Source organism: Meles meles, chromosome 4 (assembly GCF_922984935.1).
Source record: "Meles meles chromosome 4, mMelMel3.1 paternal haplotype, whole genome shotgun sequence".
NCBI classification, from domain to species: Eukaryota; Metazoa; Chordata; class Mammalia; order Carnivora; family Mustelidae; genus Meles; species Meles meles.
In genome coordinates this window covers 113139235-113270412 of record NC_060069.1, presented here as the reverse complement: position 1 = coordinate 113270412, position 131178 = coordinate 113139235, and the positions used below count along the sequence as shown (strand labels likewise).

At 39.4% G+C, this 131178-nt stretch overlaps 1 protein-coding gene across 3 annotated transcripts; it reads left to right on the top strand.

The window, feature by feature from the left end:
- Positions 1–23212: 23212 nt before the first annotated feature.
- On the top strand, positions 23213–69995 carry NFKBIZ (NFKB inhibitor zeta). 3 transcript variants are annotated; one of them, XR_006818055.1, is made up of 13 exons: positions 23213–23638; positions 25824–25963; positions 26476–26506; positions 26625–26728; positions 26832–27607; positions 28273–28378; positions 28767–28913; positions 29106–29169; positions 29457–29626; positions 30509–30619; positions 30747–30914; positions 38463–38559; positions 69857–69995. XR_006818055.1 is itself a non-coding variant. In XM_046002801.1 (12 exons), the coding sequence occupies exons 1-12, from the start codon at positions 23350–23352 to the stop codon at positions 38505–38507; spliced, it is 2151 nt and encodes a 716-aa protein (XP_045858757.1). In that variant the 5' UTR covers positions 23213–23349; the 3' UTR covers positions 38508–38628. The 3 variants fall into 3 exon arrangements, 2 of the variants coding, with proteins under 2 accessions (XP_045858757.1, XP_045858756.1); XM_046002801.1 differs by lacking the exon at positions 69857–69995 and having other exon boundaries at positions 38463–38628; XM_046002800.1 differs by lacking the exons at positions 38463–38559; positions 69857–69995 and adding an exon at positions 32928–34120.
- The last annotated feature ends 61183 nt before the right edge of the window (positions 69996–131178 follow it).

Sequence of the window (131178 nt, the reverse complement as noted above, 5' to 3'; positions counted from 1 at the left end):
GACACATGAAGAGAGTGGGGAAGCTTTACAGATGAAGACAGTTGCTTAAAGCATGAAAAAAAAAATACACTCTTAGGAGAGTGGGCCAAAGAATTTGGAGTTTTAACTTAGAACAGAGAGTGTAAGATCTTCCTTCTTAGCCTTGAGGACCACCTTCAGTTTATAAAATATATATATGGGGAAAGGAGACTTTAAATTATTTTCTGAGTCTAAAGAGGACCAACAAGTAGTTCAAAATATTAAGAAAGCTTAATTTTAATGGTCTTTAAGCTTTAGAGTGTCTGAGAATCACCTGGAATACTTGATAAAAATACAGACTTAGGGGGTCATGCTTCTGGCAGTTATGGAATCAACCTTTGTTTCAATTGTCCAGTGACTGATGCAATAGTAGTATTCTACACTTTGAGAAATACCAACTAAGGGAAGAAGGAAGATAGAACTAAGGAAATAATATAGCTTGTCTATTATTTCAAGAGCTTATTCCCTAACATTTAATTCTGATCATGATCTAGTAGCGTAGGTGATATTAGGTACCTTTTATAGATGAGGAATTCAAGTTTGGATTTGAACCAAGGTATGTGAAAAGTACATAGTCCTTTTCAACTACAACTTGTTGGACTTTATAAAGAGATTCTCTTTTTCACAAAAGAACTTTTTGAGCATTTTCTCCAAGATTGCTGGAGGAGGCTGAGGCTTCATCTTCTTAGGAGAATTATAGTTTCCACTGCCTCTCCAGGGCTTTCGTGTGATGCTTTTTTTTTTTAAATTTAAGATTTTATTTATTTATTATTAGACAAAACAAGTGGGAAGAGGGGCAGTGGTAGAAGCAGACTCCCCACTGAGCAGGGAGCCTGATGTGGGACTTGATTCCGGGACCCTGGGATCATCATCCGAACTGAAGGCAGAAGCTCAACCAACTGAGCCACCCAGGTGCCCTGGAGTGATTCTTCTTTTTTGTGCAGATGATTTCTTGTGAGATCTCATCCAGTTTCTGTTACTTTTTGATATAGTTGTATAAGACCCTAAAGATTTGATGACACAATTTCTTGAAGTATTCTAATTGACTTTGTCCCTTTTCTAATTTACCTGCCTTCCTCTTCCTTTTCCTTTCCAGAGAGAGGAGTGTGACCTGGGGGAGGAGCAGAGAGAGGGAGAGAAAATCTTAAGCAGGCTCCACACCTAGCATAGAATCTGATGTAGGGCTAGATCTTACAACCCTGAGATCATGACCTGAGCCAAAATTAAGAAGTCAGATGCTTATAGGTGCTTAGGTGGCTCAGTTGGTTAAGTGTCTGACTCTTCCTGGGATAGAGTCCTGCCTTGAGGCCACACTCAGTGGGGAGATTGCTTGAGATTCTCTCTCCTCTCCTTTTATGCACCACTCCCCAACTCAGGTTCAGTCTCTCTCTTTCTCAAAAACGAATAAATCTTAAAAAAAAAAAAAAAAAAAGAAGAGATGCTTTAACTGCCTGAGCCACCTGGCCACCCCTCTAACTTGTCTTTATATTCTCTGATGTGGGAGTTTTTAAAAAAAAAATGCCTTAAAAAAAAAGATTTTATTATTAAGAGAAGGCGCAAGTGAGGGGTGCAAGAGAGAGAGTGCAAGAGAGAGAATCTCAAGCAGATTCCATGCTGAGCATGGACCCCAACTCAGGGCTTGATCTCACAACCATGAGATCATAACCTGAGCCAAAATCAAGAGTCCCATGCTTAACCAACTGAGCCACCCATACATCCCTCCAAAAATATGTTTAAGTGTGGAGTTTGGAACAATATTTTAATTTCTTCTGAAGAGTTTATTTTAGGCCAGTACCACATAGTTGTGAATATTAGCATGCCAGCCAAATAATATAATTTGTTATATATATTTTCTATTATAAATATAAAGGGCATCATTATTTGAGAACTGTAAAACCTAGACAAAAATCTTCAGATAGAATCCATAATTCTATCATCCGAATGTGATAGGCATAGCATTTTGGTATAAATTCTTCCAGGTTTTTTTAAAACCACATAGCTAAAATCACAGGTCATATGTAATTTTATCTTTTTAAAAATTTAACATACAAATATTTTCTAGTTAGTCTTCATAACTGAATTATAAAAGTCTGCCCAATAGTTCAGTTAATGCTGTTACTATTTAATGAAGTTGGCCATTATGGTTGGACATTTAGGTTTATAATAAAATATTAAGCAGTGGTTTATATACAGTTTCATTAGGTTAAACCATGGACTTTTATTTTGGAATGACAGCATTAATTTCATTTAGTGGATCTCCTCATATTCTAGAGCTCAGATGATTGATTTGATGTTCCTTGTGAAAGGGATAATCCATAATAAGGCCCTTCTATGCACATTATATTTTCTAGAAGTTTTCTTACTAAGAGTAACCTTTCTTTAGCAGTATAAAACAGACCTCTGGTGTTCCACTATGATCCATTTTACCATTATGAACAACCATCATTTTTTTAAACTTTTAAAAAATTTTATTTATTTATGAAGGAGAGAGAGAGTGTGCATAAGCCGGAGGGAATGGCAGTCAGTGAGAGAAACAGGCTCCCCACTGAGCAAGGAGCCTAAAATAGGACTCTATCCCAGGACCCTGGGATCATGATCTGAGCCAAAGGCAGACGCTTGACATTGATTGACATTTCCTAGCTTCAGATATTATGTTTCAGATTGATACATTGGGGTGTAACAAGAATATTTGGTAAGCCTTTACATATTCATATTACATGCCAGAGATGAGTCTGTTTCTGGGCCCTATTAAAGGAAAAAGCAATTACTGGGAGAAGCACCGTGAAATTACCAACCCCCCAAGGATGCTCAGCATTATCTGGGTATATTCAGTTTATTAGCATTAGCTAGTTACTTATGTTAGAAATTCTGCTTTAAGTGCATTCATTCTCTTGTGTTAATTATTTTCTTCAGGGTTTATGTCTGCAGTGGGGTCTCAGTGCCCTTACAAATGCCTGACTTCTCATTTGCAATAACTAGATAGGATTTCGAAGGTGTTCTTTTTCTCTTTGAAAGTAAGACCACAGTTCCTGAGTACTGGGAGCACCTAGGAATGGGGGGACGACTGGAAAGTGGTGGGAGAATAAGAGGGTTGCTGAAGGCAGAACTTTATAGGATACAGAAGGCAGAAGGGCACAAAATGCACTTCACCAAGTACAGTCTAACATATCTCTTGAAAGTGCATTTACATTTTTCTGTATTTTATTTTTTAAGATTTTATTTTGAGAGAGAGAGAATGAGCAGGGGAGGGGCAGAGGGAGAGGGAGAAGCAGACTCCCCACTCAGCAGGGAGCTAGATATCTCTGGGCTCCATCCATCCCAGGACCCTAGCTAGAGTCATGACCTTAGCTGAAGGCAGAGGCTTAACTGACCAAGCCATACAGTTGCTCCACATTTTAACTTTTTTAAAAAGTGTGAATTTAAGTATCATATTTTGATATATTTTTTAAAATATTTTATTCATTTGAGAGAGAGCATGAGTGGAGAGAGGAGCAGTGGGGGAGGGAGAGGGAGAAAGAGAATCTCTCAAGCCCACTCCACACTGAGCAGGGAACCCCAGATCCAGGGTTGGATCTCTCACAACTCTAAGGTCAGAACCTGAGCTACCCAGACGGCCCTGGCTTCAGTAATATTCTCCATTGAATGAGAGGAAGTCAGGAAGAAGGATCTCCTGTTAAAGTTTAAAGGATCTTTTGGTCTTTAGCTCTAGATGTCCATTCCTACTGGAGAATCACACTCGTCTGGTCTAATTATAAAGGTGCATTTTAACACTGCGGGGGGTGCGGGGGGGTGAGTCGGGAAGCAGTACAGGGATTACAGTTGTAAGTGTCCCAGAAGGAAAAGGAGTCATAGTGAAACCAAATGTCATAGGCAAAATCCTTTAAATGTTATGCAATAGTTCATTCTCTGTTTAAATTCACCCCACTCTACCCCCTGCCCCAGTGAAAATAACGCGATCCTGTTAAAGAACCACTGCTTTATGTCTCAGATTATCCTTTGTCATTGAAGGCAAATGACAGCGATACTCTTTTTGATTGCCATGGTTTGAAAATCTATGTTGTAGAAACTATCAACATACCCCCCCCCCCCCCCCCCCCCCCCGCCCACGAAAAAAAGCTGAATAAGAAGACGGGGTGAATCGAATGAGGGAGCAACGCCAACGCCCGGCGTGGATTCATTGAGATTTTAGAAAGGCATCCCTAAGAAAAATGTTTTGTTTTTGTATTTTCTTGTGATTCCTCTGCGGGATTCCAGTCCAGGTCTTGGAACCGGCCCTCGAGGGGAATGTCCGGGACTCGGGTTGGTACCTTTTTGGCTTGGGAATTTCCAGTATGCAGAAAAAAAGTCCACAAACCTAGTCTTCCTTGCCCCCTCCCCGCCTCCTCCGCCCCTCCTCCGTGCCCACGCAATCCCTTTCGAGCGGCAGTTTGATTGTATTCTGTATTTTAGAAAATAGGTCCTTAGCTTCCCCCGCCCCCATGCGCTCTAGAGTGCTGAACAGAAAGCGGACGCTATAAAGGGGGACAGGGAGAGGGGCTGGCCCCTTATTGCCACGAGGTCAGACGCCGAGTTTTAGAGAAAGAGGCTGCTTAACTGCTGCTGCTTATCATGTAACCTCAAAAGGAAACTGATCATCTTTCTCATGCTGTCACGTACTTGGGTTTATTATCGCTGATTACAGCTGGAAACAATTGATTTGCCTTTACGTATTTCTATGACTTGGCTCTTCAAACACTAAGGTATATTTTTATTATTTGATATTTAGTATGAAAAGGTATTTTAAATGCTAAGCTTTCCCCCCCATATTCAGATTCTTTCCTTTGAAATCACTTTCTGATCATACTTGTTTGTGGGCAAAATATTGGGGGGCAATTTTTTTTGGGAAATAATCTGGGATATTTCTCTAGCTTGGTAATAGTTGTGAGTCGCATCTGTTTGCCTTGAAGGGTCAGGAAGAACTAAGATGTTGATGGAGAAGTTGGAGAGGATGCCTGATGGAAATACCATAAATCTGATGCAATAATTTATCTTTAGTCTGTGATGTAGAAGTGTGATATCCCAAGGCAGAAATCTGCTGGGTTTGAGTGTGGATTTAGAGATATAGTTTCTCACTCACTTAATGCCCTCATTAATTTTTATGTTACCCCTGTAAAATTAAAGACAAGTATTACAAGACAATTTTATGAGTGAGGGAAACCCTGAAATTTGATGACTTGGATGGACCCCCAGATTTATGACAATTTCTATAAAGTATTTGAAGGAATTCTTTGTGAATCAAAATACATTGCTAGGTAGGTTGCATTAGAGATTCTCTTCGCAAGGATTAGTAGATTTGTAAACTGGCTGTCGAGGGGTGGGTGTGTCCTAAAGAGAGTGACATTTACTATATACATTTTAAGCACTTGGTGCTTATGTATTCCACCACTTTAAATCTGCCATCTAAAGAAATACATTATCTGGGCAGGTGAAATATTTTTTTGCCTTAGATAGTAGGTTGTTTAGACAGTAAAAGGAGAGAAACATTTGCAAGGCTTATTCATTACCCTCAGTAATCTCTGATAGAGGAGCGGATCAATGAAACAGATCATCTAAACTTGAAGAGAATCCTGAAGTCTTTTTATCTGGCTTCAGGATACAGTGTATGATCTCCATTTTGCTTACATTAAAGATACAGTTGGGCAGGGTACAGGGTGAAGAGCCCTGGGGCCACAGAAGTGTCAGTCTGGGACGAGTAGCACAAGAAATCGGTGCATAACACCTGTAATGTTAAATGTTTGGCGGCATCCTTTCTAGCAAGGAGGTGGTGACCATGGTCAGCATAATTTAGTTGCCCAGATGCAGACTTTTCCTTACTGAGGAAAGGATGCAAACCTTTCTCCTTCTACTTTAGCCTGGAAGAAGTCCTGCTCTCAGAAAATCAAAGAAACCCTCTCAGAAGTTAAAGAGCCGCTAATGAGGGAATGAACTCTTCCCGAGAAAACCATTTCCCTTTGGCTTATAGCTGACTGATCTGGTGGCTTCTTGATTTCTTCCCCCCAGGTTAACAGGAAGATCAGGAGGCTGAACTTGGCCTGATGCTGAACGCCTGAGGGTGAGAAAGGCAGATAATTCTAACCCAGTGTAGATGTTACCTTGACCTTGGCTGATGTAGTCAAAATGGGCAGTGGGATGTTTTCTAAAATTTCTAAGATTCTTGGATCTCTTAAATCAATTTTTGAGGTTGCCTCAAAGTTACTGTGAATTTTACTTATAGGCATTTACTGTGATTTCTTGTGAACTAAGATATTTTGGTGGTTTAGTATGCTTTTAACCAATTTGAATTTCACTGTTTTCTGAGAGGAGAACGCATGAATACGTCTGAGAGGGGAATTCAGCTCTCTGCTGACTGGCAGTTTCAGAGTTATGTAATCTTTAACAGGTTCCCAGAGAGCATCACGCCCCCTATGGTTTTGGTGAAGCCTCTCATTAAAGCTAGCATTATGTGGTTTCTGATTAAAGCACTTCCTGTTCCTTTAATTTGGGACTGTGAGGTAAAACACTTTCCTTCCAAACTTAGTAGATGAACATATTTTACTGTTCCTTTGGGGGAGTTAGCAGTAGTGAATTAACATTTATTAAACACTTCTTTTGGGAGTTGACCAGCAAGATCTCATTTAACCTTCATAGTAGCATCCAAGGTAGACATAATAAGGCTACTTTTATAGGTGAGGAAATGGAGGCTCAGAGAGATTGAAAAATTGTTCAAGATCCCCTAGGTGGTAAGGGGCAGAGGTTGGAGTTGAATCTGAAGGGGTCGTCTCTGTAGCTAGATCCCTTGCCACCAGACCACTGGGGTATTAGCAGAGTACTATGAGGAGAGGTTGGCCTCTTTCAAGGGCTCTGATTTCCCCAGGGTCCTTCCCTTTCTCTTGCTCACACCTGGCTACCCCCACTTCCTGTTCAGATTCAACTGATAAAGTTTTAATTGATTACCACATAAGCCTTCATATTTTAAGAAGACCATAGGAACATCTTTCCTACCTACAAGAGTAAAGCTGTCTGGTGGAACTGATGAGAGTGGCTGGGCTAGTGGGTTCAAGGAGGCATTTTTGGACTCTCCAGTGTGATAATGAAAACAAGGTTGGACACACAACTGTAAATGCTTATTCAGTTGAGGTCAGAGAGATTTTTTTTCCTGGCTTATTCTCTCTTTGTGTCTTGCTTTGTGTCTGCATCATTGCCCCAGTTTTTTAAAGTATCTGCTTCCAGAAGAGGGATGATTTCTGATGTTTTTTCCCCCATATTTCTTTATTTCAGGAGTATTTTCTTCTATTATATCCTTAAGTGTTTTTAATATTCTAATTGAGATATTTAATAATTAATTGTGATAAAATATATGGGACATAAAATTTAATATCTTAACTATTTTTCAGGGTAGAGTACGGGGTCATTAAGTACATTAGCATTGTTGTACAACCATTACAACTGTTCATCTTCAGAAATTTTTCATCTTCTCAAACTGAAAATCCACATCTACTGAATGATAACTCCTGGTTCCCCCCACTCCCCACCTCAGACCTTGGCAGCCACCATTCTACTTTCTGTCTCTATGAAGTTGATGATTCTAAGTGCTTCATGTAGGTGGAATCATACAGTATTTGTCCTTTTGTGACTGGCTTATTTTACTTAGCATAACGTCTTCAAAATTTATCCATGTTATAGCATGTGTCAAAAATTCCTTCTTTCATAAGGCTGAATAATATTGCATTGTATGTATATACTCCATTTTCTTTGTCCATTCATCCCTCAGTGGCCAGTTGGCTTGCTTCTACCTTCTGGCTCTTGTGAACAATGTTTCTGTGAACATGGGTAAATAAGAATCTGTTTGAGTTCCTGCTTCCAGTTATTTTGGGTGACACCTACAAGTGGAATTGCTAGATCATACGGTAATTCTGTGTTTCATATTTGGAGGACCTGCTATACCGTTTTCTATAGTCCCATGATGATTGCTTTACCTCATTTTGTGCAGCTTGCTGAAGTGCAGTAAAAACTGTTTGTACCATGAACATATGTCAGAAAATGATTGGAAAGTCAGAAAAAAAAAATCTGCAGAATGATTCAGTACTACAACTATTAAAACAAATCAGCCTCACCCTTGCCTGTCCACATATTACAGTGTACACACATACAAACAAATGCATGGCTGGGAATAACTCCCATGAGAATCACTGAGGTAATGCACTTAGATTCCATATGGGTCAGATCCTTTTTTTTTTTTTTTTAAAGACTTTATTTATTTATTTGACAGAGAGAGAGATCACAAGTAGGCAGAGAGGCAGGCAGAGAGAGAGGAGGAAGCAGGCTCCCCGTGGAGCAGAGAGCCTGATGCGGGGCTCGATCCCAGGACCCTGAGATCATGACCTGAGCCGAAGGCAGCGGCTTAATCCACTGAGCCACCCAGGCACCCCTCAGATCCTTTTGAAAATGTGTGCCCCTTGCTATTCCCACATTTAAATGGATTCCCACATTTAAAAGAAACCTAAAGAGGCTTGTGGGACGTTCAAGGATAGAACTGCCAAGGTGATCCACAGATGCAAAAGAAGATGAACTGAACCGAAAACACCTTAAGGATGGGAATTCAGATTTTTACTCTCCTCTTCTTGTCCACCTCCTCCCTCCCTTTTGTGGTGTAAGCACATGGTCACTCCATGAGTTTTGGTTGAACACAGAATGGGGAAAAAAATGGAAATCACCCAGAATGGAAAAAAAGTGAATTTTAAATTATTTTCTAATCTGTGAAAAGCTATTTTGAAGACCATAAGAAGCTTCTATTTCATACCTTTGCAAAGGGTAAAGGAGGTAGGTTTCGTTAGGGAAGACAAGGGTTGGAGGAAACCATAAATGATCACTGGGCAAGACTGCTGAATTTATCCTTGGCCTCTCTAGTAACATGACAGATGGACTAGAACTATCTGATGGTGGCAGACACTGATATGCCATGGACCTTCCCACTCCCGCTACCCTTTGGTGATGCTTCAGATCTTTTAAACAGGCAATGAAAACAGTTTAGTTTATCTGTGGCATTGAACACCATCCAGCATTAAGATAAGAAAGGGGTCCTTCAACACAACACTAGTGTCAAATCCAGGGATGGTGCCAGATTTCAGCCGGACAAAGTGCAGCAAATAGGAAGAGAAATGTATAGTGATAATAATGTTGAAGGACATGCTTCCTCCATCTTATACCTCCCTTATGTTTGTCAATTATCCAGACTTCATGGTTGTTCATTTTGGGAGGCCTCTTCTAAAATGCAAATAGCCTTTGGGAAAGATTTCAGTTTATTTCTCAGTGTGAATTAATTCTGAAATGACTTCTTGAAATTTTACTGGAAGAGAAGGGCACGGAGACTGCTTTGATCAGACTGAAGATACGGGGCGAGAGGCAGTGGTAGGAGCAGCACAGCAAGTAGAATGTGGAGGTTAAAAACGAACTCGATTCCTCCGTACTCTCCTTCACTTGGCTTCCATATTTCTGTTCATGGGACTACCACTCTGTCAGTCTTTCAGATATTGGAGTTACTTCAGACTCTCTCCTATCTTTCCGTGTTCAGTCTGTTGCCAGTCCCATAGAGCATATATCTGAAATACTTCTCCCAACAATTCCCCACTTTCTATTCCCATAGATACCACTCTCCTTCCATCTTTAGGACCAGTCACTACTGTGGACTGTCTGTCCTGATCACCTACATTCAGCTGCTGCTTGGTCCTTCCTAAAGTATGGCTTTGGGCATGCTTTTTCCAGTTCAAAAGTCGTGAATGGGTCCCCATGATTTATGACATGAACTCCAACATTTTCAGTGGCATCAAGACTGTAGTCAAATCCAAATCTGACTCCATGATTCTTTTCTATATTCTCTTCAAGTTTGGCTGGTGGTCCAAAGAGGCCAGAATGTTTAACAAGCAAGTATTTTTTTTTTAAGATTTTATTTATTTATTTGACAGGCAGAGATCACAAGTAGACAGAGAGGCAGGCAGGCAGAGAGAGAGAGAGGGAAGCAGGCTCCCTGCTGAGCAGAGAGCCCAATGGGGGGCTCAATCCCAGGACCCTGGGATCATGACCTGAGCCGAAGGCAGAGGCTTTAACCCACTGAGCCACCCAGGCACCCCTTAAAAAGCAAGTATTAATGGAGCCTTGAAAAATGGATAATTATAGGGGTGCCTGGGTGGCTCAGTGGGTTAAGCCGCTGCCTTCGGCTCAGGTCATGATCTCAGGGTCCTGGGATCGAGCCCCGCATCGGGCTCTCTGCTCAGCAGGAGGCCTGCTTCCTCCTCTCTCTCTCTGCCTGCCTCTCTGCCTACTTGTGATCTCTCTCTGTCAAATAAATAAATAAAATCTTAAAAAAAAAAAGAAAAATGGATAATTATAACTATCATTGTTGAATGTATACTGTGTGCTGGGAGTGGTGCTACGCATATCATGTACACTACCTCACTTAACCTACACACTGACTGAATGCAGTGAATGTTTCCATTTTTTTTTTTTTTAAGATTTTTAAAATTTATTTGACAGACAGATCACAGGTAGGCAGAGAGGCAGCCAGAGAGAGGAAGGGAAGCAGGCTCCCCGCTGAGCAGAGAGCCAGATGCAGGGCTCAATCCCAGGACCCTGGGATCATGGCCTGAGCCAAAAGCAGAGGCTTTAACCCACTGAGCCACCCAGGTGCCCCTGAATGTTTCCATTTTATGGATGAGAAAATGGAGTCTTAGAGAAGTTAATTAAAACTACATGATTGTTAAGTGAATGGAGCTGGGATTTGAACCCAGGTTTGCTTGACTTTAAAATCCCGTGCTTTTAAGCAAGAAATGAAGAAAATTAGGCAGTAATTCTAGCTTGGATGAAAGTTAGGGACAAGAGGGGCATCCCTGGGTGGCTCAGTTGGTTAATTGTCCAACTCTTGATTTTGGCTCAGGTCATGATCTCAGGGTTGTGAGATTGAGCCCGCTGTGCCCCTGCCCCCCTACCCTACCCTACCCCCACCCAAAAAGTTAGGGACAAGAATTAGTGTGCTGTTTTCCAGGATCACTCATAAGGACTGCATGTTGAGTAGTAAATGGGAGTAAGATGGGATAGTACATTATTTTGTGAGGGCTGCCATAGCACAATCCCACAGACACATATAAACTGGGACATTAGTATCTAAATAAAATTGCTAAGCTCACACAAGATAATGTACAATATATGTAAACTGTTTGACACATCCTAGACAATATGTCTTGGTTCCTTTTCTGCTCCCATAATCATTATGACCATTGAGAAAATCTCCACCTATTTGTGTGTGTATGGTTGGGAGGACCAGGGGGGATAGATTACCTATTGGACAAAAACCTGTCTAGTTATAACTTGTGTCTCTATAGCATTTTCCCTCCAGCGCCCTTTCACATTTATGCAGACTGGTTAGGAAGGAGCCCAGTGTATTTAAAAAAAAAAAAAAGTCATAACTGTACGGGGCGCCTGGCTGGCTCAGCTGGGAGGTCATGAGACTCGATTTTGGGATTGTGAGTTTGAGCCCCACACTGGGTATAGAGATTATTTAAAAATAAGTAAACTTAAAGAATCATAATAGTAGAATTTGTAAGTCAGAAAACTATTACTGTAATAAACAATTACTAAAGATGCACTAAATTGGCCATGAGGTTCTCCTGTTAACATCTTTTATTTTTCTCTATTTCTAACAAGCATGCTCAAATTTTATCTCTTAATCTCATTCTGGATTTTACAGACTTTTCCTTTTGCCCTGCAGAGTGCCCTCTTCCCATCAGCCTGTACTTTCCTTTACAGTTTAAAAGTTCCATAAAATTCTAGCAAACAGGGGCACCTGGGTGGCTCAGTCATTAAGCATCTGCCTTCGGCTCAGGTTCTGATCCCAGGGACCTGGATCAAATCCTGCATCCGGCTCCCTGCTCAGCAGGAAGCCTGCTTCTCCTCCTCTCCCACTCCCCCTGCTTGTGTTCCCTCTCTCACTGTGTTTCTCTCTGTCAAATAAATAAATAAAATCTTAAAAAAAAATTCTAGTAGGGGCGCCTGGGTGGCTCAGTGGATTAAGCCGCTGCCTTCGGCTCAGGTCATGATCTCGGGGTCCTGGGATCGAGCCCCGCATCGGGCTCTCTGCTCCGTGGGGAGCCTGCTTCCTCCTCTCTCTCTGCCTGCCTCTCTGCCTACTTGTGATCTCTCTCTGTCAAATAAATAAATAAAATCTTTAAAAAAAAAAAATTCTAGTAAAAGGGTCTGGAAGACCAAAACAAAACAAAACAAAACAAACAATCCGGCAATAAAGGGTAGAGGATAGGTAGAAACCAATCATCTTTTAGTTGCATGTGTTCTGTTCACTTTAACTCTCAGAATGCCTGACCAGTGATACTCAACCGTTTACTTTCCCAGCACACCCAAGAGATACGGTATGCTCCCATCAGTAAGGTGGTCTCTGGCCACTACTATCTTCAAACTGGGGTCATGTGGTTCTTGAAAACGCTTCTTCAATGTTTCTGAATAGTCCTGTAAGGAGTTCCCCATCTGTTTGAGAGTTATTGCTTTAAATTACTTTACCCCATAGGGGCGCCTGGGTGGCTCAGTGGATTAAGCCGCTGCCTTCGGCTCAGGTCATGATCTCAGGGTCCTGGGCTCGAGCCCCGCATCGCATCGGGCTCTCTGCTCAGCGGGGAGCCTGCTTCCTCCTCTCTCTCTGCCTGCCTCTCTGCCTACCTGTGATCTCTGTCTGTCAAATAAATAAATTAAAAAATCTTAAAAAAAAAAATTTACTTTACCCCATAATTCTAGAGCCATTTGTACCACTCAGACTACCAGAAAAAGAGAAGCTAGATTTAACAATCTTCACCTGTATGAAATACAAATGATTCAGATTTTTCTTTCCTTATGATTCCTTAGAGAAAAGAAGGAGGGTTGACTTGGTTTAAATGCCTATACTACCTAGAGCTGTATTTCATGAGACACCATAGCACAAGTAGTCATCCTGGTGAAAATAATAAAGAAAAGTGATAAACATATGTTTGTGTGGACTGTTGGTGCCCACATAGGTATAAGGACACAGGAATCTTTAAGTACAGGTGTGATGAGTAAAAGGAAAACAGACGGATAGAAACCAATGACACCACAAATAACCTGCCATGAAAATTAAAGAAGAAAAAAAAGTAGGTGTAACAGATTATCTGATAAGAACAACCAGATTGCTGAAATGCCTGGATTTTTAAAGAAAGTCACATTTACTTTCTCATAAATAAATACTGTTGCAGAGAAGGGATTAGGTGCTCTTGACTTGGGGAAAGTACAATTTAAGGGAAAACACAAATGGAAACAAAACTAACTTTTTAGGTTGTGTATTTCAAGATTCTCAAATATATGTGTCTATGTATTCATTTATCCAAAGGTATTTGTTAAAGAACAAAATTTTATTTTAAGAAGAGGTAAAAAGACAATATTCAGCAATCTATTATCAGATTAAATTCTGTTGATCATAAAATTAATCTAATTATAGGTTAACTAGAAGTAAATATTTATTGAGCACCTACAATAATTTGGGCCTTCTTCCAGAGTACGAACAAAAAGAGTTTATGCCCTCCTGGAGCTTGCGTTCTCCTGGGAAAAGACAGACAAAACAAAATAGCTATAGAAATACGATGCCAGGTAGTAATAATGTGCTATGAAGACAAACCAAGCAAGGCAAAGGGAGAGAGCCAGAGGTGCTACTTTAGCTAGAGAGGTCTTAGAAAACCCAAAGCAGTTTGAGAATGGAGACTGGAGAGTTTTTGTCTTCTGTGTTTTTTGAACTCTAAGCAAGCTCCCCCACTCCCGTAGATTCAACTCTGACCTGTATAGAGTCCAGTTTCCTATCTCCTGCTCTGACCTTTCCTCTGACTTCTAATGCCGTGTTGCCAAGTGTATAATCAAGAGGTCTAAAACCAAACTTGCCATATTCTCCCTTTGCTCCTCCACTGCAACTAAAAGATTTTCTTTTTTTTTTCTAGAAATCTCTAGAAGACCTTAAGATTTGACTCTTTCAGCACCTTTATTCCACTGTAGAAAAGACCAGATAGTTTCTTGTCCAAAATGCTTCCATTTACCCCATGGGTCTTCATTCTCATTACCGTCACATTTAAGAGTAGCTGGAGGGGTGCCTGGGTGGCACGGTCAGTTTGGCGTCTGACTCTTGGTTTCAGCTCATTAGCTCAGGTCCTGATCTCAGGGTTGTGAGATTAAGCCCCTCATTCGGCTCCATGCTCAGCATGGAGTCTGCTTGTGATTCCCTCTCTGTCTCCCTTTCCCTCTGTTTCCTCCCCCTCTCTCCTGCTCTCTTTCTCTCTCTCTCAAATAAATAAATAAATCTTAAAAAAAAAAAAAAGCAGCTGGAAGTTTGTTTAGGAAAGCTGTGATATGGATGTTTTTTCCTGTTCAGCCACAATTGGACCCCATGACCTCTCATATCATAACTAAAGTTCTATGCCTTGTTTTCAGAACCCATAAAATCCAGCTACATCAAACCTATTTGTTATGGACTGAATTGTGGCTCCCCTCCCATTAATATGTTGAAACCCTATGTGACTGTGTTTGGATATGGGGCTTTTATAGAGGTAATTAAATTAAAATGAGACCATGAGGATGTACTCTAATCCAATCTGACTGGTGTCCCTATTAGAAGAGGAAGAGACACCAGGGATGAGTATCTACAGAAAAGGCCACCTGTGGGGGCATCTGGGTCACTCAGTTGGTTAAGCATCTGCCTTTGGCTCAGGTCATGATCTCAGGGTCTGGGGATCGAGGACTGCATCAGTCTTCTTGCTGAGCAGACAGTTTGTTTCTCCTTCTGCCTGCTGCTCCCCCTGCTTGTGCTCTCTCTCTTTGTCAGATAAATAAAATCTTAAAAAAAAAAAAAGGAAGAAAAGAAAAAAGAAAAGGCCATACGCGGTTCTGGTGAGAAAAGTTTCAGGAGACACCAACCCTGCTGCCACTTTAATCTTGGACTTGCAGCCTCCAGAACCTTGAGAAAATAAAACTTCGTTGTTTAAGCCTCCCAGTCAGTTAACTGAAGGTCAGAGATTAATTGGCAATATCGCACAGCTGGTAAATGCCAGAGCTGGGTCTGCAGGTTTCAAAGTCATGACATTACGGTGCCTCTAAGAACTGTTGCTTAAAGGGGGTTTGGCAGACTTTTTCTGTAATTTGCCCAATAGTAAATATTTTAGATTTTATGGACTAAGAGATAAAAGGCAAGATATTATGTGGGCACCTATGTAACTTTTAAAATGTATCTATTTAAAAATGCCCCATTCAATAAAATGGGTACTAAGTAACAGGTATTTGGTTGGCTGCTTATAAGGGATACATGGACTGGGAGCTTGTGGTGGCATAGAGGAGACTGACTCGTAAATGGGTAATTTCAATTTGAGAGTTCTGATGGAAGTCTTTTTGGGAACACAGAATAGGTGCCGTTAAGCCAGACTGAGAGTGAGAGTGAGGGTGGGTGGAGGAGTGTCAGGGAAGGCTCCAGGGGTGAGGTATGGGAGGTGAGGAAGGGGAAAACACATCACATAGAATGAAAAGCAGAAGTGAAGTCTCAGAGTTGTGGGAAACTCTGTTGAGTTTGGTATTATTGCAGCTAATGAGGAAGGTGAATCTTGTGAGGAAGGCAGGGCTTGGACACTTGCCATTTTAAGAAAACTGAACTTGAAGCTCAAGATGAATGGCTTCAGTGGATCCACTGAAGGATTCATAAATAGGGTAGGGAAATTCTTTGATTTAGTCACAGCTAGGGCTTGATCATGGCAGTCTGGGGGTAGATTTTAAGTGGGCAAGGTTGATGGGTAATCATTTGGCTCAGGTGAGAGATGAAAGGCTATCTTGGGCAGTTTAAATAAGAAATGGAGAGGAGAGGAAGGTTCCAGAACCAGCTGTTCAACAATTATTAATACAAACTGGAACTTTACTTTGAATCATAATGATACTGCCTCATTCTATCAATAAAATAAAAAAAATGTTTACTTATCTACTTTAAAAATTGAATTTCCTAAACCAGAAAAAAATTGATGGCTCAAATACCTAAAGCAATCTTGAGAAAGAAGAACAAAACTGGAGGTTATCATAATCCTAGATTTCAAGATAGACTACAAAGCTATAGTAATCAAAACAGTATGGTACTGGCACAAAAACAGACATGAAGATCAATGAAATAGAATAGAGAGCCCAGGAATACACTCAGGCGTATATGGTCAGTTGATCTATGACAAAGGAAGCCAGAGTATGTAATGGGGAAAGACAGTCTTTCAGTAAATTGTGTGTGTTGAGAAATCTGGACAATTACATGAAAAAGAGTGAAATTGGACTACTTTCTCACACTATACAAAAATCTCAAAATGGATTAAAGACCTAAATGTGAGACCTAAAACCATAAAACTCCCCAAAGAAAACATAGGTAGTAATCTCTTGGACATAGGCCATAGAAAGATTTTTATGGATATATCTCCTCAGGCAAGGGAAACAGAAACAAAAATAAATGGTTGGGACTACATTAAAATAAAAAGCTTTTACACACCAAAGAAAACTGTCAACAAAATAAAAACGCACCCTGGACAATAGGAGAAGATATCTGCAAATTGTATATCCCATAAGGAGTTAATATCCAAAATATATAAAGAAATAAAAAAAATCCAATTAAAACTGAAAATACAAAAAATCCAATAAAAAACTGGGCAGAGGACCTGAATAGACATTTTTCCAAAGAAGACATACAGATGGCTAGGAGGCATATAAAAAGATGCTCACCTAATGATCACTGGTCATCAGGGATAAGCACATGAAAACCAAAATGGGGTATCACCTCACCCCAGGCAGAATGACCAGTATCAAAAAGACAAGAAATAACAAATGTTGGTGAGGATGCGGAGAAAAGGAAACCCTCGTGCACTGTTGGTAGGAATGTAAATTAGTGCAGTCGCTGTGGAAAACAGTATGGGGTTTTCCTTAAAATATTAAAAATAGGAATACCATATGATCCAGTAATTCCACTATTGGGTATTTACCTAAAGAAGGTGAAAACACTAATTCAAAAAGATATACGTACCCCTTTGTTTATTGCAGCATTATTCACAATAGCCAACAAATGGAAGCAGACCAAGTGTCCATCTATGGATGTATGGATAAAGAGGATATGGCATGTGAGAGTGTGTGTGTGTGTGTGTGTGTGTGTGTGTGTGTGTGTGTGTGTGTTTGTGTATTGGAATACTACTCAGCCACAAAAAAGAATGAAATCTTTGCCATTTGCAACGACATGGATAGAATTAGAGGAATTATTCTAAGTGGAATAAGTTAGAAAAAGACAAATATCATATGATTTCACTTATATGTGGAATCTAAAAAACAAAACAAATGAACAAACAAAAAACCAGACTCATAAGTACAGAGAACAAACTGGTGGTTGCCAGAGGGGAGGTGAGTTGGGCAAAATAGATAAAGGGAATTAAGAGGTACAAGCTTCCAGCTATAAAATAAGACACAGATGAAAAGTACCGCAATGAGAATACAGTCAATAATATTAAATCACTAATGTATGGTGACAGTGACTATACTTATCGTGGAGAGCATTGTGTAATGTAAAGAATTGTTGGATCAGTATTGTACATCTGAAACTAATGTAACAGTGTATGTCAATTACACTTCAGTAGTAAATGTAAAAGAGTAAAAAAAATCGATCAGTATTGTTTTACATTTTTGCAAGTCTCTTAATATCTGGTTTTAGAGAATTTAATTTGTTGTAATATATTGTTTTGGTTGAAATCTATGAAGAAAATCTAGTTTCATACAGATATGTAATTGGAAAAGGAAGAAATGTTTTAATAGTCTTCAGATAATTGTGGCTGTTTTTAATATTATACCAAATGGTAGTTCATCAAAGGTTAAATGCAATATGGAATCTGAAACCATAACAGTGAACTTTTTTATACTTTTAATACATTAATATCCACTGGTCTCTCTCCCACCTGGAATGGGGTCTTTACCCATGTGTGATTTTTGTAACATCCTGCATTCTTCATTTGGAAAATACTTGGAAAATATTGAGTTATGTAAATTTTCCAAATATTACATTTCACTATATAATATTAAAAAAATCACATTTGTTAATAAATATCACCACTGACCTCATGAAAAACATTCTCAAATACTGGGAAGGTATGGGGGATCCCGGCTGGCTCAGTCGGTGGAGCATACAACCGATCTCCGGGCTGTAAATACAAGCTCCACATTGGGTGTAGAGATTCCTTAAAAAAATAAAATCTGAGGGGCGCCTGGGTGGCTCAGTGGGTTAAAGCCTCTGCCTTCGGCTCAGGTCATGATCTCAGGGTCCTGGGATCGAGCCTCACATCGGGCTTTCTGCTCAGTAGGGAGCCTGCTTCTCTCTCTCTCTCTCTCTCTCTCTGCCTCTCTGCCTACTTGTGATCTCTGTCTGTCAAATAAATAAATAAAATCTAAAAAAAAAAATCTTAAAGGGGCACCCGGGTGGGTCAGTCCATTAAGTGTCTGCCTTCAGCTCAGGTCATGATCTCTTGCCCTGGGATGGAGCGCCAGGTCAGGCTCCCTGCTCATTGGAGAGTCTGTTTCTTCCTCTCCCTCTGCCCCAACTCTTGTTCATGCTCTCTTTCTCAAATTAATGAAATCTTAAAAATAAATAAATAAAAAATACTGGAAAGGTATCAAGCTCAAGGTGTCAGGCAGGAAGTTTGCAAATTAGAATTTTCATTTTATCATTGATAACAAATACTGTCAATTGTTTCTTGACATGACAGGCTTACTTAGTTCATTAAAAAAATAAATAACTGACAAACATCCAAGTCAGAATAACCACAATTTGTCGAGTAAACTGGTGTTCCATGAAAAATCGTGACTAGTTCAACTCATTACTCAAATAGGATTGGAGTACAACAAGTGGCAGTGTGTTATCATTTAATCCATTCAATCTAATGGACCAAGTGCTTTTCCAGACAATGATCATAGAATACTAAAAATATGTAGATTTCAAGGGTCAGTGTTTAATAAAATTAATAACTGTTGCTGTTTCCTCTAGAATTTTCTTAAGTGACACTGTTTTTTTTTTTTTTTTTTTCCTTTTCTTTTCTGCTAGTGGATGGTGGGGATGAATCCAATGACTGCGATTTCATTCTGTTGGCACGGACATGATTTGTTGTAAGGCTCCACGGTTTACCCAGCACTGCTTTTGTACCATCAGTGCAAATGTCAATACAATTGTTCCAGGGTAGTAGATGAGATTCAAGAAGATTATTGTACATTTTGAATGTCTCAATACCTCTTATGGTTGTTTTCAAGCATTCATTTAAGAGATCTTTGGTGATTAGCCAGTGCGAATACCTGATGAATACAACTAAAATCCCAAGCTCCGATAGTCTGTAGATCTATCCGTTCCTAAGACAACAGTGCAGTACTGCCAACAAGATCAGCTTTCATGTTTGCAGTCACATCTTAATTTGTGAGTTGCTATATTTTTGGAAAGGGCAGGGCCAGTATTTCTTTTTCTATTTTTTTCATCTAGAAGATATTCAGCAAAATAAATTCTCCCAGGCTTTATTAATCTCTAGCCTATGATGTTTACTTCTTTAGCCAATGCAGTATAGTAATTTAACCCAGAAGATATTTTACTGGCTTTTTCATCTCCAGTTTGAAAGACTGCACCAAATAATTTCTGGCTTTTGAAAATTTTATTACATCTATATTAAAACAATGAGTACCTTTATTTGAAACTTTGAATGATTGACCTCAAAATGGTGTTACAACTTAACTGGCACCATACTATTCAGAAATGTTCTAACGTAGAAGATAGAATAAAGTAAATTGTTAACATCTATAAAGCCAAGTGAAAGGTAGCCATCATCATATTTTTACTTCTTATTTATATTTTTTTTCAGTTTTTTCAGTTGTTTTGGAGCAGATTTCTCTTTCCATGAATCCAGGATCTCACCAATATGTCATTTTCATCTTTTTTCATATTTTTATATGTAGATGGAGTAGCTGAGCCTTGAGGAAATGAGTCTTCTGGTCTCCATTTAAAGCAAAATGTCAGGCTCTAGAGTCAGACAGATGAGGATTTTAATCTCTTCACCCAGTGATGAGCAGTGTGACCTTGGGGAAATTTGTAAGGCTTCATTTTTTTTTTTTTTTAGGATTTTATTTATTTATTTGACAGACAGAGATCACAAGTAGGCAGAGAGGCAGGCAAAGAGAGAGAGAGGGGGAAGAGAATGGGGCTCAATCCCAGGACCCTGGTACCATAACCTGAGCCTAGGGGAGATGCCCCAACTCACTAAGCCACCAAGGTGCCCCAAGCCTTCATTTTTTAAATATAGTTTCCATATTCAGGAATCTGGAAGTGGCTTTGGGGGAATTCTGGCTCGAGGTTGTTCCTAAGACTACAGTCAAAATGTTGGTCAGTGCAGACATCTGAAAGCCTGACATGATAAAGGGTCTGCTTTCAGAATGGCTCTCTCACATAGCTGTCCAGTTCGTGCTGGCTGTTGGCCTTAGTGGACTTTTCCAGAGAGTCCTTATATCATGGAAGCTCTCTCTCTGAGAGTGCAATGTTCTATCATATTTGATTAGAACAATGGTAGTGTCTTATCATTCAACCTCATAGACCAAATTGAGTTTATATTTCAATGTGTAAATGAAGCAAAGTCTATTTAGTTTTGCTTTTTGTAGTGATGTTAAGAAACAAGGATTCTTGACTGTATGTGCATGGGCTTCTGGGCATTGAGGCTTGTGGTCTTCTCAAATAGTATGATTGCTTTGACATTTCATAGAAAATATTGAATGTTTATTCTGAAACATTAGTCTTTCACTGACCATATTTATTTATGAGTTCTCTAGAGGCTATGCTTTTGAGCTTGGATTTTTATATACCGGGTAAAACCAGGAATAATTTTGGGGGGAGAATTAATTTTGTAAAAAATATTTGTGCATGAATTTGAAGAGACATGTAAGGCCTTTACTATACATAAAATGTTAATGGGGGGAAAATACCCAAATAGACTTTATTGAGAAAACCCAACATCTCATTTGCAGCATCCTTTAAGTGATTTTGGTTCCTGAAGAACTGCAATTACTGGAGTCTTGTATTTCCTGCAGAGATAAAGGACTTGTTTCCTTTTTATTTTTTAAAAGTTACTGAAATCCAAAAACTGAGAGAAGGGAAAGACAGCAAGAAGTTTGGGGGCAACACAATACTATTATGAAAGAAGTAAATATTTACTTTGGAACTCCCAGCAGGGTCTTCTATAACCTTTTAATACTGAGTAATAATTCAAACTCATTGTCTTCCTGTCTCCCTCCTGGAACCCTAACATTTTGCTTCTGCTGATTTACTTGTGATCTGAAGCTGGCATCCCAATCATCTGGCCCCCAATCACATCCTGACGGGGGAACCTCTCATTGCTGCCCACATTGAACATGTCCAGACCTGTGGATTGTCTTAGCAATGCTGTCCAGCCCCTTCTTTCCATTTACTTTCCTCTTCCTCGTTGCCTCTGTGCCAGGGTCAGGTCAGTTCTCTCCTGGACTACTGCAGTGATTCCTAATGGCCTCTGGGCTTCTCCGTCTTACCCCATCTCAGCTGCTTGCAGGTTAATTTTGCCTGCCTCAAATTCTTTCATGTTCACTCAGTGTTTATTAAGGACCCACTGTCGCAGCCTACCACTGGAGGTGCTCCACCCAAAGGCACAAAGTTACTTATTACATTTATGTTATCGTCTTTCCTTTGACTATCCTAGAAGTAAGCTTTTATCTGACTCTTCCTAATATTTTTGCCTATGCTGTTCCTTCTTCCTGTTAATGTTTTTGGTTGAAGTCCCACACCATTCTTTAGGGAATGCCACCTCCTTGGCAAAGATTTTCCTCCTGACCTCTTTCCTCCACCACCTTATTTGTCTTTCTTTTTAGGACATTGGTTGGACTTTGTATCCCTCATCATGTTTAATCATAATTGGTTTCTTTTAATATAGCATGTGTGTGCTTATCATTTCTACAAGATTATAGTGTACTTGAAAGGAGGAATATAATCTTTCATCTTTTTCTCCTGCAAACTCCTAGCCATGGTTTTAACAAGATTTAGGACTTCAGTAAAGAATTGTGTAAATCCATTAAAAAGTACTTACGAGGGGCCACTTAAGAGGCGCCTCAGTCCTTTGGGTGTCTGCCTTTGGCTGGGATCCCTGAATGGAGCCCCGCTGCGGGGGGTCTGCCTCTCCCTCTCTTCCTTCCCCCCACTTGTGCTCGCTCTCCTTTGCTCACTCTTACTTAAGAAAGATAAAAATTCCTGTTTATCAGATAAAATGTAAAATTATGTAGAAAGAAAACAAATTTATGTATATGAATACAGGCATTCACATGTATGTAGCGTCATCATTTTGCTACATGACTTTGTTCAACTACTTAACTATACAGGGGTGTAGGGCACTGTTTTTTTATTCCCGGGCTGTGCCATAAAATATTTAGTTGTCAGATTGTAATTTGAGGACAGAAAAATGGCTTCAACATCTTTCTCAGTTTGGGGCCCTGCCGAAATGTACGTTGGCAAACGCTAGGTTAAGAGGACTAAGCCGCTCTAAAGCTCTGGAGAAGACAGGCCTTTTGGAACTTTCCAGAGACGCCTTAAATGGAGCTGGCGGGAAGCTCGCCCCGCCCGTGCGGGCGGAGGAGTGCGGAACGCGCAGCTTCCAGGACTTCCCACAGCCCGGGAACCGGGCCGACCTGTTCCCACCGCCGCCTTGCCGCCTCCCCGCCTCCCTCCGCAGGCTCGGAGCCCCAAGCCGTTGCGGCCCGGCTTCTGCCCCCGTGCCTGGTCCGGCTTCTCCCGGTGGGGGGCCGGGCCGGGGGTCGCGGTGCGGGAAGCGGGAGGCCGCACTCGGTCGGGGTTTCCAGGTGAAGGGGGGAGACAACCCGCCCGTCGGGGCGGAGCCGGGCGGGCGGGGCGAGGGCGGAGGGCACATTGCCTCATCCTGTACATTTTACTGGAAACGGGACGCATCCGGAGGAGGGGCGGGGAGGCGGCCCCGACGCTGCCAATGGCCCAGCCGGGCTCGGGGGAGGCAGGCGAGGCGGCGGTCCCTTCTCTCCGCCCCCGGAGGCCGGTTAAAAAGCCGAGCAGCCCTGGGCCGCGCCCGTGTCCGCGCCATCCTCCCGCCGCTCGGTTCTCGAGTCCGCCTGAGCCATAGCAGGGAGGCGGTCGCGCGCAGCGAGCCGGTGGCGCAGGAGTGAGGGTCCCCGAGCGCCCAGCCCGGGAGCATGATCGTGGACAAGCTGCTGGACGACAGCCGCGGCGGAGAGGGGTTGCTGGACACGGCCGGCGACGGTGGCCTCATGACCAGCCCGCTGAACCTGGCCTATTTCTACGGCGCGTCGCCGCCGGCCGCGGCCCCGGGCGCCTGCGACGCCATCTGCTCGTCGTCGGGGCCCTCGGCTCCTGGCTCGCCCGGCTCCGACTCCTCCGACTTCTCCTCCGCCTCGTCCGTGTCCTCCTGCGGGGCTGTGGAATCCCGGCCGAGAGGCGGCGCGCGTGCGGAGCGACTGCAAGGTACCCCCCCGGCCCGGGCGGGGGCAGTCCCAGCACCCCGGCACCCGTGTCTCCCCAGTCTCCTGGCGGCCCACGCGCTGGGAGGGGAAGGTCCGCGCCGCTCAGGTGCGAAGTATCTCGACCAGACCTTAGGTCTCCTCTGCGACTTCCTTAGCGGCAGTATATCATCACACTAGCCGTCATTTATTAGGCAGTTACTAGATGACTTGTTCTGTGCCAGGCGTTTGATAGAATTCGTGCCTTTTGACCATCTGTAAAATCTGGGCGCCATCCAGTTGGCCTGCTAGCTCAAAGGGCCTCTGAGAGCAGAGCTCTGATTTCTGGCGGTGGGGAGGAATCACAAGAGATTTTATTCCCACTCTTTTTTTTTTTTTTTCTTTAAAAAAATGCTTTATTAAGCCATAATTCATGTACGTGTGGCGAGTTTTTGGTTCTGATGTAGGTATAACTTTTTCTTGTGGTCACCAATGAGGTTGGAGTACTGTGTTTAAGGTCAACTTATTTTTTCCTAAATATTTGTGGAAATTTTAAGTAAAAGGACTTTATGTTAAAGGAAAGAAACTGATATTAAGATGTAAGATGAAACTGGGCTGAAAACCAGCTCAGTTTATGCCTTTAGTTTGTGATGTTTTTGAGATTCAGGAAGTCTACCTCGAATTTCTGGTCTTGTTTTTAATCTATGAGCTTTAGAATGGTTAAACCAAATCTTAAAAAAGGCATGATGTTTTCTTCTGTTATGAATTGGTTAGTTTCTTTTCTTAATAAGCCCAGTTGCATAACTCGAGAGAAAACAGGATGGCACTGTGGGTAGACTAAAGAATCTCTATATAATCTCACATATTGGAAAGTCTAATCAGCATGGTTTTAAAGAACATTCTCGTTTAGGTGTTCCCGCTTGTCAGCCACTTCTGTTTCAGTTGTCTTTTATTTTAAACAATGATTTTTCATTTTCACTGAAAAAGTGAATTTTATAAGGTGTTCCCTGTAGGTTAAATGTGTAGCAGATGCAAAAACGTGTGTGTGGTGTGTGTTTTAGAACCTTTTCTCTCACATTTGGTCTTCATCTGGCTGAAACTATTTTGCTAGTTCTTTGGTTTACCACATAGACATAGGGGATTTCTGAAACTGAATTTTTCTCCCTGTGACGTTGAATTAACTCCTGTCAATCCAGAGAATTGCTATATTAGATTCTGGCAAGATTTTCCTCAATTTAAACATTAAATCAACTGGTTGTTTAATTTGCTCTGTCATAGAATTGTTTCCTTTCGTATGCTTATGGTATAATCTCTATCTTTATATACTCAAATTAGGCATTGTTTCTTGTCCCATCTTCTCACTTTTTTTCCACTCCCAGCTGAGTGGCTCAGTTATTCATTTCCTGACTTTCTGCGTGTTTACTTTGTATTCGGCTCATCCCAAGAGGTTGTGACATAGTAGTGGTCAGAAGTGGAATGCTGTAATCATAGATGACATTTTAAAGTGTATTTTAGAATTTAAATTGAAATGACATTATTTCCTTTCTACTTAGAAGGCCTTGGTGAGAAGTTCCAAAAACCATTGTTGAGGGGAAATCCTGTGTGTGTACGTTAAAATGTGTTTCAGCTTAGTGAATTTAAGCCGCTTTCTTGGCATAGCTGAATGCAGGAAATAGTAGGAAACAAATCTAAGACATTGTTGATTGTTAGGCTCGGGCACTTTGAGACCTTTGGAGGAAGTTTGTTTTTATGCTTTCTTGGGTGAATGGGATTAATAGACTTTAAATTTCTGTGTGGACATAAAGCCTTTGTTTTGAAAAACCTAAAAATCCATCATTTATTGCTTGCTCCCTCAAGGTTTTTAAGAAGTCAAGAAAAATTACAGATTTATGAGAGGGTGGCAGAATCTGTGACCGTGTCTTTTGGATGGATAGGACCGAAAGACAGGCTTATCTTTTGGCTCTGGGGGCCCCTGAAACCACAGTTTTATGAACTTTATAGGGTGCCTGATGAGGAAAGATATTAGGAAATGAAGAACCCTTAAGTAGGGCTGGGGGGTGACATGCAAGGCCATTGACCAGAGGGAGTTAGAAAGGCTTTGCAGTCTTGGTTGGGGACTTCATACATTAGACAGCTGTGCTTTTGAGATTATCAAGATTTGTGCCTGTAAAGAGATTTAACTGGGATATGTTTTGTTTTCTTTTGAACAGCTGAACCCCATATGGGGGTTGGAAGGCAGCAGAGAGGACCCTTTCAAGGCGTTCGTGTGAAGAACTCAGTGAAGGAGCTCCTGCTGCATATCCGAAGTCATAAACAGAAGGCTTCTGGCCAACCCGTGGATGATTTGAAGGTAGCACCTAGTTTTTGCTTTGGGTCAGGGCAGGGAAGTTTTCCTGTCAGGTTATTTATTATTCTCTGCTGACCTAGGTCCAATAGGTCTTAGTAGACCACACCACAAAGTCATAGGATAGAGGACATATTGGTCTCTGTCTGCTGTTATTCCTATCACTTAGCCTGGTACTAGGCACACAAAGGAAATTTAAGGAGTGAATGAATAAATGAAGGCAAGTTGGAGGCAAGGAATTCAGGGGTTCAGTTGAAATGGAAGAGCTGGACTACAAAGGGAAAACTCAAATGGCCGTATTGATTTTGTCTTGACCTAGTTGAACTAAGATGAAAGTGAACCTGGGGAAAGTTGCAAGATAGAATAAAAATTAAGATAGAAAATAAATACTGTTAGGGTGACTATCAAAGATTTATGGCAAGCTATAAAGACTGGTAGAGATAAGTCTGTTTTACTGATGTTCATTAAGTAGGAAACCATTTGATATGCACTAAATTGGAAACATTTTTTCCTTATAGACACAAAGTGTGAACAGAGAGCAATTCACAGGTAAGAAATCCTTTTATTCATATCCTGGGGGCTTTAGAGTAAAATGATGTAGTGTGATTATGGGTAAAACTTAGAGAACAGAGTCATCACAGATTCCATATTGCTTTCTTGGGTATAGAATTGAAGAACGTAGTACCATATAGTGGAAAAAGGAAAGGACCTGATTCGTTGTCTGATGGACCAGCTTGCAAAAGGCCAGCTTTATTACATACCCAGTTTTTGGTAAGTATCTCACTATTTTCCTCCAAATACTCTTTAGAAATTATTCCTTTGCTGGAATAGTTTTGAAAGAGAGAGTGCCACTTACTCTTTTCTTCTTCTCCAGACACCACCTCAGACACCAACACCAGCAGAGAGCATGGAAGATGTTCATCACAGTGAATCCAAGCAGGACAGCAGTGCCGATCTGCTTCAGAACATAATGAACATTAAGAACGAGTGCAGCCCGGTTTCCCTAAATACTGTCCAAGTTAGCTGGATGAGCCCTGGGGTGGTCCCGCAGAGCTCCCCCCGGGAACAGTGTCAGGACTTCCACAGAGGGCACATCTTCTCTCCGCCTCAGAAGTACCAGTCCTTCCAAGTCGGCAGCTCCCCACACCTGATGGATCAGGCGGCCCTGTACCAGTATTCGCCCCAGAGCCAGAACTTGCAGCCGCCACCACCACAGCACTACACGCACCCCCCAGCTCTGGAATACAGTCCTTATCCTGGAACTTCCCAATCCCCCAGCTATGAACCAAACCTCTTTGATGGTCAAGAACCACAGTTCTGCCCAGATCAAAGTTTTGCATCCCTTCTAAATAGTCGGGAATCTGAGAATATTGCTGTTCCCATTCAGAATTCCCCCAGCGTTCAGCAACAAAATGATGGTCACCTGCAAAACTTCAGCATGATGCCACCCAGTGCCTGTGAGGCCATGCCGGGCCATGATGCAGGCTCTGCCCCTTTAAGCACCTCACTGCCATTCCCCAACATCGGAAATCCAGTGAACACCACACAGTTAGGGAAGTCATTTTTTCAGTGGCAAGTAGAGCAGGAAGAAAGCAAATTGGCAAATATCTCCCAAGACCAGTTTCTTTCCAAGGATGCAGATGGTGACACGTGAGTATCCTTTTCTATAAATAATTTGGCTAACCACACTTGTTAGATGTGGTGGGCACAGGATTTCTCTGTGTGGCTAACCAGTAGAAATTACTGTTCGATGACAGCCAGTATTTCCAGAGTTTTTCATATTTTTAGTCTGATCAGGTTGCCTGTTCTAAATTAATAAAAATGTATCTTCTTTGAATAGTTGGTTTTTCAAGACCAGCATAGATTGTGTCTATAGAGCAAAAACATCATGATTAGTTGGTCAGTGATCCAACTGTGAGTTGACTTGTAGATTGAATCTTCATCTGTCTTGACATCTTCGTGGTCATGGGCAAGTTATTTAACCTCTCTATGCCTGAGTTTCTTGACATGTAAAATGAAAAGACCTCCCTCGTAGGGTTTTTAGGAATATTAAAAATAATAGATTTAAAGCGATCAGCATGCCAAATAAGAATTTGGCATTCTTCTTATTATTTCTGGCAGCTTAACGCATCCTGTTGCAACGCAAATGTATTATCGGCCTAGCAGAAAAGACAAATTATTGTCTGTAATGTTTCATTTGAGTGCACCAGCATATCAGGAAGGGGGCTAAAGGAGAATTTTTTTTTTTTTTTTTTTTTAAAGATGAACTTAGTGAAGTCATAGGTAATTTACCTCTTTTTCTCCTTGTTTCCCAGGTTCCTCCATATTGCTGTTGCCCAGGGGAGAAGGGCACTTTCTTATGTCCTTGCAAGAAAAATGAATGCACTTCACATGTTGGATATTAAAGAGCACAACGGACAGGTGAGGATCTTGCCAGAGTGAACTGGCAGGGATGTGGCCGTGGGCAAGAGGACGATGACCAGTTTCATATTTATGTGTAGATCACTTTAGAGCCCCAGATCAAGAGAGTTCAGTTAATATTAACTTTGAGAGGTTGACTCTTTGCCACCATCAACCTTGAAGTTATTAACGTTAACTTTGTCCTTATTTGACCAAAGACTAACTGGTTATAATAAAGCCACACCCTAGGCTTATTTTCATTTCCTTGTGTTACAGTATCTATTGCCATTAATAGGATTTCTTTTCTTTATGTGGGGTTTTCCCCTCAGTCTTAGTTTATGTTCATATTCCTTGTCAGGGTAGTGTTACATATTTAAACAAAATCTTTCTTCCCTCTGAATGTCCACAGAGTGCCTTTCAGGTGGCAGTGGCTGCCAATCAGCATCTCATCGTGCAGGATCTGGTGAACCTCGGGGCCCAGGTGAACACCACCGACTGCTGGGGAAGAACCCCTCTGCATGTCTGTGCTGAGAAAGGTCACTCCCAGGTGCTCCAGGTATGAGGCGGTGAGCTAGCTTCTGCTATCACAGGGCCAAAAAGATAGGGCTTGGATAGTAGAAGTCAGGTGTAGGTTGCCTGTTGCAGTAATCTATTTTGAGTTGACTTACTCATTTCTTGGGAATACTAGTTAATACATATTTATGTAACTTGTCTTTTGCTAACACATCCCTCTTTTTAAATTTTGCAGGCAATTCAGAAGGGAGCAGCGAAGAGCAATCAGTTTTTGGATCTTGAGGCGACTAACTATGATGGTAAGCAATGGAAATCTTATTGGGCGAAAAACCATTTAGAGAGCAGGACCCATCAGTTCTAAGGGTATTAAGTTTTAGACCAAGAAGGAAGGGAAGTAATTAAAGCTAAAATAGTCTGTAGATAAAGTTACTACTCAGACCCAATGGGAGGAATATTCAGGTTGCCTTACTAGCTCTTGGGGAGCCCATCTGTAGGTCGTGTTAGAGACCATCCTCAAGGTCTGTCCTTGTGGCACAACTGAAATGCATGATGGAAGCTTGACCCCTGCTTTATGATACTCTGTTAGGCCTGACTCCTCTCCACTGTGCGGTTGTGGCCCACAATGCTGTGGTGCATGAACTCCAGAGAAATCAACAGCCCCATTTGCCCGAAGTTCAGGAGCTTCTACTGAAGAACAAGAGTTTGGTTGACACCATTAAATGTCTGATTCAGATGGGAGCAGCAGTGGAAGCTAAGGTAACTTCTCAGAAGAGTTTGGAGATGGGGTAGGGAAGAAAAGTGTTTATAGCAAAAGACCTCGTTCCCAAGTATTACCAAAAGCTTTTTTCCTCTTTTTAAATTAATGGAGTGAGTGGCAATGCATGGGTAATTAAGAAGCTTAGATTTTAAAATCATCAGCTTTCTTAATTTGGTTTTAATCTGTGCATTATTATTCAAAAGATCATTGAGGCTGTGAAATAAACTAGTCTTTGTTTGGAGGGAAGAGAAAATACTTGAAATTGATATTGTCGTTTTGGCTTCCATTTTCATGTACTAGTAATAAGGGTAGTGCTTTTTTTGTAAGTGTTGTTCCATCACTGTGGGATCTGGACTTAAGCGATTTTTTAAACTGGAAAATATTTTATTCTCTTTATATTTGAGGTTTATTTACTGAGTATCTCTTATGTACAAGGCACTGAGTTGGGAACTCTGAGGGAGAACATGCTTAAATCTTAAGGTACTTCAGACCTTGGGAAGGAGAAGAGGTGAGAGATGGAGCTAATTATATGTCTGCGGGGTGACCACCAAGTCTGGAAACACAGGCAAATACATAATAAATGTTTTATTGTCTTGTATTACAATACATGGTAAAATAGGTTTGTCTATGTCTCTACATTTTGTGGCCACCCTGTATATATATAGAGCAGACCATGATAGGAGGTATATAGGAAACTGATAGGGAATTCAGGAGGAATAAGAGAGCTCATTTATTCTGGGATGAAGGAAGTCTTTGTGGATGGGGTGTGTTCACAGTGAGTCTCCAAGAGTGAGTCAGACGTTTGTGAGCCTGGGTGAGAAGTGTATCCAAAAGTGGTGTCTGCATGTTCATTGTTTCCCCCGCTTCTTGCCTTTGTTAAGGATCGTAAAAGTGGTCGCACAGCCTTGCATTTGGCAGCGGAAGAAGCAAATCTGGAACTCATTCGCCTTTTTTTGGAGCTGCCCAGTTGCCTGTCTTTTGTGAATGCAAAGGTACTTCTAGAAGGCTTCAGTAACTGCATGAGACTTCGAATGATCTTATTTGTACCTTCTTCAGGCTTTTGAGCTGCTCTCATGAAAACCTCCCTTTCTGAAAGGTGCCATTTTGTCTCTCCTGCAGGCTTATAATGGAAACACTGCCCTCCATGTTGCTGCCAGCCTTCAGTATCGGGTGACACAGTTGGATGCAGTCCGACTGTTGATGAGGAAGGGAGCAGACCCAAGTACTCGGAACCTGGAGAACGAACAGCCAGTGCATTTGGTTCCTGACGGCCCTGTGGGAGAGCAGGTGAGGCTACAGAAGGGAGAGGAAATAGTTTCAGGCACTCGGTCTGAAACATAAAGGGAGATGAGATGTAGGGCTGAGGCCAGTGGGGGCTATTTAGGGAGGCTTCCTTCAGTGTCTGGGTTTCACGGTGTCTTTGTAGCAACTGTGGAGTCAACTGCTTTGTTTGTAAAGGAAGAGTAAAATTGGAGGGTTATCCATGGGCCCCAATGGTCAAAGGTCAGACAGTCTTTTCTTTTTTCCATCAAACAGAGTTGGGTTTAGAGTAAAGTCAGAACGGTTTGAGGTTTAAAAGCCAATGAAAGGGGAAGCACCAAAGTTCCTGCAGACATCAAGGAAAGAGAGCCTTAAGTTTACAAGTGATGGGTCTTCAGATTGTGGGTGTTATCTGAGTCCATCTCTGTAGAGTGCACAGGATAGTCCCAGGGATGTAGTGAGTGCTCAGTAAACATTCCCTGTTACAGTTGTTTCTGTCTACTGATACTAAATAGGAAATGGAAGGTTGGTTATGTAATTTAGTACCTAGACATCCTTGAAACAAGGTTATGCTTTACTCATCATATGGCTATATATTATCTTTAGAGATTGCATAGTTTCACATGACTCAACTTTTCTTGATAACAAGAGCTGAGTCTTTTCAGAATGGAAGCTATTTTTTGATGGAAATCATTCCTTGAGGGTGATTGTGACTATGGCAGGCCATGACAGAGTTTGAGAATCAGAGAATATATGGAATGCAGTTTAGCCTTTTCTCGGATTCACTGCCCTCAATATGACCATCATGTTGCAGGAACCCCTATTTGTAGGGGTTTTTTGCACCTTTGCACCTTAATGTGAATCTTTTGATAATTTGTAAAGAGTTGTCATGTTACAGAACTTTGCAGTGTAAAGGCTCAGCTGAGAACATGGAGCCCGAGAGGCTGCACAAATAGGATTCTCATTGAATAGTAGATGGCAGAGGCCCATGCCCAGTGTTAGCGCTTCTCTTTCACTGTTTGTGGTGTGCAGTCATACAGCAGTGTTGTCAGGGATTACGGAGTATGGAGAGCCGCTTGACTCTTCCCTGTCCTCTTCTTGCTCTGCTTTCTGCTTTTGTATTTTTCTGTGTGTTGGGGGAGAGTTTTTTCGTTTGCTTCTGTGGTCAGACTCCGGTCACTGTGTCTCCCCTCCTAGTGGCTATCAGTGCCCTTGATCTAATCTTTCTTCTGATTTTTTGCTTTTACTCTGCTCTGGACCGGGAGAAAGATAATAAAATTTGTCAGACTGGGGTATAAAATAAATCACTAGATTCTGAATGAACCAAGGCACTCTCTTGTGATCCATGCACTTATGCACAGATGCTTTATTTATTTATTTTTAAAGATTTTATTTATTTACTTAGAGAGTGCGCAAGTGCACACACATGAGGGGGATGGGCAAAGGGAGAGGGAGCCAGAGAATCTGAAACTCCATTTGGGGCTTGATCTCACGACCCTGAGACCATGACCTGAGCTGAATCGAGTCAGGTGCTTAACTGACTGAGCCACCCAATTGGATATCATGACAGCTGTTCTTACTTGAAGGGTATTAAAGATTAACTTGTGTGTGTATGAAGTGGATTCTGTGTTCTTGTTAGTTGAAACTGACTTCAAGATCGGTGAGGTACTGTAATATGCCGTAATTACTGCCTTACATTAAATGTGCTCACAGAAAGAGTAGGGATTAGGAAAGGATTATATAGGTCTTTTTTAAGCTACTGGAGATTTTCAACTGTAGATAATTTTTAATGGAGATTCTTTACTTTCTTGCACTCCAGAATTATAGGAGATCTGTAATAGGCTTAATGCCTAATGAGTTATAGTAGCATTTTTAAAGTTACCTTAAAATCTTGAAATGTATTGTTGCCTTCTTCATATATTTACTTACAAGTTGACAGGAGTGTGTAGGGAATATAAAAAAGGAGTGAAACTCTGAAGGAAATATGGTACTTTGACCATTAAAAGTAAATCTCACAAACCCTAATTATTTTTCTTCCAGATCCGACGTATCCTGAAGGGAAAGTCCATTCAGCAAAGAGCTCCACCATATTAGCTCCATTGGCTTGGAGCCTGGTCGGCAACACTCACTGTCAGTTAGGCAGTCCTAATGTATCTGTACATAGACCATTTGCCCTGTATTGGCAAATGTAAGTTGTTTCTATGAAACAAACATATTTAGTTCACTATTATATAGTGGGTTATATTAAAGGAAAAGAAGAAAAATGTCTAATTTCTCTGGCAGATTTTAATATTTCATACCCAGGTATCTGGGATTTACACATCTGAATTTAATCTTGAATGGTAAAATCGACTTCAATTAACAGTAGCTTTTGGGTAAGACAAGGCTTTGATTTGTGGCATAAGGCATTGCTCATGTAGCTATTGCCAGTTTAAAAGCAGGTAAACTGTAAACGGTTTTTAAAGAAAAATGAAAGCATTTGAAAGGAAAAAAATAAATCTGGAAGTAGTCTTGAGGCTTCATTTGGCCCGATGAAGTACCTGATAGTTGTTACTGGTGTTGGAAGGTGTCTAGGTGTTGGACTAGGTGAAATGTACCATGTTTAAAAAGTTTTATTTTTGCAAATTGTATATAATTGTTTTTGTCTTTTAAAGTATTTGTACATATTTGGTCATTGACATGGCCACATTTGAAATGTAAATTGATAAAATAGAAAAGAACAAGTGAATTGTCACTATTTAAAAAAATTATACACATTCAAAAGAGCTGTGTAATCACCCACCTGCCATCTCTGTAGATGGATCCGATGGAGAGTTGTTCCCCAGTAGCTGACATTTCTTTTTGAATTATAAATATGCTTTTACTCGTGCATGGAGATGAGACCCGTTATTTGTAAGAAATTGCATGCTCTTAAAGAGAATACCTCTTTGTAGCTTTCTTTCTAGAATTTATAGCTTACTTGTTGGAATTTTGTTTTAACCTTTATAGGAACATCAAAAAGTCAGTACTGAAATATGTCTTACTGGTTTTCTGTTCTCAAAGAATGGTAAGACACCATGATGTTTTATATTACCATTCAGGAAAAAATGCCTTATTTTATTTAGTAGCCTTGATTCTATTAACATTATTTTGCTTACTTCTGGGATACCCCAAGGAATGTAGTTGGCTTTGATTGCACACTAATTCATTGTAATAAATTTGATTCATTAAAAACCTTTTTTTTTTAAAAAAAACAACTGACTGATGAATCATCTTTGTAGTTAAATCCTTTTAAAAAACTTGACCTTTGGGAGGCACCTGGGTGGCTCAGTGGGTTAAAGCCTGTGCCTTCGGCTCAGGTCATGATCTCAGGGTCCTGGGATTGAGCCCCGCATCGGGCTCTTTGCTCAGCGGGGAACCTGCTTCTCCCTCTCTCTCTGCCTGCCTCTCTGCCTACTTGTGATCTCTCTCTCTCTGTGTCAAATAAATAAATAAATAAATCTTAAAAAAAAAAACCAAAAAAAACCAACAACAACAACAAAAAACTTGACCTTTGGATTGATTGCACTGTTTGACCCAGTATGTCTTGTGGATAAAAGCTAATTATAGTTATTTGGCATCTGTAAATACAGCAGTGATGTGCACTCATGGAAAAATCATGCATGGTTTTAAATAAACATTAATTCAATAATACTCTTCATTTCTTTTCCTAGTCTGTTATTTATATTTCCCTAGGTTGAAAAAGTGCTATTCATTACTAATCTAAATACCTTTAAATTAGTTAATATATTTTAATTGGATTTAAAAAAAATTTTTTTTAAAAGATTTATTTATTTATTTGACAGAAGGAGAGAGAAAGATCACAAGTAGGCAGAGAGGCAGGCAGAGAGGGAGAGAGAGGAGGAAGCAGGCTCTCCGCTGAGCAGAGAGTCCGACACGGGCCTCGATCCCAGGACCCTGAGACCATGACCTGAGCCAAAGGCAGAGGCTTAACCCACTGAGCCACCCAGGCACCCCTGGATTTTTTTTTTGAGAACACGATTCCTAGAGGTATATAAAGTTTAACATAAAACAATTCTTTGCCAAGTTCATAGAGGTTTATTAGGTTCTGAGAATGTCATGAAGCCTTAAATGCTGTTGACCATTTAGAAGTTTATGTGCCAGAAAAGCTAATTCTTTGTGTTTGTGACTTTATTTTTCATACTTTATTTTGTGGGAACAATGAGCATAGGAAAAACAGTTTGAAAATTACTGGGATCATCCTGAGAGATGCCAGCCTGGGAAGAGCAGTAAACGATGTCCTCCTCATTCCCAACATGCCATTCTGATGTGCGAGAACAAACACACCCACATCTGTCAGCGTCAGTCAGTCACTGCCCATGCATTTTGTTCTTAAACCTTCTTTTGAGAATCTGATAGAAGGTATGAATCCTTTTCCTGGAAAAAGGTACCTATGCATATATAAGCAAATTCTCCATACAATATCTCTCATTGCATTGCAATGCCACCTGATAACCAGAACAGTAGAAATGATACACCCCTGTGAAGCATAAGTATACAGTGAGCTTTTTTCCAAATGAGTTCCAAATGAGTTCCAAATGAGTATCTCAAGTTCTGCCATAATTAATTGAATCAGTGCTTAGCAAGTATATGATCTACATGTGTGGGTGTGTATATAAAGTGTATAATGGACAAAGATGTAAAAAGATGTGTATGTGGGAAACAAGGCATGTACTTTATTAGGTAATGTAAATAGGGGGAAGAAATATAGGGATTCAGAAGAATATCTTACCTGAGAGTAGAGAACTGGGGAGACTTCAAAGTAGAGCATTTGAGCTGTATCTTCAGAAGAGTTGATTTGGACATTCCTGGGGGATGGGGTCGGTGAAAGGGACAGAAACAGAAAATGATGTGAACCAAGACAGTAGTATTTTGGGGGAACCACTGGTGGTGATTCAGTGTAGTTTCGTTAGCATGTGGATGACCAGTTAGTTTCATCTTGGGTTCTACCCCTGACTGGTAGCATTCTCATGAATGGCATGTTGAGAAACGTCCTCAAGCAGCCCTAAGGGCTTGGCAGGAGAGGATGCTGCAGAGGTATGTAGGGTGGCTCTTGGCTGGATATTGTTTTAAAGAATGAGCCTTGCCGAAACCAAGACGGCATGCTCTCTACTGCAAGCTCAGTGACTGCTACAGGGCCTGCCCCAGAAAAGGAACTCATAGAATAATTGGTTAAATGAGTGAGTGAATGTATGCCAATGCTGGCTGGGATCAACGATTCTGAGCAGAAGTAATGTTTTGAGTCAGAGTTATATTATTCAGCAATAATGAACTAATAACTGTCAAGAGTTTTGAACTTAACCATATAATCTAATAATCTCATGCTGACATCAATGATACATTAATGAAAATGGGCATAGTTATTCTGTATTTTTATTATTTACTTATTATTTTTTTAAGACTTTATTTATTGAATATATATAGAGAGAGAGATCACAAGTAGGCAGAGCAGCAGGCAGAGAGGGGGAAGCAGGCTCCCCACTGAACAGAGAGCCCGATGCGGGGCTCGATCCCAGGACCCTGTGATCATGACCTGAGCCGAAGGCAGAGGCCTAACCCACAGAGCCACCCAGGCGCCCCTATTTATTTATTTATTAAAAAGATTTATTTATTTTAGAGAGAGAGTGAGTGGGCAGGGGATGGGGCAGAGGAAGAGAGAGACTCCTGAAACAGACTCCTCATTGAGAGTGGAGCTGGACCCTGGGACCCAAGATCATGACCTGAACCAAAACCAAGTGTTGGCTGCTCAACTGACTGAGCCATCGAGGTGCCCCTATTGACTTATTTTTTAAAATTTGCTTATTTATTTGAGAGAGAGAGAGCGAGCGAGAACATGTAGTGGGTGTGTGGGGAAGGGGCAGAGGGAGAGAGAATTTCAAGCAGACGCCACCCTGGGCAGGGAGCCTGATGTGGGGCTCGATCCCACAACCCCCAGACCACAGCCTCAACCGAAATCAAGAGTTAGATGTTTAACCCACTGAGCCATCCAGGTGGCTAGTGGTACTTTTGTAAAAAACCAGGTGGTTCCTTTTGCAGAAGACTAACTCTAGTACTATAGTTTGATATTTCACTAAGGAGTCCCATCAAGTGTCAGAGACCAAATCTTCCAGTTCTATTTGTTAATCAAATAACTAACATTTATCCTTATGTTTTTACTTAATCAGGAGAGGAAAATTTCTTCAAACTCCTCCAATGTTTAATAAATGTCAACTTCTTAAACTCAGTACCCCTGACATCCATTTCCTGGTAACATCTGTTCTGTGTTGAAAGTGATCTTAGGGAAAAATCAGCTTCAGCCACTGATGAAGTTCTTACTGGTTCCTCTGAGATCAGGCCTGGATACAAGGTTTTGGATTAGTTATAACGAGATTGCTAGGTTTTTGTTTTTTTTTCTGGTAGTTCCCTGGATTTGATCTTGAGAGGAGAGGAGGGACCCTGTCTTCAGATCTAATAGAGTGACCACTATGCATCAATAAATACTTCTTGAATTGAATTTACTTTTATAGTTCTCTTTTTAATTTATATTTTCTAAGCATATTTTATACTTCCATGTATAACTACTTTATCACTCACGTGGAATTTACAATTTTTAGTGCAGAAATACATTCATACTTCCCCTTTACACCAGCTCTGGTTTTAGTCTATTTTCTGGTCCTCGCTGAGTCTGCATCAACCCAGTAACACTGCGTGGATGGCGCATTTCCAGGTGGAGTATGACTGGAAATTGCTCTCAAAGCATGTCCGGGTTTCTTAGATGTATTCTTTGTCCTCCAGTCCCATGCTCCCTGTTCCTTTGGCCTATCAGCCCAACTGGGTTTTGAATGAGACAGAGTTGGACAAATAGTGCAGCTGCTGAATGTGCTAGGTTCAAGGTTTCGGTCTTCAGGAGACATCAGCATCTTCTGTGAAGCTTATTAGATGGGCAAGTGACTTGACCCCACCTCAGACTTTCTGGGTCAGAATTTCCAGGGTTTTCCAAGCTCCTGGCAGGTATATGTGAAGATGATTTTAGTGCTGTTTTAATCTAAGTTATTTAGGAATTGCAGACCTTGAAAAGTATGTGTGGCTGGACTGTGGCTGTATGGTGGTAACAGAATGAGTCGCCGGGATACCCAGGAGACCATGGTAGCAAACTGAAGAATGCCTGCTGCATGCCAGGCACAATGGATCCCATGTTATAGAAACCAGCTTTGAAAGAGAGATCAGGAGTCAAAACACTTTCGAAGGTCATTTTGGATTTTAATCCTCAGGTGTATTAGTTTCCTAGGGCTATGTAACAAATGACCACAAACCTGGGGGCTTACAGCAGGAGAAACTTATTCTTTCATGGTCGTGGAGGCCAGAATTTTGAAATGAAGCTGTCGGCACGACCATGCTTCCTCCAAAGGCTTGAGGGCGGAATCCTTCCTTGTCTGTTTCAGTTTCTGGCAGCTCCAGGCAGGCGTTCCTTGGTGGAGGTGTGTCACTCCCATCTCGGCCTCCATCAACATGGTTTTCTCCTCTACTCCATGTCTCTTTTCTGTTTGCCTCTAAAAGCACACATATCGTTGGATTGAGGGCCCACTGGATCATCCAGGATGACCTCATCTTGAGATTCTTAACTACATGTGCAAAGATCCTTTTCCCAAATGAGGTAAGGTTCACAGGTTCTGAGGATTGGGACATGGATATGTCTTCTTGGGGGCCACCACTGAACCCACTACACCAGGGAAAGAGGCTTTATAATCTTTTCTTCCACTATTATTCTTTTTACACAATGGTTAAGAAGAACACTTCTTTTTGAGCAATCCTATAGTCTTGTCTTCAGAATCTATGAGGATTTTTTAAAAATATTTTATTTATTTATTTGACAGAGAGAGAGGTCACAAGTAGGCAGAGAGGCAGGCAGAGAGAGAGGGAGAAGCAGGCTCCCCACCGAGCAGAGAGCCCGACGCGGGGCTCGATCCCAGGACCCTGAGATCATGACCTGAGCCGAAGGCAGAGATCCAAACCACTGAGCCACCCAGGTGCCCCAGGATTTTTTTTTTTTAAGATTTTTTTTTTTTAGTTATTTGAAAGACAGAGATCACAGGTAGGCAGAGAGGCAGGCAGAGAGAGAGAAAGGGATACAGGCTCGCTGCTGAGCAGAGAGCCCAGTGCGGGGCTTGATTCCAGGACCCTGGGATCACAACCTGAGCCGAAGGCAGAGGCTTTAACCCACTGAGCCACCCAGGCGCCCCTCTGAGGATTTTTTTATACATAATTCATTTAAGATATATCATCTGCATTTCATTTATTAGCTCTAATAACTGGCATTGACCAGGAGACTCATTTAACATTGATAAGTTTTAGTAGAAACAATAAAATAATTATTGGCTATAATTTAAAAATTATAATTTTAAAAAGAACTTTAATTCTTTGAAACTTAAAACAAAGCTTCTTTGATTATCATTGGTCATTCTATTCTCTGGTATGCATGTGAACAAACTTGTTACTCTTCACCTTGATCACACTCCCTAAAAAGCAACATGATCGTAAATTATATGCCTTCGTTTTTGACCATCTGACCTTGCAATGATATAATCAGGGTAAGCACTTCTTGGAAAACCCAGGTATTTGAAAGTGAAAGATCAACTCCAGGAAATCCATGGTTTCAGACAATAAATACTAAACCACTTTGCCAAAATCGATTAAAATATAGTGTTTTTAGGTCTAGATGGTATTTTTTTAAGTGATGGGATTCTGGCTATTTATCTGAAAATAGAGATTTCCATAGCTCTGGGTACTTGGTACCTGAATTCAGTATGTGTTTACTGTTGGGACAGCTTAGTACCTTTGGGTTTGATAATAGGGACAAATTTAAGATTATGAAATAATACTGGATTTCTTAGTTTCCTTGATTTGGAGCATAAGTTTGAAATCAGTTTTATTTTCTCAACTCATGGTATCTTTTTTTTTTTTTTTTTTTTCCATTTTATTTATTTTTTCAGCGTAACAGTATTCATTCTTTTTGCACAACACCCAGTGCTCCATGCAAAACGTGCCCTCCCCATTACCCACCACCTGTTCCCCCAACCTCCCACCCCTGATCCTTCAAAACCCTCACTCATGGTATCTTAATGCCATGGTCTTTTCTCTGTATTTGCAGCCAAATGTCCCTCGGGCAGGCCTTCAGCCGTAAGTGCTTGTGTAAGAGTATGGGCTCCCTCCTGAAGCCTCAGCTGTCTTTCATGGAAACCTCAGGTGTTGGCTGCTGTGGAAGTGACCCACTCCTATCTTTCACAGGCTTAGGGTTCGAGCTGGAGCTTTTATTCGTCTTAGTGAGACAGAGCCTGCCCATGGAGGGCCTTTCTGAAATGGCTCCAAATGCTTTTTTTACTAGGATATCACTTTCATGCATTTTTAAAAAGCCTTTCTCTTTTGCCCCAAGACATATTCCTTCAAAAATTACATTAAGAGGGGCGCCTGGGTGGCTCAGTGGGTTAAAGCCTCTGCCTTCGGCTCAGGTCATGGTCCCGGGGTCCTGGGATCGAGCCCCGCATCGGGCTCTCTGCTTGGCGGGAAGCCTGCTTCCTCCTCTCTCTGTCTATGTCTGCCTCTTTCCCTACTTGTGATCTCTATCTGCCAAATAAATAAATAAAATCTTTAAAAAAATTACATTAAGAATTTCAAGAAATTCTCCTTTTCAGACTCCTACATACACGGAAATAAGAACTGTTCATCTTCAGGATAGCAATTTTGCAGAAAACTAAAAATAAATCACTTGGGAAAAGAAGAAAGCATTTGGGTCTTTTAGGTGCTAGTACCCAGAAGATACCTAGATAATTTTTTAAAAAGATAAAATTCTGGACTCCACTTGGGTAAAACTTTAAAAATAATATACTACAGTGCCACGTCTAAAAGAAAAGTAAATAAATGAGAAGCTTCTAAGGACTTACAAAATTATTTTTTGTATAGACCAATAAAAGCTATATATTAATACACAGCTTTTCCCAAACGGACCATCTGTCCAGTTTTCTCATGTGATGCAGTAGACAGATAAAAAGTTTCTATGGGCAGAAATTTAACTTACACGGGTTATTAATTTCTATATGCATCCTGATCATACAGACTAATGAGGAGCAAACTTCATTGAAAGTTCAGGTTGATAGGTTCCTTTTTAAGACATTTTATTTCCAAGGCTATATAAATGAGTCGGTTTTATTTCTTCCCTCAGCTGAAGTTGTTTTATCAAGGTCAAACTTTTTGTTGAATTAATCTTTTCTATTTTCCCTGCCACCACATCTGTCTAGGTTTTTATGACTTATTCCTTGATTACCACAATAGGCTTAAAAAAAACCCATTTCATTATGGAAACATTCAAACATGCGGAAGTAGTCAGAAAAGTATATTGAACACCTGTGTACCCATCAGGAAGCTTCATCAGTTATAATCACTTTATTATTTTTGTTTCGTCCCACTTATTTTTCTCTTGAAGATGTAAAAGCCTACCCCACTCATTGTGGAATATCAGTACGTGTTTCTAAAAAATAAGCCATTTGTGTCTCCCATAGCTTTCTAGTTATTCTTTTTCTAATCTTATTTTTCTCACCAATCCAACAATGTCTAACTATTTGGCATACTCAAAGGCTCAGTATTGCTTACTGAATCAAATGTAAATTCTTATCCTGATCTACAAAAGCCATCTTTTCAGTTTTTCCCATCTGTCTGATCGTCTATTATTCCCAAACAGGCTGTCAGGTGGGTCTCCTCACTCTGCCAAAGCCCTGTTTATTCCTGCCCCTGGTCATGCTCTTGTTTACCCAAATTCTCAGCATCCTAGAAAGCTCTGCTTGGGTGCCTCCTCTATAAAGCTTTTCCCTCATAATGACTTCTTTCTGCCCTGAACACTTGGGTTTGTTTTTTTTTTTAAGATTTTATTTATTTATTTGAGAGTGAGAGAGAGTATGACAGAGAAAGAGAGAGAGCCTGAGAGAGCAGGAGCATGAGAAGGGGGAGGGTCAGAGGGAGAAGCAGACTCCCTGCCCAGCACGGAGCCTGATGTGGGACTTGATTCTGGGACTCCAGGGTCGTGATCTGAGTTTAAGGCAGTTGCTTAACCAACTGAGCTGCCCAGGCGCCCTGAAAACTTGGGTTTTAAACACAGTTCCTTTAACTTTAAATATGGTTGTTGTTGTTGTTTTTTTAATGGTATCCCAGTCTTAACTACTGTAATCTGGGAAGTAGGCTTTGAATCACTGACTAGCAGCATTTGTTTTTAAAGACTTTGAAATGTTTGGGTGTAGGTAACTCTAGGGATATAAGGAAGGTCAGCGGTGCTGGAAAAAATCTAGCATCACTATGGTAGGCAGAATTCTAAGATGGCTTCATGGTGTCTGCCCCTGGTGTTATTCCTGTGATTACATTATGTTACATGACAAAAGTTATTTTTTGGATGTGATTAAGGTTACTAATCAGTTGACCTTAAGATAGGGGGACTATCCAGGTGCAACTGATCTAATCTCATGAGCCCTTTAAAAGAAGAGTTTTCTGTGACTGGTAGAAGCGAAGTTAGAGAGATTCGAAGCCCGAGGATTACCTCTACAATTACTGGCTTTGAAGAAGAAGCAGGAGGGGCCGTGAGCCAAGGAATGCAGGCAGTTTCCAGATAGCCAGAGAGAAAATAGGATCTCAGTCCTACATGTCCAAGGAACTGAATCCTGCCAATAGGCTAAATAAGCTTGGAAGCAAATTTTTGTCCAGAATCTTCAGATAAGAGTCCTGCTCAGCTGACTCCTGGAGTTTGGCCTTGGGATGCTCCATGCAGAGATTATCAGCAGGACCACTCAGCTTTCTGATCTGCCAAACTGTGAGATAATAAATGGATGGTGTTTTAAGCTGCTAAATTTGTGGTAATTTGCTATGCAGCCATAGAAAACAATACAATAGATAACACAGGCTTTGAGTTTGTAGTAAGTTTTAAGCATATTATGCTATTCTTCTCCATGCCCCCCAGTTTTATTGAGATATAACTGACATACAGCACTGTATGTAAATTTAAGTTACACTGCATAATGACTTGAGATGTATGCATGGTGAAATGGTTGCCACAGGAAGTTTAGTTAACGTCCATCACCTCATATAGTTAAAAAAATTTTGTGTTTTTCCTCGTGATGAGAATTCTTAGTATCTGCTCTCTCAGTAACTTTCAGATACACCAGACAGCAATGTTAACTATAGTCACCATGTACAATGCATTCCCAGGACTCATAAATACAAATTTGTACCTTTTGACCACCTTCACCCAATTTCCCCACCTCCCACTCCCTTCCTCTGGTAACCACAAGTGTGTTCTCTTTTCCTATGAATTTTTCGTTGTTGTTGTTTGTTTTTTTTGAGAATGCTTGTGTCATCCTTGTGCAAGGGTCATGCTAATGTTCTCTGTTTCATTGTACTGCTGAAGTGAGCATCCTGCTACCTTATTAAGGCTCCAAATCAGGGCGCCTAGGTGGCTCAGTCAGTTGGGTGTCTGCCTTTGGCTCAGGTCAGGATCCTGGGGTCCTGGGATCAAGCCCATGTTAAGGTCCCTGCTTGGCAGGGTGTCTACTTCTCCCTCTCCCTCTGCCTCTCCCTGCTGGCTTGGACTCTCTCTCTCTCTCACTCACTCACTCTTAAATAAATACAATTTTTAAAAAGATTTTATTTATTTATTTGACAGACAGAGATCACAAGTAAGCAGAGAGGCAGGCAGAGAAAGAGGGAAGCAGGATCCTCCCTGAGCAGAGAGCCTGATGCAGGGCTCGATCCCAGGACCCTGAGATCATGACCTAAGCCTAGGGCAGAGGCTTAACCCACTGAGCCACCCAGGTGCTCCACCCCCCCCCTTTTTTTTAAAGCTCCGAATTGGGAAGGGAGGTTTTCCAGTAGCTGGAGGCACTCATCTTAGCCGGTAAGATCATTGCACAGACTAGCAGTGCCCTTAGTTCATGATGCTTTGCTTTTGTCCATCAATTTCTGACTACAGATAGGAAAATTTCAAAGAGACAAAGCTCTAGCTTTCCTATTGCCTGTGTTTTCAAAAAAGTCTTTAAGAGGGTCCTTGAGCAAGGGAAGGTAATGAGGGCATCTTATCATACCAGCATTAGCACTGGATCATTATGCAGTCAGACTAACCATTACCTCTGGTATGAGACCTGCAGATTTTGAAGAGAATGTACCCCAAATCTCTGTGCCAGCCAAGATTTCAGATGGTAGAATTTGCTGAAAAGGTAAGGGATGCCTGGGTGGCTCAGTCAGTTAAGCGACTGACTTTGCATTGTGTCATGATCCCAGGGTCCTCAGATGGAGCCCACATCAGCCTCCCTGATCAGTGGGGAGCCTGCTTCTCCTCCCTCTCCCTCTGCCTGCTTGTGATCTCTCACTCTCTGTCTGCCAAATAAGTAAATAAAATATTTAAAAAGAATAAATGCCGACACTTCAGGAACTGGTCAACAAATCGTTAATGGGGCTACCTAGGAATAGGAGAAATGAAGTTACAATTTCTTCTGCAGCTCAGAATCAGAGAGGATGGGCAGGGCTGGGTTAATGGGCAGCTATTTCTCCAGCCATGCATGTAGAACACAAACAAATGGTTAGACATTTATTTGGGGTGCCTGGGCATGATTCATAAAGAACTTGTTCCTTATAAAATTTACTGCTGAATGACTCATTATAGGATGATGATGAAGATAAGGCTTCTAATTTAAAGAGTAAGGCAACCATCCTTTTAAAAATGGACTTTGTGAAGTATAGTTTACATACAATAACTGTACACTTTTTAAGTGTATAATTCCTAAGTGCATACACCTATATAACCACCACCACAGTCAAGATACAGCATGTTTTCATCAACCAGACGGTTCCCTTGTACACACCCCTTTGCTGTCAATCCCTCTCTCCACTCACTGCTCCAGGCAACCATTGATCTGATTTCTATCACTATAAACTTGTTTCGTCTCTCCAGCACATCATATAAAAGGAACCAGGCAGAATGTAGTCTTTTGTATTTAGCTTCTTTTGGTCAGCTTGATGTGAGAACCATGAGATTCGTCTACATAGTTGCATTTACTAGTAGTTATATTTTTATTGCTGGGTAGTATTTTATTGTGTTAGTAGCACAATTTGTTAGCCACTCCCCTACTGGTGGACATTTGGGTTGTTCCAGTTTTTGACTATTATGAATAAAGTTGCTATGAATAGTCTTAGCGTGGACATATGGTTTTGTTTCATTTTGGTAAATGGAGTAGGAGTAGCTGGCTCCAGATGATAAGTGTATGTTTAACTTTCAAAGAAAACTGTCAAACTGTTTTCCAAAGTGATTGTACCATTTTTTCACTTTCATTGGCAATGTGGAGGAGACTCAACTATTGTCTGTCTTCCCCAATACTTGATATTGTCAGTTTTTTAAAGAGTTAAACTTTTTTTTTTTTTTTTAAAGACTTACCTATTTGAGAGGAGAGAGAAAGAAAGGGAGAGAATCTTAAGCAGACTCCCTGCTGAGCACAGGGCCTGAAATTGAGGTACAAATAGGTTAAATAATTTTATTGGTTTGTCCTATCTGCTAAGGGGTAGATACAGGAAGTATATAGAAAGTCCTTATCAATTTCCATTATAAAAATATACATAGCATAAAGGGTCTTAGAGCGAAACACAAAATTTATTAATGTGTACATGAGGAGGGGAGTTTGTGAGGACATTTGTGAGCACGTGTTAGTATGCAAGAGTATGCATGGTCCGTGAGAGCTCATACCTCAGGGTCTTCCCAAATGTGGTGTTCTCCCTTGACCACTCCTCTTCACTTTTAGTCAACCTAACTTATCCTTAGGCTTTAGCTTTTTGTATGGGGTAGAGGGACAGCTGGTGAGAGAGAATTTTTTTTTTTAATATAGGGTCTTTAAAAAATGATTTTATTTATATATTTTGAGAGAGAGAGAGAGAGTGCAATTGTGCAGGGGAAGGGCAGAGGCAGAGACAGAGAGACAATCGCAAGCAGACTCCATGCTGTGGGTGGAACCCAATGCAGGGCTCCATCTCATGACCCTGAGATCATGATCTGAACTGAAATCAAGTGGGCCCTCAATTGACTGAGCCACCCAGGTGCTCCAGGGTTTAGCTTTAATGTCACTGCTTCAGAGACGCTTATTGCATGTTATGTTGCTCTTTATTTTTTTCTATCACAATTGTAACCAAATTTACAAATATTTACTTAATGAATATCTTTCCCACTGTACTTCAGGCTCCATGGGGCCCATTTTTCACCATGTATCCAACACATAACAGTTTTTGGCATAGGGTATGTGCTATTTGTTGAATATATGTATTCGTTGAATGAGTAAATGAATGAATGAATGAATATCCAAGAGTAAGTAGGTTTCCTTTCTCAGATTGCTATTCTGAGAAATTCATTCTTTTTGGTGTATGGGTCTATGAGTTCCACTTTGACCTCTGGCAATTACTGAGAACTGCTTATTTCACATAATCCTGGGCTCTTCTTTTCCTTCCTGCCTTGTGTGTATTTCAGCTGCCTTACTGCTCAGTAGCACTCATATATTTTATCAGAGAAATGAAATTAATTTAGACTGTTGTCTCACATGGAATTTATGCTCCGCATGAAATCATTTCAGTAAATAACTGGTCTACTTGTAAGAATAAAAAGAGAGACACTAGGTTAACTGGGTTTTTGTCCATAGCCTTTTTTTTTTATTCTTATAGTAATTCTTAACATCTGTACACACTTCTATTTTACTATCCCTGGTTTAATTCAGCCTTCATGATCTTGTCTAGATCATTGCATTGTCTTCCACACCAATTCTGTGCTTCTGATACCTCTTTACTTATACTTAATCTCTACATTTCACCCAGGGTGAATTTACCATGACTCTAAGATTTAAAGCTCTTCAGTGGGACCCTCTGGAGCCTTAGGACCCAGGCATGCTATTCAGAGCTCTTTACGAGGCTCCTCTTAGATTTCAGGGTCATCCCTAGGTCTTTTTCCTTGCACCCTGTGATATTCCAGATGTGCCAAATTATTTGACACTTTATAAATATGCCATACACTTTGTCTTTATAAAAGTTTTTGTTCATGCTGCGCTGAGAGACTTTCTTTACCCTATCTGTTCAGTGAATACCTACGAACTACTGAAGACTATACAGGCTATCTCTTGCCTTCCCAAGGACCGTTTGACTATTCCCTCTTTTGTCCCCATCATTGCCTGTCCACCCACCTGCCTAACACCCCTAGTTCCTTATTGCACACCTTTGTGCATATATTTGTCTCCACTTACTAGAAACACAGCTCTTTGAGATCAAGCCTGTTTCTTATTCACCTTTGAATCCTCCGTGCCTAGCACAGTGCCTGCCATATAGTAGGTGCTCAGTAAACATTTGCTGAATGCATCAGTGAAAAAGGTTTTTACTATATTATTACCTGAGCACTTTAATAATGTATACAAACTTGTTTTACATTTATCTTTTTTTTTGATGTTTTGGAAAATTTTATCGACTACTCTCATTTTCATGAGAAGCTGATGATCCTATTTTGGGTAGTCACTTGAAGTTCTTGCTAACCTTTCATCAGTAACTATTCATCTATATCTATGTGACCTGGTTAGTTGGCATTAGTTCAACTGGGCTTACCCAGGGTTGTCTGCTTGCGTATAGAAACTTGACTTGCAACTGTGGAAGTAAAAAAGGGAAAAACAGGGGATGTCGAAAGGGAACATGAATTTCCCATTAGTGGCTAACTCACTTTGAACTTCCTCTCCACTGAGGCTCAGAGTAAAGTCAAAGCTATCATTATGTGCTCAGTTACGGGTCACACTGTTAGTCAGCTATTTATCAGTTGTGTCCAGTGTGCTATTAACTTTATGGTTTTTCACCCCAGGATCTAAGTCCTAAGGTGTTTGGGTCCAATGTATTTGCCATTAAAGTGGAGATAGATTCCTTCTTTGTGAAAATGAAGACATTAAATCCTCTAAAAATATTCTGTCCAACTTGTTACATCATTTCACTATAAAAAAAAAACAAAACTAATGTAGGATGGAATTTTTATTAATAAAGCAATCATATTTGTGATCAGTCAACTCTTTGTCAGGACTGAGGGAAGGTGGGAGAAGGAGAAAATAGTTTATGTCTTCATCTCCTTATGACCAGGATTAGGGTCCAGTTGGAAATCTGCCTTCTCCCAGTTGAATGTCTGCAAGTATGATCTCCGGAAAGGAAACTGTTATTTCTTAGGACAGTTATATATTCTAGGAAGGATCTAAGTTATAAAGAACTTTTCAGATTCTCATATTACTAATTACGGCTGCAGTGATATTTCTCTCAAATTCGCATTTTCAATAGGATCAATAAGGCAGCTTGTTAAAACAGACTTCCCTGGTTTCTATTCCTAGATATTCTGGTCCAGTAGGCTTGGGATGGATCCTGGGAAGGTGTATTTTTTTTTAAAGATTTTATTTATTTATTTGAGGGAAAGAGAGGGTGAGAGAGAGCATGAGAGAGGGGTGAGGCAGAGGGAGAAGCAGACTTCCTGCTGAGCAGGGAGCCCAATGCAGGGCTCAATCACCGGACTCTGGGATCATGACCTGAGCTGAAGGCAGTCGTTTAACAGAATGAGCACCCAGGTGCTCCAAGAAGTGTATTTTTAACCATCTCTCTGTGTGATTCTAGTATGCAAAGAAGGAAAATTCTCTTTTTTTTTGGATTGTTCGAGCAGAACAGGACAATGGGATCATTCTGGAAGGAGTCCTTGGCATCCTGAGTTTGTCGACAGACCAAAGCACTTTCATAAAATCAGGTTAAAAAAATGGCACCATGTGTCCCAAATCTCATCTATTTTTGATGTCTGGGTGTCCATTTGATCTTGTGGAAAGCACCCATGAGCAGGAAGCATAGGCGGCACCCAAGAAGGAGTCCACTGAGGGAAAGCATAAGGAGCGGACTGGAAAACATACTATTAAATTCTTCTGGAATGAAGATTCCACTGAACTGAGTTTGTGGAGCACCACAGATGCAGCAGGAAGAAAATTGGGCTTGTATTATTGTGCCTTCCTGCTATGACTTACATCCAGGTTATAAGAGTAGTGCCAACCTAAAGTTTGGACATATTTGATGCATGGCTTTCCACATGGGATTGGAGGCAGAGCAGAACTAATAGATGGAGAGCTGCCTGAAGAGGTGGGCAGATACATGGAATGCTGTCTGTTAGCCTGTTTTCTGCTATGAGTTGACCTCTTGAAGGTTGGTTTTGCTCTCCAGGTTTGGTTCAGGTCTCCAAAAGGTAGGCATGGTCTCCATGTCTGTAGCATCTTTGTGCTATCTGAGCTCTGGAATTAGGGGTGTCTAGTGCAAGGGTGGAGAAGTGGTGGTAGCTGGGGATTTTCACTGAAGTTTTATTGAATAATAAATGACTTATATAATATGGCTGAAAAACATGAAGTTTTCAGAGAGACCTTTAAAGAAACCATTGCCCAGGCACTATTTTGATCTTGGAGATTTGATGGTCAAGGCAGCACACCCAAGCCCCAAGGAAGACTGCAGAAATGCCTCAGCACATTTTAGAAACCAGAGTGTTATCTGTAGCAAGGATGGGGAATAGCTGTGGTTTGTTTTTGAGGAAAAGATTTCCTGAAAGGAAAAGAACAATTTTGTATCATTTCTGGGGCTGAGGGAATTAGTGGAAATTGCACCGTTTTAAAAAAATGAGGCATAATTACTTTTAGGTTTGGAAAGTTAAGACCGTGTGCTAACAGTCAGGGATTTATGGAATACAAGAAGGAAGGCACCTTAGAGGAATTGTGTTCAAGCTCCTGGAAATCATGTTCATCCTTCTCTTTCAAGTGCTTATCTGGTTTTAGATTGCTAGACCAGGATAATCCAGTGCTGCTTTTCCCTAATACATCACTGAACTTCAAATGTAAATGGGTGGGTGAAGACCTCTGGCCTGCCCCTTGTCTCTCTAGAGTACAGTAACCCATTACCTGCTAGTGCCATGCCTAGAAAGTTTTACTCAAAGTTTTTGGCTAAGGAGTCACTTTGGTAGAACATAGTCCCACAATCTCTCTTGTATGCTCAATAGCATTGGCATTGGAGCTATTCACAGTAGAATGAGCATGTCCTGGTTGTTTGACTTGTGCCATCCAATCTGTCAAGCCTTTGTGTTGTCCCCTATAAAATGTTATCACCCATAACTTGCATGGATTGAATAATATGTGTGTAAAGCATCTGGTGTACAATAGACCCAATAAGTTGTATAGTTTTACTTGGGTGGATAACATTTTTAGAACAGCATTACGATTACTCTCCATAACTGATTGCATTCTCCCAAGGTAAGACAGACACGAGGGTAGATTTAACAGGTGACACTGAGAAGAAAAACAAATCTAATTTGGAGGAGTTGGTAAAGTTGAGCCTGTCAAAAGCAAACAACCTGAGGCATTTCTCTTCATAGATAGATTCCTGCCTGTCTGTACTTTGGCAAAAGCATGTGTGGGCAAATATCTTATTTGACATTGTCCTAAAAAGGCGGTGCTTCAAAGACAATGCTTGCATCCCTGGCAAACACCCGGTAAAGTTTAGGTTCCTTTAAAACATGCAGACACAAATTTTCATGTCTCTTGCCAATTAAGTTTTAGTATGTATGTCTTACTTGCTCTGTTTCCTTTGCACTCTGTGGGAAGCTATTATTGTCTCTTAAGCATTCATCTTGACTCTTTGTCTTCTGCCCCAATGTTTTCCACAACATGGCCAGTGTCTCCCTCACCCACTACAACCCCCCAACCTCCCACATATGTACACTTTATTGGAAGGGTATCCAGAATGGGCAGCTTCTCACTATTGTGGTAACAATGACATTTACACAAACCCTTTTATTTTATAAACTGATTTATTTTACAAACTGATTTAAAGCATGGCATGCTTTACTCCTCCTAAGAACCCTGTGTGGTAGGTTACCTCAATTCTGATCATGAAGAAATTGGGGTAGAGAGAGGTGGTAAAGCAAATAGTGTCAGTCATGGCACGGTTCATCATATCTTTTATTAATCCTCTGAGTTAACTATCATATGACATCATCATCTTTGCAGAGAAAAATCTTTTATTGACAGTGAGTCCTGTAATTTGCATTTTATAAGTTTTGGTTCTAGCCATTGTTTTAATTAGGACAGTCCTTTTATGAAGTCTCCTGTATTGTTCTGTGTATGTCAATATTAGGATAGTCAGAAAAGGGAAATTGTCTTGGTAAGAAACTTCAGAAACTGCTGAGTATCAAAAAAAAGGAGAAGGAAATAATTATTTAATAGAGAAAAGAGAACAATTTGAGTTACTAAAACAAAACATGATTTGAATAATTATGAGTCTATGATCCACATGAGTCTATGGTCTTACCAGTGAGATTCCCTGAAGGCTATTCTAAAACCTTGCTGAGCAACCAGTGGAACAAAATTGTTGAAGAAACAAAGGCTATTCTGCCAGTTCCCTATTGTGGTTGTGAGACAGATTTTATGTAATAAACTGCTATTTAAAGTATGGGCTGTAGCTGATTTTATTCTGCAGCTGATTTCATTAAATCTAAAGGAAGAACACTGAACGTGGTTGACCCTTATGGAGCTGTAGTTTTAGTCATAAATTATTTAAATGTTAGACCATTCTTGAAAGATTAGTAAATATTTTTCTTTTTTTTTTGTCATGGGAGAAGCCCACATATGAATAATAATAATAATAAGTATGGTGCCTTAGAAAGTTATTTTCTTCTCCCCATAGTATTTGTTACAACTGAAATTCATTTTTTTAGATTAATAGAATTGGCGTGGTAGCAGAGAAAAAGGCAGGCCCTGTGGTGCTTCATGATTATTCTGCAAGTGAAATCATTTCTCTGGTTTTGGTTGGTGACTAAATAGCAGACCCTTTTATCTGAAGAGTAAGAGGCTATGGTTGCCAATGGAGAGATATGAAAACTCTGGCCCTCAATGTATTATATTTCTACTCTTTGTTTTCATATCTCTGATGTATGTGTACCTTCCCACACAGACTCGCACATACTTTATACATACCCATTACTGACTCTAAAGTAATATGACTTTCTTTTTTGACAAACATGCCTGAATTTGTATATCCAAATGCAGTCCATCCCCTTCAAAATAAAAGTGTTTTTTCTACATTATTGCCATTTTTAAGCTTTTGGGATTTCACTATTTTGAAGCCTTTTGTTTTTTAATACCTTCAAGGTGTTAAGTTTTGCTTCTTAGAGTGGAGTTGATTTTGGAAAGAGCTCAGAGTCATTTGGTGAGGTAGATGACCATGCCAAGCAACACAGACTGTGGTAAAACATCAGCTGAGAATATGAGCAATCCTGCCTGAGCACTCCAATTTCTGGTTGTTCTAATTTTTTTTTAAATAAAGAGATTTTTGTGAAGAAGACTGAGTTTTCTGATCTCAAAACCTCCCTTTTGCAGAGTAAAAATATCAAGGGTCTGCCTGAATGAACTCAACCTAACCTTACAGACTTGATTACCCATGACACTGCCATTAACTGTGGCCATGTGAACTACATGACCTTCCCTCAGTACTCACCAGCTCTGCACCTTTGCCTATGTTGCTCTTTATGAAGGAGGCTTTTCTCCCTATTCTCATTGATTTCTATTTACTACTCCTTCATTTCACAAAAGTTTTAGTATGACCATCATCAGTCCTGCTTACTGCTTACTTATCTTTAAGGATCTATAGAATGACAGTTCCCATATCTTCCCAGCTCGGAATTAATCTCTCTGAGTTTCCCTAGTACTGCGTTGCCTTCTGTTTTGTCATATAGCTATTAGATACTAAACTTTTTGTTTAAGTGCCTTCAGTTTTGTAGCACTAACATCTAGCCCAGTTTTTTTCCTGTTAAATTGGAGTCATAATAACAGATCTATATTCTTCTTTCTTCTTACTGACCCTCTGCAATTCGTTTATATTCACTTATTTAAAAACAATGCATCTGTGCAAGCAATGAGCATATAAAAATTAATATGATATGTTGCTCCTGTGGTATTCACAATTTACTAGAGGAGCTAATGACCTAATGAAGTTATTACAAATTAATGGGTCAAGAGCTGTTTTAGAAATAAATACAGGGTTAAGCTGTGACTCAAAGGAGAGAGTAATCAATTCTGCAGTTGGGTGCTTGGGAACAACTCCATTGACCAGAAGACACTAGCTCTGGTTCTCTAAGGACAAATAGGTGTCACCAAGTATACAAAGATCAAGAGGGCATTCCAGAGTGGAAAGATATATAAAGGCATCAGTATATAAGAAAGTATTGTATCTTTAGTCAACTGCAACGGTTTGAAATCTGGACCGTAAGAAATGTGATGAGAGAGAAGCAAAGGGCAGATTTTAGAGATCCGTGTGTGCTATGCAAAAGATCCTGGCCTTTGTGTAGTTGAAATGGAACCACCACAGTAATTAAATCATAGGTAATGGGATTGGGTTGTAATTTAGAAAGGTCTGGAGCAGTGGGGATTGATAGAAAGATCAAATGCAATAATACATGCTCTAGAATAAAATATGATGCATCTCACAAAGATGAGGACTTATCAAATGATGGAATCTGTAATATAACATAGCTTACATATTACCTGAAAGAAAATGTATCAGCAATGTCTGCCAGATGAAGACCTATATTTTCTCCAATGGATCCAGAAAAAGTATGTGACTTTAATAGAAAGATTTAAAGAAATGAAAATTCAAACTAACTTGATTATTTTTGGTCCCAAACCTATGGGATACAGCAAAGGCAGTCCTAAGAGGGAAATACATAGCCATCCAAGCATACCTCAAAAAACTGAAAAATCCAGAATATACCAGCTCTCTTTACACCTCAAAGAACTGGAGAATCAACAACAAATTAAGCCAACCCCACACACAAGAAGGGAAGTAATCAAGATTAGAACAGAGATCAATGATATAGAAACTAGAGACACAGTAGAACACATCAACGAAACTATTTTCTGTTAAATCTTAAATCCACGCCCAGTGACCATGAAACACCACCGTGAAAACTGAACTTGGTGGACATGGTGGCAGTGAGATGGAAAGGAGTGGGAGAAAGCCCCAGAGGAAGGGGGTAATATTAGAGCAGGACTTTCACAGATCCACGCCCTATACTCTGCAACTGTCTTCAGTAGAGAATGTGCCTTTGCTCCCCAGAACCCTATGAAAAAAGGGCAGCCTTTCCTCTCCTCCTCAGGGGCATTCAAGAAAAGCACTGTCTGAAGTCTTCCTCTCTCACTTTCCTTCTAGGCCATAGAGGGTCAACAACCATGGCTTCAAAGTAGTGTTGCTTTGCTAATTTCCCACAAAAAGTAAGATGTGGAGGAGCCTAGGTGAGTTGCTTGCATACGGCAACATTATAAGCAAGAACCTGCCATTTCCTCTTGGCTGCATGCACATATTGCCGCAGGAAAATTGGCCCAGGAAAACCTTAGGACTGACCACACCTTTGGATAATATGGGTTCATCAGGTGGTCAAGAGAGAAGGATACAAACAAAAGGCAGAGATATAAAACAGAATTTTGTGTGGCTTGACTTACAAGAGTTTAAGAACTGGAATGGTGGGAAGTGAGATTGGAGTAAGAGGCAAGAGCTGGATCTTGGAGGATCTTGAATTCTGCTCAAAGGAGCTGATATGTAGGAGAGAGAGAGACCCCCAGAAATAAGTCATCTAGGGAAGAACCAGGATCCCATTTTAATTTAGAAGGACCTGAAGGCTGTGTGGAGGGTGCGTTGTCATCCACAGCAAGACTAGGGAGGGTAAGATTTGAATTTCCTGTTTGCCCAGTAAGAACATATGACACCTGGTAAGGGTGTTTGCATTATACTGCTCTCTGGGTCCAGGAAAACAACTCAGGGATTTCACTGGTAGCAAGAGGTCAGGTCTTCATTACCCTGTCATCTTTTACTACATATGAGCCTTCTTCATACCAATCTCTCAGCTCTAGCCTGAGAATCATTTGTTCTTATCCCAGATGGGAGGAGGAGCTGAGAACTGGAGGTTCCAGTGGAGCTCCATTAATCACCAAGGAGAGGCAGCCAGCTATAAAACCCACACCCCATACTGAACCAAGAGTGAGTTGGTTACGTTTAAAAGTGTGGCTGAACCCCAAAAAATACCTCACTCTAATTTTGCCCTCCCTACCCTTAGGTTAAAATGAGTCAAGCCAGAGAGTACCCACACAGTGTTGGGGCAATCTGATTCTTTATAAAGAAGGAGGCTTCATGGTCATTATTAGGGAGAAAGGAAGTTTTCCTGGGGGTTCTGGAATTTTCTAATTTTTCTATTTTTTTCCTATTTAGATGACTCCATTCTTTAGCTTTTGCTCTAATTTAGTTCTCCCCATAATAAATTTTGGCCTTCAGAAAACCTGTCACTGGGCTGAGTACTTAATAGATCCTTGAAATTTGCCAATGAACTTATTTTATTTATTTTATTTTTTAACTTATTTTAAAAAGCTAAGTCAGAATGAGGAAGCAAGATTTAGATGTAGTAGCTTTATTAGTTACTGGAAGTAGAAAAACAATCTACGTTGCTGTTGTCACTGACTCTCTGGGCCAAAAGGCACCTTAAAGTCTCTGTGGCTCTAGCTTGATTCCACCCTAGGACGCCAAGCGGCAGTTACCCAGCTTGTGAGTAGGCGGGGTGCGGGGATCTTCTTGCTTTCTCAGGCAATTCTTCTGACAGAACTGAACCGTACTTCGCATAATGGTCACCCACTACTCATAGTCCCATTTTCCTACACGGAATAAATTTTGCCCTTTTTTCATAAGAGGGAAGAGAGACATACTAGGCTACCATGACAAACACAGCAGCCTTTGCCTCCGGCGAATGCTAGGACCAGTGCCATTTGTTCGGCAATAATCACTCCATGGTTCAGTATTTTGCCCTTTGCAAATAGTGTTCTGCTTCCTTCCTGTCCTCCTTTCTCTCCCCTTTAGCCCACTTTTCCAATATGTAAAATATTTAGAATCTGATCTTTACCAGCAGTAGCATAAATTCTAGGTTTTTAAGCCATTCTCGATACAGAGCCCCATACACAAAATCCTACCTTGAGGTTTGCAATATGGCCTGAGTGTCCATGAATTGAATGTTGGTGTAATTTTTTCCCTCCCTGGTGAGACATTGTAGCTTTGCTGAGAAGGATCTGGTGGAGGGGCAATATCCAGACCTCCTGAATATCCTGACAACATGACATTTCCAAAGTCTTCTAAAGTCACTTTTCAAAACTTTAGGATTCAGTCTCCTCGCTCTAAGATGACTGTCCAAACTCTCTTAAAATATCAGGCTGGTCATAGTTCAAGATGCAGTTTTGAATGATTGCCTCTCTTTGTGACCTTTCTCCCTGTCTAAAACAAGTTAAGTGGGTGGGTGGATGTCTGTAGCAAAATATGGGAGGAAAAGGTGGGCCAGGTGGATGGAATTGTTTCTCAGCGTGGTTGGTTCTCATAGCTTTTTAGGGTTGTTTTGTTTCTACACTTCTAGTCCTCTTTTGACCAACTCCTTCCCCACCTCTTCACCCTAAACCCCCAGAAACCACAACAACAGTCAAATAATTAAACACATGAAACAAATAAAACTGCCTCTGTGTGAATATGCCTCTCTGGTCACGCCAACTCCGTGAGAGATGCTTCCCAGTAAACAGGAACAGGCAGAATTTCTTGAGAGAGCCAGACACACAACAGACTCTGCACCCTCAAGGCAGAAGGGAGAGGAAAGGCCAAAGCTTCTGGAAGTGTTTGGGCCTGTTGGTACTTGGAAACTGGGGGGAAGGTGGGGCAAAGACACTCCCAAGAATCCTGGCAGACTCCAAGGGGAGGGAAAACCTCCTGTGTTTGCAGCCATTAGGCTGTGAAGTGATAGCCTAAAAAGGAGATATAGGGTCTAGGATTTTTTTTCCTTCCAGTTTTATTGTGATATAATTGACACATAACCTCAGATTGGCTGAAGATGTGCACTATAATGATTTGATATACATATGTATTGCAAATGATTACTGCACTAGGTTTAACATCTATTATCTTGCCTTTTTGTTGTTGTTGTTGTTGTGAAGGGAACTTTTAGGATCTAGTCTCTTGGCAAATTTCAGAAATGTAATACAGTATTGTTAACCATAGTCACCCTACTGTAACATTATTTCCTCAGAACTTATTTATCTTATAACTAGAAATTTGTGCCCTTTTGACCTCTTTCACCCATTTCCCCTACCTATATGACTTACCTGGGGCAAACACCAACCTTTTCTCTATTTCTGTGAGGTTTTTTTTTTTTTTTTTTTAAAGATTTTATTTATTTGACAGAGAGAAATCACAGAGAGGCAGGCAGAGAGAGAGGAAGGGAAGCAGGCTCTCCGCTGAGCAGAGAGCCCGATGTGGGACTCGATCCCAGGACCCTGAGATCATGACCTGAGCCAAAGGCAGCGGCTTAACCCACTGAGCCACCCAGGTGCCCCGAGTTGTTTTTTTTTTTTTTTCTTTTTTTTTTGATTCCACATGTATGTGAGATCCTGCAGCATTTGTCTTTTTCAGTCTGACTTACTTAATTTAGCATAATGCCCTCAGGATTCATCCATGTTGTAGCAAATGGCTGGATTTTCTCCTCCTCCTCCCTTCTTCCTCCATCTTCTTCTTTAGGATTTTCTTCTTTTTAATGGTTGAATAATATTCCTCTCTGTGTGTGTGTTTGTGTATGTGTGTTGCATTTTGAGTTTTTTAAAAGTAAAGAATAAGTAACTTCAGAGTGTCTGCACATGCTAAGGGGAGAGGGGTGGGTGAAGATATAGGAGAGGGAGGAATAATGGATGAAACATGGTTCTTTCAGGATGCAGAAGGGATGGGGTCCAGAGTGTGGGTTGAAACAATTAGAGAAGAGATTCTTCTGTCATTGTAAGGGTGGGGAGGATAATGGAATTGCTGGAGTGGATGCAGATAAAAGTTTAGGCAAGGACACAAGTGGGAATGTGGGATGTTTCCCTGATGGTCTCTAATTCACTGTGACATGGAAGAGAGGTTGGTGGTAGGATTCCTTAGTAAGCTATTCCCCTCTGAGGCCTCTGGAACCATTGAGCTAGAGTGAGAGCTGGATTTGAGCACAACCTCATTTCTCAGTCCCCTCACTCTCCAAAAACATGTAATAGTGTGTGTGTGTGTGTGTGTGTGTGTGTGTGTGCATGTATGTGTGTGTTTGCACATACTTGGGCACCATGTGCACTGTGTCTGGAGGGAACTGAGTGGGAGGCAGCGTGAGGGACACTTTATCTTTCTGTGTGGCTCTCTCCATGCCTTATCATCCCTAACCTCCACCTCACCTTCTTCCCCTGCTTTGTTTAGGACCATTCTGTCTTCCATCTCTTCATTGTTTTTTCTTTCCTTCCATTGCAGAGTATCTGCCTTCAACTGGCCACAACAGATGCTTTCATTAAGTATCTATTCGTATTTTTTGTTATGAGTGCTGAAAGTCTGATAGTTCATCAATATCATGAGTTCTTTTCCTTCCACAAGGCTCACTGGTTGATACAGTGTGTGGGAGGCCATGATGCACTGTTAGACATGGTTCTTGCCTTCTCAAAAACGGAGACCCAAATTATACGGCAAGTGGAAACAACCAATTTTTAGAGATGGTGATCTTTCATATTCATCTCACTGTTTTTGTCTTCACTTTTCAAATATTAAGTCTGGGAAAGATGTGCTGAAAACCCTGAAAGAAGGGCTCAAAATATAATATGCAACAGTTGCCAAAGGGAAGCTCAAAATTAGCTTTCTTAATGAAACCACAGGTTTCGTTCAGTAAATTTAACATCCTTCTTGAATCAGGAAGCCTTTGGACTCAAGTCTGCAGCTGACAACATGACTCACCTACTAGAGAAATTGATCAAGAACATTAAAGGAATTTTTAAATTGTGGTAAGGTATACATAATGTAAACCTTGTCATCTTAACCACTTTTAGGAGTAATGTTCAGTACTATTAAGTATATTCACATCATTGTGCAAGCAATCTCTAGAACTTTTTCATCTTGCAAAAGTGAAACTCTATATCCATTAACCAAAAATTCCCCATTTTCCCTCCCCCTAGCCCCTGACAACCACCATTCTCCTTTTCATCTCTATGAATTTGACTATTCTAGGTATCCCATATAAGTGGAATCATACAATATTTGTCTTTTTGTGGCTGGCTTATCTCACTTTGTGTAATGTTCTCAAGGTTCATTTGTGTTGTAACATATGTCAGAATTCCCTTCCTTTGTAAGGTTGACTAATATTTCATTGTATGTGTATACCACATTTTGTTCATCCATTAATCCACTGATGGACACTTGGGTTGCTTCTATCTTTGGCTATTGTGAATAATGTTGCTGTGAACATGCATGTTTGAGTCTCTACTTTCAATTCAATTTGAATTTGGGTATATACCTAGAAATGGAATTGCTGGATCATATGATAACTCTATTTTTAATTCTTTGAGAACCTGCTATTATTGTTTTCCATAGAGACTGCAGCATTTTTACATGCCTACCAAGAGTGCTCAAGGATTTCAATTTCTCCACATCCACACAAACATTTGTTATTTTTAAAAAGATTTTATTTATTTATTTGAGAGAAAGAGAGAAAGCACAAGTGAGGAAGAGGCAGAGGGAGAGGAAGAACCAGACTCCCTGATGAGCAGAAAACTGGACACAGGGCTTAATTGCGGGACCCTGAGATTATGACCTGAGCCAAAGGCAGATGTTTAACTGACTAAGCCACCCAGGTACCCCTTCTGTTTTTTGTTAGTAGCTTACATAATGTATGTGAAGTTGTTTTGATTTGCGTTTCCCTAATGCTTAGTAATGTTGAATAATTTTTCATGTGTTTATGGGCCATTTCCTGCTTTTTCAAAGATGAGTTGACCGTAGAGTTGACCCTAGAGTAGACCCTAGGGGCCATTTCTAGGTTCTCTATTGTGTTCCATTGATCTATGTGTCTGTTTTTGTGCCAGTACCATAGTGTCTTGATGATTACAGCTTTGTAATAGAATTTGAAGTCTGGAATTGTGATGCCGCCAACTTTGGTTTTCTTTTCAATATTCCTTTGGCTATTTGAGGTCTTTTCTGGTTCCATATAAATTTGAGGATTATTTGTTCTATTTCTTTGAAAAAAATTGATGGTATTTTGGTAGGGATTACATTAAATGTGTAGATTGTTCTAGGTATCATAGACATTTTCACAATATTTGTTCTTCCAATCCTTGAGCATTAAATGTTTTTCCATTTCTTTATGTCCTCCTCAATTTCTTTCCTGAGTACTTTATAGCTTTCTGAGTACAGATTCTTTGCCTCTTTGGTTAGGTTTATTCCTAGGTATCTTATGGTTTTGTGTGTAATTGTAAATGGGATTGACACCTTAATTTCTCTTTCTCTGTCTTGTTGTTATATAGAAATACAACTATTTTCTGTACATTGATTTTATATCCTGACACTTTACTGAATTCCTGTATGAGTTCTAGCAGTTTTGGAGTGGAGTCTTTTGGGTTTTCCACATAAAGTATCATAACATCTGCAAAGAGTGAGAGTTTGACTTCTTCTTTGCCAATTTGGATACCTTTAATTTCTTTTTGTTGTCTAACTGCTGAGGCTAGGGCTTCTAGTACTATGTTGAATAGCAGTGGTGATAGTGGATAGCCCTGCTCTGTTCCTGACCTTAGGGGAAAAGCTCTCAGTTTTTCCCCATTGAGAATGATATTCGTGGTGGGTTTTTCATAGATGGCTTTGATATACTGAAGTATGTACCCTCTATCCATACATTGTGAAGAGTTTTGATCAAGAAAGGATGCTGGAGCACCTGGGTGGCTGCCTTCAGCTCAGGTCATGATCCCAGGTTCCTGGGATCAAGTGCTGCATCAGGCTCCCTGATCTGTGGAGAGCCTGCTTCTCCCTCTCCCTCTGCCTGCCACTCTGCCTACTTGTGCTATTTCTCTGATAAATAAATAAAATATATATAAAAAAAAGAAAGGATGCTGTACTTTGTCAAATGCTTTTTCAGCACCTGTTGAGAATATCATATGGTTCTTGTTCTTTCTTTTATTAATGTATTATATCACATTGATTGATTTATGGATGTTGAAACATCCTTGCAGCCCAGGAATAAATCCCACTTGGTCGTGGTGAATGATCCTTTAATGTACTGTGGGTCCTATTGGCTAATATTTTGGTGAGAATTTTATATCTGTGTTCATCAAGGATATTGGTGTCTAATTCTCCTTTTTGATGTGGTTTTTGTCTGTTTTTTTTTGGGATAAAGGGAATACTGGCCTCATAAAATGAGTTTGGAAGTTTTCCTTCCATTTCTATTTTTTGAACAGTTTCAGGAGAATAGTTATATTTAGTCTTTAAATGTTTGGTAGAATTCCTCTGGGAAGTTGTCTGGCCCTGGGCTCTTGTTTGTTGGGAGATTCTTGATGACTCTTTCAATCTCCTTACTGGTTGTGGGTCCGTTCAGGTTTTCTATTTCTTCCTGGTTCAGTTTTGGTAGTTTATATGAATGTAGGAATGCCTTCATTTCTTCCAGATTGTCAGATTTGCTGGTGTAAAACTGCTCATAATATGTTCTTATAATTGTTTATATTTCTTTGGTGTTGGTAGTGTTCTCTCCTCCTTCATTCATGATTTTATTAATTTGGATCCTTTCTTTTTTCTTTTTTCTTTTTTAAAATTTCTTTTCAATGTTCCAGAATTCATTGTTTATGCACCACACCCAGTGCTCCATGCAACATGTGCCCTCCACAATACCCACAACCAGGCTCACCCAACCTCCCATTCCCCTCCCCTCTAATACCCTCAGTTAGTTACCCAGAGTCCACAGTCTCTTATTGTTCATCTCCCCCTCCAATTTCCCCCAGCTCCCTTCTTCTCTCCATCTCCCCATGTCTTTTCTTTTTGATAAGTCTGGCCAGGGATTTATCAATCTTATTAATTCTTTCAAAGAACAAGCTCCTCGTTTCGTTGATTTGTTCTCTTGTTCTTTTGGTTTCTATTTCATTGATTTCTGCTCTGATCTTTATTATTTCTCTTCTCCTGCTGGGTATAGGCTTTCTTTGCTGTTCTTTCTCCAGCTCCTTTAGGTGTAGGGTTAGGTTGTATACTTGTGACTTTCTTGTTTCTTGAGAAAGGCTTGTACTGCTATTTTACTTTCTTCTTAGGACCACCTTTGCTGCATCCCAAAAATTTGGAACAGTTTTATTTTCATTTTAATTTGTTTCCATGACTTTTAAAAATTCTTCTTTAATTTCCTGGTTGACCCATTCATTCTTTAGTTGGATGCTCTTTAGTGTCCATGTATTTGAGTTCTTTCCAAATTTCCTCTTGTGATGAGTTCTAGCTTCAGAGCATTGTGGTCTGAAAATATGCAGGGAATGATCCCAATCTCTTGGTACTGTTTGAGACCTGATTTGTGATCCAGGATGTGATCTATTCTGGAGAATGTTCCATGTGCACTAGAGAAGAATGTGTATTCTGTTGCTTTGGGATGGAATGTTCTGAATATATCTGTGATGTCCATCTGGTCCAGTGTGTCATTTAAGGCCTTTATTTACTTGTTGATCTTTTGCTTAGATGATCTGTCCATTTCAGTGAGGGGGTTATTAAAGTCCTATACTATTACTGTATTATTGTCAATGTGTTTCTTTGATTTTGTTATTAATTGGTTTATATAGTCAGTTGCTTCTATGTTAGGGGCATGGATATTTAAAATTGTTAGATATTCTTTTTTTTTAAAATATAATTTATTTATTTAACAGAGAGACAGAGAGAGCACAAATAGACAGAGAAGCAGGTAGAGAGAGAGGAAGGGAAAGCAGGCTCCCGTTGAGCAGAGAGCCCGATGTGGGGCTCAATCCCAGGACCCTGAGATCATGCCCTGAGCTGAAGGCAGAGGTTTAACCCACTGAGCCACCCAGGTGCCCCTTGTTAGATATTCTTGTTGGACATACCCTTTAAGTATGATATAGTGTCCTTCCTCATCTCTTATTATGGTCTTTGGTTTAAAATCTAATTTGTCTGATATAAGGATTTCCTCTTCAGTTTTCTTTTGTTGTCCATTAGCATGGTTAATTGTTCTCCACTTTAAATCTGGAGGTGTCTTGGGTCTAAAATGAGTTTCTTGTAGATAGCATATCAATGGGTCTTTTTTTATCCATTCTGATACCCTGTGTCTTTTGATTGGGGCATTTAGCCCATTTACATTCGGGGTAATTATTGAAAGATATGAATTTAGTGCCATTTATTGCCTGTAGGGTGACTATTACTGTATATTGTCTCTGTTCCTTTCTAGTTTTTTACTTTCAGGCTCTCTCTTTTTTTTTTTAAAGATTTTATTTATTTATTTGACAGAGAGATCACAAGTAGACAGAGAGGCAGGCAGAGAGAGAGAAGGAAGCAGGCTCCCTGCTAAGCAGAGAGCCCGATGTGGGACTCGATCCCAGGATCCTGAGATCATGACCTGAGCTGAAGGCAGCGGCTTAACCCACTGAGCCACCCAGGCGCCCCTCAGGCTCTCTTTTTGCTTAGAGGACCACTTTCAATATTTTCTGTAGGTCTGGTTTGATGTTTGCAAATTCTCTTAATTTTGTTTGTCCCAGAAGCTTTTTATTTCTCCTTCTATTTCCAATGACAGTCTAGCTGGATATAGTATTCTTGGCTACATATTTTTCTCATTTAGTGTCCTGAATGTATCATGCCAGTCCTTTCTGGCCTGCCAGGTCTCTGTGAACAGGTCTGCTGCCAATAACATTTCTACTGTTTATGTTACGGACCTCTTGTCCCAGCTGCTTTCAGGATTTTCTCTTTGTCACTGAGACTTGTATGTTTTACTATTAGATGACAGGGTGTTGACCTATTTTATTGATTTTTGAGGGGGGGTTCTCTGTGCCTCCTGGATTTGGATGCTTGTTCCCCTCACCAAATTAGGGAAATTCTCTGCTATAATTGCTCCCAAATACCTTCTGCCCCTGTCTCTTTCTTTGTCTTCTGGGATCCCAATTATTCTAATATTGTTTTATGTTACAGTATCACTTATCTCTGAATCCTCCCCTCATGGTCCAGTAGCTGTTTATCTCTCCTTTTGTCAGCTTCTTTATTCTCTATCATTTGGGCTTCTATATCATTAATTCTCTCTTCTGCCTCATTTATCATAGCATCAAGAGCTTCCATTTTTGATTGCACCTCATTTTTTAAATTTCAACTTGGTTCGATTTAGTTCTTTTATTTTTCCAGAAAGGGATTTTTTTTTCTCCAGGAAGGGATTTTCTAGTATTTTCCATGCTTTTTTTCCAAGCCCAGCTAGCACCTTGATAATCATCATTCTGAACTCTAGTTCTGACATATTACTAATGTCTGTATTGATTAGGTGCCTAGCTGTTGGTACTGCCTCTTTTCTTTTTTTTTGAGGTGAGTTTTTTCACCTTGTCATTTTATCCAGTAAAGAATAGATGAATGAGGGAACAAAATACTAAAAGGGTAGCAACATATGGTTATGTACACTAACCATATCAGAAGAGTCCTGAAATCAGGAGAAGAAGAAAGGAGAAAAAAAATCTATTTATCTATCTATCATCTACCTATCTATCTAGATAAATAGATATCTAGATAGATAGATAGATAGATATGGGAATGGCGAATAGAACAGAGCCACACACTTGATTTTAGGTGTATTTTGGTCTGTTAGAAGAAACTTCCTCCCAAGTTTTTAATGTGGGATTTTTAAAGAAAGAAAAACTTATATATAGAGAGAAATAAGGGTAAACATGATGACAGGATGGTTGTAAAGATGAGAATTAGAAAATATGCTAAAAGAAGAATTTATAAGATAAGAAGCTGGTTGGAAAAAGAAGAAAGAATGTGATCAGGCTGGAGATTAGAACAAAGGCATATGTTATATTTTGGGTATATTTTGATCTGTTAGAAGAAACTGTATCCCAAAATTTTAAAGAAAGAAATACCTATATGTATATAAAAAATAAGGTTAAATACAATGAAGGGATAGAATACGAGTATAACAATGAAAATTAAAAAGGATTTTTGAAAAAGGTATTAATAAAATAAAATAGTTGACAAAAAATTTAAAATAGGAAAGAGGAAAAAAATAAAATAAAAAAAATTAACTTTGGTAGACTAAAGAATCAAGGGAAAAGAGCCCTGAATTCTGTATGTTGCATTCCTCTAGCTCTGGAGTTCCACAGTTCTCATTGATTAGTGAACTTGGTCTTGGATGGATGTTCTTGCTGATCTTCTGGGGGAGGGTTCTGCTGCAGTGATTCTCAAATGTCTTTGCCCGAGGTGGAATTCCACTGCCTTTGCCAGGGGCCAGGCTAAGCAATCTCCTCAGTTTTGCTCTCAGTATTTTTTGTTCCTGAACACTTTAGAGGAGGAGAATGAAGATTGCAGCCTCCAAACTCTGGCCCCCTAGGAGCTGAATGCTCAGGGCCCCACTCCTCAGCATACCCTCAGAAAAAGCAGTCAATCCTTCCTATTTCCCTGGTCTGTGGCCACACTCCATGCTCACCCTGGCTGTGACCAAGCATTTCTATCTCTGGTGCATGGGCCCCATTTGGAGTCTCCAAATCTAGCAGATTCCTGCAGCACGCTACACTGCCGCTCCTCCTGGAGGAGAAAGGATGGGGGTCTCCCCAGATCTACCACTTGTGGGGTCCCTCCTCAAAGATCAGTGTCCCAACTGTGCCTCAGATCATGATTTAAGGTAACCCCAGGCTGAGAAGTCACTCCTCGGCTCTGTCTCTGTAGCCGGCTTCCCCACTCTGATATGTGGGAACTCTGCCATATTCAGACATACTGGTCTTTTTGTAACCCCGAGGGTCCTGAGACCACACTATCCCTGCAAGTTTTCTACCCCCCAACCCCACCCTGGCTTAACCTCTGGAGCGATGTCCCTCAGTGGAGCAGATTTCTAAAAGTTCTGATTTTGTGCCCCACTACTCTCCCACTTGCTGGGAGCTGGTCCCTCCCCATCTTCCCTTATATCTCCTTGGATTCACTTCTCCGCACAGCCTACATTCCAGAAAGTGGTTGCTTTTCTGTTCCTAGAATTGCTGCTCTTCTTCTCTTCGATTTCCTGTTGAGTTTGTAGGTGTTCAGAATGATTCAATAACCATCAAGCTGAACTCCTGGGACCCAAGGACATTTAGGTCTCCTACTCCTCTGCCATCTTGCCCCTCCTCCCTGTGAGTGTTCTTTATATATTCTGGTTATAAGTCTTTTATCAGATATATAATTTGGAAATATTGTCTCTTTGCTTGTGGCTTGTCCTTTTATTTTCTTAATGGTGTCTTTTGAAGTGCAAAACTTTTAAGTTTTCATGAAGTCCAATTTATCAATATTTTGTTTTATGGATAGTGCTTTTGATACCATATCTAAGAAATCTTTGCCTAACCCAAGTTACAAGGATTTTCTCCTATGTTTTCTTCTAAAAGTTGTATAGTTTCACTTTTATTTTTTATTATTTTAGTTATTTTTAAGTAGGCTCCATGTCCGATGTGGTGTTCAATGTGGGGCTCAAACTCACAACCGAGATTAAGACCTGAGCTGAGATCAAGAGTTGGACACTTAATTGACAGAACCACCCAAGTGCTCCAAAAGTTGTGTAGTTTAATTCTTACTTGTAGTAAAGGATGTTAGGTCTATGATTCATTTTGTGTATAAAATTTGTTAATTTTTGTGTGTAGTTTGAATAAGGGTGTAAATTAATATTTTTCCTTGTGGGTATCTAGTTGTCTCAGCAGCATATGTTGAAAAGATGTTCTGGTAATTGTTGACTCTGCTTTTATTACATTTGTGTCTTTAAAGAAAATGTTGGGCACAAAGAATTTGTGAAAGAAGATGAAGAGATTCTTCTGTGTTGAAGTTTTAAACACTGACATTAGATAATCAACATCTGGTTGATGTTTTAAAGGATAACTTGAACTACAATTTTATTTTGTTTCCTTCATCTCCCCCATTACCTCCCCAACTCTCCACTGAACATCTGTTTCTCTTCTGTGAGAGGAAGTGAAAAATTTAGATCAGGCATAAACACAAACTCTCTTTCTGTATTTTTCCCTTTTAAGTAAAAAAAAAAAAAAAAAAAAAGAAAAGAAAAAAGAAAACAAAACCCCACCCTGCTGGGTCAGTTTAGCACTGAATTACCCTATATCAACAGATCTATGGCAGTTTTTGGAAGTTGGCTTTCCCCAGGAAGCAGAACTGCTCTAGTTCTCGGTGTTATGTAACAAATGCTGTGGGTCACTTTCAAGGATGCTAACAGGAGTAAAGACACACCATCCTTCTAATATCAAAGAACTTTTCTTTATATTTGCTTTATTGATGAATTTTTTACAAGAAATACCTTTAGAGATACCACTGGAGTTGGGAGTCGTCCCCATCAGTTCCCACATGTATCTATGGTGCTGGCTAGAGGTAACCCCAAATAAAAACATGTTCAGTTGACTTCTGACTTCACAAATACAAACTAGCAAGACCAGCATTCCTGGGGAAGTCTATCCCTAAAAAAAGTACCATCCATTTTGCTATTGTAAGTCTTTGCAAAGAGCAGGATGATTACATCTTGCTTTGTGGAAATTTACTGAGTTCCTCTGTTTTATGGTGCTGACCTAGCAGCTATAACTGGGGTACTTTTCTACTCTGATTTTGCCAAAGATCCCTCACAATCAGGCTGTGGCATAATTATAATAATGATAACAGTAATAAAAATGCAGTAGCTAATATGTATACAGTACTTATTATGCACCACACACTTCTTCCCTGCCTTACATATATTAACTCATTTAACTGTGTTCTGGAGGCATACATTAAAGCTGGCATTGTTGGGGGGAATAGGTGTAGAATCTATTTTGTTAGTTTGGAATATGATGAATTTCCTGCTAGAAGGAAAGGCTTGGGACAAGGCTTGAGGGAAAGTTGAACCAAATGGTCCTTTTTTGGGTCCCATACATTTTTCAGCTTAGAACTCATTTGAGGGGCACTGGGGTGGCTCAGTTGTTAAGTGTCTGCCTTCAGCTCAGGCTGTGATCCCAGCACCCTGATCTCCACATCAGGCTTTCTGCTCAGTGGTGGGGGTTCCTGCTTCTCCTCTCCCTCTGTCTGCCATTCTGCCTACTTGTGCTCTCTCTCTGTCAAATAAATAAATAAAATCTTAGAAAAAAGAACTCATTTGAGGGAAAAGTAATGGGTAGGAAAAGTTGGTTTTTGTCACTTTACTTTGGTTGACATATTCTTTTGATATTCTTCTTCAAGAACTTCCAGAGTCCCCATCCACTTCCATCTCCAGGCCTCCACTTCAGCGGCCTGGCTCTGGGCCACTCTAGGGCTGTCTAGGGCTTGTTCTTGGCAGGTTGGCTCCCCATTAGTGCTTTCATGCTCTGTGTTTCAGTGTGGAAGCCATTTGCTGGGAAGGGGCAGTTTCAGCATCAAGGGGGAGGTCTTTTAAAATTCTAGACCACCGTTGATCAGAACCAGGAATTCCACTTACTTTAAGATTCAGTTAGTATATAAACATTCTGGCTATTTTTAAGCTTTTAGCCAGTTTTTTTACATTTTAGTACAAGATTCAAGAGCAAGTTTCTTGGGAGAAAAGAAAAGGAGAGGAGAAATTCTGAGGGGGAAGCATAGGTTGTCAGAAACAACAAGGAGGGTCACAGAAGGGAAGAAAAGTTAGAGAGTCTTTGTGTACCTCAAAATTTTGCTGAGGGCCTTGCCCTGACAGTAAGGTGTGGGTAGGTCCTTCATTCTTAGTCTCCAAGTCTCACCAGCACTGTAACAGTGGCCTTCTTCAAATGTGCACTCGCCTTTGTTGCCTGACTCAGAGGAATGACTCAAATGGTGAGAATGTCCAGACACGTAAGAAAAGAGACAGGTTATTTCAGATGGGGGTGGGGAACTAGTTTTGGACAGGTAGTTCCTGGTGGCATCAGAGAAAATATGCATTAGGTGGCTCTTTCTATCACTGATACATTGATCCTGTTAAGTGGGGAGCATGAACAAGATGGCCCTAGTTTCCTCGGCTTGACCAAACTTTAAACAGGTTTCTAACTGACAGTAGGTCACTGACCTTCCTTGTCTTAGAACATTTACTTTAGAAAATTTATAGTTGTAAATTCTCTATTTGCCCATTTGAGAAGTAAATCTTTTCCTGGCCTCTTGTCCCTTTTACAACCCAGAACCATCTGTTTTAAGGACTTAGGAGCCATTCTTTGAAATGTTATCATCAGGAAAGGTAGCATCCAGGTCTCCCAGTTTCTGTAGGAGGGTAGGAGCCTGAACTGGTAAGTGTCAATTAGCAAACACAGATGGCCTAATCACATTGATCAAACTCGCTTAACAACCTTAACAGTATTTCCTACTAGTTCACTTCAGCCCTTAAAAACCCTCCTGCTTTTTTGTTCCTAGGGAAGTTAAGCTCTCTCTCTCTTATTGCAATAGACTTGGATTATGTCTTCTTCCTTTCCTATTAAACTCAGTTCTGTGTAATTTTTCTTTGACATAGAGAAACTTGCACAACAGTTACTTAAACTGACTCTCAGTATGTATGGAAAGCCATTAACCAAGAAAACAGGATAGCTTTATCATGGTACACTGTTATTTGGACTCATTATTGAAGGTCTGACATGTAAAACATTTCATATGCTAAAAATCACCTTCAATAAATCCAAAACTCAAACCAGAATGCTTCTCATCTTTCTTTGCCATGAGATAAGTATAGATACACGATGTCATACACACATAGACACACACACAATTAGTAACAGCTATCATGGTTTGTAGGCCTATTGTGTACTTTGTATATGTAGTACTTTATACACATTTCCCTTTTTGATCCTTATAGTATTTCTATGACTTAAGTATCATGATTTATCCCACAGATGAGGGAGCCAATGCTGAGAAGTTGAAGTAACTACATCAAATTCCTGTCAGAAGTGGCTTTTGAACCCAGTCAATCAGTCTATGAATCATGATATTACATCTTTAATGATCATCTTTCAAGGATTCACCGAGCTACCCTGTTAGGATTCTGGCCCAGAGGGAAAACTGTACTTCCAGGAGGAATTAAGGAAGAACTTCTGTACAATTGTCTCTCTATCCCACCTCCCAGAGTATTTTAGAAGATTCCATACTATTCCTTAGAGAACCTTATTAGTGTGCCCAACTCTCCTTTTCCCTAGTACATGTCACCTGTAATTTCTGCTTTGGGGCCTAGCCTAATCTCTTGAAGCAGACACTCTGATCTTCATTTCAGGGCCGACCTGACAAGAACAGTTGGTGATCTCTCCTGGTGCTTCAAACACGTAGTATGCATTTCTTCAGTTGACCATGAAGATGGTAGCAACTTCCTCTCTGACTCACATATAGGAGGAGATTCCAACATTTTTTCTGTCATTCCGTCAACCCTCTACCTATTAGAAGCACTTGGGTGGTGAATACAACCCAACAATGCACTGCGATGTTCCTAGCTCACAACCCATGACATCAGAGGCACAGCAGTAAACAGAGCATTAGAAAGCAGACAGCAATGGTTTCTACTTATTCCAAAATACAGCAATGCCAGAGAAATACATTTCTGTTAAAAAACCCAAGTCTTCTAGCTCCCTCTCCTTCCCTGATGTGGAAGGAAAAAGACCTTTCCAGAACTGACTAACTTCAGTAACTTTTGTATCAACATGCTTAAAAGTGTCACAAACAACACTTTAGAAGCATCACACTACCTAGAAGAAGTATTTCTCGCTCTGAGGGGGTCCTTGTTCTAAGGAAGGTGACAAGTCTTGTTTTTACTCTGGAGCCTGCCCCTTCTCCTGTGGAACACAGTGAGGTTTTATTCCATGAGCCTGTGGAAAGCACTCTGTAGGTTATGTACCTCAGTCACTTGGATTCAGGGGAGCGATGGTGAGGTCACTAAAATGCCTCCAACTTGTCTTCTTCCTCCCTGTGGGAGGGGCTCCTTCTCACTTGTCCTGTGACATATATAGCTCTAGTTTTGGAGTTAACATAAACATTTTACTTCTGTTTATCACTGGTGTCACTTCTAGATATTTTTTTGGTATTGATGAGATGTTTTGTAGAAATCCACATATACTGTCCTAGATAAGGAAATTTTAAATGATTTAAAATAATAATTTTCAGGACACCTGGGTGGCTCAGTGGGTTAAAGCCTCTGCCTTCGGCTCAGGTCATGATCCCAGGGTTCTGGGATTGAGCCCTGCATCGGGCTCTCCACTCAGTGGGGAGTCTGCTTCCAACTCTCTCTGCCTGCCTCTCTGCCTATTTGTGATCTCTATCAAATTAAAAAAAAATTTCCCTAATTTATAAGCACTTGTGGAACATTTGTAAAGTACAGAAAAGAAAAAAAATTACCTTGATGAGATGTTTTGTAGAAATCAACATATACTGTCCTAGATAAGGAAAGGTTAAATGATTTTAAAATAATAATTTCCCCTAATAATAAGCACTTTGTGAGAAATTTGGAAAGTACAGAAAAGAAAAAAAAATACAATTGCATCAACCCAGAACCAACCATTGCTAACAGGTTTTTTTTTTTTGTTGTTTTTTTCTTTTTGATCTTTTATTCTGTAGCTCTGTTGTTTTCAAGGGAAAAGATAGGACTCCTGCTCAAAAGGACCTTAAAACTTTAAGGGCAACATAGAAGAGAAAATAAGATGCAATAAAATTGAAAACCAGATAACACATGGGATGATATGATGATGATAAGAAAAAGCAGCTCCAATCCTTCTATGACCATATCTACTCAATTTTGATTTTAAAATAAAATTCTAAGAATCCACAGAGAGAGTCAATTCAGAAAAATAAGTCAGTCTTTCTCTGAAGCTCCTAGCATACAATCAACAGTTAATTAGTGGCTACAAAATAGTAAGTGGGTGAGCATAATCAAAATAGCTAATGACTAACTTGGGGATTAGTTATGAGCCTAGCCTATCAAATCATCAAATTATGATTAGATATATACTATATTTTTGATAGGCTCATTGATTTCTCCAGGAATCTGTGATACATATACTGCCTGGAATCAGTCTTTTCCTGCCTTGTCTGCCACTCACTGTGTATCCATAGGAAAGTTACTTCACCACTTTACTGTTGTTTTTTCACCTATGAAATAGGGAAATTAAGTTGTTGTGAGTACTAAATGAGAAAATCCACCAAATGGAATTAATATAGTCCCTGGTGCATAATAAACTCTCAAGAAATGCTAGGCATTATTAGTAGTGTAAGGCAGTGGTTAAGAGAACAAGCTTTTATCAGACTGCCTTGCCACTCTTGTGGTTTTTTCCTACTTGCTTGTAGAAAAGATGATCAACAACGACCTCAAATGAATTACCCTTTTTGTTCCAAGAATTTGAAAATGAACAGTTTTTGTCTTTGAATTGCTTTAAAATAATAATTTATTAATCAAAGTAGGCGTTTCACTAAGTGCTTCTGGGAAGTCAAGAGTTTTCTAATGAAGACTTTTCATCAATAAAGACTCTAAGAGAGTAGCAGTTATTTACTATTGATGAAACCATGTACATTTTCACCATTAAGATGGAAAACCCTCAAAAAGCAGTTTTTTTTCTCTTAGAAAATGTAATGTTGGGTATGTGTGCAGTCCGTTACAACTTGACTTTTTGTAGCCCTCAGAGCTGCCCCCATGATGGGAAGATGGAGAAAAGAAACAGACAGTATCTGAAGTTATGTTACACTCTGTGACATTTATGGAAATGTCAAGAACTTTTTACCCAGTATTTAGTGTTGAGCATGGGATTAGGATGATTTGTTAAATTATACATTTTAAAAATTAATATTGTTTTTATATTTCATAATTAAATGATGTTTATTTCAGAAACTTAGAAAGTAGGAACAAGAAAGAAGAAAATACAAATCTTAACATTTTAATGCACTTCCTTCCAAGCTTTTATATAAATAGTTATATCTAAATATGTATTTATAGTTTTTTTTATTTGTTCATTGTTTTGGCATCACACCCAGTGCTCCATGCAGTACGTGCCCTCCCTATTACCCACCACCTGGTTTCTCAACCTCCCACCCCCCTGCCCCTCCTGGTTGTTTTTCAGAGTCCATAGTCTCTCATGGTTCATCTCCCCTTCCAGTTTCCCTCAACTCCCTCTCCTCTCCATCTCCCCATGTCCTCCATGTTATTTGTTATGCTCCACAAATAAGTGAGACCATATGATACTTGACTCTCTCTGCTTGACTTATTTTGCTCAGCATAATCTCTTCCAGTCCTGTCCATGTTGCTACAAAAGCTGGGTATTCATCCTTTCTTTTTTTTTTTTTATTTTTTTTTATTTTATTTTTTGTATTCATCCTTTCTGATGGAGGCATAATACTCCATTGTGTATATGTATGTATTTATAGTTTATTTTTTATTTTTTTATTTAAATTTATTTATTTTTTCAGCATAACAGTATTCATTGTTTTTGCACAACACCCAGTGCTCCATGCAAAACGTGCCCTCCCTATTACCCACCACCTGTTTCCCCCAACCTCCCACCCCTGACACTTCAAAACCCTCAGGTTGTTTTTCAGAGTCCATAGTTTCTTATGGTTCGCCTCCCCTTCCAATTTTTTTTTTTTTATAAACATATAATGTATTTTTATCCCCAGGGGTACAGGTCTGTGAATCGCCAGGTCTACACACTTCATGGCACTCACGATAGCACATACCCTCCCCAATGTCCATAACCCCCTCCCCCTCTCCCAACCCCACCTCCCCCCAGCAACCCCCAGTTTGTTTTGTGAGATTAAGAGTCATTTATGGTTTGTCTCCCTCCCAATCCCATCTTGTTTCATTTATTCTTCTCCTATCCCCCTAACCCCCCATGTTGCTTCTCCATGTCCTCATATCAGGGAGATCATATGATAGTTGTCTTTCTCCGATTGACTTATTTCACTAAGCATGATACCCTCTAGTTCCATCCACATCGTCGCAAATGGCAAGATTTCATTTCTTTTGATGGCTGCATAGTATTCCATTGTGTATATATACCACTTCTTCTTTATCCATTCATCTGTTGATGGACATCTAGGTTCTTTCCATAGTTTGGCTATTGTAGACATTGCTGCTATAAACATTCGGGTACACGTGCCCCTTCGGATCACTATGTTTGTATCTTTAGGGTAAATACCCAGTAGTGCAATTGCTGGGTCATAGGGTAGTTCTATTTTCAACATTTTGAGGAACCTCCATGCTGTTTTCCAGAGTGGTTGCACCAGCTTGCATTCCCACCAATAGTGGAGGAGGGTTCCCCTTTCTCGGCATCCTTGCCAGCATCTGTCATTTCCTGACTTGTTCATTTTAGCCATTCTGACTGGTGTGAGGTGATATCTCATTGTGGTTTTGATTTGTATTTCCCTGATGCCGAGTGACATGGAGCACTTTTTCATGTGTCTGTTGGCCATCTGGATGTCTTCTTTGCAGAAATGTCTGTTCATGTCCTCTGCCCATTTCTTGATTGGATTGTTTGTTCTTTGGGTGTTGAGTTTGCTAAGTTCCTTATAGATTTTGGACACTAGCCCTTTATCTAATGTGTCGTTTGCAAATTCTGTCAGTTGTCTTTTGGTTTTGTTGACTGTTTCCTTTGCTGTGCAAAAGCTTTTGATCTTGATGAAATCCCAATAGTTCATTTTTGCCCTTGCTTCCCTTGCCTTTGCCATTGTTCCTAGGAAGATGTTGCTGTGGCTGAGGTTGAAGAGGTTGCTGCCTGCATTCTCCTCAAGGATTTTGATGGATTCCTTTCTCACATTGAGGTCCTTCATCCATCAACATAGTACTAGAAGTCCTAGCCTCAGCAATCAGACAACAAAAAGAAATTAAAGGCATCCAAATTGGCAAAGAAGAAGTCAAACTATCACTCTTCGCAGATGATATGTATTTATAGTTTTAATATGGATCTTCTGGTTTCTAAATTCCTAAAGAAGCAGTAATTTGACTTACTTTGGTTTGCTGGGCATTATTTTTTTTTCAGAAGACCTTGCTATGAATGTTGGAGGAGGCTAGTGCTTCAAAATTACTGTTGGTTCCTCTTGAGTTCTTGTGGGATAGGATCTTGCTACCCAAAGTGTGGTTTGGTACCAATAGCATCAGTATCACCTGGGAGCAGATTAAGAAATGAACAATTTTTGTTCCCACTTCAGATCTAGTTAATCCCAGCTGCATTTTAATGTGATTTCTGGGAGACTTGTATGCACATTAAGTTTTGAGGTGCCTGGGAAGCTCAGTGGGCTAAACATCCAACTCTTATTTTTGGATCACGTTGTGATCTCAGGGTTGTGAGATTGAACCCTGCATCCAGCTCCTTGCTGGGTGTACAGCCTGTTTAATATACTCTCTCTCCCTCTCCTTCTGCCCCTTCCTCCATCCCTCTCTAAAAAAATTGGGTAACATTACTAAAGGAACAACTGGACAAAGTATTTTTTCTCTAAACGACAGTTATTGAAGGGTTAATTAGTCCCTATTCCCTGAACAACATCCTCTCCTACCAAACAATCAGCAGCTTCCTGGGCTTTCACTTCTACAAAAGTACTGTTGGGACAAACCCCATTAGAGATCCTCCAAACAGCCTGCAAGAAAAAGTTTTGCTAGTTCCCCCAGCCAGGAGATGAAAGCCACAGAACGAATCTGGGACATACCAACACACCAATATAACTCCATAAATCTAAAGGCTTTATTGTTCAGCATTTTATTACCTTATTAAAGCACTTTTCCTGGGCTCACTGTTGAATAACCAGGAAATGGTGTTCAACCAATCGAAAAACCCAGCCATAAAGTTGATCAATACTATCTTCATCAGCAGGGATCTATTGACTTGGAGAACTGAGGCTGACCTAAGGAACAAACAGGAAATAAATACTCCAGAACAACATATTTGGACATGGAGCAGCTTTTTAGATGGGAATAAACATGTGCTTTTCTCATCCTCATATCCTTCATTTTCTGGAATAGGAACTTCCCTACAAAACAGGGTTATGGCAATTTCCCAGTGAGCATGACTAATAATAATAATAACAACCTATATTTGAGAGCATTTTATGATTCACAAAGTACTATAGCAGTGCTCCTCAAACTTTAATGTGCATATAAATTACCCAAAGATCTTGTTAAGATGAGGATACTAATTGAGTAGATCTGCAGTGGGGCCTGACTTGCCTTCTTAACAAATTTGCAGGCGATGCTAATACTGCTGGTCCACAAACCCTATTTTGAGGAGCACAAACCTTATTTTGATTTCTCTTGAGATTCACAGAAATTCTGTGAGGTAGGTAGAGTGGACAATTTTTTTCCCTTTCCCCATGAGAATATTGGCTCTAAGAGGGTAAAGATTTGCTCATTGCTATAAGCCAAGTACCTATGATAGTAAGTACTCAATAAATTTTTGTTGGATGAATGAATGACTTCATCTTAATTTTATAGAGGAATTTAGAAAATGCTTTAACCAAAGTCACAGTTTAATAGAAGTGGCATTTGAAACCAAGAACCAGCCTGTTCTCTTTATTTATGAGTCTGTTTCTGATTTTGTTTGCTTGGTTGCTTGTTTGTTCATTGGTTTTGTTTATTAGATTTTACATATAAATGAAATCATATATATATAAAAAAGGAGCCAGTTAAATCAAAGTTCAGTTCCAACTAAATCTACTTTAGTGGGTTGACTTTTTCTTTCTTTCCCTCTTTCCTCCTCCTCCTCTTTCTTCTCCTTTGGTAAAGGTAAATTTTTTGAAGAAATTTTTAAAATTGAAGTATAACACAGAAAAATGGCCCAAAGATAAGCATAGAATTGACTATCCTTTACAGTGGGAACATACTCCTAGAACCAGCTCTGTAGACACCTTTCTCATATCCACTCTCAGTCATTGCTCTCTCCTTCAGAGGAGATTAACTTTCAATATTAATTAATTCTATTAATTTGATTAATATAGCAGTAACTTGTTCATTTTCACTTTATAGTATTCCATTGTTCATATTCCATGAATGTACCACAATTTGTCATACATTTCACTGTTGATGAGCATGAGGGTCGATTCCAGTTTTTGGCTAAGTAACAGTGCTACTGTGGACATCCTGTACATGATTTTTGGTGAATGTAGGTAAATTTTTCTTTGAAATATATACTAGATATGGAATATTTCTGAATATCTACAATATTCAGTTGTAGATATTGCTAGCTAAACATCTTTTCAAAGTGGTTGTATTAATTAATTCTTTTGTCTTTTAAAAAATTTTTAATGTTAAATTCCTTAAGTAATCATTATTTTTATTTATTTATTTATTTATTTATTTTTACCTTTTGCTGCATGAAGAGTTATGATGATTTTATTACTATGACTTGTGGATCAAGATGGTGGATTGAGGACATATATTTGCTTTTCTTCCTTCCAACACCTCATAAGGGGTGCCTGGGTGGCTCAGTGGGCTGAAGCCTCTGCCTTCAGCTCAGGTCATGATACCAGGATCCTGGGATCGAACCCTGCATCGGGCTCTCTGCTCAGTGGGGAGCCTTCTTACCGCCACCCCCACCCCCGCCCGCCTGCTTTGCCTGATTGTGATCTCTGTCTGTCAAATAAATAAATAAAATCTTTAAAAAAACCCTCATAAAATAACAATAAATAGATATTTTGGAGAAAGGTATTAACCTAAAAGGATAAAGAAAATGAGAGAGGAAATAATATCAACACGATTTGGGATAGTTAAGAAGGCTGAATCCTATACCAGCAGGTAGTTGACAGGTAGTTGAAAAGTAACCTGATTTACGATACAGAATCCCTAAAAGCTTGAGGAATTGGCACATAGGTACTCCTGGGAGAGGGAGGATATTGCTAAAAAGGACAGTATTGATTTTAGTCTATCTAAAAAACAGTTAGATCCACCCCCATCCCCCAATCAACAGACTCAGAATTGTTTTCTGCTCCAAACTACCTGGAGGAAGTCTGAGGAAAATTATCACTGGAGAGTGTAAAAGAGAAGGACCCTGTGCTAGGATTTGTCAGACACAGTTGAGGGTGGAAGTATGATGCTGAAAACATAGGGATTAGGCAAATTATATTCTGAATACTGACCCCCTGCTCCCAATCTCCCGCAGCCTCTTTTACACTTAGCTCCCAAAATGTTGATGGGAAGGCAAATGTCTTCTAGACAGGAGACTGGAAAATTCTTCTCTAGGAACGTGACTAGACCAAGAAGAAAGAAGTAATGGGATATTCGGGGAGGAGGCACTCCAAGGAAATGGTCCAGCTAGATTATTAGGTACGGTGAAGCCCACAGTAGTCAAATGTTAGCCATGGGCTCAGAACTTCTTATTGGCTCTTTTAGGAACCCACTGAAATATGAGTAGGCAAGCAAAGCCCTGCTAGCTGAGATTAAGTTTTCAGCATAAAACAGAGATCAAAACAAACATACGGGAAAAAAAGGAACCTGGAAGAATAGAAGATTTTTAGGGGAAAGACTATTAAAAATAATCACCACTAATGTTCTCAGGGAGAGATAAGATTGGTATTGCATTCATGAAATAAGAACAGGTTGCTTTAAAAAAAGACAACTGGGGACACTTAGAAATTAAAAATATGATTATAGGGGCGCCTGGGTGGCTCAGTGGATTGGGCCGCTGCCTTTGGCTGAGGTCATGATCTCAGGGTCCTGGGATCGAGCCCCGCATCGGGCTCTCTGCTCCGCAGGGAGCCTGCTTCCTCCTCTCTCTCTGCCTGCCTCTCTGCCTACTTGTGATCTCTGCCTGTCAAATAAATAAATAAAATCTTTAAAAAAATATGATTATAGAAATAAAAAGCTCATCTGGGGCACCTGGGTGGCTCAGTCAGTTAAGCATCCAACTCTTGATTTCAGCTCAGGTCATGATCTCAGGATCAGGATCATCAGATCCAGCCCCACGTTGGGCTCTGCACTGGGTATGGAGCCTGCTTAAGATTTCTCTCCCTCTGCTTGCCCCTCCCCCCAACATGTGTGTGTATGCTCCCTCTCTCTCTCTCAAACAAAACAAAACAAAAAAAGCTCAACAGAACAGTGGAAATATAAAGCTGAGGAAATTTAAAGGTTGAGCTAAAAGGAAAAGAGATAGAAAAGAGAAGAGAAAATATAATAAGATTAGAGTACCAGATCATGGTACTCTACATTGTAGAATACTCCTTTATAATAGGAGTATAATAGGACTTCCAAAAGGAGAGGAAGAAAAGGGAAAATAGAAGGAGTTCATTATTCAAATAGTTAAAGAAATTTTTCTAGAACTTAAGTTTAGAGTTTTCAGGTTGAAAGTGTCCATAGATTGCCTATCAGGATGGATTAAAAATAGACTCATTCTAGGGCACATTATTTTGTTAACTTCACAGTATTGGGGAAATCAAGATGTTCTACGAAGTTCCATAAATTAAAATGAGTCACATACCAAACATTAAAAAATCAATATGCCAAGGGATTTCTCAATAGAAATAACAGAGACTAGAATATAATGTAACAGTATCTCCAAATTTCTGAGGAAAAATGATTTCTAATCTAGAATTCTATACTCAGCCAAATTCATAAACAAATGTGAGGCTATATATACAATGGAGTATTATGCCTCTATCCAAAAGAATGAATACCCAACTTTTATATCAACATGGATGTGACTGGAAGAGATTATGCTGAGTGAAAAAAGTTAAGCAGAGAGAGTCAAGTATCCTATGGTTTCACTTGCTTGTGGAGCATAAGGAATAACATGGAGGACACGGGGAGATGGAGAGGAGAAGTGAACTGGGGGAAATCAGGTCATGATCCCAGGATCCTGGGACCCAGCCCCGTAGGCTCTCTGCTCAGCAGGGAGCATGTTTCCTCCTCTTTCTCTGCCTACTTGTGATCTATATCAAATAAATAAATAAAATCCTAAAAAAAAAAAGAAAGCTATGCCTAATCTTCCCTGGTAGAAAATCAATAGACAATGATAAAAACTGAAGAACCAAGGAAATTATAATATATGCATGTTATAAAAAAAAAAAAATATATATATATGCATGTTATAATTTAGTGACAAAACAAAAGAAGTCTCTGAAGGAGAGGAAAGATCTTGCCTCTGGGAGGGGTTGCTATTTTTTAAATTAGGTCTTGTAAAATAACTACATGTCTCTTCAAATCATGCAAAAGTGTATCTCTCATAAAAATAAAAAGTTAGAATAAGTTTTATTCTGATTTTTATCACTGATGGCTCTTTAACTTTCTTAAAGCTTAACTTATCTATAAAAGTTAGCATTCTCATCCATAATTAAAATATATCCAAATTTTGCCAGTTGTTCTGTTCTCTATTCCCAGGGAATCATTTGTAGATCAAGGATCGTATTTGTAAGTGACCTTCTATTGTTTCTCCTGCATATGCATGGGTTCCAGGATACAACGAAGAGAACAAAAGAGAGGAAACAGGAAAAAGGAGAACTTTCAGATATTCCCACAATTGGATGATTTGTCTATGAATAAGGAGAATCCTTGGCCCTGGATAATTCTAAATGAACACACTATCCCTTCACTCAGAGGTAGAGCAGCAAGCTGACTCTGGGTGGCTTATGCAATGCCCAGTGTGGAGAAGGACTCTTGTAATAGAATGAGAAAACCAGGGTGCCTGGGTGGCTCAGTTGGTTGAGTGATGGCCTTTGACTCAGGTCATGATCCTGGAGTCCCAGGATAGAGTTCAATATCTGGACCCCTGCTCAGTGGGAATTCTTCTTCCCCCTCTAACCCTCCCCACTCATGTGCTCTCTCTCTCTCTCAAATAAATAAATAAAATCTTAAAAAAAAAAGAATGAGGGAACCATGTTCCTATCATTGATACAGATTTCAGGTGTGAGTCATTGACAGATGGTCATTCTTTCTGTGAAATGAGACTGGTCCAGGTGAGGCTGGTCCTTCAAAGAAGGAAAACCCAACATGGTACAATGTGTATTGCAGGTAAGAGAGCAGGAGTAATTTTGGACACAAAGTTGTCTCCGGCTCAAGTTACCTTGGACTTCAGTCCTACCTCTTGCTTAGAACCCCTCTACTGCTAGAAAGCAGCACCTCTCAGACCTCAGTGAACCACCAAAAACCTTGGAGGACTTCATAAAACATGGATTCCTGAGTCCCATCTTCAGAGATTCTAATCTATTATGTCTGGCAAAGGGCTCAGAATTTTCATTTTTAACCAGTTCCTATGTGATGCTGCTGAGTGTGCGTGTGAATTTTGAGAGGTTCAGATGAATAGCAGAAGAGTGTAACATGAAAGAATGAGTGAGTCAGCAGCTCGTAGGGATTGTTTTTCTTTTTAAAATTAAATATATCAAAAATAAAAAAATTAAAAAAATAAAATTAAATATATCATACAAACAGAAGAGCATACAGGATGTATCTAAACAAATATATATTTGTTCAGTTTAGAGGATAATGTTTTAGGGGCGCCTGGGTGGTTCAGTCATTAAGCATCTGCCTTAGGCTTAGGTTGTGATCCTGGGATTGAGTCCCATATTGGGCTCCCTGCTCAGTGGGAAGCCTGCTTCTCCCTCTCCCACTCCCCCTGCTTGTGTTCCCTCTCTCGCTGTCTCTCTCTCTGTGTCAAACAAATCAATAAAATCTTCATTAAAAATTTATTAAAAAAAGGATGATGTTTTAAAAAGCCCAATGTACCCACCAGCCAGATCAGGTCTTGGAATGCTCCAGGACATTAGAGGACCTGTGGGGTGATTTGGTTAGCTAATATTTTCTTTGTTTTTTAGTGTCTATGTTCCTGATTGAGGATGGGTTGTAATTTTCCTCTTTTGTGTTTTGTCAGTTTTGGAATCAAGGTTACACAAAGCTCATAAATGGAGTCAAGGAGAGTTTTTTCTTCTTTTCTGTACTGTGGAATAGTTTGTGTTAAATGGGATTCAATTATATTTAAAAATCAATTAAATGCATTCAATAGCCAAATATTCTTGTACCATATGAAGGAAGATATGTTATAGAAGCCAACACAAGTGACTCTACTGCTGAATTCAGTATCTTTAATGGTTTTAAAACTTCTAAAGTTTCCTACTTCTTGAATCAGGTTTTGTAAGTGATATATTTCTTCTTTTTATTATATGTATATTTTATTATTAATGTAAGTGATATATTTCTAATATTTTTCTATTTCTACCAAAGTTTTCAAATCTGTTTTTACTTTTTAAGTTTCTTTTTCTTTTCTTTTTTAAAAAAGAGTTTTATTTATTTATTTGAGAAGGGGGAGTGCAGAGGGAGAGAGAGCCTTAAGCAGACTCCACATTGCACGCAAAGCTGGACACTGGGTTCTATCTCACAACCCTGAGATCATGACCTGAGCTGAAAACCAGAGTCAGACACTTAACTGACTGTCACCTAGGCATCTGTTAAATTTCTTTTTAAAAGTTGAGATATAACTGACATATAGCATTGTGTAAGTTTAAGGTATATAATATGTTGATTTGATACATTTATATATTTCAATATGATTACCATTGTAGCTTTAGGGAACACATCTATCATGTCACATATTTACTGTTTCGTTTTTTGTGGTGAGAATATTTAAAATCTAGTCTTACAGCAGTTTTGAAGTGTATAATAATTGTTGACTATAATCACTATGTTGTGAATTAAATCTCCAGAAATGGGGTGTCTGGGTGGCTTAGTCGGTTGGGTGTCTGAGTCTTAATTTCAGCTGAAGTCATGATCATGAGATTGAGTCCGTGTAGGGCTCCTTGCTTAGTGGGAGTCTACTTCTCTCCCTCTGCCCCTCCCCCTGCTTGTGTTCTCTCTCTCTCAAATAGATAAATACATAAAAAAAAAACCCTCCAGAAATTATTCAGTTTCTAGTGATGAGTTTTTACCCTTTAATAACATTATTAACCCCCTCTAGTGCCACCCCTCCCCCACACCACTCTGGTAACTACCATTTTACTCTGTTTCTGTTTCTTCAGCTTTTTGGATTCCACATGTAGATGATGTAATACAGTATTTCCTTCTGTCCCTCTCTGGCTTATCTCACTAAACATAATGCCCTCAAGTTCCATTCATATTGCTGCAAATGGTAGGATTTCTTTTTCTTTTTTTTATGGCTGAATAATATTCATCTCTGTGTGTGTTTGTCTTACGTCTTTATCCATTTATCCACTGACAGGCACTTAGATTGTTTCTATATCTTGGCTATTGTGAATAATGCTGCAATAAATATGGAAGTGCTGAAATCTCTTTGATATCCTGTTCTCATTTGCTTTGGAATACCCAGAAGTAGGATTGCAGGATCATATGGTAGTTGTATTTTTATTTTTTTTGAGGAACTACCATATTGTTTTTCACAGGGGCTGTTTCAATTTACATTCCTACCAACAGTGCATGAGGGTTCCTTTTTCTCTACATCCATGCCAACACTTACTATTTCTTTTCTTTTCTTTCTTTCTTTCTTCATTTTTTTTTTTAAGATTTTATTTATTTATTTGACACAGAGAGAGATCACAAGTAGGCAGAGAGGCAGGCAGAGGGAGAGGGGGAAGCAGGCTCCCTGTTGAGCAGAGAGCCCGATGTGGGGCTTGATCCCAGGACCCTGAGACCATGACCTGAGCCAAAGGCAGAGGCTTTAACCCACTGAGACACCCAGATGCCCCTATTTCTTATTTTCTTGATGAATGACAAACTATTCTAATGTGTTGTTGGAGGAGGTGATAGAGAGGACATGACCTCTGGTTGACCATTGAGCTGGACTTGGGCAACTGGAGGCTCCTCACCCCTCCCCTGCTGTTGGAATGTATGTTCTATCCTCTGTCCCCATAGCCAACCTGTTTTCAAGGATCCAGCCTTGGGGGAAAAATGTGTTGCTGAGACTGTCTGCTCTGTTTTAGTGACTAAACCCAGTTAAGGTCTGAGGTAAACTTTAAGATTCTGGTGGGCGGGTGCACATATCTACTTGTCTTGTGGCTGCTGGAGACAAGGCTCTAAGCAAATTCCCTTGTTTATTCAACCTTCCACCCACCAGTCCACAGCAGTCTGCTTCTTTCTTGGCCCCCCTTGCCTTCTGTGTATAGAGGCCAGTTTCTGCACATCCTCACCAACACTTGTTATTGCTTGTCCTTTTGATAACAGCCGTTTGAACAGTTGTGATGTGATATCTCATTATAGTCTGATGTTTATTTCACTTATGATGAATGATGCTGAGAACCTTTTTATGTACCTGTTTGCCATTTGGATGTCTTCTTTGGAAAAATGTCTGTTCAGTTCCTTTGACCTTTCCATTTTAAAAATTCTGGTATTATTTGTGCTTTTGTTTTCTTAAACCATCTTACTAGAGGTTGATAAATTATAGTAGTTTTTTTTCTTTTCTTTTTAAAAATTTTTTTAATTTTTTAATTAACATATAATGTATTATTAGCCCCAGGGGTACAGGTCTGTGAATCACCAGGTTTACACACTTCACAGCACTCACCATAGCACATACCCTCCCCAATGTCCATAACCCAACCACCCTTTCCCAACCCCCCTTCCCCCAGCAACCCTCTGTTTGTTTTGTGAGATTAAAAGTCTCTTATGGTTTGTCTCCCTCCTGATCCCATCTTGTTTCATTTTTTCCCTCCCTACCCCCCACATTGCCTCTCAACTTCTTCATGTCAGGGAGATCATATGATAATTGTCTTTCTCTAATTGACTTATTTAGCTCAGCATAGTACCCTCTAGTTCCATCCATGTCATTGCAAAGGGCAAGATTCATTTCTTTTGATAGCTACATAGTATTCCATTATTCATATGTACCACATCTTCTTTATTCTTTCATCTGTTGATGGAAATCTAGGTTCTTTCCATAGTTTGGCTATTGTGGACATTGCTGCTATAAACATTTGGATGCACGTGGCCCTTTGGATCACTACTTTAAATCTCATTTTTATTATTTAATTTTTTCTAAGTAAGATTTTTGGCTTAATTAACATGTCCCCCCCACTGCCCCCCCCCTTTTTTTTAGCTTCTGAAAGTTGATGCTTAGCACTTAAATTTTCAGTCTTTCTTCTACTCTAATATAGGATTTTAGAACTACCAATGTCCTTCTAATTTCTGCTGTAGCTGATTTACACAATTTTGTTTGTGGTACTCTTATTATTATTCAGTTCTATATTTTTTATATTTTCCAACTTAATTTTTTTGATCCATGAGCAACTTAGTTTATTGATTTACAAACATATGGGATTTTTCTCATTGTCTTTCTGTTAGTGGTGTCAAGTTTAACAACATTGTGGTGTGGTAAGAGACTATCCTTTGACTGAAAACAATATTTTGGTATTTTTTGAAACTTGCTTTAATAAAGAAGTCAGTGTGCTTGAAAATTGTGCTTCAAAAGAAAAGAATAAATGAAACAAGATGGGATTGGGAGGGAGACAAACCATAAATGACTCTTAATCTCACAAAACAAACTGGGGGTTGCTGGGGGGAGGTGGGATTGGGAGAGGGGGAGCGGGCTATGGACATTGGGGAGGGGAGGCGAACCATAAGAGACTATGGACTCTGAAAAACAACCTGAGGGTTTTGAAGGGTCAGGGGTGGGAGGTTGGGGGAACAGGTGGTGGGTAATGGGGAGGGCACGTTTTGCATGGAGCACTGGGTGTTGTGCAAAAAGAATGAATACTGTTACGCTGAAAAAATAAATAAAATGGGAAAAAAAAAAAAAGAAAACAAGTTCTGCAGTTGGGAGTGAATTGTTCTTTCTCTCTCTCTCTCTCTCTCCACACACACACACACACAAACACACACACACATATATATATATAAATATATATTTACCTTTTAAAAATATATATTTATCTTAAATCTTAATTATGCTTTTTAACTATATGTAATTAAATATCTTCTATGTCTTTGCTGATTTTTTGTATTCTTGATCTATCAAATACAGAGAGATTTGTTAAACTATCCCTATATGATATTGCCTTTATCTATTTCTCCTGCTAGCTTTTGCCTTAAATACTTTGAGGTATCAAATGTTGCATAAAAATTAAGATTATTTTTTAAATTAAATTTAATTTTTTCAGTGTTCCAAAATTCATTGTTTATGCACCACACCCAGTGCTCCATGCAATATGTGCCCTCCTTAATACCCACCACCAGGCTCACCCATCCCCACCCCCTCCTCTCTAAAATCCTCAGTTTGTTTTTCAGAGTCCACAGTCTCTCATGGTTCGTCTCCCCATCCAATTTCTACCAATTCATTTTTCCTTTCCTTCTACTAATGATTTCTGTGTTATTTCTTATGCTCCACAAGTAAGTGAAACCATATGATAATTGACTTTCTCTGCTTGATTTATTTCACTCAGCATAATCTTCTCTAGTTCCTTTCATAGGGAAATGTACCTTTTGCTATGAAGTGATTCCTTTACTTAAAAGGTTTTATTTATTTTTTATTTTAGAAAGAAAGGGAAAGTGAGTGTGCAAGTGGGGGGAGGGGCAGAGGGGCAGGGAGAGAGAATGTGAAGCAGACTCCATGCTGAGTGTGGAGCCAGATTTGGGGTTCAATCCCTGAACCATGAGATCATGATCTGAGCCCAAACCAAGAGTTGGACACTTAACTGACAGAGCCACCCAGGTACCCCTGAAATGACACTTAAAAAAAAAGATTTAATTTATTTATTTGACCCAGAGAGAGAGATTGTGAGAGAGAGACCACAAGCAAGGGGAGCGGCAGGCAGGCAGGCAGAGGGAGAGGGAGAAGCAGGCTTCCCACTGAGCAAGGAGCCCAATGTGGGGCTCGATTTCAGGACTCTGGGATCAATGACCTGAGCCAAAGGCAGCTGCTTAAACAACAGCCACCCAGGCACCCTGAAATGACACTTTTTAATGTTAGTAAAGGTTTATACTGTAGAGTTTGTTTCATTTGATATTTATGTAATTATATAATTACATAAGTTAAGTTACATAAGTTATGTAATTAACTTACATAACATAAGTTATGTAATTATATAATTAGTAGTGCTGTTTTACTGATCCATGCCTGGCCAAGTACACTGCTCATCTCCTTCTCCCATCTCTGCTGCTCCCCCTTCCTGCTAGAAGTACTGTTGAACAGTGGGAAGATGACTTTGAGGACTAATGGTAACAGGAAATCCCTGACTCTTCCTACCCATGACATATCCAGAAGAATCAGAATATGTATCCAGAGCAGGAGTAAAATTGCCCCAGTGCAGTTGTATGACTGCACTGTCATACAGTGGGTGACTGTTCCGCTATAGCATGGTACTAGTTCTTTATTTCTGTGCTGATATGTAAGGACTGGCCTGGAAGAAATCATGGTAGCTCCACAGTACTGAGAATGATGTGATCTGCAGTCATCTCTAAAGTACCATTAGTCAAAGGGGTCATATGCCCTTAGGGAGGTCTTGAAGAATAGACATTAAGAAGCCCAGTTCCAAGTAAAAAGCTACATTAGATCTTGAGTATTCCTAAATGTGCTCCAGTGAGAAGATTACTCTTGTAAGGACTCTCCTCTCATTTCACCTCACAAGTACCTCATGAAGTTCTTCCCTGTTCCCCATTCCCTCCCTCCACCCTGTTCTTAAATAACACAAATTTACATTTCTTTTGGTGTTGGCATCTTGTATGAAAGGTAACTAGGACAGTTTAACAACATGGCTGCAATTTTGGGGACATTCCTCCCATCAGGAAGTGGGGTCTATGTCTTCACCTTAATGTGGGTGGGTCTGTGACTGTTCTGACCAAGAAGGCACACGGGAAGTGATGCTACGTGACTTCTGAGGCTGGGCCACAAAAGGCCAGGTAGCTTCTTTCTTGTTCACTGGAATGATTGTCCTTTGAGCCCTGCACTATCACGTAGGAATTCTAATTACCCCAAGACTGCCAAGCTAGGGAGGCTACATGTAGGCACTGGGATTGACAGCCCTAGCTGAGCTTGCCTTCACCCATCCTAGGCCAAGTACCAGACACATGATTAAAGAATCCATATTGTAAGTACATCATCTTGTCCCTGTTATTTCAACCATACTTTCTGTGTCACCTCCTAGCCTTTGGAGTCATCATAGCTGATGGTCCAGATAACCTTGAGCAGAGATAAGTTGTCTCTATGTTTTCTGTTTAAATTCCTGACCACCAGAATGGGGGAACGTAATAGCATGTTTGTTGTTTTATGCCACTCACTGTATTTCAGGGTGGTCGGCCATGCCGACAGATGACTGAAACAATAGTGCCTACACACGGCAGTTAAGAGCTCACTTTCCCCAGTCTATCATCATTTCTCTCTTTATTCACAGCCACTTATCTGCAAAAATCAGGAAATCAGGATTACTTGGTTGGCTATGGAAATGTGTACACAGTAACCACTGCTCTCACTTTGACTAGAGCTTGGCTCAGGACCTTCATGAACTAGCTGCCAGGCTGAGCAGGATCAATCATTTTAAAGCATGAAATGTGTCTAGACTTTTCACTTGGAAAATGATTGCCCCCATGGATGGGCTCATCCATCACAATTAGATTTCCTCTTTGTGTGGCTAAATGTATCAGATGATAAGCTGGGGAAACTTTGTCCTTAGCTTAATCCTGCTCTATTCATTTACCTCTGAAAAGCAAACAAAATAGCACTTCCAGGCTTCTTCCCCTTGACATGGACTGTTTGTTTGAAAATGTGTCTCTGACTCTTAATCTCACAAAACAAACTGAGGATTGCCAGGGTTGGGGGGTGGGAGTGGGGGGTGGGGAGGCGGGTAGGGAGAGGGTGGTTGGGTTATGGACATTGGGGAGGGTATGTGCTATGGTGAATGCTGTGAAGTGTGTAAATCTGGCGATTCACAGACCTGTACCCCTGGGGCTAATAATACATTATATGTTAATAAAAAAAATGTGTCTCTGAGGCAGTCTGCATTATCTTTTGAGGACAACCTAGGAGAAAGGCAGCCTTATAGGCTGGCTAAATATCAGACTTGTCAGATTTCAGATTGTCCCAAAACTTCAGCCTTTTCTTTTTCCATTGAAGTACTAGAAAGCATTGTAGTACTTTATTGAGGATAATGAATCGTATCTATTTAATAAGAACTTAAGCACTTCAAAAAAATTCTCATTGCTTTGTGAAACAGTTCTTTATTTGTCAAACCTTTTCTGGATGTGTTTCCTCTTCTTCATTGCCATAACACCCGGGTACTCAAATCCTTGACTAAACTTACTGTCCATATTTATGCTACTTATTTATTTATTTTAGTTAAAAATTTTTTTTTTCATAAAAGGCAAGAGATTTATTTGATCTGGAGAGAAACCAGAGTATTATTCTCTTTTATAGGCAAATAAAGCCAAGTACTCTGGTATTGCTTTCTAAACTTGAACCATTCACAGAGTTCTGAAGTGTTGTAAACATCCATAGGGGAAGTCCTAGAGAAAATTAACCAAGAGGTGGTGAGGAAAGGACCTTGATGGTAAAATGACTGATAGCACCCAGGTGATTCTATCTCTGGTGTGTCTCTTGGGGTTCTTTAGCCCCACCATTTTCTTAGACCACTATAAAATGTGGCTACTGCCTTTTGCATACAGACTTGGTTCCCTATCAGCTCCCTTCCATGTGGCAATCACATTGGTCTGTGGGGCCACAGGCTATGTCTTCTTCGTGGTTGTGTCTCCATTGCCTAGCACAGTGCCTGGTGCATGGTTGGTGTATAAATATATAATGAGACTATGAAGGGAAGGTTTTCTTTCTGACGAATGGTAAAAACATTCAGATTTAAAAAAAATTTGAGAGATTACTACAAATTTCTGAAGACCTTTCAAACTTTCAAAGGTAATGTTTTTCTCCAGGTATTTGAGAACTATGGATACATATTCAATGCTTCAGGGGTAAATTTACATCCACATTAAATACACATTACTTTAATAGAAACATTTTTTTTTCCAAGAAACTACCATTGAATTTTGGTCTTCAAGCCACTATTTTTTTTCTTTTTATAAAGCTGACAGGTCTCTTCATGTAAATGGAAGTGAGGAGGTGGAATCCTATATATTAGTAAACAAGCAATATTTAGTGAATCCGAGTGACTTCCAGGGCCCTGAAGGAACCTATGCACCAGGGACCCTTACTGTCAGGGCCTGAAATCAAAACAGATTTCATGGTAGGGAGTCTGACCCAGACAGGGTGAGGGAAAGATCGCATGAAAATGGCATAGTTTGGTAATAAAACAGTTAACTGAAAATATCTTCTCAACTGTTCTCTGACAGAAACATCAAATACAGATTATATCAGGAATACAGGTTATATCCTGTTAAACCCATAGTAAGTTGAAGATATTGTAAGTAAAAAATACATTTACTAAACCTAACATATTGAATATCATAGCTTAGCCTAGTCCTCCTCAAATGTGCTCAGAACACTTACCATAGCTTATAGTTAGACAAAATAATTTTTTAACATTTTAAAAAAAGATTTTATTTATTTATTTGACAGACAGAGATCACAAGAAGGCAGAGAGGCAGGCAGAGAGAGAGGAGGAAGCAGGTTCCCTGCTAGGCAGAGAGCCTGATGCAGGGCTCGATCCCAGGATTCTGGGATCACGACCTGAGCCAAAGGCAGAGGCTTTAACCCACTGAGCCACCCAGGCGCCCCTAGACAAAATAATTTAACACAAAATCTATTTCGTGATAGAGTATGGAATATCTCATGTAATATATTGAATATTGTGCTGAAGGCAAGAAACAGGACGGTTATATGGGCATAGAATGGTTTTAAATATGCTGGTTATTCGCCCTCATGATCATGTGACTGACTGGGAACTGAGCCTGGCTGCTGCTGGCTAGCTTCATGAGAGAGTATCTTATTGCATATTGCTAGTCTGGGGAAAAGGCGGCCTGGGGTACAGTTTCGGATAAACAGTAGTGCTCAGAGTACAGTTTCCGTTGAATGCATGTTGCTTTTGTACCATTGTGAAGTTGAAAAATTTTAAGTTGAACCATCTTAAGTCAAGAACCATCTGTATCAGAAAACATTAATTTGAGACACTAAGTAGTGATAGGAGGTTGGAGGAGACTCCTCAGTCTCCTGTCCTCCACCCTCCTTGTGCACCATCCCCCACTATTCTCCACAGAATAGCTGGAGAAATCCCTTCTAAAAACAACTCAGTCAGATCATATGACCTCCCCACTCAAAATGATCCATGGCTCAGGGCTTTGTATAACATCCATGAAAAAAAGGTAAAAGTCTTCTGAATTCTGGCCAACTCACAAACTCATCTCAAACCACTCTTTCCCATGAGCTTTCAGCTTCATTCATACTGGAAGTTTCCTTGCTGTTCCTGGAAAACTCCAATCTCATACTCTTAACCAGGCCTTTACACTTGTTGCTTCCTCTATCATCAGCACTGCTCTCCTACATATTCACGGCTTGTCTCCTTCCTTACTTAGGTCTTTGCTTGAATATCATTTTTTCATTGTGTGCCTTGTGTGACTATCCTAGCACCATTTTCTATCATTCACTCCTGCTTGACAAATCTGTTAGGGGAACATCTATTTACTCTCTACCCCATTGGAAAATGAGTTCCTTGACACCAGAGATTTTGCCTGTTGTGAATACTGATGTATTCCTAGTGCCTGGAATGGCATCTGGTATATAGATGGTATATAAGAAATATTTGTGAGATGGATGACTGAATGAATGAACAAATGGGAGCAATACAAAAGAATAGTTACTGTCAAAGAAAGCCAGGTAAATGGGTTTATAAGTGTTTATAAATATTTCAATACAGATTTTCATGATATGAACAATTGATTTATCCAAATCAAACTTTGCAGAAATAAAAAGGGGGAAGGGAGGAAGGGGGAGCAGGGACAGTACAGAGCTGTGAATACAGAAAGTGGGGTAAAGTTTTGGATAAACAGTAGTGTGATTATTTGTCCACTCTACTAAGAAGATTCAATCAAGCCTGAGATAGTCAATGTCTTTGGTGGAAATCCTGGGAAAGATTTTATGACTAATTTTAAGGGCTTCCCTGAACAACAATAAAGATGTGAAGCAGATTTTCAATGGACTTGGTGAGTGGGTAGTGAAGGATTTATTGACATGCTCAAGGTAGGAACTGAAAAGTAATTAAAGGTCCTAGAGAAACAGAGGAGAATGAAGAAGATCACAAGAAAACACTCAACTCCATGGGGCATTTGAGGAGTTTTCAGAGGTAATTAACTTACATGAAATTTTCACTTTGTGCGCTGATTCACCTAACCCTGGAATAAGATATGACGCCATTATAAAGAAAGAAAAAAACACTAGGATTTAATGTGTGTACACTAACATTGGTAGTATAGATAGAGGAAGATGTATCACAATGGAAGTTGTTCTTTGTCTCCTCCATCTTTCTGGCTGATAAGTATTTAAGAAGGATCTTGATTTTGACCAAAACCAGGCCATCAGAAGTTGTGAAGTTGCATCACCTCTCCATTAGATGAAATAAAGAGGTTGGTCATGGGCTGTCAATTTTCTTTCTTCCTTTTTTTAAATTTAATTTATTTATGAGAGAGAGAGAGAGAGAGAGAGAGAAAGAGAGAGAGAGAATATGAGTGAGTATAAGCAGGGGAGGCAGCAGGCAGAGGGAAAAATAGCCTCCCTGCCAAGCAAGGAGCCCAGTGAAGGACTACATCCCAGGACCCTGGGATCATGACTTGCGCCGAAGGCAGCTGCTTAACCAACTGAGCCACCTAGGCATCCATGTCAATTTTTTTTCTTATCATATAACTGGTGATTCATTAGGATTTTCCAGTGAGAATTATATGAATGGACTTGTTTTCACGCATGTCAGGCTATGGGAAGACATCATGTGACCTGCAGCCTTGAGGTGGCCCTCTGAGAAGGTTTTAATGTTTCTGACTCACTTGTCTATGCATTTTTTGCATAACCTTAGGATGGCAGGCCTGAAGTGGGAATGCCTGTGCACCACTGTATCGTAGTGACAGTAGGGGTGAAGAGAAGGAGTATGAAGGTTGAGTTGACACAAGATCACACAAGATTTGGTGTGCTCTGGGATATACAAGAACACTTTTTGGAAATTGACTAAAAGTTAAGGTAAAGGTAAATTTTTTTTAGTATTACTGAGATATATTTTTAGTCTCCCTTTCCTTTTGTGTTACATGGATTTGTTTTGGTGTGTAAGAGTAAGAACAATGAAATATAATGGGCTTATTTGGGTGGTTGATTCACACTGACCTGTGTTCTAACCTTGAGAAATCACTGAGTTTTTTTTTTTTTCCAAGATGAGGGCAGGAAATAGACAAATAGCTATGACGTCACTCGTGGTATAGGAAGCCACTACATTTAGGGCATCCTCGTGAATACTGAAATATGTTCTTGACATGGGTCCACTCTTCACTGTAAGATTTCTTAGCTTTTTTTTTTCTTACTTTGCATTTAATAACTTTGCAAATCCAAAAGATACATCCTCTTGTTAACCTACAAAAATTCTGTAGGGCACATAGTAAAGTAAAAATAATAATAAAGTTTTGGGCTGTGAGGATAGCCACTGTGGAAAAATTGTGATCAAATATCTAATTTCTTCCATTATCTAGGTCAGTAAGGAAAATAGTTTCCCCACTTTGTTCCCTCTTTGTTCCCAACTCAGTTTTTACAGTTGTGGAGAGTTGCAGGTTTTATAATTGGAACATGAAGATTAGCTATTTTGACAATCATCATCTAAATTAAAATGGATGATACAAAAGGTTTGGATCAAGAAATACACAATGCAACTTAATGATTGAAGACTCAGTCTTGAAACCACTGGGATTGAAATTTCATCGTCTCTGTGGATGACTCATTGCTTCGCTGTGTCATGAGTTTCATTTTGAAATAAAATACACTGTGTGGTTTCATTTGAGGCTTTGTGTTGATGCAAAAAGGAAATGAGCCCATATTGGGAAGTTAGGTTGAAATACATGTAATTAATGATGAAAAAAGTGTCAAGCTGTTGTCTGGTCATCCTTCCCACCTCTGTTCTGGCATTACCAGGTTGTTCTCTAATCATCTGTCTGTCCCTCCAACTTGCCCGTGATCTCATAAAGGTTGGAACTAGGTCAAGCAAATAGAAGGTGCTCAATGAACAAGTGAGCATTAGCTCTATGGGAGTGAAATCCTTAGCTGAAGTCTTACTGCATGATAGTCAATGAAAAGACTCTATTCATCTTCAGTGCATTTATATCCTGGACTTAAGCACAGTCTTGTTTGTAGAAGCTATTTTACAGTATTATTTTCACAATAATATCCACATTCCCAAATTTGGATGTTCCCTTGAAACCAATGGGGGGAGGTGGGGTGATGAGTGTTGGAAGGGTAGTGGAAACAAAGCAGAATGAAAAATGGAATAAGGTTAATTATTTTTTAAAAAAAGTTTATTTATTTATTTGACACAGAGAGAGAGAGATCACAAGTAGGCAGAAAGGCAGGCAGAGAGAGAGAGGGGGAAGCAGGCTCCCCGCTGAGCAGAGAGCCCCATGCAGTGCTCGATCCCAGGACCCTGAGATCATGACCTAAGCTGAAAGCAGAGGCTTAACCCACTGTGTCACTCAGGTACCCCAAGATTAATTATTTTGTTTTATTTTTCAGTTGAAGGAAGATTAGTTATTTTAAAGTTAATTTTAATTTATTTCCATTTACTTCCATATTTTTGGAAGATGTATGATGTTTCAGACTCTGTACCAGACTTGGTGTCTGATTTCAAGGAATTTACATTCTTGTTATGAGGAGGGAAGAAAAAAGTGAGTTCTTAGTAACAAAGAAACTAGAGAGGAAGAAAACACCATAGTAACAAAATATGCAACTGAATTGTGAGGTAGTACAATTTAGTCTTCAGATGCAAAATCTTTTAAGTCAGTCCAGGACTGAGACTGGTTCTACCATTACTAGCTCTGAGGATTTGGAGAAGTTACTTGACTTAATCCTCAATTACTTATGTACAAAATGGGAATGATAATAACAAAACACTATAAGGTTATTATGAAGATTAAATAATGTCATTCATATACATCATGCACTTAACACTGAGTACCAGATCAATTAATGATTGGATGTGAGAATGGAAAGGGCTAGCTAAATAAATAGCTGTAGTAACTGAGTCCATTTTGAAGTTTCTGTTTTGAATCCACGTAAAATATATTTTCCTGAGGGTTGGCATTTGTTACTTATAGACCAATCAAAATCACCGTATAATTGATAGTCATTGAAAATAAGTACTAGGGTCAAAACTTCCTTTTGAAAACTTTACTTAAGTAAATATCTTGAACCTTGCCGTTAAAAGAACACAGATCAGGGTACAGAGAATTGCTTCATTTCTGACAACCAAAAAGACTATCTTCATTGTCTAAATTATAAGTACACAGTCCAAGTGAGATATATGTACTTATTTTAATTTAATTTGTTAAATTAAATTAAATTAATTTATTTAACAGAGAGAGAGAGTGAGAGAGGGAACACAAACAGGGGGAGTGGGAGAGGGAGAAGCAGGTTTCCTGTTGAGCAGGGAGCTGGATGCAGAGCTCTATTCCAGGACCCTGGGATCATGACCTGAGCCCAAGGCAGATGCCTAATGATGGAACTACCCAGGTGCCCCATTATGTACTTTTTAGACAATAAGTTTGGGATTCTGGAAAAAATGGTATAAAAGCTGTAGAAAGTACCCAAAGAAATTATTGAAGCTTGGTAGCTTTTCAAAACTGAATTTCCATTTTCTTTTTAAAAAGATTTTATTTATTTATTTGACAGACAGAGATCACAAGTAGGCAGAGAGGCAGGCAGAGAGAGAGAGGAGGAAGCAGGCTGTCCACAGAGCAGAGAGCCCAATGCAGGGCTGGATCCCAGAACCCTGGGATCATGACCTGAGCCGAAGACAGAGGCTTTAACCCACTGAGCCACCGAGGCGCCCCACTGAATTTCCATTTTCTGACCCACAGGAACATTTCCCTTTCTTTTAGAATATAAACTCCAAATCTTTTTGGAGAGTCTCTTTTTCTTGGTCTTGTTTAGCCATTTGCCTTAGGTTTATTGAATTCCATGTGAATTCTCTATCTCCTGAAGGGTAATGCCGGTCTCTTTTTCTGCCTCATAAGAACGTAACTTTTTTTTCGTGCCAAGAACACTGTTCTAGATGCTGTCACTGCTCATCTCCCCTTGGTTTTGCTCCATTCTTTTGGTCTTAATCTTTCTTCCATCTTTAATCTTTCCTCCTCTGCCCACAAATATGGTCAGAGCCTTTCCTTCCCTGAAATAATCCTCCTCTGACCCTGCTACTTGAGCACACTAGTACTTAGCTCCCATTAACACCAAACTTTTCAGAGTACAAATTCTGCTTTCACTTCTTGCTCATGCATTCATTTCTTAACCGCTTATACTATGGTTCCACCTCCACCTTCCACTCCTCCGTGAAACTACCTTTTGGAGGTCACCAGGTGAAAATTTCACTTTTTGAAATTTTCTCCTGCTATGGCCTTTTTTTTAAAAAAAATATTTTATTTATTTGACAGAGAGAAATCACAACTAGGCAGAGAGGCAGACAGAGAGAGAGGAGGAAGAAGCTCCCTGCGGAGCAGAGAGCCCGATGTGGGGCTCGATCCCAGGACTCTGGAATCATGACCTGAGCCGAAGGCAGAGGCTTTAACCCATTGAGCCACCCAGGCGCCCCCTGCTATGGCTTTTTTGATACCACAGTCTGCTGGTTCTTTCATCTTTCTGAGAACTTCTCTTCTACTTCCTTCACTGGTTGCTTTCCCCGCTCCTCCTCCTGCTCCAAGGAAGATGTTCTTTTCTCCATACTCTTTGCCTTAAGCAACTAACTCTTCATCCACTCACACTGCTTTGACATGAATTTCCTCAATCTCTTTGCCTTTCATTTCAAAGTCTCTTTCCTGATGATTCCCAAACCTAGCAATTTCTAATTGTTAGGATTTTCTTACTTAATCAGGCAGAATTTCAAACTCAGCATGTTTAAAACTAAGCTAGCTTACACTTAACTCCAAGCTCTCTGACTGCCTTTATTTTGTTTTTTATTAATGACAACACTACTAGTGAATCATCCTTCAAAATCACAAGGAAATTTTTATTCTTATTTCTCATGTTCCATGCTTGATAAATTAGATTCTATATGCTCTCTCTTTTGGAGTCAGATAAATCTGGGTTCAGATCATAGTTTTTGCTACTTATTACCCTTTTGGCCTTGAAAAAATTACTTAAATTTATGCAGTTTTGGTGTCCTTATCCATAAAATGGGGACGATAACATCCCCTACATGACCAACTGAGAGGATTGGATAAAAGCTGCACATTTTATACTTATTCTTCAATAAATAGTAACCCTATTCTTTCCCCTGATCCTGGTTATATCTGTTATATCCACTTTTCTTTTTCTTAAAATGGACTAATACTTATCAAAGTACTTTATGTAGTTCCTGACGTGTAGGTGTTATTCACGTGTTTCTTTCTCCTTCCTTCCTTTTGTTATATTGCCTCCTTAGATCCGACTTGCATTGCTTCTTGTCTGGACAATTGATGTGGCTCCTACAGGGCCCTGGCTCCTGGATGGGACATTGGGATTTACTCTGCATACTGCTGGCTGATGCCTTCCTGAGGCATGCTTTGGGTAGGCCACTTCCCTACTCAGAAATCTTCACTGCTTCATTATTTCCCAGAAAATGAAATAACAAAACCTATAGCTCAAGTTATCTTTGGAGACATATGTGTCATGATTTTCCTACACATGACATTTTTTTGGCCAAGTGGTACCATTCCTTCTTTCAGCACATCCTGATTTTTCTGTTCTCTTGCCTTTCTTCCTGAGTCTGGAATGATATTTAAATGGTCTCCATCTGCCAAATCCATTTCTAACATGATGTATGAGACTAGAAGTTTTTGAGACTGTGTCTGATTAATACATCTATTTTTTGAAGTGGCTAGTCTAGTAGACCCTCAGTCCTTTTGGTTTAATTAAAATAATAAAATTTTGACATACAGATCCATTTGTGAAAGTGAAAAATCTGATAGACAACAGAACCGCTGTTTATGAGAGAAAAAAGATAGAAGAAGAACAAGAAGAAGAAGGAGGAGGAGGAGGAGGAAGAGGGGGAGGAGGGGGAGGAGGAAAAAGAAAAGGAGTTCATTTAGGGAATGAGGTAATTATTTTTTGGTTGGGTCAGAAAAGTAGGGAATGCAGAGAAGTATGAATCTCAAGAAGAGTAGCAATAACTAGGATTATGTGGACAGGGTGAGGGGACTTTGAAAGCAGTCTCTGTTCTAATTTCACTGGAATTCTTGGCATAGAATGATTAACATTCTAAGATAGAAGATATGGTGGCAAACTGCCCTGTGTTTGAAAAGAGAGGAAACACCCTGGAAAGAATGAGATGTGTGGTAAAGAGAGGAAATGACAATGTACTGGAAAGCTAGCTGGAAGTCACTACAGGAGCACCCCAAATCCCAGTGTGTGTCAAGCAGGCTGATGCGATCCTGATATCACTCCTGTCACTGGGTAAAGTCACTTGTCACTTTGACACAATCAGAGATAAAACAGTCTAAGCACATGGAAGGGTCTAAGTGCCAAGTACATAATAGTACTCAATAAAAGCCTGTTACTCTTGAGCTGCAGTTTGTGACAGAACTTCTCTATGGTGAGATCCAAGACTAAGAATGGTAAGCACCCTAAAAAAGGCCTAGGTATGCCAGATTGCTCAGTAACATCAGGACATATAGGCTTGCCCTGGCTAAGATATGCTGAGTCATACTTTAGATTTCCAGAGGCTGTTTCATAACTTTAAATCATAAGTGAGAACTTAATGTGTTCCAAGAAGATCCTTGTGAAGCCAAATAAGTACGATTTTAAAAAGTTCTTTGAGAGGCACCTTGGTGGCTCAGTCAGTGAGGCCATTGACCCTTGGTTTCAGCTCAGGTCATGGTCTTAAGGTCAAGAGATTGAGCCCCGGGTCAGGCTTTGTGCTCAGTGTAGTCTGTGTGTCCTCCTTCTGTCCTTCTCCCTGCCTAAAATAAATAAATAAAAATCTTTGAAAAAAATTATAAAGTTCTTTAAGATGAAAAGCAATAGATTATCCCTGACTAGGCCTTTCTTCTAGTTCAGACAGCTTACATCTATGTGGTTGAAAAGTTCCATTTCATCATGAATTTGTTGAAAAAAGAATATTTAAAACATATTTTCATTCACTGTTACGCTGAAAAAATAAATAAAATGGAAAAAAAAACATATTTTAAGACATAATATGGAATGTTAATTGTTACATTGAAAACATTTGGAAAATTGGAAGAAATCTTCGAGGAAGTGTGCTTTTGGAGAATTTTGCAGAAATTGCTTGGGCATTCAGGGTTTGTGAGGGTTCAGGCCATGACAGTTACCCCTCCTACAGATTTGTGTGAATAGATTTGGACACATGCCAGTAACTCATGAGAAATTTATTTACCCATCATTTATCATCAAACATCTCATCATAAACATAGCAAGCAAAGAACAAGGAAATGGCCAAATTAATAATACTGATGTTTTAATTCAAATAATTAACTTCATTCTCCCAAATGGTTGTTTATGCTTTTAGAGCCATATAGATGGGTTATTTGACATGCTTTCGCTTGCTTTCCTATTTCACTCTTGCACAGTAGTATATAGGCTTCACTCCCTGAGGGGGTTCTAAAATCATCTTTCAGGAAAACTTGAAGCGAATTCTATTTAGCCTTTTTTTGGCTGTTCTTTTCATTGAATTCTGGTATTCTTCCTTAAAATTTGTGTGATTGGTTTTTAAATAATTCTGCTAACATTATGGTCTCAGATGATTATTATTCCAGGGTTTCTTGAACAAAGGGCACAAAACTTTACTAAATCTCTAAAATACTAAGAGAATACTTTAAATTAGCATGTGAGAACTGACTATGACAGCTCTCTGTTGATTTACTGCTCATTTGACAGGATATTGCAATCATGCTTTCTACTAACAGCTTCGTGTGGGAAAACTTAGGAACCACTCCATAACTGTCACAGATGTGGACAATTTCAGGTTTTTCTGAATTTCCCTCATTATAATCTGTATTTTCACTGGTTTCAAATTTACTCATCAAACTTCCTGTTTTTAACCACTGACCCATGCTCCCAGTTGAAAATACAATTTGAAACTATTCACTTGAGAAAGTTAAATGTAGTATAACTTTACAACACAAAAAACCCCTCAGCATTTGGGGTTATTTTGTGTTATGGGAGAATTCATTGTGTTTAGAGAAAGAACTAAACATTGATATGTATTTGTAAAGGATATTTTAATCTCATAATTGCAGTGGTAATTTACTGATTTATGGGAATTGTGTGTGTATATGTATAAAGGTTAGAAAAACCCTACTGATTCTTTATGGAACAGACTCATTTAAAAACTGCATTGACTGTAAAGACTATGGACTTGCCTAGTGATCATGTAACCTGATAGACTACTACTGTTCTTCCCACCAGGTAGTGACACTATCTTAACCCATTCTCACCTTAGATATGTTTTCAGCTTTCCTTGTACTCAGGATATTTGCCACTTTGATTGGAGAAGAGGTTGTAACTTGACTAGCTTCGACCAGTCAAATACTCTTTTCTATATTTAGGGAATTAGGACTGAAACTTTCTGGTTTAGTGTGGTTCCATTTTGTCATAGTCAGAATGCTGTGAGCACCCCAATATCCCTTTAGGTGGATGTAGTACTAACCTTCAACTACTTTGGAAAAGAAAAAGAAGTGCTGGTCAATAATACCCATTAATACCCCCTGATATCTGGAGAACAATCTCCTCCTTCGAAAAGTGAACATAGGACATTATGTATTTTCATGTTCTTGTATTTACTTTTCATGCTTTTCCAACTCTTCTTTCAGGCTTTTAGCTGTTATTTCTTCTTCCTAATTTGGTGCCCTTACATGAAGAGAATAATTGTGGTTCTACCCAGTTCTGCCCCTTCTGGGTCCATACTTGTTTTTTTTTAAGATTTTATTCATTTATTTGACAGAGAGAGAGTGATCATAAGTAGGCAGAGAGGCAGGCAGAGAGAGAGGGAGAAGCAGGCTTCCCGCTGAGCAGAGAGCCTGTTGTGGGGCTCGATCCTAGGACCCTGAGACCATGATCTGAGCTGAAGGCAGAGGCTTAACCCACTGAGCCACCCAGGTGCCCCATGGGTCCATACTTTCTATACTGCCCCTTCTGAACTTTTAATATTTATTTATTTATTCAAGTTAAATATATACAATTTCTAATTGTCAATTCTACCTCAACAAAGCTTGCAGAAAGTGGTAGCTTTTCTGTTCATGGAGTTGCTGATATTCTTTTCTTTGATCTCCAGTTGAGTTCATAGGTGTTCAGAATGGTTTGATAGCTCTCTAGATGAATTCCTGGGACCAGATGAAATTTAGGTCTCCTACTCCTCTGCCATCTTGGACTCTTAGTGGGATTACTCAGTTAGTTGAAACTATTCATCTCTCCTTCTGAACTTTTTAATTGAAGGTGTAGCACAAAGATATCTGATCACTGAGAACATATTTATTTCCCAACATATCTTGTCAGAGATGTCACCTTTTTCCTTTAGTTCAGCTGTGATAATGTTGGAAACTTCCAAAGGGAACTTTGGCAAAAACTAAGGGAAGGGTATGGTGGGAGTGGGAGTGTGGGACGGTAAAAGAACATAGAAATCAATGAATCAATGAATTCACATGGTACAGAGTTCTAATCTGTCTCTTATGTCCAGCCAATATCCACTGTGTCTAGGACAGCTTTGGAGCTGGTAGTCTCTGGTTCCTGGAACTAGTTTTAAAGCAGTCTGTATTGTGTACATGTGTTCAAATGAATGCAAAATTAAAAAAGAAGACACTAAAAGTACAAGCTACAGGAAAAAAAACCCCAGTTAAATGGGACTTCATCAAAATTAAAACCCTTGTGCTTCAAATGACACCATCAAGAAAACAAAAAGACAGCCAGTGGAATGGGAGAATATATACGAAAGAGATACAAGCATGTGAAAAGATGCTCAATATCATTAATCATTAGGGACATGCAAATAAAACCCACAATGAGAAACCACTTCTTATCTACTAGGGTGGCTAAATTAGAATAAAAAAACCCAGATAATAGCAACTATGTGTGCACATGTGCATATATGTGTGTGCATATATATTTGTATTTTTTGCTGGGCTGTTTCTATTACTCTATGTAAACTGGGGCACATGGAACATGAGTTATTTTTGGGTTTTGCTGTCACAGCACTTTATAGTTTACTATAACCTTTACCATGAGTAATCATCTACCTCATTTGATCCTTGCAACTACGTAAGGGTGACAGAGTAGTTCATTGTTTTCCCTTTCTTAAAGATGAAGTTCAGGCTCAAAGACGTGAAGGCATTTTCCCAAATTATCCCATAAATGGTTAAGCTAGGATTTAAATTCAGATTCTTTTTACGAGATACCAGGCTCCTTCTCAAAAACACTGCCTTATATTTCATTGCAGTGTCTGGATCACTTTGAAATCATGCATTCTTCATATGGAAGGATATCTGGCTGTAATATTTGTCACCCTATTGATTGCCAGGTTTATCTGGCTGTCTATTTTTTTCTCACTGCTCTATATGTGTTCCTCCTGGAGCCCTGTACTTGTTGAAGAGGACAACCTTCCCTGACAGAGGAGGACCATTCTTCAGTGAAGGGTGTATCAGTAATTGTGCTCCCCTGCTAGAACATCCAAACAAGCTGTCAAGATCCAGTCATAAAATGTAGTAGGATAACAAAGCCTCCAAGACTCCAGGCACATCCAAGTGAGTTTTTGCATACGGCAGTCTTTTTTTCCTTAAAAAAAAAATAGTGGATTAATCTATATTTCTTCATTTTTTAAAAAAAAGATTTTATTTATTTATTTGAGAGAGAGAGAGGGAGCACGAGTTGGGGGAGAGAGAGACAGAAGGAGAAGCAGACTCCCCACTGAGTCAGGATCTGGGCTCGATCCCAGGACCCTGGGATGATGACCTGAGCTGAAGGCAGCTGCTTAACCAACTAAGCCACCCAGGTGCCTCATATTACTTCATTTTAAACTTCATAACCACCCAATGAACTGAGTAGACCTTGCAATATATAAAATTATATTTGTAGTTGAAGAACGTGATACTCAGAATAATCAGAAGTTTTATTTTAAGCCCCGCTCTTCACTTACTGTGGACAAATTATTCAACTTCTCTAATTTTTGTTAGAGGTCAATTGAAGGCTCCTATTAGATGATCTCAGGGTGCCTTCTAAGCCTACTAGTCTAGGATTCTATCTTTAGTGTATCTCTATTAGCAGTATATGTGTTGTGAGGTCCATTTCCAGTCACGGTGAATGACTTTTCGTTGGATGATCTGCACTTGCTTACTGAGTTATATCTTAACCTTAATACAGATTCTTTTTTCTTTTTTAAAAAAGTTTTAAAAGATTTTATTTATTTATTTGACAGAGAGAGACAGAACATAAGCAGAGGGAGTAGGAGAAGGAGAAGTAGGCTTCTTGCTGAGCAGGGAGCCGGATGTGAGTCTCCATCCCAGGACCCTGGGATCATGACCTGAGCTGAAGGCGGATGCTTAATGACTGATCTACTCTGGCGCCCCCAATACAGATTCTTGAGTAGACTGGTCAAGGTCAGGAAGCAGGCATTAGCTTGGAACAGTGCTTACATAGCTGAACAATGTGGGAATTAAATTTATTTATTTCATTGACTTGGGCTTTAAACTATTAAGCTATTCACAGACTCCCTAGAGTGTAATAATTTCATCAAACTGGACAACAAAATCCCAACACATTACAGTTAACCTTTTATGATAAATATTTTCTCTAGTATTTTTGTAACAAAGAGTTTCTGCCATACCAATACTTTGCAACCTGGCTGTGGAAGAAATACCCTTAATTTCAGAAAGAGAGTATCAGAAGAGATTCTTCTCTTATTCCCCATTTGACATCTGCACTAGGTATACTTTGTTTTCCCTTTTTAAAAAAAGATAATGGATTTTATAGGATATCTTAAAAAATACTTCTTATATTTTCACATTTTCTTGGTACCAGAAAATGAAGTTAGTGAGCTAGATATTTTCAAATGCTTCTAGCTCAAGAATTCTGTGACCTTTCCCTCATTGATAATGCAAAGGTAAATTTAACCTCTTTCCAGGATATTGGTTTAGGAGACTTGGTGGGTGTAAATGTTACCTAACAGTTTTTAAGTTATCTGCATAATCTTTTGATAACCATCAATTAAGTTTCAGATTCTGTCAATATTTCCTTTAGAACCCAAGAGCCAGTGACCTTATGGAGCAGTTTCAGCACTTAAAAAGTATTGCCATCTCTTTGCTTTTTTTTTTTCCTTTCCTCCATTGAAACAGGCTATAAATATATTGGCATTGCTTTCTCTTCATTGACCTTGTGGGAAATTATTATCCTTCCATTTTCCCAAGAATTGAAAATGTATTTCCCTGAAAGGAGAGGGCTGAATGAAGCACAGAAAGTCAAAAGGTATGGGAATATCTTCAACTTCAGGACAGCTTATTTTAGCCTTTTCCTTTTGCTCTCTCTATAGAGGCCACCAAAATTCAAAAGTAATGGTTCTCCCACCAAGGGATAGTTCAGAGGTAAAGCCCATCAGGAGAGAGGAGTATGAAGTTTCTTTGAAAAATACGAAGAACTAGTCAAATGTATCATACTAAATTTCCAACCCAATCTTGCAGAGCAAGGAAACTAACTTTAATTTTTACAGAGGCGCTTCCAATAGAGGCTACTTATGAGATGGGTTTACAGATCAGCTGCGCTTAATTCTATACAAGGATTAATACCTATTTCATCAAAACATATTATGAAGTATTTATTTCAATTAGTCTGACCTCGTTTATTTTATTTCATGAAATGTATGCATTTCTCTTTCCTGATAATAAGAAACAAAATTTAAAAACCCATATTAAAAGGAAAGTTAGAGTAGCCTGGGTGGTTCAGTCAGTTAAGCTTCTGACTTTGGCTCATGTCATGATCTCCGAGTCCTGAGACAGAGCACTGCATTGGGCTCTCCTGCTCAGCAGGGAGTCTGCTTCTCCCTCTCCCTCTGCTTCTCCCCTGCTCATGCTCATTCTTGCTCTAAATCTCAAATAAATAAAATCTTTAAAAAAAGGAAATTTAAATATATGAAGAAGTGCATAGTTTTTCCAAAATCTTTTAGAGGGATTGAGAGCTACAAAGTTTGGAACCATGACAAAAGAATATGCTGCATTAGGGCAATTGAGGTTGACCATTGTTTCACAATATCATGGGGATTTGGAATATTTTATAACCTAATTTTTCAAAAGATGATTTTCTCAGATCTGTTCCATTGCATACATTTTACTGAAGTTTCAAAATAGTTCTTCAAATTTGTAATATCTTTAAATATACTGTTACTATTTGGTATTTACTTCTTACCTGAATATGTGAATGTATAAACATTCTGCTGAATACTTTCCACACATAATCCTATGTAACAATACCATGACCTCCCTTCTACCTTCATTGTGGTATAAACTGTGTATGCTTAAGTTGTACCCCCCCCATATATAGTGAAATGATTGCCACAGTTAAGTTAATGAACATATCCATCACTTCATATAGTTACCATTTCCTTCCTTCCTTCCTTTTTTAAAGATTTTTTAAAGTAATCTCTACACCCAACTGAGGCTTGAACTCACAACCCTGAGATCAAGAGTTGCATGCTCTACTGACTGAGCCAGCCAGGTGCCTTCTATTTTCCTTTCTTTCTTGTGGTGAGAATACTTAACATCTACCCTCTACCCTAGCAAATTTCAAGTATACAATACAGTATTATTAACTATATTGACATTGGTGTACATTAGATTTTCAGAACTTGTTTGTCATGTGTAACCAAAATGTACCTTTAGACCAATATCTTCCCATTTCCCCCTCCCCTGAGCCCCTGGAAGCCACCACTATACTCTCTATTTTAACAAACGTGACTATTTTAGATTCCACATATATATGAGAACATGAGGTATTTGTTTTTCTGTGTTTGGCTCATTTCACTTAGTATAATGTCTCCCAGGCTCACCTATGTTGTCATAAATGTCAGGATTTCTTTCTTTTTTTTTTTGAGTCTGAATATTCCATTGTATATACACATACCACTTTCACTTTTCTATTTATCTATAGGACATTTATATTATTTCTATATCTTGGCTATTGTGAATAATGCTGCAATGAATGTGGGAGAATAGATATCTCTGAGATATTGATTTCCTTTCCATTGGATATATATATACCTAGAAGTGGGATTGCTGGATCATGAGGGAGTTCTGTTTTTAACATTTTGAGGAACATCCTTACTGTTTTTCATAATGGCTCTACCAATTTACATTTCCACCAAAGTGTACAATGGTTACCTTTTCTCCACATCCTCACCAACATTTATTATCTCCTCTCTGTTTGATAACAGACGTTTTAGCAGGTGTGAAAATTCTCACCTGTTTTCATTATAAGTAAGCAAAAACATTGTAGTTTTAATTTGCATTTCCTTGCATTTAATTTGCATTTCCACGATTAGTGATATTGAGAAGTTTTCCATATAGCTCTGGGCCATTTGTATGTCTTCTTTTGAGAAAGGTCTATTAAGGTCCTTTGCCCATTTTTAAATCTTTTTTTTTTTCTGTTGAGGTATATGAATTCCTTATACATTTTGAATTTTGACTCCTTATCAGATATGTGGTTTGTAAATATTTTCTCCCATTCCATAGATTGCCTTTCACTTTGTTCATTGGTTCCTTTGCTGTGCAGAAGCTTTTCAGTTTGATGCAATCCCACATATCTTTTGCTTCTGTTGTTTGTGCTTTTTTTTTCAGTATTTAAATTTATTTATTTTTTTCAGCGTAACAGTATTCATTGTTTTTGCACAACACCCAGTGCTCCATGCAATACGTGCCCTCCCTATTACCCACCACCTGTTCCCCCAACCTCCCACCCCCGCCCCTTCAAAACCCTCAGGTTGTTTTTCAGAGTCCATAGTCTCTCATGGTTCATCTCCCCCTCCAATTTCCCTCAACTCCCTTCTCCTCTCCATCTCCCCATGTCCTCCATATTATTTGTTATGCTCCACAAATAAGTGAGACCATATGATACTTGACTCTCTCTGCTTGACTTATTTCGCTCAGCATAATTTCTTCCAGTCCCGTCCATGTTGCTACAAAAGTTGGGTATTCATCCTTTCTGATAGAGGCATAATACTCCATTGTATATATGGACCACATCTTCCTTATCCATTCGTCCGTTGAAGGGCATCTTGGTTCTTTCCACAGTTTGGCGACCGTGGCCATTGCTGCTATAAACATTGGGGTACAGATGGCTCTTCTTTTCACTACATCTGTATCTTTGGGGTAAATACCCAGCAGTGCAATTGCAGGGTCATAGGGAAGCTCTATTTTTAATTTCTTGAGGAATCTCCACACTGTTCTCCAAAGTGGCTGCACCAACTTGCATTCCCACCAACAGTGTAAGAGGGTTCCCCTTTCTCCACATCCTCTCCAACACACGTTGTTTCCTGTCTTGCTAATTTTGGCCATTCTAACTGGTGTAAGGTGATATCTCAATGTGGTTTTAATTTGAATCTCCCTGATGGCTAGTGATGATGAGCATTTTTTCATGTGTCTGATAGCCATTTGTATGTCTTCATTGGAGAAGTGTCTGTTCATATCTTCTGCCCATTTTTTGATATTATCTGTTTTGTGTGTGTTGAGTTTGAGGAGTTCTTTATAGATCCTGGATATCAACCTTTTGTCTGTACTGTCATTTGCAAATATCTTCTCCCATTCCGTGGGTTGCCTTTTTGTTTTGTTGACTGTTTCCTTTGCTGTGCAGAAGCTTTTGATCTTGATGAAGTTCCAAAAGTTCATTTTTGCTTTTGTTTCCTTTACATTTGGAGACATATCTGAAAGAAGTTGCTGTGGCTGATATTGAAGAGGTTACTGCCTATGTTCTCCTCTAGGATTCTGATAGATTCCTGTCTCACGTTGAGGTCTTTTATCCATTTCGAGTTTATCTTTGTGTACGGTGTAAGAGAATGGTCGAGTTTCATTCTTCTACATATAGCTCTCTAGTTTTCCCAGTACCAAAGACTCCCATTCTTAACTATTTTTCTATAATGCCTCCATGATATTGTTCCTGCCTAGCTTCCAATTGATAATATTTCCATTTGTATAATAATCTTCTGAGTATAGGATTATTATTTTTAGTGTCTTGAGTCTTAGGCTGAGTCTTAATGGTAGGCTGCTCTGACTTTTTGAATAATGGTTATTGCACTAATTTAGGCCTAGTCAAGCACATTTGGGTGTATAATACTGGGGAAGCCTTGTTGATTTCTCTTCCATCTACCCAAAGTCATTTACACATGTAAACTATTTTGTGTAAGTAAAAATCCCACACCAAACCCAGAGAGTAGCAATTTTTCTTGGAGGGAGAGTGAGCATTTATACTTAAGAGTGGTGATAGACTGATAAATATTAGCAGATCTTTAATAATATTAAATTTTCATACTACCATTAAGGGGAATTAACTATATATCAGGCACAGCTAGGACCTATATTCTTAATTATAATACATTTCACCTCATTCCACTATTGGCAAAAATGTCATAAAGCTTAATAGAGTGTCTGTTCCTATCAGCCTCTTTTGGGAAAGCAATGGATCCAAGCATTATTTTCCTAATTTCATTTAGCTAAATCACTAAGTAGGGTGATACTTGTGCTCTCATTAGATGTTTGACAGAAGAAATGATAGAAATTATATTTTAGATAACTAATTTTCTCAATAACCTCTTAAAATAATATAAAAATGCCTTATAACTTAGTGACTTGACCTTCTTGGTTAAATAGCAGTGGTGTTTATTTGGATATATATTCACTTCATTGGCCCTATATGTGGATTACTTTGTAGATTAGCTTTGTAGGAGATAATATGGTCCACTGCTCAGATTCCCTACTTCAAGACGAAGGTGCTCATTCCCCCAGTTCTTTGAAGTATTGGCTGGTGACAACTTTCATGCAAGTCCCTCTCTGGAAATTGTCCTTTCCCAAGCTTATACTTTGGAAGATGGCCTGTGTCCAATGACTAGGTGACATGCAGAATGCCCCAGGTACTCCTGACTCAATTTGGAACAACTCTGAAGGGTTATTCCATCCCCTGAACTCCCAGTGGCATTTTGTGGAACCTCTGTTTCCGTATCACAGTTCAATTTCTCCTTCTGTCTAATCCTTCTTTACTCTCTTACAGATGTTCAGTCTGTAACTGGGGGGAAGAATAAAGTCTGGATGCAAATCTCTACTGCAGTCTTTTCCTTAGGGAAAATGGCTTACCATAGCTAAGATAGAGTTTTAATTTTTGAATGATTGCTTCTTGTCACTCATTCAGCATTCTGGTATATCTCCCTCCTCCCAACAGTTGTATACTCCAGGAAATCAAGCTTTTGGATAATTAATGTAAGTATGATACAAGCAGGAAGGCAAGTTCATGAAAAGTAAGATTTAAGGAGATACTTGTATTCTTGACAGTCCTTCCCCTGCATTAGAATGGTTAGAGAGAACTTTTGACATAATGGTACATGACAGGAAAATTGAAGACATTCATTCAATTAATATTTTGGTACCTACTATACATAAGGAATTGTGAAAAATTAAAAAAAAAAAACAAGACTCCTGCCTGCAGTAAAAGAAATAAATAACTATAAAACATAGAAGAGGGCAGCATTAGTGTTTTTTTTCTTTTTTCTTTCTAAAGTTTTTATTGAAATTCTAGTTAGTTAACATATAATAATATTGGTTTTAAGAGTAGAATTTAGTAATTCATCCCTTATACTTTGCACCTGGTACTGATATCAAAAAGTGCCCTCCCTAATAACCCACTATACACTTAGCACATCTCCTGTCCACCTCCTTTCCAGAAACCCTCAGTATGTTCTCTATAGGTAAGTCTGTGATTTTTTTTTTTTACCCCTACCCCTATGTTCACCTGTTTTGTTTCTTAAATTACACGTATGAATGAGATCCTATGTATTTATCTTTCTATTTCACTTAGCATAATGGACTCCAGCTCCATCCACGTTGCTGCAAATGGCAAGATTTCATTTTTTTTTTTTTGATGGCTGAGTAACATTTCATTGTGTACATATACACCACATCTTCCTTATCCATTCATCAGTTGAAGGACATTTGGGCTTTCTCCATAATTTGGCTATTGTTCATAACGCTGCTATAAACAGCGGGGTACATAGACACCTTTGAATCTGCATTTTTTACCCTTGGGTAAATACCTAGTAGTGCAATTGTTGGATTGCAGGGTAGTCCTGTTTTTAACTGTCTGAGGAACCTTCATACTGTTCTCCAGAGTGGAAAAACCACTTTGTATTCACACCAACAGAGTAACATGGTTCCCTTTTCTCTGCATCCTTGCGAACATCTGTTGTTTATTATGTTGTTCATTTTTGCCATTCTGACAGGTGTGAGGTGGTATCTCATTGTGGTTTTCATTTGTATTTCCCTGATGATGAGTGATGTTGAGTATCTTTTCATGGGTCTTAAGATATCTGGATGTCTTCTTTGCAAAAGATGTCTATTCATGTTCTTTGCCCATTTCTTACCTGGATTATTTTGGGGGGACTGTTGAGTTTTTAAGTTCTTTATAGATTGTGGATACTAACCATTTATCAGGTATGTCATTTGCAAATGTCTTCTCCCATTCTGTAGATTGCTATGAAGTTTTATTGATTGTTTCCTTTGCTGTACAGATGTGGTTTTGTTTGTTTGTTTGTTTCTTTGGTTTCCCTTGCCTCCGGAGATGTGTCTAGTGAGAGTTGCTATGGTCAATGTTAAAAATGTTGCTCTCTTTGTTCTCCTTTGATGGTTTCCTATTGCGTATTTATGCCTTTCCTCCATTTTGTGTATGCAGTAGAAAGTGGTCCAGTTTCTTTTTCTTTTTTTTTTTTTTAGATTTTATTTATTTGACAGAGAGAGAGAGATCACAAGTAGGCAGAGAGGCAGGCAGAGAGAGAGGGGGAAGCAGGCTCCCCACCGAGCAGAGAGCCTGATGTGGGGCTCAATCCCATGAGCCTGAGACCATGACCTGAGCCGAAGGCAGAGGCCTAACCCTCTGAGCCACCCAGGTGCCCCTGCTTTTGGTTTCTTTATAGATTTTTTTTTTTTTGTATGGTTTGCTCTTAATTCCCACCGGCTTCTCAACCAGCAACTTTCTCATTTCATTCTTTCCATTTTGTTTCCAACTCTCCTTTCTTTTATTTATTTATTTATTTATTTATTTATTTATTTTTTGCTTCTATTTCTATTTTATTTATTTTTTCAGCGTAACAGTATTCATTCTTTTTGCACAACACCCAGTGCTCCATGCAAAACGTGCCCTCCCCATTGGGGAGGGGAGGCGAACCATAAGAGACTATGGACTCTGAAAAACAACCTGAGGGTTTTGAAGGGTCAGGGGTGGGAGGTTGGGGGAACAGTTTCTTTTTCTTTTAAGGATTTTTAAAATTTAATTTCTTTTCAGTGTAACAGAATTCATTGTTTATGCACCACACGCAGTGCTCCATGCAATATGTGCCCTCCTTAATATCCACCGCCAGGCTCCCTCAATCTACCATCCCCCGCCCCTTCAAAACCCTCAGATTGTTTTTCATGAGAGACTATGGACTCTGAAAAGCATTAGTGTTTGTAATAAAGTGCTAGGAGTTCTGATTAGGAAGGAATCAACTATTTTCAGTTGGAGTAATCAGAGCAGATATTCTGAAAAATGTGATATTTAGAGGGAGTTGGAGAAGGGCTCGATATAGCCAAAGATGAGACCTTAGTTAACTCAGTACTTTAAATCAGTTAACTGACTTTTAATAAGCTCTTGATTCTCTGATATTTTGTTAAGTGTTGGTGGTGCTGTATGAGTCAGTTTGAAGTTAATCAATTTTGCCAATGAACTAGGGTCAGTTAGCATCTATATGGCTCCACATTCCCATTTTATTCCTTTTACAATCTGCAAGTTCAAATGATCATCTCAGTAATTTAAATTTTCAAAGTATTTTTTATCTTTTGTTTTTTAAAAATTTTTATTTATTTATTTATTTTTTCAATGTAACAGTATTTATTGTTTTTGCACAACACCCAGTGCTCCATGCAATATGTGCCATCCCTATTACCCACCACCTGGTTCCCCCAACCTCCCACCCCCCACCCTTCAAAACCCCTCAGGTTGTTTTTCAGAGTCCATAGTCTCTCATGGTTCACCTCCCCTTCCAATTTCCCTCAACTTCTTCTCCTCTCCATCTCCCAATGTCCTCCATGTCATTTGTTATGCTCCACAAATAAGTGAAACCATATAATAATTGACTCTCTCTGCTTGACTTATTTCACTCAGCATAATCTCTTCCAGTCCCGTCCATGTTGCCATAAAAGTTGGGTATTCGTCCTTTTTCAAAGTTTTGAAAGGTGTGTTTACTGGTTCCTTATAACTCTGTATGGGATATATTATGAGAAAATTTAACAGGGTCTCAAATGTGTTCACTTAAGTTGATCAAACATCTACGTCTAGCCCTAGACTTCCATTTCCTCCTGCCTTGTTATTCTAATAGTTTTACTTTGTTAATAAGTGGTTTTGTTTGAATTTATGCTGAAGCATAAGACCTAGTGGGGATGGAACATGTCATAAATAAATGAAATGTCAATTGAAGTGGGGATCCAAGTAGGGAAATATAGACATTTGACCTAAGTTCCTTTAAAATTGAACTTGGAGGGGCGCCTGGGTGGCTCAGTGGGTTAAAGCCTCTTCCTTTCACTCAGGTCATGATCCCAGGGTCCTGGGATCGAGCCCCGCATCGAGCTCTCTGCTTGGCAGGGAGCCTGCTTCCTCCTCTCTCTCTCTCTGCCTGCCTCTCTCCCTACTTGTGATCTCTATCTGTCAAATAAATAAATAAAATCTTTAAAAAAAAATTGAACTTGGACTTACTATTTCAAGATAGTGTTTCAGCAATCTAAATCGGAATCAGAGTTCTGCATTAATGCTTATTGAGAGTTGTCCCATTCCTGAAGAGAGCAGGAGGATTCAAGAGCAAAACAACTAAATAGTGATCTTTGAGAATTTCCCCCAAGATGGTCTCTGGCCTTCTTACATATTTCTTAGAGTACATCTGTATGCAAAGTAACCTAATGAGCCTGACCAAATCGGTGGATTTGCCATTTGTTTTGCTTTGTGACCACAAATAGAAACCTCTGAATCTATAGGTGGATGCAAGTCGGTTGTGATTTGCCAGCTGAAAGAACACATCAGGAATGAACAACCAACGTAACAAATACACATGTTATTTTAGTTCTTTCTTTTATTTCACCTAAGCTTTTATTGAGATGGTAGTTTTGGAAATCGTGGCAGGAATAGGGGCAGGGATGAGGGTTGCAGAGCAGAGAGAAGAGAAGAAAAACCTCTGATTGAAAATAAAGCTTCCTTTCATTGCTCAGTCTTTGGCATCCTGTGGCATTGGCTCCCATTCCTCATGATTTTATTCCAGACAATAGAGCTAGTCAGGCCTGCAGTGCTTTATCTCAAACATCACATCCTACTTTGACAAACGTGTCAACAGATAATAGCCTTGTGGCTTCTCTGTTCTTTCCTGAAGCAGTATCTCTTTATCATTTGGAGATTGGAAATTAAAAAGAACCATTCCAAAGAATTATAGTATTTAAGTTACATGTTTTAAAAGCTTTTATTTTGGGGTGCCTGGGTGGGTCAGTGAGTTAAGCCTCTGCCTTTGGCTTGGGTCATGATCTCAGGATCCTGGGATTGAGCCCTGCATTGGCTGTCTGTTCAGTGGGGGAGCCGGTTTCCCCCCTCTCTTTGCCTGCCTCTCTGCCTACTTGTGATCTCTCTCTCTGTCAAATAAATAAATAAAATCTTTTTTAAAAAAAGCTTTTATTTTGTTCTACTTGGCAATGAGAACGTTCTAAGAATTTCTGGACAACGACTTCCTTGGAAAATCCTTTAGACTTTAAACTTATTTAAACTTTCCATTAAAAGAATTTACACCTTTGCTGTGCAAAAGCTTTTGATCTTGATGAAATCCCAATAGTTCATTTTTGCCCTTGCTTCCCTTGCCTTTGCCGTTGTTCCTAGGAAGATGTTGCTACGGCTGAGGTCGAAGAGGTTGCTGCCTGCATTCTCCTCAAGGATTTTGATGGATTCCTTTCTCACATTGAGGTCCTTCATCCATTTGGAGTCTATTTTTGTGTGTGGTGTAAGGAAGTGGTCCAATTTCATTTTTCTGCATGTGGCTGTCCAATTTTTCCAGCACCATTTATTGAAGAGGCTGTCTTTTTTCCATTGGACATTCTTTCCTGCTGAATGTTTATAGCAGCAATGTCTACAATAGCCAGACTATGGAAAGAACCTAGATGTCCATCAACAGATGAATGGATAAAGAAGATGTGGTATATATACACAATGGAATACTATGCAGCCATCAAAAGAAATGAAATCATGCTATTTGCGACGACGTGGATGGAACTAGAGCGTATCATGCTTAGCGAAATAAGTCAATCGGAGAAAGACAACTCTCATATGATCTCCCTGATATGAGGACATGGAGAAGCAACATGGGGGGGTAGGGGGATAGGAGAAGAGTAAATGAAACAAGATGGGATTGGGAGGGAGACAAACCATAAATGACTCTTAATCTCACAAAACAAACTGGGGGTTGCTGGGGGGAGGTGGGATTGGGAGAGGGGGAGCGGGCTATGGACATTGGCGAGGGGAGGCGAACCATAAGAGACTATGTACTCTGAAAAACAACCTGAGGGTTTTGAAGGGTCAGGGGTGGGAGGTTGGGGGAACAGGTGGTGGGTAATGGGGAGGGCACGTTTTGCATGGAGCACTGGGTGTTTTGCAAAAAGAATGAATACTGTTACACTGAAAAAATAAATAAAATGAAAAAAAAAAAAGAATTTACACCAAATATTCACATTTTATAACTAAATAGATCCAATCATCAAAGCCAAAACTGTGATGCATTGTTTGTGTTTAAAAGATTAAGTCCCCTCTGGTAACAAGCTTTCTGAAAGGAAATATATCTGAAATGTTTCTAAATGTCTGGGGCTATTTTTTTTAAGAGAAAGTTAAACATATATAATAATAGTAAAAATTAATTTTTATTTAGCTCATATTATGTACTGGATATAGTTCCATAGGCTTTACAAGCATTAACTCATTTAATCCTCTTTAACCCCATTAGTTTGATATTGTTCTTTTCTTTGAGCTTAGGAAACTAAGTCGTAGAGAAAGTAAGGACATTGCCTGAGGACCCACAGCTAGTCAATACTTGTTTCTAGAAAGGCTGCTTCCAGAATTATGTTACACTGCCTCTAGCAAGCTGCCATTTTATAGATGATGAAATTGAATTCCAAAGAGATAAAATTACTTGCCAAGATCATATCCTACTAATCCGTAGAGCTGGGATTTGACTTAAATTCCTTTGGTTTTCTTTCCAGTGCTTTTGTTTTTATTTTAAGCCAACCCATAGATAATACTTGAAGAAAATGGAATCATTCAGTCTTTTTAAAAAAATTTATTTATTTGACACAGAGAAAGATCACAAGTAGGCAGAGAGGCAGGCAGAGGGAGGGGGGAAGCAGGCTCCCTGCTGAGCAGAGAGCCTGATGCGGGACTTGATCCTAGGACCCTGAGACAATGCATGACCCAGGCTTTAACCCACTGAGCCACCCAGGTGCCCCAGAATCATTCAGTCTTAAGAACACTGAGAAGCAGTTTGAGGTTTTTTTTTTGTTTGTTTGTTTTTTGTTTGTTTTTATTTTTTATTTTTAAAAAAGATTTTATTTATTTATTTATTTGACAGAGAGAGATCATAAGTAGGCAGAGAGGCAGGCAGAGAGAGTGAGAGAGAAGCAGGCTCCCTGCTGAGCAGAGAGCCCGATTCGGGACTCGATCCCAGGACCCTGAGATCATGACCTGAGCCGAAGGCAGCGGCGTAAACTACTAAGCCACCCAGGCGCCCTGTTTTTATTTTTGTTTTTTAGTTATCCCAGGCAAAGATGAAACCTGCAAAATATGGGCAATTTACTTCCATATTTCCAAATATACAATCATATGTTCAGGACCAGTTTTTTTTTTTTTCCTTTTCTTTTCTCCAGTCAAATTTTTGATTTGGGTCTCTTTCATAGACTGAATGTTTGTCTTCCTCCACCCCCAAATTCATATGTTAAAGTCCTAACCCTCATTGTGATGGTATCTGATAGTGGGACCTTTGAAAGATAATTAGGTTTAAAGCCTTTAAGGTGGGGCCCCGAGGATGGCATTAGTGTCTTTTAAGAAGAGGAAGGGAGGCTATAACGGTATCTCTATCAATCTCTCTCTCCACTATGTTAGGACACATAAAGAAAGTGGACATTTATAAATGGGGAAGGAGGCTCTCACCAGAAACCCAGGCTGCTGGCACTTTAATTTGGGCTCTAGAGCCTCTAGAACTGTAAGAAATGAATATCTTTTATTTAAGCCACCTAGTTTATGGTAGTTTGTTATAGCAGCCCAAGCTAAGACAGTCTTTGATCCATATATCTTTTTTTTAAAACTAATCTCTATATCCAGTGTGGGGCTCAAACTCAGGACCCCTAGATCAAGAGTTGCATACTCTACTTACTGAATCATCCAGGTGCCTGTTCCATATATCTTTGATAAGTCTTTATTAACACCTCCTACCTCCACCATCTGCAAAGATGGCCAGGCCTGACACCTTGACCGCAAAAGTGAACAATTAAATATGCCTGGGGTTCTACTGATGGAGAATCTCCTTAACTGCTCAGGTGTCTAGTGCTTTTGGGGCAGTTCTGAAGACAGTCCTAAGAAGTTCATTGTTGTAGAGCTATCTCATGTAACTTCAAGTTCAATCTTGTGGTTTTGGTTGGCAATGGGCCTAGAATTGTACTACAGAAGTCACCTAGAGGGGAACACCCACATCTACTCAAAATCACATCACATGTTGGCTTTCTGATAATTAGGAAGATGATGCAATATGGACAGTAAGTGAACAAAGTAGGATATCCAGTTGGAGTCCCATTTATGAGAAGAAGTTCTTTTTAAATAGTTTGAGTCTTTAAGGATTAAGTAAATTAGGGTATAACAAATCTTTAGTTTAGGACACCATAGGTACTAAGTACATATTTCTCTCCTCTGTTGTCCCTTCCCTTCCCTGTACATTTAAAAACAATGATCATCTTGGGGTACCTGGGTGGCTCAGGGGGTTAAAGCCTCTGCCTTTGGCTCAGGTCATGATCCCAAGGTCCTGGGATTGAGACCCCGTATCAGGCTCTCTGCCCCGTATCAGGCTCTCTGCTCAGCAGGGAGCCTGTTTCCTTCCTCTCTCTCTCTGCCTGCCTCTCTGCCTACTTGTGATCTCTCTCTGTCAAATAAATAAATAAAATCTTAAAAAAAAGATCATCTAAATTGAAAAACATACCAGATGATTAATTATTAAGCAAATATATTTTAGATACCCACTATGTGTGTGACATTACTGAACTTCATGTAAGACACAAGAGATATTGCACAATGGCCAGATCTTTAAGAAATGTATGTTTTTATTATTATTTTAATTACGGTCAAATGTCTATAATATAAAAAAATGACCATTTAAAACTACCATATATAAAAATGTTTAACCATTTTAAAGTATACAATTCAGTGGCATTAAGCATACTCATAATATTGTGCAAACATTACAATCATCCATCTCTAGACCTTTTTCTTCTTCTCAAACTGCAGCTCAGTATCCATTACAATAACTTCCCATTTCTTCCTCCCTCTAGCCCCTGGCAGCCAACATTCTACTTTCTGTCTCTATGAATTTGACTATTCGTGGTACATCACATAAGTGGAAATTTATAGTAGTTGGTCCTTTTATGACTATTTTTTTAAACTTAGCACAATGTCCTTAAGGTTTACCCATGTTGTAGCATGTATCAGAATCTCCTTCCTCTTAAAGGCTGAATAATATGCTATTGTGTGCCTATATCTCACTTTGTCCATTCATCTGCTGATGGATTTGTGGTTTTCACCTTTTGACTATTGTGAATAATGATGCTATGAATATAGATGTATAAGTATCTGAGTCCCTGCTTTCAATTCTTTTGGGCATATACACAGAATGGAATTGTTGGATCATAGGGTAATTTTAACTTTTTGAGGACCTGCCAAACTCATTTCTACAGGGCTACATATGCCACGTTACATTCCCATCAGAAATGCACAAGAGTTCTAGTTTCTGCATATCTTTGCCAATATCTGTTTTCCATTTTTTTTAAAAAAAAAATAGCCATCTTAATAGGTGTGAAGTGGTGTCTCATTGTGATTGTGAATTATATTTCCCTAGTAACTAGTGCTGGTGGCATCTTTTCATGGGCTTATGGACCACTTGTATATTTTCTTTGGAGGAATGTCTATTCAAGTCTTTTGCCCATTTTTGAATTGAGTTGTTCATCTTTTTATTGTTGAATTGTAGAGTTTCAGTGTTCTGGATATTTATCTCTAATCAGATAAATGACTTGCAAATATTTTCTCCCATTTTGTGGATTTTCTTTTCAACTATCTTGACAGTGTTTTTGATATACAAAAGTTTTAATTTTTTATGAAGTCCATATTATATTTTCTTTTTGTTACTTGTGCTTTTGGTGTCATATCCAAGAAGTTATTGCAAATCTGATGTCACATAGATTTTCTCTTATGAATAAACATACATTTTTTTGGTAAAGAAAAGCCTTAAGGGAAGTAGAGCATAATTGAAGTTAATGTATAATCTTTTTTAAATGAAGAGGATATATAAGAAATAGTTGTTCAGAGAAGAGAGAATAATTCAAGACCTTAAATAAAATCTCAACTTCATACCAATTTACTTTCAGCAAAGAGGGACAAACTAGAAACACAGAGGACATAGTGTTGCCGGAGCAAAAAAGAGCTCTAGAAGTACGCTAAATACTTTTCGTGGCATCTTTTTATGGGCTTATAGACCACTTGTGTATTTTCTTTGGAGGAATGTCCAAATGGAATCAAGTAACTATTGGGTAATCATTCCAAATAAATTATTTGCATTAACGTAGTACTTTGTATGTATTTACCTATTGCATATGTTTTTGTCTCCCAAATCCAATTAAACTTTCAAGAAAAGGAGAACTCTTATTGTGAGGAGGTGGATTGGTGGTGGATAGGGATGAGCAGTTAAGCAATTTTTGCAAGCAAGGAGATCTGATTTTGCAATCTGGGAGACCCTTCATTTTTCACTGAAAATATATGTTTGTATAGTTTTGTTTCATTGATGAAAAGAAAATATTTGTTGGTGTCTGGGTGACTCAGTCAGTTAGGTGTCTGCCTTCAGCTGAGGTTATGACCTTGGGGTCCTGGGATCAAGCCCCACATCAAGCTCTGCATCGGGCTCTTGCTCAGCAGGGGTGTGCTTCTCTCTCTCCCTCTGTGTTCACTATGTCTCTCAAATAAATAAATAAAATCTTAAAAAAATATAAAAGAAAGGAAAATATTTGTTATGACATCCCTGTGTCCTGAAGTTCCCTGGGCACTTGTAACTTCAGTTCATTTGTCTTGTTGTTAAGATAGAGAACTTGATTTTTGGTTTAGAAAGTAAGGATTTCCAGGGTGCCTGGGTGGCTCAGTGGTTTAAAGTCTCAGCCTTCAGCTCAGGTTATGGTCTCAGGGTCCTGGGATTGAGCTCCGCATCGGGCTTTCTGCTTGGCAGTGAACCTGCTTCTTCTTCTCTCCCTCTCTGCTTGTCTCTCTGCCTACCTGTGATCTCTGTCTGTCAAATAAATAAAAAAAAAGAAAGTAAGGATTTCCAACATCTAGATAGTATTTTTACAATGTCGTGCTATTTACCTTATCAATTACTTTTAAGTCAGAGAATTTGCAATTAAATTCTACATAGTTCCTTGGAATGATCTAGGTCTGTTAATAACTCCAAACTGAATTTTATTGCTGCCCTAATACCTAAAGCCTGACTCTCACTTTCTGTTTGATACATAATTTTTTGTTGGACTAGAATTCTAACACAATTTCTTTATTTTTATCTTTTATTTCTTGGGAACTTATTTTTTTTCTTATAACTTTTGGATCCTTAGCTTTGGGAGAGGCCAGATCATGTAGGGTCTTGTCAAGATGTGTGGACTGTATCTGGCATAGACTGGGAAACCATTGAGAAGACAGGATCATTCTATTTTTTCAGGAGGCTCACCCTGGCAGCAATGTGGAAAAGAGACTGGAAACCATCAGCGGGGTGATAGTTTTACTCCCCCCTTCATCCTTTCGCATTCCAATTTCACTGGGGAAAAGAATCTTATATTAATTATCATAAGCCCATGAAGTAATAGGGAGAAAGGGGTTTACAAAACAGAAACACAACAAACACCCAAAGGCAAAAAGTTCCTATTTGGTTCTACTGTTAAAACCTTGAGATTTCTTTAGTTACTAAACAGCCCGTCCCTCAAACACTAAACACACTAGTTCACCATCCTGGCCACTTTCCTCTTTATTTCTAGCAGGCAGGTTTGTTCACTTCCAGTTCTTTTGAAATGGGTCAGTGGCTGAGTCTTGGGATCAGGACAGGCAATTTATATTCTGAAATAGAGGCTGTATATTTCTTATTTCCCCTTAGGAGATTTCAAATATACACAACATTAGAGATAATAGTTGTATGACCCCCTACATTCCCATCACTCATATTCAGTAATTAAGACTATTGTGCCATCTTTACTTCATTACTAAACCTATCCTTTGGTGAAGAATCTTAAAGCTATTTCCACCCTACATAATTCATCAGGCACCTCTTAATAATATGAACATTTTCTTATGTAACCCAATTCCATTTTCACATTTAACAATATTAACAAGAATTCCTTGGAACCATTTAATACCCAGTTTACATTGTACCCTATTGTCCTCAAAATGTCTTTTTACAGCCAGATTATTGTGCTAAGATCCAAATAAAATCAAAGATATTTTACAAACATTTCATTATATTCTAGGCATTAGGCTTTTTCTGAAAACGGCCTTATCCCCACCATTTTCAGTTTGCATATGAGTGTTTTCATGTAGGCCACAATTTTTGAAGCCGTTCATATCCATTCATTAAATTAATTACCACATGTGACAGGCTGAATAATGGCCCTAGTGATCACCAGGTCTTAATCTTTGGGACCTGTGCATGTTGCCCAAAAGATATTTTGCAGATGTGATTAAGTTAGGGAACTCTCAATAAGGAGAGTATCCTGGATTATCAGGTGGCCACTAAATTCAATCCAAAGTGTCCTTATAACAAGACAGAAGGAAATTTGGCACAGATGAGAAGGTTATATGATGAAAGCAGGAGGAAACAGAATCACAGAGAGAAGATGCTACACTCTTGGCTTTGAAAATGGAAGAAGAGACTACAAGCCAAGAAATGCAGGTATCTACCAGTAACTGGAAGAGGGAAGGGAAAGCATCCTCCTCTAGAGCCTTTAGAGGCAGCGTGGCTCTGCTCACACTTTGATACTTTTTTTTTTTTAAGATTTAAAAAAAAATGTGTTCATTTGACAGAGAGAGAGAGATCACAACACCTTGATTCTTTCTTAGAGAAATTGATTTCAGGCCTCTTGCCTCCAGAACTGTAAAAGAATAAATTTGTGTTGTTTTAAGGTACTGAGTAGATAGCAGTTTGTTACAGTAGTCATAGAAATTGAATACACCATCATTCAAAGACATTTATTAAGAAGGAATTCCATTCTCTGTAGAAGATGAAATAACTCAGAGGCCAGAGGTACTGGAGAGGAAGTATGTACCACAGGGAAGAGCAATGAACTAGGAACTGGATTCTAGACCCCATTCTGCCAGACTTTGAGCCAAGTCACTTGACTTTCTGAGATTCAATTCCTACATATATAAAAATTTGGGGCACCTGGGTGGCTCAGTGGGTTAAGCCTCTGCCTTCAGCTCAGGTCATGATCTCAGGGTCTTGGCATCGAGCCCCACATCTGGGCTCTCTGCTTGGCAGGGAGCCTGCTTCCCCCTATCTCTCTGCCTGTCTCTCTGCCTACTTGTGATCTCTCTCTCTCTCTGTCAAATAAATAAATAAAATCTTTAAAAATGTTCAAGGCATGGGTGGGATTAATTGTACTTGAGGAAACTTTATTCTCTCTACCATGTTCCATCATCAAATGAAATCAAGTAAGGCGAACGTGGCAATAGAATGATAAGGGCAGAGGAAAACCACGAGGTCACTGAATTTCTGTATTAGGCCTTGTGCTGAAAGGGATTTGGGGAAGGTAGAAAGGAAGAAGCACTGCAAGGCATCCAAGCCAGCTTTCTGCTGTATGTTGGTGTTTGTGCTGGCGTGGGCTGTGTTGAAGTGCTGTCGATGGGACTGCCTTGGGTTTGACTGAGAGCAGGGTACTGGGTGTTCTGCCTTTTCTTCCTTCAGTTACAGCATGGCCACAGCAGCTTGATCTCCAGATCAAAGGTGGAAGGGGCTCTAAATCTGGAGACTGAGGTAATCTCTTTGAGTTTCCTCATCTTCTCTGAGATGAACTTGGGGCCTCTGGACCTCTTATGCAATATCTTTCTTAAACCTGGGAGGGTTCTCTGACTGGGAGTAGCAACAATATGTACTAAGTGTTTAATGGGCTCTCTGCTGGCTTAAAACCTTTATATATAAAATCAGTCGATCTTCACAGACATCTCTATGAAGTCGTTATCAGCATCGCTGTTGTGTTGGCAAAGAAACTAAGGTTTAGCGAGGATATGACTTTACCTAAGATGACACAGCTGGTAAGTGGCCAAGTCTGAAATTGGACCTAGGCCATCTGGAACCAAAGGCCATATATATGAGATGCTTTGCTCCAGTAATTCAAAATCATGTGAAAGGGCATGTAAGATTAATGCAAGGCATCCAATTGTATCTTAGACTCTGAGGCTGTTTTCTTTAAGTTGTTGCATTTCCAAGTTGACTTCTTAGACTAGAGAACAGTGGGAAACCTTTGTGCCTGGGCTTAGGAAATGGCCATAAAAGTGGTAGAGCCACTTCTCAGCCACTTGGAGTTCCTTTATAAGTGCCTTAGAATTGGAAAAAATCTGAATTGGTACTGCAGTGGTATGACATATACTTTAGTATTTACCTAAATACATGATTTTTTTCTGTTGGATATGTATATATATATTTTTTCAGTTAGATATATGTTCTTTCAGTCCAAGAGTTATTTCATTGCTTTTTTCCCTTATGGACTCCCAATTTCCTAGAATATTGCTGAGTATATGAAATAAGTAAATACCCTTTATATTTAAAACTTTGATTGATCATACAAAGAAGCATGGAAGAAAATAAACTTACTCCTTATCTTGAAGTGTAGAAATGATGGTCACCTTAATGTAGTAATTCTGAGTTAGTATATAGAAAGTGCCCAAGCACAGGTGTTTTTATTGTTATTGAAAGAAAAGGTTTTCTTAAATAAGTAAGTGTTTCTTAAATGGAGTTTAATCTTTGTTTGTTTGCTTTTTTTGAGAGAGAAAGTGCAGGAGCTTGGGGGAGGGGTAGAGGGAGAGAGAATCTTAAGCAGGCTCCATACCCAGCACAGAACCTGACATGGGGCTTGATCTCACCACCTGAAATCATGATCTGAGCCAAAATCAAGAGTCAGATGCTTAAGTGACTGAGCCACCCCTGCACCCCAAGTTTAGTGTTTCTTAAATAGAATCCATGGGTATATTCTGGCAAAAAGAAATTTATTTTGATAAGAAATTATTTTACTATTTATAGAGACTTTGGTTTCTTTTCTTTTTTTTTTTAATTTTATTTACTCAGTGTTCCAGGTGTATTGTTTATACACCACACCCAGTGCTCCATGCAATATATGCCCTCCTTAGTACTCTTTTTTCCACTGTATATTTTTTCCTGCTTTGCCAAAGATTAGTTGACCATAGAGTTGCGGGTCCATATCTGGGCTCTCTACTCTGTTCCACTGGTCTCTGTGTCTGTTTTTGTGCCTGTACCATGCTGTCTTGGTGATCACAGCTTTGTAGTAAAGCTTGAAAGCACACAATGTGATGCCCCACTTTTGTTTTTCTTCTGCAATATTTCCTTAGCAATTTGAAGTCTCTTTTGGTTCCATACAAATTTTAGGATTATTTGTTCCAGCACTTTGAATATGCCCTTGGAATTTTGATTGGGACATCCTCATGGATTGGAAGAATAAATATTGTTAAAATGTCTATACTGCCCAATGGCCTCAGTCACCAAACTGTGGAAAGAGCCAAGATGCCTTAAATAAAATAAAATAAATTAACATTAAAAAATGTCTATACTGCCTAGAGCAATCTATACTTTCAAGACTTTAATTTCTAAAGTTAATGTTCCTGAAACTGCAATTTCTGGGCATACCTTCTGTGGTCCTTGAGAATATTTTCCTTTAAAAGGGATCAATATATTCCCTAAGGTTGAAGCTGATGTAGTTTTTGCTTGTTAAGTCTTTTTATGAACCAACTGAGAATGAGTTGCAGACATAATGTCTCTTCACCACTAAATGCTTCAGTGTTTATTTCCTAAAACAAGGACATTATCTCATGTAAGCCCTATAAAACTATTAAAATCAATGGATTTTATGTATAATCATTTATATGATCATCAATACAGTATAAAAGTAACACATCTTATTCAATTTTCTCAAATTGTCTTACTAGTTAATGTCATTTACAGTCAAAGAAGAAAAAATTGTTGTTTTTCTGGTCTAGGATCCAATTCAGAATAACATGTCGCATTTAGTCATTAGGTCTTTTTTGTTTCCTTTAATCTAGAATTGCTTGTCAATTTTCCTTTGCCTTTCATGGCCTTGATTTTTTTTTTTTAATGAGAAGTTATTTTTTTGGTAAAAATGCCCTCAATTTGGATTTATTCAATTTTTGTCTCTTTATGATTCAATCCAGGTTATACATTTTTAAAATTAAATTTATTTATTTATTTTCAGCCTAACAGTACTCATTGTTTTTGCACCACACCCAGTGCTCCATGCAATATGTGCCCTCTCTATTACCCTCCACCTGGTTCTTCAACCTCCCATCCCCCGCCCCTTCAAAACCCTCAGGTTGTTTTTCAGAGTCCAGTCTCTCATGGTTCATCTCCCCTTCCAATTTCCCACAACTCGCTTCTCCTCTCCATCTCCCCATGTCCTCCATGTCATTTGTTATGCTCCACAAATAAGTGAAACCATATGATACTTGACTCTCTCTGCTTGACTTATTTCACTCAGCATAATCTCTTCCAGTCCCGTCCATGTTGCTACAAAAGTTGGGTATTCATCCTTTCTGATGGAAGCATAATACTCTATCATGCAGGTTATACATTTTTGGTAGGAATACCACAGAAGTGTTTTTCTCTCCTCATTGCATCATATCAAAAGACAGATGATATCTATTTGGCTCAGTTCTGGTGATGGTGATATTGATCATGTAAGACTCTTACATAATATTCTGGATATGATTCCTTTGTTGGTTATGGGTTACAAATAATATTTCTCGCTCTGTGCTTTTCCATTTCACTCTGTCAATGTTTATCATGGAACAGAAGTTCTTCATTTCAAAGTTGTCAATGTAATTTTATTTTATTTTTTAAAATTTTATTTATTTTTAAAATTTCTTTTCAGTGTTCCAGAATTCATTGTTTTTTTTTTTAAGGTTTTATATATTTATTTATTTATTTGTCAGCGATAGAGAGAAAGAGAGAGAGAGAGACAGAGTGCACTCACAAGCAGGCAGAGTGGCAGGTAGAGCTGGAGAGAGAAGCAGGCTCCCTGCCGAGCAAGGACTCTGATGTGGTACTTGATCCCAGGACTCTGAGATCATGACCTAGGCCAAAGGCAGAGGCTTAACCCACTGAGCCACCCAGGCATATCCAGAATTCATTGTTTATGCACCACACTCAGTGCTCCATGCAATATGTGCCCTCCATAATACCCACATCCAGGCTCACCCAATTTTATTTCATTTTAATTAAAGCTTTTTTGTGTGTGATTTAAGGAATCTTTCCCACTTCCTAAGGTCATAAGATACTATGTTCTAGATACTTTATTTTGCTTTTCACATTTAGATCTGTAATCTCCCAGGAGTTGATTTTTCTATATGGCATGATGTAGGGTTTATGTTTAAGTTTTTTCCCTATGACTATCCATTGTTCCAGCATTATTTAAAAAGAATATCCTTTCATAACTGCTCTGCAGGGCATTTTGGTCATAAATCAAGTGTTCATTAAATCTGAGTCTGCTTCTAGACTTGGTATTCTGTTCCATTGTTTCATTTGCCCATCTTTGTGCCAATATCTCATTAATTACCAAGATATTACACTGTTTCAGCAATTACTTATTCAATTCTTTTAATAATTACAGGGCTATCCAGATTTTCTAGTTTTAATTTATCAGTTTTGGGAAATGTAAGTTCCTGGGAATTTGTATATCTCGTATAAATTAAAAAAATGTATGAGGTAGTTTATAATATTGTCTAGGGATATTCTTAGTAACAATGATCTATAGTGATACACTCTTTTTCTTTACTCCTTTGATGATGTGCTCTCTATTCCTTGAGAAGTCTTTCAAAGAGTTCACAAACTTACTAATCATTTTATAACACCAATCCTTTTAATTAAAAATGTGTTTTTGGAAGAGTCAAGATGGCGGAGAAGTAGCAGCCTGAGACTACATCAGGTAGCAGGAGATCAGCTCGATAGCTTATCTAAACATTGCAAACACCTACAAATCCAATGGGAGATTGAAGAGAAGAAGAACAGCAATTCTATAAACAGAAAATCAACCACTTTCTGAAAGGTAAGACTGGCAGAGAAGTGAATCCAAAACAACAGGAAGATAAACCACGGGGGGAGGTGCCGGCTCCCGGCAAGTGGCGGAGCAACGGAGCACAAAATCAGGACTTTTAAAAGTCTGTTCCACTGAGGGACATTGCTCCAGAGGCTAAACCTTCACCCAGGTCCTGCAGGGTCACAGAAGGATCAGGGGTGTCAGAGTGTCACAGAGCTCTCAGGTATTAGAACGGGGAAGCCAGCTACAGAGACAGAGCTGAGGACTGGGTTCTCAGCTTGGGGTTACCTTGAACCAGCTGGTCGCAGGCTGGGTGAGCTTGGAGCGCGGCTGGAGGCCGGGGATACGGGAGTGATTGGGCGCTGTTCTCTGGGGGGTGCAATGAGGAGTGGGGCCCCGGGCTCTTGGCTCTTCAGGGCCGGAGACTGGGAGGCTGCCATTTTCATTCCCATCCTCCAGAACTCTAGGGAAAGCATTCAGGGACCAAAAGCTCCCAAAAGCGAATCCGAGCGGATTACTTAGTCCGGCTCCTGGTAAGGGCGGTGCAATAACGCCTCGGGCAAAGACACTTGAGAGTCACTACAACAGGCCCATCCCCCAGAAGATCAACAAAAAATCCAGCCAGGACGAAGTTCATCTACCAAGGAAAGCAGGTTCAATACCTAGGACAGCAGCGGAATTCCAGAGGAGGAGAAAGCAAAGCACGGAACTCATGGCTTTCTCCCCATGATTCTTTAGTCTTGCAGTTAATTTAATTTTTTTTCTTTTTTAAATTTTTTTCTTTCTTTTTTCTTCTTCTGCTAAATTTTTAAAAACTTTTACCCTTTTCTTTTTTAAAGTTTTTAAACTAGTTTATCGTATATATATTTTTCCTTCTTTTATATATTTTTTCTTTGTTTTCTTTTTAAAATTTTTTCTTTTTATTTCTGAACCTCTTTTTATCCCCTTTCTCCCCCCCATGATTTGGGGTCTCTTCTGATTTGGATAAAGCGCATTTTTTTGGGGTCTTTGCCGCCCTTTTAGTATTTTATTTGCTCTTTCATATACTCTTATTTGGACAAAATGACAAGGCAGAAAAATTCACCACAAAAAAAAGAACAAGAGGAAGTACTGAAGGCTAGGGACCTAATCAATACAGACATTGGTAATATGTCAGATCTAGAGTTCAGAATGACAATTCTGAAGGTTCTAGCTGGGCTCGAGAAAGGCATAGAAGATACTAGAGAAACACTCTCTAGAAATATAAAAGCCCTTTCTGGAGAAATAAAAGAACTAAAATCTTGAAAGGGGTCCTCTAAGCAAAGAGAGAGCCTAAAAGTAGTGGATCAGAAAGGTACAGAGACAATATACAGTAACAGTCACCTTACAGGCAATACAATGGCACTAAATTCATATCTCTCAATAGTTACCCTGAATGTTAATGGGCTAAATGCCCCAATCAAAAGACACAGGGTATCAGAATGGATAAAAAAATAAAACCCATCTATATGTTGCCTACAAGAAACTCATCTTAGACACGAAGACACCTCCAGATTTAAAGTGAGGGGGTGGAAAACAATTGACCATGCTAATGGGCATCAGAAGAAAGCTGGTGTGGCAATCCTTATATCAGATCAATTAGATTTTCAGCCAAAGACTATCATAAGAGATGAGGAAGGACACTATATCATACTCAAAGGGTCTGTCCAACAAGAAGATCTAACATCTTAAATATCTATGCCCCTAACGTGGGAGCAGCCAACTATATCAACCAATTAATAACAAAATCAAAGAAACACATCAATAATAATACAATAATAGTAGGGGACTTTAACACTCCCCTCACTGAAATGGACAGATCATCCAAGCAAAAGATCAACAAGGAAATTAAGGCCTTAAATGACACACTGGACCAGATGGACATCACAGATATATTCAGAACATTTCATCCCAAAGCAACAGAATACACATTCTTCTCCAGTGCACATGGAACATACTCCAGGATAGATCACATCCTGGGTCACAAATCAGGTCTCAACCAGTAGCAAAAGATTAGGATCATTCCCTGCATATTTTCAGACCACAATGCTCTGAAGCTAGAACTCAATCACAAGAGGAAAGCTGGAAAGAACCCAAATACATGGAGACTAAACAGCATCTTCTAAAGAATGAATGGATCAACCAGGAAATTAAAGAAGAATTGAAAAAATTCATGGAAACAAATGATAATGAAAACACAACAGTTCAAAATCTGTGGGATGCAATGAAGGCAGTCCTGAGAGGAAAGTATATAGTGGTAGAAGACTTTCTCAAGAAACAAGAAAGTTCTCAAGTTCACAACCCAACCCTACAACTAAAGGAGCTGGAGAAGGAACAAGAAAGAAACCCTAAACCCAGCAGGAGAAGAGAAATCATAAAGATCAGAGCAGAAATCAATGAAATAGAAACCAAAAAAACAACAGAACAAATCAACGAAACTAGGAGTTGGTTTTTTGAAAGAATCAATAAGATTGATAAATCCCTGGCCAAACTTATCAAAAAGAAAAGAGAAAGGACCCAAATAAATAAAATCAGGAATGAAAGAGGAGAGAACACAACTAACACCAAGGAAATACAGACAATTATAAGAACATACTATGAGCAACTCTACGCCAACAAATTTGACAATCTGGAAGAAATGGATGCATTCCTAGAGACATATAAACTACCACAACTGAACCAGGAAGAAATAGAAAACCTGAACAGGCCCATAACCAGTAAGGAGATTGAAACAGGCATCAAAAATCTCCAAACAAACAAAAGCCCAGGGCCAGATGGCTTCCCAGGGGAATTCTACCAAACATTTAAAGAAGAACTAATTCCTATTCTCCTGAAACTGTTCCAAAAAATAGAAATGGAAGGAAAACTTCCAAACTCATTTTATGAGGCCAGCATCACCTTGATCCCAAAACCAGACAAGGATCCCACCAAGAAAGAGAACTACAGACCAATATCCTTGATGAACACAGATGCAAAAATTCTCACCAAAATACTAGCCAATAGGATTCAACAGTACATTCAAAGGATTATTCACCACGACCAAGTGGGATTTATTCCAGGGCTGTAAGGTTGGTTCAACATCTGCAAATCAATCAATGTGATACAACACATTAATAAAAGAACAAGAACCATATGATACGCTCAATAGATGCTGAAAAAGCATTTGACAAAGTACAGCATCCCTTTCTGATCAAAACTCTTCAAAGTGTAGGGATAGAGGGCACATACCTCAATATTATCAAAGCCATCTATGAAAAACCCACCGCAAATATCATTCTCAATGGAAAGAAACTGAAAGCTTTTCTGTTAAGGTCAGGAACATGGCAAGGATGTCCATTATCATCATGCTATTCAACCTAGTACTAGAAGCCTTAGCCTCAGCAATCAGACAACAAAAAGAAATTAAAGGCATCCAAATCAGCAAAGAGGAAGTCAAACTATCACTCTTCGCAGATGATATGATACTATATGTGGAAAACCCAAAAGACTCCACTCCAAAACTGCTAGAACTTGTACAGGAATTCAGTAAAGTGTCAGGATATAAAATCAATGCACAGAAATCAGTTGCATTTCTCTACACCAACAACAAGACAGAAGAAAGAGAAATTAAGGAGTCAATCCCATTTACAATTGCACCCAAAACTATAAGATACCTAGGAATTAACCTAACCAAAGAGGCTAAGAATCTATATGCAGAAAACTATAAAGTACTCATGAAAGAAATTGAGGAAGACACAAAGAAATGGAAAAATGTTCCATGCTCCTGGATTGGAAGAATCAATATTGTGAAAATGTCTGTGCTACCTAAAGCAATCTACACATTTAATGCAATCCCTATCAAAATCCCATCCATTTTTTTCCAAGAAATGGAACAAATAATCCTAAAATTTATATGGAACCAGAAAAGACCTCGAATAGCCAAAGGAATATTGAAAAAGAAAGCCAAAGTTGGTGGCATCACAATTCCGGACTTCAAGCTCTATTACAAAACTGTCGTCATCAAGACAGCATGGTACTGGCACAAAAACAGACACATAGATCAATGGAACAGAATAGAGAGCCCAGAAATAGACCCTCAACTCTATGGTCAACTAATCTTTGACAAAGCAGGAAAGAATGTCCAATGGAAAAAAGACAGCCTCTTCAATAAATGGTGCTGGGAAAATTGTACAGCCACGTGCAGAAAAATGAAATTGGACCACTTCCTTCACCACACACGACAATAGACTCAAAATGGATGAAGGACCTCAATGTGAGAAAGGAATCCATCCAAATCCTTGAGGAGAATGCAGAGAGCAACCT

Bases quoted from the DNA above. Each gene is read 5' to 3' on its own strand.
- NFKBIZ (XM_046002800.1), top strand. From the start codon at position 23,350: ATGATCGTGGACAAGCTGCTGGACGACAGCCGCGGCGGAGAGGGGTTG. The intron at 26,507-26,624 runs GTAAGAAATCCT...TCTTGGGTATAG, and splicing joins GAACAGAGAGCAATTCACAG to AATTGAAGAACGTAGTACCA. The intron at 30,620-30,746 runs GTACTTCTAGAA...TCTCTCCTGCAG, and splicing joins TGTCTTTTGTGAATGCAAAG to GCTTATAATGGAAACACTGC.